The following is a 140,634-nucleotide window of genomic DNA, read 5'->3' on the forward strand; positions in this document are numbered from 1 at the left end:
ACCTTTAATTTCTAAGCTTTCTCCCTGCGTTTCCCAAGTTCTGGGATCACAGGCATAGAGTGCCGTGCCCCACTTGTCTGGTTCTGGAAATGGAACTCCAGGCTTTGTGCAGGCCACTCAAATACTCCACAACGGCACTGTCCCTCCCCAGCACCCTCCCTCCCACCTAGTTCTCATTTGAGACAAGGTCTTACTATGTAATCTAGGCTGGCCTCAAACTAATAGCAATCCTCTTGTCTCAACCTCCCTAAGGGCTAGAATTACTGGCAGGAGCCACCATGCCTGGCAGCCAGCTGACTGCTGACGAGAGGTTAATTCAGGACTGTTCCCTGCTCCTCTGAGAGTACCCAGGAGAGTGGGAGTGTAGCAGATGCAATAGAACGCACCTTCTACTCCAGCACCCTTGCCCACCCTTGGCTGCTTGCCTCCTTCCAGCTGGGGCTGGGACAGATCACCTCCTAGGTCCCTTGCCCTGAACTGGAGCCTAGGGTAGTGTGACACTCTTTTCTTGATCCCAGCACAGTTGCTATGAAGGGCAGTTGTGGGTGGTCAACTTTGTCCTTTTTTGTTTTGTTGTCTATTCAGGTGAGGAAGCTGGTACATTCCCCCAGCTACTCTACCAAGAAAGCCTGTGGCACTGCCTCCCAAGCACGGGCCAGGTGGAGCTCATCATGCCTTGGCTCCTCCTGTTCCAAGAATCTCTTATGTCTTAGGTCCTTCTCTTCATTTTCTTTTGAGACGTACTTTCACATAGCCCAGGCTGGTTCAAACTGTGAAACCAGTAATGGCCATAAATTTCTGAACTTTTTGTCTCCAATCCTGAATGATGAGCTTGAAAGTGTGGCCGCCACACCTACAACTAAGCTACCTCAGCAGTCGGGGTCTTGTCTTCTGAAATTTAGTCAAGAGACATAGATAATTGCTTTTTGTGTTTTGCTTTTGTTTATTGGTTTGTTGGGATTTTTGAGACAGGGCCTCTCTATTTATATATCGACGTTCTGGGCAGTGGCACACGCCTTTAACCCCAGCACTTGGGAGGCAGAGGCAGCCTGGTCTACAGAGTGAGTTCCAGGACAGCCAGGGCTACACAGAGAAACCCTGTCTCAAAAAACCAAAAACCAAAACCAAAAAAAAAAAAAAAGACATAGACAGTTGTACAGTTTATTTAGCAAAGCTTTAGCAAATACTCTTTTTTGTTTGTTTGTTTGTTTGGTTGGTTGGTTTTTTGAGACAGGGTTTCTCTGTGTAGCCCTGGCTGTCCTGGAACTCACTCTATAGATCAGACTGGCCTCGAACTCAGAAATCCGCCTGCCTCTGCCTCCCGAGAGCTGGGATTAAAGGCGTGCGCCACCATGCCCGGCACAAAGCAAATACTATTAAGAGTGGGTTACACCAAAGTGGGAGGCACCAGTGGCGCTCCACTGTGGAAAATGAATATATATTTTCAGAGGACTGAAAAGGGGATTAGATGTCCTAAGACTGCAGTTAGAGACAGTTGTGAGCCACTGTGCAGATTCTGGGAACCAAACTTGGATCTTTAGGTAGAGCAACCAGTGCCCTTAACAGCTGAGTCAACATTCTGATACCCCAGTTAGGGATCATTAAGGCGTGTTTTGCTTGTGTTTGTTTTTTGTTTGCTTGTTTGTTTGTTTTTTAAGAAAAGGGTCAAGCCGGGCGTGGTGGCGCACACCTTTAACCCCAGCACTCAGGAGGCAGAGGCAGGCGGATTTCTGAGTTTGAGGCCAGCCTGGTCTACAAAGTGAGTTCCAGGACAGCCAGGACTACACCCTGCCTCGAAAAACTAAAAAATAATAATAATAATAATAAAAGACAGGGATCCTGCTATATAGCCCTGGATGGGCTAGAACTTGTTCTGTAGACCAAGCTGGCCTTGAACTCCCTGCGATCTGCCTCCCTTTGCAGAGTGTAGGATTACTGTCACGTGCCACCATACCTGGGTCCTAAAGTGTTTTTTAAATGTAAAATGTATGTGAGTGTTTATGTACACGTGCTGTGTGTGCCTGTATACATGCTGTGTGTGTATATGTGCAGGCTAAAGGACAACTTGAAGGAGGCAATTTTCTACTTCTACCATATGGCTCAAACTTAAGGTCATCAGGTTGGCAGGAAGTTCCCTTACTCACTGAGCAATCACACTAGCCCTCTTTTTTTTTTTTTTTTTCTCTTGTTATTTTTTTTATTAGATATTTTCTTTATTTACATTTCAAATGTTATCCCCTTTCCTAGTTTCCCCTCCAAAAACCTCCTTTCCCCTCTCCACTTCCCCTGCTCACCAACCCACCCACTCCCGCTTCCTGGCCCTGGCATTCTCCTATACTGGGGCATAGAACCTTCACAAGACCAAGGGCCTCTCCTCCCATTGATGACCGACTAGGCCATCCTCTGCTACATATGCAGCTAGAGCCATGAGTCCCACCGTGTGTTTTCTTTGGTTGGTGGTTTAGTCCCAAGGAGCTCTGGGGGAACTGGTTACTTCATATAGTTGTTCCTCCTATGGGACTGCAAACTCCTTCAGCTCCTTGGGTCCTTTCTCTAGCTCCTTCATTGGGGACCAAGTGCTCAGTCCAATGGATGGCTGTGAGCATCTACTTCTGTATTTGTCCCTCTTTTTTTTTTTGTTTTTGGTTTTTCGAGACAGGGTTTCTCTGTGTAGCCCTGGCTGTCCTGGCACTCACTTTGTAGACCAGGCTGGCCTCGAACTCAGAAATCCGCCTGCCTCTGCCTCCCGAGTGCTGGGATTAAAGGTGTGCGCCACCACGCCCGGCCCCTCTTTTTTTTTTAATTTATTTAAAAAATTATTTACATGAGTACACTATAGCTGTCTTCAGACATACCAGAACAGGGTATCGGATCCTGTTATAAATGGTTGTGAACCACCATCACACTAGCCCTCATAAAGAAGCATTTTATATTTAGGAGGTAGGTGGCATATTTATTGGATAAGGTAACCCTTTTCCTTCTAAAATTATGTTGGACCAGATCTCCTTGTTAATTAATATTTAAATATATATTAATATATATTCTACATGATCGTGAAAAATATATTTACATATGTTTATATATACATATATACATTATATATACACTTTATGGTCATCTAGAAAAGTGTATGAAATGCATATGGGGTCAAAGCCATAATAGAAGTGATGTCGTGTTTTTATTTTTATTTATTTTTTATTTTTTTTTTGTTTTTTGAGACAGGGTTTCTCTGTGTAGTCCTGGCTGTCCTGGAACTCACTCTGTAGACCAGGCTGGCCTGGAACTCAGAAATCTGGCTGCCTCTGCCTCCCAAGTGCTGGGATTAAAGGTGTGTGCCACCACTGCCCGGCTCCATCTTGTTTTTTTTAATCTAACTCAGGACCACTCGTGAAGAGATAGCACTTGGGCTTTGGGTTAGACCCTCCTATATCAACCACTAATCAAGAAAATGTCCTGTTATCTTGTTTACAAGCAATCTTCTGATGAAGGAGGCATTTTCTCAATTGAGGTTTCTCTTCCTGGATAACTCTAACTTGGGTCAAAGTGACAAATTAACCAACACAGGGCTCTAGGCTCATTGGCCTTCTTGTTCTTCAAATAGCCCTGGTATGTCCCTGCCTCAGGGCCTATATACTGTGTTCCCTCTGCTTGGAATGTTCTTTCTTCAGATAATTACAGGGATCATGCCCTCAGCTATCTTAAAGTTTGTTTTGGGTTTGTTGTTGTTTGTCTGTTTGTTTTTGTTTTGAGACAGGATCTCAAGTAGCCTAGGCTGATCCCTAATCCTTGTAGATAAGGATGGCACTGAACTCATCCTCCTGCCTCTCAGCCTCCCAAGTACAGGGATTGTCAGAATGAGCCACCACCAAGCCGGGCAAGGTGGCGCACGCCTTTAATCCCAGCACTCGGGAGGCAGAGGCAGGCGAATTTCTGAGTTCGAGGCCAGCCAGAGCTATACAGAGAAACCCTGTCTCAAAAAACCAAAAAAAAAGAATGAGCCACCACACTCACCTTCTTGAAATCTTTCTTCAAATGTCACCATCTCTGCGAAGCTTTTAGTGACCTCAATGGTTCCAGTTGGGGCTAAGGGTGTGGGTCAGTGACAGTGACACTGGGGTTTAGCAGTTTCCAGCAGATTCCCTCCCAAACTGAAAACAAACAAATGTCTGTCATGCAACCTGCTTTCTCTTTTCACTCTGAAACACTGACACATCTTGGTTGGTTCTTTATGGTTGGTTGGTTTGTTGTTGTTGTTGTTGTTGGTGGTGGTGTGTGTGTGTGTGTTGAGGGGGAGGTTTGAGTTAGTCTCATGTAGCTCCAGGTTGGCCTCAAACTCCCCATGTAAGGGAGGATGGCCTTAATTTCGTGATCTTCCTATTTCTATTTCCCAAGTCCTAGGATTACAGAAGTCTACCACCATTCTGGGTTATGAAGTGCTGGGGACTGAACCCTGAGCCTGTGCCAATGGACCTGCATATCCAGCCTCTGCTTTGTTTTGGGGTGTGTGTGTGTTTGTGTGTGTGTGTGTGTGTGTAGTACATGCACCTGGATATGCAGGCATGTAAACCTCACACACACCAAGGCCAGAGGATATCAGTGTGTCAGTTCTATACCTTATCCCTTTGAGATCGGGTCTCTCACTGACCGTGGAGCTGGAGTAGCTGCCAGGTCTTATCGATCTTTCTGGCTCTGCTCTACTGCAGGCCTGAAGATGTAGGTGCCTGTGGCCAGTGGCTGCCTTTTTGCCGGGTGCTGGGGTTCAAATCAGGCTCTCATTCTTTTTTTTTTTTTTTTTTTTTTTTTTTTGGTTTTTCGAGACAGGGTTTCTCTGTATAGCCCTGGCTGTCCTGGAACTCACTTTGTAGACCAGGCTGGCCTCGAACTCAAAAATCCACCTGCCTCTGCCTCCCGAGTGCTGGGACTAAAGGCGTGCGCCACCACGCCCGGCCAGGCTCTCATTCTTGTGCAGCCAGTGCTCTTACACTCCAAGCCATCTCCTCAGCCATCTATTGGTTTTCTGCATTCTTTTTTCTATTTTTTTCTTTTGAATTTATACTTACTCTTTGACAATTTCTTACATGTACAATGTATCTTGATTGTACTAACCCCCCTCTCCCCTCCCACTCCTGTGACATCCCTGGATCTCCGGCAGCCTCCTGCTTTCTTTTCCTTTTCCCACCCCTCCCTTTCTTCTTTCTTTCTTTCTTTCTTTCTTTCTTTCTTTCTTTCTTTCTTTCTTTCTTTCTTTCTTTCTTTCTCTCTCTCTCTCTCTCTCTCTCTCTCTGTCTCTCTCTCTCTCTTTCCTTCCTTCCTTCCTTCTCTCTCTCTCTCTCTCTCTCTCTCTCTCTCTCTCTCTCTCTCTCTCTCTCTCTCTCTCTCTCTTTCTGAGACAGTTTTCTGTTATATCCCTGGCTGCTCCGGCTCTTGTTTTATAGACTAGACCAGGTTGGCTTAAAACTCACAGAGATCACCCTGCCTCTGCCTTCAGAGTGCTGGGATTTAAAGTGTGCACCAATGTGACAAGCTGTTTGTTTGTTTGTTTGTTTGTTTGTTTGTTTTTTGTAACCTCATAACTCCAATTAGTGCTGCCTACCATAATGTTGACTGAAATCATCTGTTTGATCATGTGCAGGTCTTGTGTGCATTCATGAGTGCTACAGCCCTGTCATGTCCAAAAGGCAGCATTCCCCAGCTCTCGCCCCCAATCTCTGGCTCTTCCGTTGTTTTCTGGGTCCTTTTGAGAGACTTTCTGAGTCTTTGGTGATGGTGGTTGTGAGCTTCTAGTTGTTTCCTACAACATTAATGCTGCTTGTTTCTGATGTTTATCTTCTCATTGGACAGTTTGCCCCAAGGTACACAGAACTTAAATTGTTCACTGACAAACTTGAGGAGCCCAGGACAGTGCCTGGCTCCTAGTAGTTGCACAGTGAAGATGTGTCAAGTGAGTTGGAAGATTTAGAGAGATGGGGCAACAATGACTATTAATAAGAACAAGGTAGCTCCAGGCAGCCACTCACCTGATGATATCTGAGCTGGATCTTGAAATACCTGTAGAAGCTGAGGGAGGTATGTGGAGAAAGATCAGCCCTAACAGAGGTATGGCACATAGCGCTTTCCTTTGGTCATGTAGGAGAGAAACAAACATCTCTACCAAGGATACTTATTTAGAGTGGTATTAGCCAGGCAGTTTGAGGCCATATTGAATCAAGTTTGCCATGTCAGACAAAGCTTTCTCCCATAATCAGCGCCACCTACATAATATGTGGGGCACTGTGAAGAATGAAAATGAAGGGATTGGGGAGATGATAACTCAGTCATATGTTGCCATGAAAACACGGGGACACTGGGCAGTGGTGGCGCATGCCTTTAATTCCAGCACTTGTGAGGCAGAGGCAAGCAGATTTCTTAGTTCTAGGCCAGCCTGGTCTACAGAGTGAGTTCCAGGACAGCCAGGACTACACAGAGAAACCCTGTCTTGAAAAACAAAAAACAAAACAAACAAACAAACAACACCCCCCAACAACAACAAAAAACCACGGGGACCTGAGCTCAGATCCCTGTTGCCCACATACAAAGCATAATTAATCGCTATGTGGGAGCATATCTGCAATCTTAGCACCAGGATGTGGTGACAGACAGGGCTCTAGAACTTGTTGGCCAGCTAGCAGAGCTAATCTGAACTCCAGTTCTGGTGAAAGACTTTGTCCTTCAAGCCAGGCGTGGAAGGTGCTCACCTTTAGTCCCAGCACTGGCAGGCAGGAGCAGGAGGACCTCTGTGGATTTGAGGCCAACCTGGTCTACAGAGTGAGTTCTAGGATAGCCAGGGCTACACAGAGAGACTTTCTCTAAAAAGAAAAACAGAAACACACAAAAACACAAACAAACCAACCAACAAGGAGCGGGACAGCGTGCTCAGTACTTAAGAGCACTGACTGCTTTTGCAGAGGTCTTGAATTCAGCTCCCAGCATCCAAATTGTGATGTATAAACCATCTATAATGTGACATCCCTCGCATCCGCTCCAGGAGCTCTAACACCCTCTTCTGATCTCAGAGGGCACCAGGAATGCCCCCAGGCCACTCTAGTGGAAGGGAGAGTCAACTCCCACAAAGTTGTCCTCTGACCTCCACATGTATTCTGTGGGATATGCACTACACACGGACACATAAATCAATAAGTGTAAACAACGACAAAGACCAAAATAGAAAGAGAGTAAGAAAAAACACTGAAGTTCCATTGTGTAGGCACTGGCATGTTTTTAAGTGTATCCACATGCACATGAGCACAGACATACACATTCATGCACACAACACACACACACACACACACACACACACACACTAAAATAGGAGTCTTCTTTGCTAAAACTTTTTTTTTTTCCATAAGAATGACAACTTTAGCTGGGCGGTGGTGGCACACGCCTCTGATCCCAGCATTTGGGAGGCAGAGGCAGGCGGATTTCTGAGTTCGAGGCCAGCCTGATCTACAAAGTGAGTTTCAGGACAGCCAGGGCTACACAGAGAAATCCTGTCTCGAAAAAACAAAAAACAAAACAAAAAAACCAAACCAACCAACCAAACAAACAAATGACAACTTTACATCAAATCAAGTCCAGAGGCTTTCCTAGACCAGGGCTACATGTGGCTACATAGGCAAACGGCCACAAAGTGAGCCTTGCCTTAAGCCTACTGGGGAGTTGAGGACAGTGTTCTAGCCCAGTACAAATGTCACGGGAATTAGACTTGATATTCTGCTGTGTCCAGAGGCTGGATCAGAAGGAGTCTGGGTGGGGCCGACTGGTTTAACAGCTTGTGAGAGGAGGAGAAGTGACCAAGAGGAAGATCAGGGCTTGAGTGGCCTCTTGATGAAGCAGAGTCATCTAGGGTCAGGAAAAGCTCCCTGGATGCCTCTGCCTTTACCATTCAGTTTCCTCTCTCCCTGCTCTTCAGACTTTGGTCCTAGAAGTGACTTCTAGCATGGGCTCAGCAATGTGACTCCCTTTGGCCACCAGAGGGCAGATCATTCTCATGTTTGAATTTGGGGTGGGGGCGTGGTATGGCCTCCATCCCTTTCCCCATCACTCTACAGCATTGCTTTCCCAGCTTCTTTCTCAGAGGTGGTGCTGGTGTGGAGCTGGTGGAGGGCATGGGGAGGCTTCCTGGAGTCCTGTGGATTCCTTTGCCTTACAGAATGCCTCCTTCCTCCTCCCTGCACCTGCACAGCTCTCACTGTGAGCAATTCTTGGGTGCCACTCAGTAATTCGGTCAGTCCTTTCTCTATGACCCTGGGAGCTCTCTCAGTTTCTTCACATTCATGGACCCAGACTCTGTCCCTCCTGTTGAGTTTAGGGTGAGGGTCAGGGGCATAGTTCCAGCTTCTATGGAACCATGGGCAGGGATAACTTAAAACAGAAGTCAGTCTGAGTTGAGCTATTACCTCTGCTTGGTGGGACTCCAACAGTGTGTTGTCATCTACAAAATCCATGCTTGAAAACTGTAATCAGGGCTGGAGATATGGCTCAGTGGTTAAAAGCACTCACTGCTCTTCCAGATGTCCTGAGTTCAAATCCAAGCAACCACATGGTGGCTCACAACAATCTGTAATGGGATCTGATGCCCTCTTCTAGTGTGTCTAAACAAGGACAGTATGTAGTTACATAAATAAATAAAACTTATATAAGAAAAAGAAAACTATAATCAAGATACAGTTAAAATGATACTTACAAAAGTCTTGTAATGTTTGAAGCAAGCCCATGGCTTTATGTTGGGCACAGAATGGACAGATTTGGTAAACTCCAGAGGAAAGGGAAGAGTGGACTCTGGTCCTACATGGACTTCCTGTTAAGAGCTGGGGGCTCTCCAAAGCTGAGAAAAACCCCAGAGTTGTTGAATTCAGCAAACCCACTTATCAACAGGGAGACTGAGGCCCAGAAAAGGAAAAAGACATCTTCAAGAGGTCTGGTCCTTTCACTGCACTATTCTGAGGTTTTGTTATCCTCCCTCCTACCCTCATACCAAGACAGGGACTTACTATGTTACCCAGGCCATCTCAAACCTCACTATGTAGAGCAGGCTGGCCTTGAACCAACAGAAATCCACCTCCATCTGCCTCCAAGTGCTAGGATTAAAAGCATGCCACCTTGCCCTGCTGGGGAATGTGTTTTAAATTTTAGTTTTAAGATCTTTATTTTTAGAGTTTTACCTGCTAGCCTGCATACCCACTATGCACATGTAGTGCCCATGTGCTAGCCTGCATACCCACTATGCACATGTAGTGCCCATGGAGACCAGAAGAGCTTTGTGAGCCACCATGGGACCAAACCCATGTCCTCTGAAAGAGCAGCAAGCTTGGAACTGCTGAGCCACCTCACCATCTACTTGTCTTGGTGGTTTGGTTTGGTTTTAGAGATGGGTGTTTACTGTGTAGCCCTGCTTGTCCTGGAACTCATTATGTAGGCCAGGCTGGCCTTGAACCATCTTTTCTTCTGCCTTTGCTTCTCTAGTGCTAAGATTACAGGGGCAGACCACCATACCCAGCTGGAGGAATCCTTTAGTTTTGGTTGTCTGTTTTATTTTATTTTATTTTTGGTTCTAGAGATTGACCCCAGGGCCTCCTTCATGGCATGGGAGTTAATTAAAGCTCTCCCACTATCCTACAACCCCAGGAATCCTTATCTTCAACACATGCCTATTCTTTTGCCATGAGTTTGTCTTAGAAGGGACATTTGAAATGAAAATGAAAATTAAATGGTCTCTCCAGACTTAAACATTGTAGAATATTTTAAAAGTCATTTAGGGCTGGGCACGGCAGTGCACACCTGCAATCTAAGTGGGAAATGAAGGCCAGGGGTCAGGAGTTCAAACCATCCTTGGTTACATATCATAGCCAGCCTGGGCTACTTAATACCCTGTTTCCAAAAACGCAAAAACAAAAGAACAACAAAAATTTGGATGGACAGGGTGGTTGGTGCACACCTTTAATCCCAGCTCTTGGGAAGCAGAGGCAGCTCCAGGAGTTCTTGGCCAGTCTGGTCTACAGAGGGAAATTGTGTCATAGAATCAAAACTAACAGCAGAAAGGAAATGTTATGTGTAATTTAAAGAAATATTTATTTGTATGTGTCTATGTTTGTGCTTTTATGGGTTTATGTGTATCACTTGCATGCGGTGCTGGTAGAGGCCAGAGGGCGTCAGTTCTTCCGGAAATGAAGTTACAAGGGGTAGGGAGCCATCTGATGTGGATGCTGGGACCTGACCAGGTTCTCTGGAAAATAGTACAGGCTCTGAATGAGCCAGCATTCTGACCCATGTTGTAGTATTTATCTATTTAACTTTTGTGTATATGAGTGTTTAGCCTGTATTCATGTCTGTGCAATCTAGTGGAAGCCAGAAGGTGTCAAACCACCTAGAACTAGTTAGACAGTTGTTAACCACCATATAGGTGCTGGGTACTAAAACTCAGTTCTCTGGGAGAGCAACCAGTCCTTCCTCTTGACTTCTGAACCATCTCTCCAACTCGTAATATATACATATACATACACACATATATAATTACATTTTTATTTAGTGTATAGGGTAGCATGCTCATGGAACAACGTTTTAGACTTGGTTCTCCCCTTTCACTATGTAGATCCCCATGGATCAAACTGAGTTATTTTGCTGGCCTTTGTTATGTCATTCCACGCCCCCAAGATCATGCAAGCATTTTTCTCAATACTGAAAAAAATACTGTACCCTAAAGGTGTGTGCCTATCCACTGTTAAGTTTCAAGGACGCTGACATGGTGCCTGTCCAACCTGGTGCTTGTCCCAGGCTTTACAGAGGAATGAGGGGACTGACTCAATATAAGGCTGACATGGACTTCTAGAAGCCAAGATAGTCTCAAGATGGGCGGGTGTGCAAAGCAGGAGACGGGCAATAGGATGACACTACATTTGGCAGTTGACTCACACATTGATAGCAAGGTTGAGCGATAAAGTGGGTTTTATGAGCTAAAAGACAAACATGCGGATGGGAAGTTGGCGTTAGACTCAAAGGACATCAGTTGTAGGAACAGCTAATAGCTGTATTTTCTAAGTCAAACAACAGGTACAGGTGACCCACGCCTGTTCAAGGTTTGAAAATAACCGAAAACTGACGGAAAGAAACGAAGAGATAGACTCTTCGCCTCGGCAGCTCTCGGGTGTTGCCGGAAATGGCTGACTACCGCTCTCGGCCGAGCGACGGAACGGGGGCGTGGCCGGCTTAGCACACGCGGAGCCTCTTCGGCTGTTTCCGGAAACTGCCGAAAGCTTGCTCCAAGTGGGCGGAGAAAGGCCGGTAGGCGTGGCTGCTGGTTGGCTCTGGAGGTGCGGGGAGTCTCTTCGTGGATTTCCGTAAACAGAGCCGAACCTCGGTCTTCGGAATCTAGGAGGTGCGCGCGTCCCCGGGGATTACCTTCTTCGGTAGTTTCCGGAATTCACCCATAGTCTGGGCCGAGAGGAAAAGGCTCTTCCCCCTCCCGTTCCTAGTTGTTTCGGATGTTTCCGGCTCTTGCCGGCGGAAAGAGCCGAGGGCTGGCGGTGGTGGCGGCCATGTTGGGAGCAGCAGGTCCGGCGGCGGCTGCCTGTGTGTCGGGCGCGGAGCAGTGCGGCTGAGGGCAGGGGAGGAGCGAGGCAGGCGGCCGGCTGCGGCGGTTGAGAGTAGGCGGAGCGGCGCGGCCGGGCCGAAAGGCGGCACAACCCAGCCGGGGGTCGGGGGGGGGGTGCGGTCCGGAGCCGCTCGGAGCCGGCGAGGCCTAGCCCGAGCGGTGCATCACCGGGCTGGCGTGAGCCATCGCCCGGCCTCCCCGCACCCCCGGCCGGGGCCCATGCAGCGGGTGCTCCTGCTGTGAGAAGCCCCGCCCGGCCGGGCTCCTAGCCTTCCCTTCCCTATCTTCCTCCAAGCTTCTCCATTCCCTCCCCTGAGATACCGGCGCCATGTCCAGCGCTCGGACCCCCCTACCCACGCTGAACGAAAGGGACACGGAGCAGGTAAGGAGCCCTCAGGGCTCCCCTAATTCTGTGACTGGGCCCCTGCACCTTACGGAGGCTCCCTCCCTCAGCTCTCCTCGTGCTCCTGCTTTCTTCTGCAAGCCTAGGCTGTCATCTGGCCCTGGGTTCCAGCCCTTCACATCCCTCTTCCGAATCCTGACCTGGGACCCACGTCGTCCTGACTGAGCTGCACACTTGTATCTCTGCCAAACGCCCCTCGCCTCTCACCGCCCTCCTGCGCTCTTCCGTGTTATCTCCCCAGCTTCCCCCTCTCTTCCCTTTTCTCTCAGGGGCCTTTCTGGTCTTCCTCCACCCACGCTTAAAGCAGCCACCTTCCTGCTCCTCGAATAACACCCCGCGATTTGCCGCGGATTGTTGCCCACCTCTTTCTGCATCTCTCTAGCTTTGTACCCTCTCTACCCGCACCGGCTCTCACAATCCTCGGTTTTCTCCCTCAAGAGTCCGTGTCTCGGGAGTGTGTTCTCGGTCCCTCTCCCCTTTCACTTCCCCAGCTTTTTCATCCTCCTTTCCCGTTCCAAATTGGGCTCTCCCTGTTGCTTGCAACCCACCAGCTCCACCCTCGTCACCTTTCCAAATCGTTCGCCTACTCCTTGCTCATCACTTTCCCTTCTTTTCGGCAGGAGCTCCCAGGCTCCTGGCACTGGCATGTGTCGCTTCCGTGTTTCCCATACAGCTGTCATGCGCATAGTTTTCCCACAGGTTGCCTTTGGGGTTCCAGTCACCGCTCCCTTCAGAGTCTTTGGATCACTCCTGTTCTCTTCCCCCTGGGGTTTGGCATTTAAGTCCTTGGGCCTCCTGTCTGAATGCTCTTCCAGATTATCCCTGGGCTCTCCCTCTACCGTGGGAAAGTCAGTGTTTTAGTCTGGCTGTATTAACATAACCTGTTGCTCAGTCTTTTGCGGGCTGCATCAGCTGCATCGGTCCCTACTTTACTGCCTACTTACACTGCAACACAAATTCGGATACTGTCTTTCTAAACTGGTGGCTGTCACTTCTCATAGTATCATAGTATCTTTCTTGTTTGTTACTTCCTATTGCTCAACCTTCCCCCATCTCTCTTACAATACCTCCTTAATCAGTGCTGCCTTTCCTGTCCTAATGGGTCTCCTCCTCCCCTCCCAGTCTGTTTACACCTTGTATGCTCGCTCTGTCCATTCCCTTTCTCTTAGCTAGCCTTTGCGGGTCCCAGGGTGTATGCTAACTGCTTATGCTGTGCACCAGCTCCTGGGCTGGCCTATGCTCTCCCTTTCTCATCCTGGCAATCACTGCTTTTTGTCACCCAAGCTTTTGCCTTTTCTGTGTCGTCCTCTCACCTATGAGCCAAGGCGTCCACTTCTCACTTCTCTCCTTTGTTTCATTGTCTCTAGTGTCCCTCTCTGCTTGCCTTTTGGACAGTCCCTTGCCTGTCACATGTTTCTGGGTGAATTTTACTAAACATAAACTTGTTGGAAAGGAGCAGGCTTTACTCAGCACACCCTGGTGTTTCCCTCCTGTTCCGTTTTCTCTGTAGCCAGGTAGGCTCGCGCCGCTGCTGTGTTTGCTTAGCATCAACTTCCTTCTTTGAGAACCCTCTTCATCTCTTTCCTTTCCCGTGCTTTGCTGCTGTTACTCTCCTGCTGTCTGTACCTGGAGCTGAAGAAGCATCCGGACAGTTTTCTGACAAGATGGACCCATAACACATAGGGACTGTGTGCTCCTGGGCCAGAGCAGGGGTTGAGAGGGAGGGACGGTTGACTGATTTCATGCCTGGGTCTGGCAGCTAGTCCTGCCTGGACAGAGATCTTCCGAAACTGAGGAGCTTGGTCTGTGTTGCACAGTCCCTTGCTTGCCAGCACTGTCTCTTGGGAAACACTTTGTCCAGGCTCTTCTGAGGCTGGTCCGTGCATCCTCCTTTCTCCTACTTCTCGCGGTAGCTAGACCTCAGTTAACTGGAGAACTTTCCCAGACTTGGTTATGAGCAGGGAGAAGGAGGCCAAGTGACTGACTGGCACTTTCAGGCATGTGGGGCGTGGTTGACCTGCCTGTTCCCCAGAGAGGCAGGCTGTGGAGGCACCGTGTTGGGCAGAGAGTGGCCTCAGTGTGGTTTCTTTGACTGTTTACTAAGTGTTAAATGCACTATTGGTCTGCTTGCTCTTTTGTTCTGTGTGCTCAGATGTGCTCCACACAGTATTGGATCATGAAGTTGAGGTTTGGTGCATGTACACTGATTTCAGGAGAGTGGTAATCAGTGGCCAGTTTGGCACATGAGCTGCTCCATGATAACTTAGTCCAGATCAGAGGCTGCCTTGTCATTCTGCTCCTCTTAGGCTCCATTTCTGTTCTTCGTGGACTGAGCTGTGTGCAGTCAGTTCCTGATTCTCCACTTGCACTGTCAGCTTCATGTTCTGCCACCGCCTTCGAAAAAACTTGGACTTGGAAAAGCTAGGTGCACACCCTTCCAGGTGCCTCACTGTTTCTCTTTGTTTCTTGTGCTGCTGATTTGCTCAGAGCCTTGTTCTTGATAGACACGTTATACTCCCCAGCCCAACCCTGTGTGCTTTAGAAACAAAAACAAAAAGCAAAAGTCAGCTCCTCAACATCCACCTTCTTCAGAGTAGACCCGGCTACCAGGTTGAAACTAAATACCTTCTCCTCAGTCCATTGCACATAGTAAAGCCACAGTGGGAGCTCAGTCATTGCAGTCACCTCAGTGTTAGGAAAGAAAAAGCAAAGAATTTGGCGGGGCAGGTCCCTCTCCACCGTCACCTTATTTAGATTTAAATTAGTTAAGCTGGTTTTTACCAGAGAATAAGTAAGCAAACTTGTGTGGATGTTTCCAATCTCTTCCTTTTCTCCTTCTTTAAAATTGTGGCTGATAAGCTGTTTCTAGGAGCTCTTTGATCACTTCTGAAACACACACAGAACATGTTGAAGCATAAAAATAAACCTTATGTTGCAGAAGATTGCCTGTTTGCTGTCAACTCTGCTTCTAACAGTGAAAGTAGATAAAAGAAAGTCAAGCTCTGTCTTGAAGATAATTTTGGGGACACCTGATTTCAGATGTGCACTATCACCAGAGATGGCTTCCTTTTGCAGGATTCTGACCTGGGGCTAGTGGTTTTGGGGTTTCTAAAGTCTGTGAGCTGAGCTTTCTGTGAGCTGCTTTTCCAAATGCCTCTGTTGGCCTGGAGGCTTCCCAGCCTTGAAAGTAATCAGCAAGATGACTGTTTGTCTTCCAGCCAGCAGCAGCCTTAACAGTCAAGTGTGGAGAAGGGTACAACTTCCAGAGTTCACCCACCCCAGGCTAGCGCTTTCCCTAACTTTTGGGGGAGGGGACACATAGCTTCAGACCCTGGAAACAGAGTATCTGATAGAAAACAGGAGCCTTTTGCTTCCCATCAGTCAAATGACAGTTCTGCCCCCAACTCTTCTAGAGAGTGGGTGGCAGAATATATTCTCAAAGAGGAGTCTGGAAGATTGAAGAAGAGGACAAATCTAAGTTATAGAATCCTACAAAAACATACTGCTCAGGGCTGACAAAATGGCTTAATGGGTAAGGGCACTTGCCACCAAGCCTGATGGCCTGAGTTCGATCCCTGAGATTCACATACTTGGTGGAAGAGCTGAACCTCACTCTGGCAAGATACTAATATACACACATGCTCGTTCTCTCTCTCCCTCTCCCTCTCTGTCTCTCTGTCTCTAAATACATGTGGTGGTAGTGGTGGTGGTGGTGGTGGTGGTTGATAAGGATAACAGCAGCATCAGAAAGCCTCATACCCAGCAGTATAGAGCGGAGGCAGGCTCAGGTCCAAGTTCTGTCTGAGCTACAGGATAAATTCAAGGCTAGCAACTTAGTGAGACTCTGTCTCTCAAGATCCAAAGTAAAAAGACTAGCTATAATTTAGTGGTGTAGCATTTGCCTAACATGCACATGGCTGAAGGTTTGCTTTCCATTAAGGTGAATGTGAGAACGGGCTTGGTGGAAGAATTAAGCCATTCCATAGACACATTGTGAGATTCCAGTTTCCTTTTGGTCAACACTGGTCTGAATACTTTATTTTTGATGATGTGGGATTCTGTGATTTGACTCTTGATGATGAGGTGGGGCTCTGCCTTCAGGGTGTGGATGTGAGTGAATGTCAGACCTCACAGTTTAATCTGCTGGACCTTAGAGAGTCTATGTGAGGCTTGTTAGAGTCATGTCTCTCTGAAACTTGACAGTGACGCTGTACTTTTTGACCTTAAAAGTGATTGTCGAGTGAATTATAATAATGCTGCTCCATCCTGAGTGTTTGGGTAGCTAGCTACACAGATAAACAAGTAAGAGGCTGGAAGTTGGCCGGCTTTGGAGTGAAATCATTTGCATAGGGCTAGGTGTGTCTTTTATGCTGTGACCATAGTTTGGGCTGAAAATCTTGGGCATACATGTCTTGGCCTAGCTGATACTTAGGAGGTAAAAAGAGGTGGAGAACCTTGTTTGCCTGAGAGGTTTGTACAGTGAGATCTCTCAGGAGTCAGCATTTCTCTGGCTGATGGTCTCCCTGTGGAAGAACAGCCAGATTCTCAAAGGGCATTTGACCAAGACTAGCTCCAGGCCTTCATGAACTGTTTTCTCATGGAGCACTTAGCTACCTACCTAACTGGCATTTGTCTTCCCTCAGGAGCTTCTACAATGGCCCTACATATGTATTATGTTGACTTGAATGAATATTTTATGCTTAGAATGCAGTCAGGCCTCAGACTTTGTGGCACATTATTGACAAGTGGGTTGGGGGCTGGGTACCACCTTTGGCCCCATGATAGTGTCTGTGCTAAATGGACTCCCCCTCAGCAGCACTTTGAAGCCCCTTAATGGGTTGGGATGTGGTAACTTCAGCAGATGGAAAGGGCCAGGAGGCAGCCTGGCCACCTAAGCCTTAGGCTGCCTGGTCAAGGTTTCTGCTGTACCCAGGCCCAGGCTCAGCTGCTTCCCTCTGCTTGGTTAAGTTGGGAGCCCAGCTGGCTGGCCTCTGTGCTGAGGGGATGATGTGTGGAGGGCTGGCTTTGCTCCCTTCTGCTTATGTTGCTGCTGCCAGGCTTGATGCTTTCCTACCAAAGCAAAAACTCAGAGATAGATGGAAAGGTTGGTGTTTCAGCTTGGCCTTTCCTTGGAATCTCAGCAAGATGACAAACAGGATAGGTGACTGAGTTTCCTTCTCTTGATGGGAGATTCCAGTATTTGTCGTTTTGCATTTGAAGCTTGGGTTCTCTAGGCTTTCTCCCAGCCTTCATCAAACATGAGTGTGAGTCACTGGAGTGTTAGCTGCGTGCTTTCCCCTTCTGTTTGAGCACAGGGAAGAATAAGCCTTTACAAACCTGGGGGAGGAACTCACCCTTTCCCCATGCTGGCACTGGAGGCTGCAGGCCAACCCTGCTTAGCCTAGCAGAGTGGTACTGCCCCCACCACAACCTTTTGGGATAGCCATTGAGTACCATCGTTATTTACTTGTTTGTTTGTTTGTTTGTTTTAGACATGGTTTCTCAGTATAGACTTGGTAGTCCTAGAACTCACTCTGTAGAACTGGCTGGCTCCAACCCCATAGAGATCCTCCTGCCTCAGCTCTTCATTTATTTTTTAATTTAAAAAATTACTTTTATATCCAGGCATGGTAGCACGTACCTTCAATCCCAGTGGAGGCAGGTATCTTTGAGTTTGAGGCCAGCCTGGTCTACATAGCAAGTTCTAGGACAGCCAGGACTACATAGAGAGACCCTGTCTCCAACAAACGAAAACAAAAATTATTAGTATTTTAATAAGGTCTTAGCCGGGCGTGGTGGCGCATGCCTTTGATCCCAGCACTTGGGAGGCAGAGGCAGGCGGATTTCTGAGTTCAAGGCCAGCCTGGTCTACAAAGTGAGTGCCAGGACAGCCAGGGCTACACAGAGAAACCCTGTCTCAAAAACCAAAAAAAAAAAAAAAAAAAGGTCTTTTTTCTGATGGGGACTTTAAATTTTTTCTTACTATTTTATGTGTATATGTGTCTGCCTGTGTATTTTTGGACCACCTGTATACCTGGTACCTAAGAAGGGCAGAAGAGGGCATTGGATCATAGGTTCTCTAAAAGAGCAGCTAGTGCTCTTAACCTCTGAGCCATCTTTTCCGCGCCCAAATCCCTGCTTTTCTTTTGCTTGCTTGTATGTAGCTCTGGCTTTGCCTTTGGATTAAAGGCATGCACTACTACCACATGGTTACATGCAGCTGTGATGAGAGTTAACCCAGGTTCTCTGGAAGAGCAGTGTATACTCTTAACCTCTGAGCCATCTCTCCAGCCCCCTGCTATTGCTCTTAGATTGGGATGGGACAACCAATTTTGAAACAGTACCAAGAGAATCTGGCCTCTTGGTTTCCAGTTATCTCTCCGAAAGAGAGGGCTTCCCTGTTTCTTGCTCTGCTCAGTGCCCCCCTCCTCCTTCTGGGGTGTGTATCCCTTGATCTGTATGTCTTTGTCTGGCATGCTATCTGTAGGTTCTTTCTACAGGTGTCTTGTCTTTGGGTTTGTACTCACTTCTACTTTGAGATATTCTCATTAGCACAGTGGTGTACAAAATCATTAAATTTAGGCTTGTGAAAGCAAGGATAAGGCATAGGTTTTGGTAGGACAGGTGGAGTTGGGTGCTCATACTGGCTTGGGGTCCTTGGGGGCAGGTAGGTGAGGTAGACATGGGGAAAGAAAGGGGAGAGCTGTATTCAGTGATTGCTCCTAGCCACCCTTCTGGCCTTTTTTTTCTCCATGTGAGGTAGGTAGAGCAGGCTCTGGGCTACACAGTAGAACCTGTCAAGCTGGTTTTGCACAGGGCCAGCCTGTCTTCCCTTGTCCTCTCTGGGAAATTGGCAACACAGAGGTCAGCCTCCTGTAGACTGAACGGAGCTGCTGAGTTTGTATGACCTCAGTAAACAACCTCCCACCCTCTGCAAGTACCCAAATGAGTATGGGAATTGGATCTCCTCTTCTGAAAGCTTTTTCAGCACCCCGTGCTGATCCTCAAATCAACTGATCTGTTTTATGTACTTTCCTTGGAAGCTGTAAGGTACAGTTTCTTTTCTTTGGCCCCCTTGGCACTCATTTGTCAAAGGGTCCCACATCCCTAAGGAAGGGTTTGGGGTCTGTGGTTGGTTCCTCTTTTGGAGTGTGGAAGAGAATTGGGAATCCTGAGTCCTGGCTCCTGTGATGTAGACAAACTCAATGACCTCAGACCCTTTGAGTGTGTGCTCTGTGATGCAACTGCCCGAGGCTTCCAGGAGGATTAAAGGGGAACAGCTTTTGGCCTTTGAAAACATACAGGCACTTAGCCATAGTTTGTCTTCTGAGAATTATCAGTTGTTTGGATGTTATAGGGGTCTTCCTCAGGGAGTAGACTGAGCCAGGTTCTAAGGCTCAGTAGCCAGTACTGGAAGGTGGAACAGGAATGTTTTCCCATTCTCTTCAAAAGCAGAAAATCCAATGCATGGAAGCTTTGTAATTTGATTTAAGCTATTTGTAGATAGCTCCAGCCTAGGTGCTGGCTCCTTCTGTTACTGTGGTAGTGACCTGCTTGTTGTGAGAATTGTTTGCCCAGAGTTGTATTACTGATACCCCAGATGCAGGGCGCACTCCTCCTTCCACCTTGTGTACCTTGCTTCCCCTGTGCCTTCTCTCCTACCTCACCTCCACTGTCACTGCATGTACTGTTTGCTTGTTGCTTTAGTAGTGTTGAGCTCTCTCACTCCCTCTTTCCTTTGCCTCCTCTCCCTTCTTTTCTTGTCCCTGCTAGGACTAAACCCAGGGCCTCCTGCCTATTAGGCAAGCACTCTGACCTATATTCCAGACCTCCACAGATGTTCAAAATGACGGGCTCTCTAGTCATAGGAAGTATATTCCTTTGGCCTGCCTGGTGTAGCATAGCACTGAGGTGAGCTTCTAGCAGAATTAAGAGATCCTAGTATGTTTTGAGATTCATTAAATGGTCCTTCTGTAATTATGAGCAGGTTTGGGGCTAAATTCCCTGGAATCATGGTCAGCCTCTACTGTGTCCTTAGCGTCTTTCACTCTTCTGCCCAGCCACTCATCTTTGTAAAGTGGAGTAATGACAAGTACCTATTTTAGCTCCTATGGTGCAGGTCTTGGAGAGCCGAGGCAATAAGATTGCAAGTTAAAAGCCATCTTGGGCTATATAGCAAGATCCGGTCTCAAAACAACAACACAGAACAGCTATCTTGTAGGGATGTTTGTAAGCCATAGTGCATGTAAAGTTGTTAGAAGGATGTATGGATCGGAACTACTATTCCAGTTGAACGACTAAGTGTGTTTCTCTGAGGAACTCACAGCTCTAAGTGAGCAGAAGGGATGATGCTAGAATTTCTCTGCCATTGCTTAAAGAACTCTTGTTCTTCCCTGCCTTCCCAGCAGCCACCATCCCATAGGTGTGTTTTCCTTTTCTTTTCTTTCTGAGTTCAGTTTCTAGCATCAAGTGGTTCACAACTACTTGTAACTCCAGTTGCAAGGGATTAGACATCATCTTCTGGCCTCTTTGAGTGTATACACACACACACACACACACACACACACACACACACACACACACGTTTAAAAAAACATACATGAAGCTGTCCAGCAGCACTTTATTTCTTTCAGATAGCTAATTAAAAAAAACAAAACAAAACAAGTTAGAATTGGTAGAAAACATGCCAGCAGTGGTGGTGCACACCTTTAATCCTAGGTGGTAGAGGCAAGTGGATCTCTTGAGTTGGAGGCCAGCCTACTCCACAGTGAATTCCAGGGCAGCCAGGGCTACACCCTATATGCTCTTTCTCCGCCCCCCCCCTTTTTTTAAGCTTCAATAATAGGGTTTTTTTATTATTACTATTAAAATTACTACTTAGCCGGGTGTGGTGGCGCATGCCTTTAATCCCAGCACTTGGGAGGCAGAGGCAGGCGGATTTCTGAGTTTGAGGCCAGCCTGATCTACAGAGTGAGTTCCAGGACAGCCAGGGCTACGCAGAGAAACCCTGTCTTGAAAACAAACCTTACTCCTGACTGCCTGTCTGTATTTCAGTGTCATCAGTCTCGTCAGTGAATGTGCAGGCTTATTAATGACGGGAAGCCCGAAGTTACACTAGAACTGAGAGCCCAGTGTTAGAGGGCATCCACCCTTCCTCACTCAAGGCTACCTCTCTCAGGGCAGTCTTTCACCACAGTCCTTTTCTCTGTGTGCTGAGTGTTGACCCTTTGGCTATTAGAGAAAGCTGTTTCTCTTACAGACCACATGGGCCTTAGCAGGCAATTGAGGGTTGCTTTTTCCTCAGCAGAGCAGCCTTCAAGGGCATATTCTTTTTTTTTTTTTAAGATTTATTATTATTATTATTATTATATCTAAGTACACTGTAGCTGTCTTCAGATGCACCAGAAGAGGGTGTCAGATCTCATCACAGATGGTTATGAGCCACCATGTGGTTGCTGGGATTTGAACTCAGGACCTTCGGAAGAGCAGTTGGTGCTCTTAACCACTGAGCCATCTCTCCAGCCCTCAAGGGCATATTCTTGTTACCTCTCCTTTCAAATGAATAAAGAGGTGCAGCTTGTGAGTGTGGACTTGGAGTCTTAGGCTGAGATTGTGGTCTACATTGGTTCCTTGTTTCAGTGTTTTAGTGTCTTTGGAGCCTGAATGCTCTGTCAGAGTAGAAAGTGAGTTGATGGGGTTTTTACACTGCAGCCTGGCCAGGAAGGAAGGTAACAGCAATGCTTCAGAGCTCAGCAGCAGCTTTTCCCTGTGTTTCTCTTCCTTTCCACCCTCTACCAGCTCGTCACATTCTTACTGATTTTCTTGTTTGGTGTGTTTGAACTCTGCTTTATCCTGTCCACTCATGTTCCTGACATTTCAGGCTTTCATCTGCTTGTCCCACTCTCTTTACCTGTTTACCTCTCTGAAGAAAGGCTTTTTTTTCCTTTCAGGCTAGTCTTGCTATGTACCCCAAACTGTCCTTGATCCTCTGGCCTCAGCCTTTTATGTTAGGATTACAGATGTGCTGTGCCACCTCTTCTCCTGTTGTGTGTGAGTATCTATCTGTGTGTAATTTTATTTTATGTTTGTGGGTGTTTGTATGAGCATGGGTGACTGCACCACTGTGTGCCTGGTGTTCTCAGAGGCTGGCCAGAAGAGGCTTTGAATCCTCTGGGACTAGAGTTACAGATGGTGATAAGCTATTGGGAATTGAACCAGAGTTCTTTGGAAGAGCACTCGGTGCTCTTAACCACTGAGCCATCCCCAACCGTAGAGTTAATGTGTGTGGGTACATGCATACATGTTACAGTGCTTGCGTAGATCAGAGAACAACTTTGAAGAGTCAGTTCTCTTCTTTCACCATGGCTCTGGATATGTAACTCAGGTTGTCAGTTGTGGTGGCAAACACCTCTCCCCATTGAACCATCTCACTAGCCCATGACAGAGATTTTCTTGAATCCCAGACCCACCCACTCCTGTCCTCTGTCTATTGCTTTGATTTCTGCATAGGTAAAGGTCTGTTTTATTGTTCTGGTACTGGGGATCCCACAGTAACAGTGAGCCACATGCCCAGCCCTGGGTTTGCTGCTCTAAGAAACAAGTCCCTGCTGGGCATCAGGACACACCTCTAATACTAGCAGTTCAGAATCTGAGGCTGGAGGATTGAGGGATACATAGCAAGAGCCTGTCTCAAAAAACAAACCAAAAAACCCAAAACAAAACAAAAACCAAAAAACCAAACACAAACAAAGGGAAGAAGGCCAGGTGTACATCTGTAATCCTAGCACTTGTAGGCTCCTGCATAGGGTTGGGAAATCAAGACCAGTTTGGGCTGGCTGTACAGAGATCCTGTTTCACAGGAGAAAAACAGTAATCAAAAAAAATAAGTAAAATGAAAAAGAAAAATGTAAGTTGGTCTTTTGCTACGTTGTAGGTTCTTTTCTTTTCTTTTCTTTTTTTTTGGTTTTTCGAGACAGGGTTTCTCTGTGTAGCTCTGGCTGTCCTGGAACTCACTCTGAACACCAGGCTAGCCTCGAACTCAGAAATCCGCCTGCCTCTGCCTCCCGAGTGCTGGGATTAAAGGCGTGCACCACCACGCCTGGCTGCTTCTTTTCTTCCATCCTTCTCAACCCTTTTTTTTTCTTCCACTCTTTCAACTCCCTAACACTAGGGAAGAAAGAAAAAAGGATAGAGAGGGAAGAGACCCGGAATGGGTTTGGAAAGGAGGCGATGCTACTTACTGATTGAGTTCCTTGGGGCAGATTTGATCCTCACCAGCAGGATATCTAATTTCTTCTTGTTTCTTCTTTTCACAAGACTACTTAACAAATGGCAACCAACAACAACCCATCAACCAACACCCTGTTAGAATTCCAAACATCACACACACAGTCACACAATGGCAGAAACTGTCTGCATCTGGCAACATCAAACCCCTGCTAGAGCAGGAGGCAAATCATGGCTGCTGTGGGCAGTCTGAAGCAGCCCATATCCCACACATGGGATTAAAGTGAAATCATATTCTTGTAATATTTTTGACTCTTTTTTTTTAAAGAAACCAGCCGGGCGGTGATGGCGCACGCCTTTAATCCCAGCACTCGGGAGGCAGAGGCAGGCGGATTTCTGAGTTCGAGGCCAGCCTGGTCTACAGAGTAAGTTCCAGGACAGCCAGGGCTACACAGAGAAACCCTATCTTGAAAAGACAAAAACAAAAAACAAAAAAACAAAAAAAGAGAAAGAAACCAAAACAGACAAACAAGTTTTTTTTTTTTTTTTTTCTATGCCTTTGTTTGTCAAGCCAGGCTTGTAGAGCTTACCACTTTAAAGAGTGAATCTTAGTTTCCTTGGTGGCAGAATCCTAAACCAGTTCCTGCTGACCTATCAGGAATGCTATAAGTTTAGATAGACCCTGTTCTGGGGTAGTGCTTGTTAATTTTGGGTAATACAATGTTAAGTTTGGTTTTCACTATAGTTTGGAAGTTCTAAGTGTTACCTAGAGCCCTTCTGGTCAGAATTACTTTTATTGAAATATAAATACTGTATTTAAGTTCTTTTTGATTGTTTTGTTTTTCCAGACAGGGTTTCTTTGTATACCCCTGGCTGTCCTTGAACTTTTTCTGTAGACCAGGCTGTCCTTGAACTTGGAGATCACCTGCCTTTGCCTCCCAAGTGCTGAGATTAAAGGCATGCGCCACCACTGCCTGATTTTTTTTTTTTCTTTTAATGTGTGGGGATTTTTGTGCGTGCGTGAGTGTGTCTTGATGTGTGACCATGAATATGGGTAAAGGCCAATGAACACTAGATGTTTGGCTCTGTCACTCACTGCCTTACTTCCTTGAAACAAGGTTTCTCACCTGAAGCCCTGATGCCTGATGTTTTGGTTAGGCTGGCTGGCCAGCAAACTCTTGGGATCTGTCTGTCTCTGTTACCTGGAATACTAGGGTTATAAGCATGTGTGGCCATGCCTGGTTTTTCCATGGTTGCCAAGGATCTGACCTCAGGTCTTCAGGCTCGAATGATGGCTGGTCTAACTCACCGAGCCATCTCTCCAGCCCCTGAATCCCTCATTCTCATCTCCTCACTGGTGTGGCAGTGGTGTCTTCCAAGGGCTGACTGATGTATGAGGACTCTTCACTGATGGCTCAAGAGGTAAATTTCTGTATTCTTGTGTTTTCAAGAATTTTCAGAGTAGTAGTTTCAGGTAAAAATATGGAGTTTTCAATAATGAACTCAGTCTATTCTTGGTTGGACCTTTAGTTGTGTCCTCATTAATCCAGTTTAGCTATACTTTCCATCATTTATCAACTTCGCTGTTCCCTAAGAAGTCATTGTTTTAGAAGCTACATTTGACACCTAAGGAAACAACAAGAAAAAATAGCTTGTGAAACTTACTTGTAATGACATTTGGAAAAACTTCTAATTTAGACCTTTTAATTTCTAATTTATTTTAGCATCTTATTCTACTTTATCCTAAAGTAAATAAAAACTTACGTTTCTTCCATACTCAAGGATGAATTGTTGGTTTTAAAAAAAATAAAATTAGGCCAATGAGATGCCTTAGTGGGCAAAAATAAAATGAAATTAGAAAACTTGCTGATTCAATCCATCTATGTAACTCTTGCTTAAAAATATTGGGAGAGAAAAGATATCTAGGATCAGGGGAAGTAACTGACCTGGTAGAGTACTTTAAGCACACACAAAGTTCAGTGTGTGGGTTATGCCTGTAATTTCAGCTTGTGGGAGATGGAGGCAGGAGTTCAGTCATCAGATCATAGAGTCAGTTTGAGTCTAGCCTGAGATACATGGGACTCACCCTCCCTCCCTTCCTTCCTTCCTTCCTTCCTTCCTTCCTTCCTTCCTTCCTTCCTTCCTTCCTTCCTTTCTTCGAGACAGGGTTTCTCTATAGCCCTGGCAGTCCTGGAACTCACTTTGTAGACCAGGCTAGCCTGGAACTCAGAAATCCGCCTGCCTCTGCCTCTTAAGTGCTGGGATTAAAGGCGTCTTGTTTATAGAATTTTAAAGATTTTATTTTGATTATTTTAGAATTATGTGTATGTGTGGGTATATGCACATGAGTGAAGGTATCCTTGAGGGTAGAGGCATTGGGTGTTCTGGAGCTGGAGTCCTAGATGGTTGTTAAGCCACCTTACCTGGGTGCCTTGCACAGAACTTGCATCCTCGATCTAGCTGAGCGCTCTGCGGCTCTGTATTTGCAGCACTCACAAGTTGTCACAGAGGAGTTTCTCCGTATGCTTACTCACTCAGCCGCACACACAGCATGCTACGTATTCAAAGGGTGAGGTACTTTTTTTTTTGTTTGTTTTCTTTTTTGAGACAGGGTCTTACTCTGTAGCCATGTCTGACATCTGGGGCTTGCAACATAGACCAGGCTGTCCTTGAACTCGAGATCCATCTGCCTCTACCACCCTGGTACTGGGAATAAAGGCATGTGCTACCACAGCCAATGGCTTTTGACTTTTTGAATCTCATAAATTACCCTGGAACAGCTTCATCTCCACTCATACTGATGGTGTAAAGGCAGTGGCAGGGAAAACCACTAAGAATTCAAGTGGTAGCACCAACCTGCCCGTGGCCAGGGTGGTCCTTTCAGCTACATGTTTTCCACAGGAAGAAAAATCATCTGCATATGAGAGTGGCCTGGATGAAGAGCTGACAACTAGTGGTTTTTCATTCTTAGAGCCTTTAATAAAGCCTTCAATACCTTTGCTGGGTACGGTGGCATGTTCCTTTAATCTCTGCACTCAGGAGGCAGAGGCAGGTAGATCTCTGAGTTTGAGGCCAGCCTGGATTCAGCTGTCGAGTGAGTTCCAGGGCCGTCAGCTCACTCCCAGCTGTAGTGCAGCTCCAGCTTCTGGGAATCCTACTCATCTGGCCTTGCCTGGCACCTGCATTCATAGACATAGACAGACATATAATTAAATGATCTTTTTAAAGCGCAGATATTCCAGTGGATAAATACAAAACATTGAATACAGATGTGTGCATTAGCTGACTATGGTAGTGCTTCCCTATGATCCTGGCATGTGGGTGGTTAGGCAACAGGATTGCCATGGAGGCCAGGCTAGCAAGATCATGCCTCCAAAATAATATTTTGAGGGTATATCTATAGGGTAGAGTGTCTTTTAGCACATCTATGTTATATAATCTGCTCAGGATATTTTTGAGTCAACTCAAACAAACAAGCAGCAATAATAATGTCTCTTATATCCTTGGTGATTAAATGCAAAGTATCCATAAAGCATTTCTGTCATATGTTGTCCTGTGATAGAAAGTCACATGTGGATGGAGCTAGACCACCAGCTACATGGGTCATTTGAACTTGAAATAATGACTGATGTACAAACTGGTTATCCATTCTTGAAAAGTTTTTTCTTTTGTTTTTGTTTTGTTTTTTGTGTTTTTAGAAATAAACAAAGTGAACTTGTCAAGTTTTCAAGCAGAAGTTAAATTTGGGGTGCTAGATTCCCTGACTTGCTTCCGTGCACACTGTGTCATCAGTGGATACAGTGGGTCTGCATTTGTGGAGACTGAGTGTCCCTTCCCACTTGCTGAAAAGGGCAATGCCTTATTTATTATTGTTTGATCTATCTACATTTATACTGTTGTTCCTGCAGCAGCAGCCTAGGCTAGCCCAGCCAAGACTGAGGCCAAGAAAGAATCAGAGGAGTCAGATGAGGACATGGGACTTTGGTGTCTTGTTTGTTTGTTTGTTTTGAGACAGGGTTTCTCTGTATAGCCCTGGCTGTCCTGGAATTCACTCTGTAGACCAGTCTGGCCTCAAACTCAGAAATCCATCTGCCTCTGCCTCCCAAGTGCTGGGATTAAAGGCATGCGCCACCACGACCGGCTGATTTTTTTTTTTTTTTTTTTTTTTTTTTAAGACTTTGGTGTCGGCCGGGCGTGGTGGCGCACGCCTTTAATCCCAGCACTCGGGAGGCGGAGGCAGGCGGATTTCTGAGTTCGAGGCCAGCCTGGTCTACAAAGTGAGCTCCAGGACAGCCAGGGCTATACAGAGAAACCCTGTCTCGAAAAAACAAAACAAAACAAAACAAAACAAAAAAAAAACCAAAAAAAAAAAAAAAAAAAAAAAGACTTTGGTGTCTTTAACAAATCCCTCCAAAGTGAGCTTAATTTGACAAACATGGAAATAAAAGCTTACTTCTTTGAAAAAAAAAAAAGTGGGGTGCTGCAGAGATGCTCAGCAGTTAGAGCACTTGCTGCTCCTCCCGAGGGCTTGAGTTGGGATCCTGGCACCCATACTGGACACCTCAGAGTTCCAGGGGCTCCTTGTCCTCTGAGGGTCCCTACATGCTCTGGCATGTTTTCACACAGATACACACTTACACATAAATGAAAATGTACTTTTGATTTTTTTTAAAAACAAGTTTCTTGAAACAGGGTTTCTCTGTGTAGTCCTGGCTGTTGTCTGTACACCAGGCTGACCTTGAACTCACAGATTCACCTACCTCTGCCTCCCTAGTGCTGGTATGAAAGGTGTGTGGGACACTACATCCTGGCTATAGGTAAATCTTGAAAAAAAAAAGATGGGTCTCAGGGTGGTGGCTAGATTAATCTACAAAGCATATTTCAGACTAGCCAAGGCTATATACTTAGAAGCTACCTCTTACAGAACAAAAAGGAATTTTGGAAAATTTGTATCTGTCAGATTATTTTGATGAGATTAACACTAAAGTTAATGTGAATTTTTTGTCGTTGTTAACCATTAGCATTTGGAAATTGTACACAATCTCATGTAAGACTGTTCTCTAAATTACCAGTGTGGACAAGAAGTGCAGGACATGACTTTTACCTTAGATGTGTACAGAAGTTTCATCAATAGCTTTGGATTCTACAATGTGACTGTATGAGTGTGTGTGCATGTGTATTGGGTGGAGTGCGGGGGATGCAGGATATAGAACAACCTGCAGGAGTTGGTTCTCTCCTTCTCCATTTACAGAGCTTCAGGCATTGAGCTTAGGATGTCAGACCCAGTGACAAGCATTGTAGCAGCTGGGCACCTTACTAGCCTTCAAAGCTCCTACTCTGTGAGTTTTAGTCAGTGTTTGCAAGGCTGCGGAATTCCTGTTCTCTCTCTATATGTCTGTATGAAATTGGATTTCCTTGCATATTTCATAAAATATTTTTAAACACTGAGTGCAGAGTAGATATATGAAGTCACCTGTCTGCCATTAAGGCAGATAAATTAAAGGCAACACTTTTAATCAAATTTCAGTTGTTTTGGAAAACAAGTTTCCCTTAAGAGAGTAGGTTATGTAAACATGTACTGGGTTTATTGTTATTTTGCACGAATGAATAATACTTGATAAGAAATTACCTGTTTTACCTGCAGAGGTGGCTTGGGCCTGTTGTCTCAACATAGGAAGAGGCTTAGGCAGCGGGGATGGAAGCAGAGGTGTTTTTTTTTTGTTTGTTTGTTTTTTTTTTTTGATGTTGTTGTTGTTGTTGTTGTTGTTATTGTGCTGGGGATGTGAGCTCAGATCCTCCTATGTAAAAATAACTGCTGTATGGATCACTGAGTTACAACTCCTTCATGGTCTCCTCTTGGGAAAGGATCTATGTGCTGGGGCTTTGTATAGGTTAGCCAAGTTCTCCACATCTCCAGTCCTTAAGTGTTTACATTTTTAGGGGTTAAAGAGATGATGATTTAACAGGTAAGAGCTTGTACTACTCTTGCAAAGGATCCAAATTCAGTTCTTAGCATCCATGTTGAGTAGATCACAACTACATGTAACTACAGGTCACAACTACATGTAACTACAGGGATCTCACACCTCTAGCCTCCTCTGGCACCTGCACTCATGTGCACTTGCCCCCATATAGACTACATGCATGCATACAAATACATATACATATTCATACATATATATGTACGTATATATGTGTGTGTATGTATACATACACACACACACACACACACACACACACACATATATTTGGAGGCAAGGTTTCTCTGTGTAGTCCCAGCTGTCCTGGAAGACCAGATTGGCCTCAAATCAGAGATCCACCTGCCTCTGCCTTGCAAGTGCTGAGACTAAAGGTGTGCACCACAAAAATAACTTTAAAAATTCTTTAAAAATGTATATTTTAATAGATAAGTATAAGACATTGAACAAAAATATGTGTGTATTAGCTAGGTGTGATAGTGCATGCCAGTAATCCTAGTATGGGGGAGTTTAAGGCAAGAGGATTGCGGTGGAGGCCAAACTAGGCTACATAGCAAGACCTTGCCTCCAAGATAATTTGCATATTTATAGGGTAGAATGTATTTTAGCACATATATTATGTAATGATCTGCTCAGGATATTTTTGGTTGTCCAACTCAAACATTTGTCATTTCTCTGTGATGGGAACATTCAACTCCTACTAGCCATTTGATTTATAGGATTCAGTATTAATCACCCTTCTGCGTAACAGGGTGTCAGGATTTAGTCTCTCTGTCTTTTGTATTTTATAATCAGTTCCCACCATTACTCTCCTCTATGCTGTTGCAAAGGCTTTGGTGCTGGTGACTAGACCCAGGACTTTGCACATGCCAGAGAAGTAATACTGTTGAGTAGCACCAGTCTTGCCTGTAGGTTTTGATTGCATGTCAGTTAAAGTACACTCATGAGGTACAAATTCAGTTGGAGTTCAGGAAATATATTTTTACTAAAAGTAAATTATTTCTGTTGACTTATAATGAGCCTATTTGATTTCAACTTCTTTTACTGTATGTGTACATGTATAGGGTTTGGGTGCATGTGTAGGGTGCATGTGTGTGTACATCATGTAGGTGCATGTTGTATTGGGGTGAGTGTGTGGAGGCCAGAGGTGAACTTCGTGTTGTTCCTCAGGAGTTGTTTACCTTCTGTGAGACACAGTGTCTTACTGGGGTCTGGGCACCTAGCTGTAGGGTTCCTCCTGTCTCTGCTTTCATCATGCCTACTTTGTGTCTAGCTAGCCAATGTGCTCTGAGGATTCTATCTCTGCCTCCCATGCACCGAGATTACAGGTGGGCTCCCACATTCATGGGGCACTTGTGTGGGTTCTGGGTATCAGCTATGCTCTTCACTCTGGAGCAGCAAGCCCTTTACACTGAGCCATGTTCCTCGCCCCAACCGTGACTCTTAGAAAGCATGCTGGTCATGTATTTTATAGAGTGTTTCTCAGTTATGCTGTCCTGAAATTTTCCTATGACCTTGTGCTTCAGTACCACTCTTAACTATGGTTAAAAATATAAGAAATTTATTTTGATAATCAAATTTTTAAAATTTTATGTGTAGAGGTTGTCTGCATAAATGTCAATTTATGGGGACCAAGCACACCCATGTGTGTGCTTGGTCCCCATAGAGTCCATAAGAGGGTGACTGACCCTCTGGGGCAGTAGTTTGAGACAGTTTTGAGTCACAGTATAGGTTTGAGACAGTTTTGAGTCACAGTTAGTTCTAGCACTAACCTGGGTCCTCTGGAAGAGCAGGCAGTGTTTTCAACTGTTGAGCCATCGCAGCAGCTCCTTTTTTGTTAATTTCTGGTTGGTTGGTTTATTTTGAGACAGAGTTTCTTTGTGTATCCCTGGCTGTCCTAGAACTCACTCAGTAGATCAGGCTGGCCTCAAACTCACAGATAATGGCTTGCCTGTGCCTCCTGACTGTTGCCCGGCTTGATAATTGTTTTTATTTAGTCCTGTGCCACTAAAGTAGATCACATTGTTATATAAGCCTTCCTATGCTTTCCAGCCCTTTTCATCATCTGAAGCACAGTCTGCACTAATTAACTAATAGTAACTCCCTACTCCAGCTCCTGCAGCGCTGGCAACCGTTTCTCTTTTATTCCCTGTTAATTCTAAATTCCTCATGTAAATCATACATTTGTCCTGTGTCTGGTGGATTTCAAAATGTACTTTTTTCAGGGTTTGTTCCTGTTGAAGCTTTTATTCTGTTTAGTTGGTGTTAGAGAGGTGGCTTAGAGCATTTGTTGCTCTTGCAGAGAACCTGATTCCCAGCACCCAGGTGGCACTCTCAAAGCCAACCATAACTCTGGGCCAGGCGGTCCCGAATATGCAAACATATAAAATAAATCTTACAAATAACAAAGGTCAGTTAATTCACCTGGGGAATGCAGTTACTGGCCAGGCATGGTGGCGCACACTTTTATTCCCAGCATTCTGGGAGGCAGAGATAGGCAAATCTGTGAGCTGGAGGTCTACAGAGTGAGTTACAGGCCTAGCCAGGGCTGAGTCGAGAGACCCTGTCTCAAACCAACCACCCAAACAACCCCTCCCCACTAAAACACACAGAAGGAAAATACAGTTACTTGTCATAAGAAATGCCATCTGTAGTTGTATTCAGGTTAATGGACTTTCTTTAAAGGAATCCATAGTTTAGTATTTTCTCTTTTACTTTCATTTTCTTGTGTTGGTAATAGAACCCAGGGCCTTATACATGGTAGGCAAGTAATGTTCTGTCATTGAGCTGTATCCAAGGCCTATTTTTTTGTTTTTGGTTCTTTTTTTTTTTTTTTTTTTTTGAGACAGGGTTTCTCTGTATAGCCCTGGCTGTCCTGGCACTCACTTTGTAGACCAGGCTGGCCTCGAACTCAGAAATCCGCCTGCCTCTGCCTCCCAAGAGCTGGGACTAAAGGCGTCTGCCACCACTGCCTGGCTCCACGGCCTATTTTAATTTTAATGCTATCAATAGGAAAAGTTGTAAGCCAAAGGAACAGAAGCTATTTGACGCCATGAGTTTTACAGTGTACAGGCAAGAGTTTGGGTGGAGAGCGTTCCAGACAGAAGTGTGAGAACATAACCCAAAGCAGCTTCATCAGCACTGTCCTTGATTGGTCAGTGATTTGCTATGACCTCATTGGTAAGCCTTTGTTTTGTGATTCCCAGAGTCCTGACCTGACCTCAGGAAGGCACTTGTCACTTAGTTTGTAGTCATTCTAGCTGAGGAAGTCAGTTCTCAGTGACCTGGGGGACTTTGATCAAAGTTGGCTTATTTCCTGCTCTGAATGCATAGCATTATTGGCCTTTTAAAAATTCCATTAAAAAGATCATTTGACTTACTTGAATTTCATTATAACAGGTTTTTTTAAGGTTTATGTGTTGGCTATTGGTCAGTTCCCAGTCTGGAAACTGCAAAGTTTGCATTGCACCCTTTCATCCTTGACGAGCCTTGTTGCCTAAGACATTTGGAGTCTGGCAGTGTCAGGTTAGGCCCCATACCAAGCTATTTCTCTGGGGCTGCAGAGCCTCCATACTTTTTGCCTTCTTCTTCCTTTACTCTCTTGGCCTCCCTCATTCCTTCCCTTCTTTTCTTGAAGTGCTGGAAATTGAACCCATGCTTAGCTACACCCCCAGCTAACCTGTGTGTTTCTTTTCTTCTTTCTGAGACAGGGTCACCCAGTGTAGCTCTTCCTAGCTTGAAACTTACTTACTATGTACCAGGCTCCCAAGTGCTCAGACTAATTTCAGCCTAACTAACAGACTCTGTTTTGTTTTGTTTGTTTGGGTTTTTTTGTTTGTTGTTTGTTTTTTGAGACAGGGTCTCTATCCATAGCCCTTGCTATTCTGGAACTCAGTATGTATGTAGATCTGTAGATCAGATTGGCCAAGGATTTGCAGAGATCTACCAGACTCTGCTTCCCAAGCACTGGGATTAAAGATATGCAACATGGCCACATCTGGCCAAGCAAACATTTTTAAACTAATATTATTTGCTTTGAATCATATCTTTTTTTTTTTTTTTTTTTTTTTTTTGTTTTCCGAGACAGGGTTTCTCTGTGTAGCCCTGGCTGTCCTGGAACTCACTCTGTAGACCAGGCTGGCCTCGAACTCAGAAATCCGCTTACCTCTGCCTCCTGAGTGCTGGAATTAAAGGCATGCGCCACCATGCGTGGCGCTTTGAATTATATCTTTTTGAAATAATTTTAAATTACATTTATTTATTGTTTGTACATGTGGAAATCAGAGGACAGCTTTCAGGAGGCAGTTATCTCCTTCTACCTTATAGAACCTGGGATTGAAGTAAGTCTGGAGGCTGACATCAGACACCCTTACCTGCTGAGCTACTTCACCAGCTCTGGAATAATTTTAAAAAACAAAACTTTAATCAAGTGCTTAGTATTGATTTTCATCTATAAAGAGAGTAGCAAGACTGTAGTTGGTTTTCCCATCATTCAGCAAGTCCTGTAATCCTCAGCTCTTTCTACAAAGTAGCCTCTCCCACTTCTGCTTCTCAGAATTACATATAGTTTGTACTCTGTGTGCTATGAATTGAACCAGGGCTTTGCACATTCTGAGTATTCTATTGCTGGGCTACATTCCCAGTGCGTGACTTTTACGTCAGTTCTAGAAGTGAGCTTAATATGCCATTTTTTCTTTGACTATTGGTCTGTGTAGATAATAGAGACTTTTCACTTTCAAGGGTTTGTTTATGAGCAAAGACAGTGGTGACTCAATAATGGTGTCTCCTGGATGGTCCTCCAAACGCAGACCTTGTTGGAGACTTGGTTTGAGAGAAGTGGATGAGTACTTGAAGAATAGAAGATGCCCACCCGTTTCCACGCATGGAGTTGTTTGCCTCTGAGGCAGGTTCCATGTCTTTATCTACACCTATAATAACCTCCACTTACTGAGAACTGACTTTGTCCTTATATAGCTATTTTATATCCATTAATCCACTCACTCAATGAAGTAGTCGGTCTTGTTATTTTCTCCACTCCTCAGATAAAGGACATAGGCCAAGAGATGTTAGATCACTGGTCTGATGCCATAAGCCAGGTGGTCCAGAATGACTGTCATTTTCTGAACTAGTCATTATAACCTGTGAAGAGCTGGCACTCCTGACTTCAGTTGTATCCATAGAAAAGAAAGTGCAGGCTTCAGCTAGGCGGTGGTGGCGCACGCCTTTAATCCTAGCACTCGGGAGGCAGAGGCAGGCAGATTTCTGAGTTCGAGGCCAGCCTGGTCTACAGAGTGAGTTCCAGGACAGCCAGGGTTATACAGAGAAACCCTGTCTCGAAAAAAACAAAAACAAAACAAAAAACCCAAGATTTGCTTCTTATTTATGTGCAAATGTGTGTCTGTGTGTGTATGCCATGTCTGATGTTTGTGGAGACCAGAAGGCAACAGACCACGCAGAGCTTGAGTTAGAGGGACTTGTGAGCTGCCTGGTGTGGATCTGGATCTGAACTTGGGTCCTTTGGAAGAACATGGAGGGCTCTTACCCTTTTAAGCACAAAGATGGACTCCACAGATGAGGAACCTGAGTTCATATGCAAAGTTCCAATAAAAACTCAGGCACATCAAAAGTTTTATATAAAATTATCTTTAAAACTTTTAATACTTGGGAGATAGAGACAGAAGATCAGAAGTTCAGGGTCATCTTAAACTGCTTTGTGATTCAAGGCCAAATTGGATTATTTGAAACCTTGTCTTGGCAGGGCGGTAGTGGATCTTTGCAGAGGCAATCAGATCTCTGAGTTCAAGGACAGCCAGGGCTACACGCAGAACCCTGACTCAAGGGGAAAAAAGAGAAGGAAAACCCTTTCTCAGAAACGAAACTAGTGTGGTTGTCAGATTGTACCTCTTTACTCCCACTACCTAGGAACTAGAGGCAGGCAGATCTCTAAGAATTTGAGGATACCTGGTCTACATAATAAGTTCTAGGCCAGCCATAGCAAAACCCTGTTTCAAGAAACCTCCTCCCAGAGAGAAAACAAAACAAAGTAAAATAAAATAAAATTTACCTTGGGCTTTATGTAACGATCAGTGTGTGAGCTGAGTGAGGTGGTACTTGCCTATGTCCCCACTCTGGTGGTTGAGACCGAATTAGAGGGCAGAGGGTGGGCTAGGAACCAAGACACTGTCTCAAAGAAAGAAAATTTAAAACAGGAGTGCTAGAGATATCTCAGAATGTTTGCTTAGCATACACAAATCCCTGCGTTCAATTCTGAGCACATTTTGCACTAAGCATAAACCAGTGTCATGTACACATCTGTAATTCCAGCACTCAGAAAGCAAAGGTCGAAGGCTCAAGATCCTGGACTTCAGAGTAACTTAGGTCTAGCCTGGCCTACATGAGATCAGGCTAAAATTGATATTATTGAAACATGAAGTGTCGTATTTAGGCTTCAATCCTATCCCAGAACTATCTCTTATATGTGCAAATATTCCAAAAATCTAAAAAAATAACCCAAGCAATATGTCCTCAATTGTTTCAGACAAGAGCTACTCAACCTGCCCTTCCCGTAGGATTAGCTTCGTTCATGGGCAGCTGTGTGGTGCAGGCTCACCGCTGTTTGTCTCTGTCTTTGGCCTGTCATGAATGTGGCAGGAGCAAACCAGCACAGCATGGGCAGCTCTTGGTCCAGTTGGAGACAGTGGGCGTTTCATAGTCCTCACCCCACAGCAAGGACACTTGTAATTTCTAGGTTTAAATGCCTTGGTCTATGGCATGGTGGCCTTTTTCTTTCCTATTCTCCCCCCCCCCTTTTTTAAAGCACAGTCTCCCTGTCCTAAAAAAGAAAAAGAAACTTTGTGTATACAGCTTAACTGTGTGTAATTTTGTCCATAGGATGCAAACTCAGCTCCTCTCTTTACAACTCTTGGCCTTCACTACCAAGAGCTTTGGACACCACAGATGGTAATATCAGGCCACCATGCATTTGGGGATTTCCTACGTCAGTGCTAGGGGTTGATCTCTGGACATCCTGCTAGCTCTTTAGCCTGGTGCCTTGTATGATACGCCAGCTCTTCCTGTGTGTATTCGATCCATCTCTGATTCATGTTTGTCTACTGAAGCTGGTCTCTGCTACAGTGCATGTGGCCCTTCTAGACAACTGTAACTGTGATGGAAAGTACTTGCTGTGTGTATACTGCTATACAGTGAACATGAGCGTACATGGTTTATCTAGTTGTAAATCTAACCTTGACAGAGGAGTATAGAGGCAAACTACTTAGTGTAACCAGCCACTACGGTCCCTTTAGCTGAGAAAGATGCCATCATTGGTATTAGAAGCTGATACCCCCCACCCCTAAAGAAAAATCTTTAGAGCCCACCTGTGTTTGTTAAAATAGAAAAGCCCAAACTCGCACAAGCTATTTTGAAGTTGGTTGACTTTCTGATCCCGCTGACTTTGTCCTAAGTAAATCTTCCCCTCCCATTTCCCACAGACTTCTCTGTCTCAGTGTTCTCTGTTGCTCGTGCACAGGTGTCTTTAGGTGTCCTCAGTGATGCAGCCACTCTTCCTTGGAGAGCCTGTGGCAGTGTTTTCCTTGCTAATGAAAAGGCTGTCATAATGGGTTAGGTCCATAGGGGCTCTACTCTTCTGTACTTGTATTCCCAGAGAAAATAAGCACAGGGCCTTAATTACTGATGGCATGCTGGCATAGAGGTATGGCCGCTAATTGATTAGGCGACAGTTCTTTGTGTGGCTATAGAGCTATATCCATGGCTTGTCTTTCCCCTCCCCCCCATAAATACATGTATTTCGGCCATGAGAGTTGATCTTGAGATTAACATGTGTGGGATTCCCACTAATCTTTCATTAGCACTTTGGTGTTCTCAAGTTTCTTGTTCCTCTTGTGTGGGTTTGGTTTGGTTTCGTTTGGTTTGATATAAGACAGAATCACTATTTAGCCCTGACAGGTCTGGAGCTTGCTATGTAACGAGGGTGGCCTTGAGTTTACAGAGATCTGCCTACCTCTGTGTCCTGAGTGCTGAGATTAAAAGTTATTCTTTGCCATGCGTGGTGGCGCACACCTTTAATCCCAGGAGGCAGAGGCAGGAGGATTTCTGAGTTCGAGGCCATCCTGGTCTACAAAGTGAGTTCCAGGACAGCCAGGGCTATACAGAGAAACCCTATCTCAAAAAACAAACAAACCAAAAAGTTATTCTTTTCTTTAATGTGCCTCCGACTAAAAGCCCTGTCCGTGGCAAGAACATACTCCATGCCCAGCCCCATTGCTTTCTCGCTTGGTAGTAAGCGGTCCTGAGTAGCTTTTGGCTTCCGTTTTGGTGCATGTGGTGAGTAATGTCTCGCTATACCATGATCTCCTCCAGTGTGCCTGCCCCTTTGTGTTTGGCAGCACCAGGTTCCTTTATTTGGTTTGGTTTTCATTCCCTCCTTCTGTCTTGGAATGGACGATGCTTATTCTGAAGTATATTTTTAAGACAGTGTTTCAGAAGCAAACACTCTGCCTTCTGAAACCACAGACAACCGCTAGTGAAGCAGCCGATAGGGCAGGCTGCCAACTCTACACAGTTGAAGCCAATCCCTTAGTGACAGACTGTCATCCACTGAAGAGTTGGCCCTTCATCGGATCATGGTATGAGGGTCTCACAATAGCACTTAACTGTTGACTTTCCCCTCTGCATTTGGAGTCTTCTTCCCTCATCACGCTTTCCCTGTGAGCCATTTCAGATGTAGCTCCTCTCTGAAAGACAGGCTTTAGGCAGGCCACTCCCACCCACTTACCCACCCTCATCTACCTACTCCCACCCACCCCTGCTTTTTATTACTGGAAGGATCTTCTTTTGATGATTTTTACATCAATCCTCTTACCAACTTTTCCGTTTTTTTTTGTTTTTGTTTTTGTTTTTGTTTTTGTTTGGTTTTGGCTAAGCTGGGATCAAGTGGTCCTGCTGCCTTGGCTTCCCATGGTAGTCTGGACTGTAGGTGTAGATGTATACCACTGCCTTTGCCACATCCTGGGTTTAGGATCAGAGAAGAGGGACTGGAAAGATGGCTTTGTCAGTGGGCCTGAATTTGAGCCCCTGAAGCCACAAAAACTACTAGATGGGGTGTAATGTGGGTGTAATCTTAGTACTGGGAAGATGGAGGCAGAAGGATCCTGGGCCTTGCTGACTAGCCAACCCAGCTTAATTTATGAGCCCGAGAACTGTGAGAAGCCCTGTCTCAATGTTGACAGTGACAAGGTTGGTGGTCTCAGAAACAGTGCCTGAGGACTCACACCTCAGGTTGGCCCCTCCTTATGCATGTGATACTCCTGCCTTAGCCTTCTGAATGCTGAGGTCACAGGCATTTGCCAACATTTCACCCTTCTCCCTCCTCCCTTCCCTCCCCCTTCCCCTCCCCCCTTCCATATCTTTCTCCTTCCCTTTTCCCCTCCCCTTCTTTATTGGATATGGGGCAGAGCCCAAGTACATACCTTGGTATTCCTTCATGAGCTACAGCTTCTAGCTCTGACTTTTTTTATTTTGTTTTTAAAGCCTTGTGTGGCCCAAGCTAACCTTGAACTTCCTATGTAATTGAGATTGGTTTTGAACTCCTGGTATTCACTGCTTCTGTTGATGTCCTAGTTGTTGTTTCAACTTGATACCAGCTAGAGTTCTGAAAAGCAGTGACTATGATTGAGAAAATGCCTCCCTAAGATTGACGTGTAGGCAAGCCTCTGGGGCACTTTGTTAATTAGTGATTGATTGGGGTGGGTCCAGGATGATGGTGCCAGCCCCAGTCAAGGTGGTCCTGTGGTTTATGAGAAAGCTGGCTGAATAAGCCATGGGGAGCAAGTGAGTAAGCTGCATCCCTTGATGCTTTCTACTTCAGTTCCTGCCTCCAGGTTCCTGCCCTGACTTTCCTCAGAGAGGGAATGTGACCTGGAAAGATGAAATGAAATAAACCCTTTCCTCCACAAGATGCTCTGATTATTGTCTTTATCACAGCATTACTAACCCTAAGACAACCTCCCAAGAACCAAGATTAAAGGCATGTTCCATTTGTGGCTTTGGGGTGGAGCTGGGATGGGGGTCCTTGTAAACAGGGTTTCACTGTATATTATATTTCATGAAATATATTATATTTATATTATATTATTATATATTATTATATTATAATATAAATATTTATATTATATTATTAATATATATATTAATGAAATATATTATATTATATTTCACCTGGCTATCTTGGAACTCTATGTAGACCTGGCTGGTCTTGAACATAGGGATCAGCCTACCTCTGTCTCCTGAGTACAGTAGTTAAAGATGTGTGCCACCATGTCCAGCAACTGTCTTTCTTTTCTTTCTTTTTTTTGGGTTTTTTTTTTTTTTTGGTTTTTTTTTTGGTTTTTCGAGACAGGGTTTCTCTGTATAGCCCTGGCTGTCCTGGAACTCACTTTGTAGACCAGGCTGGCCTCGAACTCAGAAATCCGCCTGCCTCTGCCTCCCGAGTGCTGGGATTAAAGGCGTGCGCCACCACGCCCAGCTCCTTTTCTTTCTTTTTAAAGATTTATTTATTTTATGTATATGAGTACACTGTAGCTGTACAGATAGATGACTGTGAGCCTTCATGTGGTTGTTGGGAATTGAATTTAGGACCTCTGTTCGCTCTGGTTGACCCCACTCACTCAGTCCCTGCTTGCTCCGGCCCAAAGATTTATTTATTATTATTATTATTATTTATTTTTTTTTTTTTTTAGTTTTTTCGAGACAGGGTTTCTCTGTATAGCCCTGGCTGTCCTGGCACTCACTTTGTAGACCAGGCTGGCCTCGAACTCAGAAATCCGCCTGCCTCTGCCTCCCAAGTGCTGGGATTAAAGGCGTGCGCCACCACGCCCGGCTTGCGCCACCACGCCCGGCTGGGATTTATTTATTATTGTACATAAGTACATTGCAGCTGTCTTAAGATGCATCAGAAGAGGGCATCGAGTCTCATTATAGGTGGTTGTGAGCCACCATGTGGTTGCTGGAATTTGAACTCAGGACCTTCGGAAGAGCAGTCAGTGCTCTTACCTGCTGAGCAATCTTGCCAGCCCCCTTTCTTTTCTTAATAACATAAATTGTAAGCCGGGCGTGGTGGCGCACGCCTTTAATCTCAGCACTCGGGAGGCAGAGGCAGGTGGATTTCTGAGTTCCAGGCCAGCCTGGTCTACAAAGTGAGTTCCAGGACAGCCAGGGCTACACAGAGAAACCCTGTCTTGAAAAACCAAAAAAAAAAAAAAATAACATAAATTGTATATGTGTCTCAGGAATTTCCTTCTGTTCATTTCTCCCTGCTTCCTTAATGAAGAGCTCTGCACTGAGGGAATTCTGTGCAGTGGTGAGAAGTGTCATGAAGCTGTTGGCCAGTTGAACGGGAGTTAAGGAAGGAAACCAGACTTGATAATTGTCCATTGGGAGACAATGCAGATCTATAAGCATGCTTAGTCACAGTCATGTGGCCTGAGAGGGGGACTCTAGTACAGAACTTGGAGTTCCCACTACTTACCAAGACAACTCACTCAGCTCCTGTTTTGTCTTTATTTTCATGACTGAATCCTGAGCAAGTTTTTGTTTACATGTATATATTGTTTATGTGTCGGGGTGCACACATGCCTGTGGGTATGGTTGCCTTTGTGTTGCAATGCACATGTAGAGGTCAGAGAGTAACCCATAGGAGTCAGTTCTCTTCCACTATGTGGGTTCCAAGAATTGAACTAAGTCTTTGAGGCTTAGCACCAAACACCATTACCCACTGAGCCATGTTGCCAGCCCTAGTGCAGATTTTTTGACTTTTCAAAAAGTTTTTTTTTTCCATAACCTTATTATTGGGCTTGACTTTGAGGTTCAGACTGGTAAAAGACAAGAAAGGCACATAAATACTGAGACACTATTGTCAGTATTCCTGGGTCACTTCTTTCTTGCTTATTATATAGTGATTCTTACAGAGCCCAATCAGTGCTTATGTGTCTGAATTCATCACGCCCCAGGGTTTAAGCAAATCTTGGCAGCACTGAGTTCTCACTGAGAGAACTGAGGTCTAAGGAAGTCTTTGACTGTTCCTCTGAATAATCATTAAAGGTCACAGACCACTAATAAGTTGGGTGAAGGGCTAACTGTAACTTCAGTCTCTGGATTTGGCTTGTAATTTGTATGCTTTTCATGTTAGACTGCTAACTCTTTTGAAGGCTAGCTATAATATACTGTGTGTGTGTCTATGCCTGCCTGCTTGCCTATCTGTAAAACCCTTTCTCCTGTGCCTATAGAGTGCTTTTCACACAGTCAGCTCTTTTTTTTTTTTTTTTTTTTTGGCTTTTCGAGACAGGGTTTTTCTGTATAGCCCTGGCTGTCCTGGAACTCACTTTGTAGACCAGGCTGGCCTCGAACTCAGAAATTCGCCTGCCTCTGCCTCCCGAGTGCTGGGATTAAAGGCGTGCGCCACCACGCCCGGCTTAGTCAGAAGTTTTAATCAGTATGTTAAATACAATAATTACTGAAAATGATTTTACAATGCATGTGTGTTTGTGTGTTGAGGGAACATTCGCACTAGGTAGGGGAGTACAAAGGCCAGAAGACAGATTTCAGGAGTCAGTTGGTTCTTTTATCATGTGGGTTCTAGGGATTGAACTCAGGTTGTAAGGTTTGGTAGCCTCACTGGCCAAAAAAGAACTACCTTTTTGAAAGTGGAAGGAAGGATGAGGGGGAGGTTTACCCTGTTGCTGGATAGGAACTGGGAAACCACAGGAGAGAGCGCTCTGCTGAGGAATCCCTGTCTGGCTTCCTCAAGTAGGGACAAGAGCCAGAAAGCCAAGCCCTCTGTTGTTGGCATTAGGCTCAATTCTCTCCCAGTGCTTGAGCGGCTGGTTAGCTGGCTTCACCCTCCCCTCTATGATAGCAGACGGGCTCGTGAAGTGTTGGGAGTCCTGTCCAGAGCAGACATGGCGCTCTGCACGAGTCAGAAGCTGCAGATATTTATGGGGCAGAAGGACTCAAGAGTGTGGCGTGGGAGCACTGATTTCACGGCCACTCGGTCCCGCTGCTGACTGCTGAGGCCCCAGATGTTTCTTTGAGCACATCAGTTGCTTTCCTTTCATCTAAGCACTAACCAGGCCTGACTCTGCTTAGTCCAGAGATCTGAGGACATGGGACCTTCACACTGTTGGCAGCAACTGTTCCAGGGTTGTACAGGACCATCATGGATAGACAGGATTGAAAACATGATTCTTCCTCATTTCCTTGTAAGACTCTTGACTTTCTCGCTTCTCCTGGTTTGAACCCAGGAAGAAAGCTCTGACTGGTGGTAGAACTAAGGACCTGTTAGACAGGTCTGCTTGGGCTGGCTCCCCTCCCCCAACTGGGCAGGGAGACTGAAACTGCTGCTTGCTGGGCTTTGCCAAATCAGTTTCTCCTGGAGGATTATGTGCTCACTGCAGGCAGGCAACTCCCCACCCAGGAGCCAGCCACTGTGGGAATCCTGCGGGTGGGGGCCGGCTCTGTTCAGCTTGCTGGGTGTGCTGCTTGCCTGCCAGGCCCTGAGCATGCACGAAGGCTTCCTGCTCACTGAAGGCTGAATTGCCTGGAGGCCTGAGGGAAATAGACTGTGTCTAGTGCCTTGCCCTGGGCCTCCGTGGCCACATTCCTGACTGGGAGGAGCAGGGAGTTTGAGGATGGGGCAGATGAAGTCTTTGGAAAGAGACAAATCACCCTTTTAACACCTTGAGTTTAGAATTGATGTTTCATTTCATTGTTTTCAATCCTAGCCTAAAATTTTTCAGCGTGTGGGCCTAGTGTCCACAGAATGCTGGGCAAGGCTCCTAGGAGAGTCAGGCTTCTTGACAGGCTCACTTGATATTAGCCAAGATCAGGAAGTGGGCTTCATGACAGGCAGCCCCCTCTCACTTCCTGCCTCCATCTCAGGGCCAGGCCTAGAAAGCTTGAGCACACACACTATTCACTCTGGACAGAACCTCAGAGCCTTTACAAGTGTGGAAGCAGGTCCTAGGAGGGATAGTGATTTGTTCAAAGTTATATAACTTGTTTGGGCAGATTTGGGTCTTGACTAGATCTCCCCTGGGGCCCTTGGTACTTGCCCCATAGTCCTCACTTTAATGGCAGTTCTCCTTAGAAGGCTTGTAGACTTCCATGGCAGGAAGTGATCTGGGAAAGGACAGGTGGAAGGGCAACAGGGCAGCAGGTCCCAGCTCAGCACACCAAAGACACTGGGTTCTTGCCAGGGACTGTGACCATTCAGGTGCCAGAAGGCCCTAGGGGATGAATTTAAAACAGTAGGTAGCAGCATTCCATACCTGGCTCAGGTCTAAAGGGTCACATGGATCAGAGCTGGGTTAAGGGCTCTGGAAAAGGAAATCAGGGCACCATGACCCCATAATATTCAGTTTGACTTAGGAAAGCATTTCTGGAGGCCTTGCTAGTGGCTGTTGCTGCTGGGCCAGGGCACCAAGAACACAGAAGTAACTGAGTCCTGAAAACTTCCCTGGGGACTGCTTTTATTTTTGTATACCACTAAGCAAGATAACCACTAAGGACACCAGCCAGTGAGCAGCAGCAGTCCCCTACAGCTAGGCTGAGAATGCCGAGGGAGACACAGTAGACTCAGTAAGTAAGTTAGGTGGAAGCTAGCTGGAAAGCTTCCTCATAAGAGTGAAGTCTGACCTGAGCTCACAAGAAGGAAGGATGGGAGCCCTGTGGATGGAATATAACCCAGGGAAGGAGGAGAGCTACAGCAAAACCCTGGCAGTCTATAAACAATGCAAACCTTGCAGGTAGGTGTCTGGGGCCCAGTTGTTGCCAAGTAAAGGAAGTCAGCCAGCCCTTCATACAGTGGTAGAAACGGTTGGGAAACCTGAGTCCAGTTGGAAATCAGCTTCTCTCTCTCTCTCTCTCTCTCTCTCTCTCTCTTTCACACACACACACGTATACCCACATAGATGTATTAGATAGTTGATTGTATGTAGGAAGGGGTAAGACAGATTTTTATTTTCTATACGTTTGCCTTTTTGTTTTGCGTATGTGAATGCAATGTAGGTCAGGAGAACTTGGAGGAATTGATTCTGTCTTTCCACCATTGAATTTCTAGGGACCCATCACAGGTCATCAGTCTTGGCATTGTATCTGTTTGTGCTAAGCCATCCTACCAGCTTGAGACAGAATTGTATGAAAGGTGTGTTTGGGGTTTGACTTTCTATTCCTAGTATACGGGGCACCTTGTTGACGGAATGCTCACTTGGTGCTTCCTCTACCACCACAAGCCATGTTGTACAGGAGGGAGGAGAGATTTGTGTATGTGGGCAGTAGGCTGTCTGAGGGTTTAGTCCCTGTAGGAGACTTTGCTTTGCAGCAGGGTTAGCTGGAGACACTGGTACAGCCAGAGATCAGGTTTGCTTTCCCTTTTCCATAGGGAATGACTCTTTGTCTTGGCTGCCACTAAAGGTTCTCGGGGGTCAATGTGATGTAGTAGTTGGAAAAAGAGGAATCTAATGACTGCCTTGCCCCCACCCCTACCTCAGACATTCCTGTTTGTCACCAAACAGCACCTCTCAGTAGTAGTCTGGGACCTGTTCTGGGAGGGGAAGCATTCTCCTTTCTCTGCAGAAGCCTCTTGTGTAGCTTCTCTCTACACTTGACTACAGACAGGATTCCACAGCACAGATAACAAGAGTCTCTCTTCTTATCCTTCAGTCAGTGTCACAAGTGCTCAGACCTTACTTGAGATAACCGAGATGACCATGCTTCATACTACAGGGCAAAGGATGAGAGCCTGACCTCAGGCTAGAAGGAGCTGTGTCTGTCTTGGAGGCTTCATGAGGCAGCTTTTACTGCTTGCCTGTCTCCCTCCAGGGATGTGCTGTATATCATGCAAGTCTGCCTTTTCCCAGAGAGCATACACCTGCAGTGTTCTAGTTTGAATAGGAGATTTATTCCTCGGTTCTTGGCAGGAGCCCAGCCCACTGCTGCCCTGGTTGGTTCTCCTCCCCTTTCCAGCTTGTTTGATGTGCTTGTTGCCCAGAGTTCTTAGGCAGCCGATCAGCTCTGTAGTGGCTAGAGATTGGAGATCTTGCAGCGGGAACACAGCTGCCCCCTTTCCAGGCCTCTAGGGTGGGGCTTGAAAATAGAGAATCATAATCTCTCTGCCTCCTCTTCTTCCTCCTCCTCCCCACTCCCATGCTGCCAGGCAAACTGGAGTGACCAGCTCTGAGCGGGACTCAGCTTGCCCGCTTCAGTGCTCTATACAGCAGCAGTGATCTGGAAGAGATTAATGGACAGTGAGCACATGAGCTCTGTGCCTTCTTGGACTAGCAGACTGATTCTTTTGTAAGTGGAGACCAGGGCTCCTTAGAGGCAGTGGTGACCTCACTATCAGGCAGGTATCAGGCAGGTTTGCCCGAGGCTACTGTGTTCTTTAACTTCCTGGGAAGTGAAGAATACTTTCACACACTCCTGCTGCCCTGGAAAGCTAGGTCCTGGGTTCTGTCCTTGGAAACCCTTGCAGTACAGTGCCCCTTAACCAGGCTTATAACTCTTCTCGCTGGGTGGTTTTTTTGAGACAGGGTCTTACCATGTAGACTAAACTGGCCTTCCAGGTGGTAAGAGTATAGGTGTGCACCACCACACCCAGCTAAACGATGCTATGCCCAGTCACTGAATGTGACTGGATGTTACAGTCAAGTTTTCAGTTTTTTAAAACTTTATACAATTTATTATTAAATTGTATGTTTTATATTCATGATGGGCTGAATGGGTATACCATGAAGTGTGCATGAAACTCAGAGGACAGCTCGCTGGAGTAGGCTCTCTCCCTCCACTGTGGAGGTCTCGGGGTCACACTTAGATCATTAGGCCAGTCAGCAAGTACCTTTGTCCTGTCAGCCATCTTGCCAACACATCTTTAGTAGCAGCTGGTAGAGGAGGCACCTTCCCTGCCTCACAGGATTGTGCGGTTGGGAAAGTGCTGTTCCTTCCTGGAAAGGGGATGTGGTAGGGGCACAGACTGCACAGACTGCCTACCAGTGGCTTCATCTCGTTTCTATTTGGCTGACTAGAGGCAGCGCCACCTTAGTCTTTTGCTGACCTCTGTGGTCAGCTAGGAAGCATCACTGGCAACAACTTCCTGCTGGCATGAGTATCTAAAGCAGAGACCAGCGTGCTGAGGGGGAGGATTGGTTACTTAGGGTCAATGGAAACTGGAGCTGGGGAGGAGTGTGGTGGCAGTGCCAGAGGCCAGCTTCTGCAGCCTGACTGCCTGGAACAAAGGCCAAGAGCCCAGTGCCTTCCCTGCCTGTGTCTGGCTGGTGGCCATCATTGTCAGCTTGACCTCCAGGCACAGTAGATGATCCTGACTCTGCTATCTCAGTCCTGTGGATCCTGGAGCTAGACCTCAAGGCAGTTTTCTTTGTCCTAGCAGTTCTGACATTGGTTAGGGTGAGATGTGATCACTGGAAGGCCTGTTTTGGTGTTTTGCTTTTAGCTGAGAGTTTGATTTTCTGAAAATGGAACTCCCTTTAAGTATACACCTGCCATATGTCCTCTTTGGGCTACATGTGAGCCCAGTGGTAAAGCCCTTGGCTGAATTTGAGCCCCAGCACCTGAGTTAAGGAAAGGAATAGAAGCCCCCCCTTGTCCCCCTGCATGTACACATGCTTCTTAGAGAGTCAGAAAGGCTTTGCCTGTGTATTTATTCAAATTGGAACTTTTTCCCCCTGAGACAGGGTCTCACTACATAGACCTGGCTACCTAGAACTAGACCAGGCTGGCCTTGAACTCGGGGATCCACTTGCCTTTACTTCTTAAGTTCTGGGATTTAAGATTACAGGTATGCACTACCACCAGACCTGAACAACTTGGGACTTTCTAGAAGCTTTCTGTCACTCATATGCTTAGCCTTCCATCTCACCCCAAATAAACCAAACTACATTTCATGTGCAGAGCTGGGGGCAGAGTTAAACCGCGCCTCACAGTCACAGAAGGGCGGGGTAGTGTTTGCTGTAGGTAGCTGCTTGGCATTTGGTTAGAGATTTCTTTTTTATATTTGAGCAAATGGTTTCTTGGCAGGAGCCTTCTGTACTGTGCTCTCAGTGCTTGCCCCATGTCCAAGGTTTGCCCCTCTGTTCCTCTCCCCTCCTCTTCCCCGGCAGGTTGTTTTAATCCTTTTGCTTATAAACAAGTGCAGTAGAACGTGTCGGCCCAGCTCACATGACCTTGGCTATCTCTTTGTGGGGAAACCAGCATCAGCATTAGATGCCACAGTCATGTGACCTCGTGAAGCTGACCAGGTAAAAGAGGGGAGATTCCAGGAGGGAACGTGGGTCTGCCAAGGAATGTCCGTAGGATTCCTTGGTAAGGTCAGGTGGGAAGTGTCAGTGTCTACATTGCAGGGCTTTACCTGGGAGGAGTTTCTGCTCTGCTCTTCTTACCTCAGCATTCCTTCTTTTAGCATTTCTTACATTCTGTTCTCACATCTTGTCTATAGGGATCCAGGCATGACATGCAGCTGTTTTAGGAAACTCTCTGAGACAGATGCTGGTTAGCTCACAGGAGGGCAACACTAATACCTCTGACTCTTATCTTCCTAAATAGATACCCTGTTAGTGCTGGGCAGGTGGTGACAGGAGCCTGGCCCTTTTGGAAGGGGCAGTCAGGAACTTGAAAGTGTAGCTGAGCTGAGCATTCACTATCACACATGCACATACACACAAGGCTGAAGGGCAGCCTGAGCTTTTAGTAAGTATTGGAGTATACCCATGCAGCAGTGTGTATGCACTTGTATCTGGAACACTAGTCCTGTTTTCTGCTATGACTATTCATGTGCAGAGCTTCCCGACCCTTATATCTAGAAAGTCCTGGCAGGCTGGCAGCACTGTGCCTGAGGAGCTGTGGTGCACTCTGGGTTTTTGTAGGGTGGGATGTTTTTGTTTAAAGTGCTTTTTGTCAGGGGAGCATGGAATGGCCTTTTATGGAAAGGATAAAACAGTTGAGCTACTGGGAGCCGTCTCTGGCTCTTTAAGAAACCCAAATCCCTGTCTGAGTTGTATGAGAGACCAGAACTTGGCCTCTGACTACAGAGCTTTATCTGTGGTAGTTATTGGGTAAAGAAGTTCAGGCTGTGACTTCTGGCAACACAGAAGATAAGTTAGGAAGTGTGGAATCACGGTAGTGTCAGCTAGTGTACTTGAGCATTTAGCACAGGCCAGGATTATTCAGAGAGCTTGGAGTGGACTTGGATATTTGGTAACTTCTGATTTTACTGTCTGTCTGTCTGTCTTTCTGTCTTTCTGTCTTTCTGTCTTTCTTTCTTTCTTTCTTTCTTTCTCTCTTTCTCTCTTTCTCTCTTTTTCTTTCTCTCTCTTTCTCTCTCTCTCTCTCCCCCCCTCCTTCTTTCTTTCTTTCTTTCTTTCTTTCTTTCTTTCTTTCTTTCTTTCTTTTTTTCTCCTTTTTTTTTGGTTTTTCGAGACAGGGTTTCTCTGTGTAGCCCTGGCTGTCCTGGAACTCACTTTGTAGACCAGGCTGGCCTTGAACTCAGAAATCCGCCTGCCTCTGCCTCCTGAGTGCTGGGGTGCTGGGATTAAAGGTGTGCGCCACCATGCCCGGCTCCTTCCTTCCTTCCTTCCTTCCTTCCTTCCTTCCTTCCTTCCTTCCTTCTTTCTTCTTTTTTTCTTTTCTTCTTTTCTTCTTTGGTTTTTTGAGATAAGGGTTTCTGTGTAGCCCTGGCTGTCCTGGAACTCACTCTGTAGACCAGGCTGGCCTCAAACTCAGAAATCCACCTGCCTCTGCCTCCCAAGTACTAGGATTAAAGGCGTGCACCACCACTGCTGATTTTACCGTTTTTTTAAGACTTGTGTTTAGCAGCTTCTTTATTCCTGCCAGACTCTTTGTCTTTGATGAGTAGCATGGACTAGGTAGAGGAATAGGACGGGGACAGTAGTACTCTTGTGCCCAGCTTGATTGTAATTCCAGGTAAGTTTTCCATGCTCATTGCCGGTTAGAACTTCCTTTTAGAATATGGCATTCACATTCCTCTCTTGGGGTTCTTTTCTTCCCTGTCTTCAATAAATTCAGAGGTGGGTAGCTCCAGGCTTGGCTGCCTGCCTCCTTGAGAATAGACCAGCATCCTCTCAGTCTGTGTAACAGTCCATCTAACAAGACCCAAAAGGGACCCATTTCTCCCCAGCACACATACAAGGGTCGCCCTGCAGGCCCAGGAAGCCCAGAGCTAGATTGCTGCCACCTGGCTGGATTGGCTCTTCCCTGCATCATTCACTTCTCTTGGAAGCTGAAATAGTCATATTGTCTTCCTGGGACTCTGAAAAGACACACGTAGTAAAAGATGACTGTGATCTGCGTTGTACACCATAACCCCTGGCTGAAAGGACTTGGGGCTAGGGCCTCTCTGGAAGCAAAATGGCCATTACTGTCAGTAACTGAATAGTTGCCCACCCCTCTGATTCTAGGTCTAGAGTGGGAAGTTGAGGGCCTGAGTCTTACTGGGAGGCTTCAACTTTCCAGTCTTCACCTAACTGCTGACAGCCAGCCTGCCTAAGATACCTGTTTTAACCGTGGCTACTTAGGGTACAGCAGTGTCTACCTTCAGTCCAGGATGGCAGATAGACACATCCCCCTTGCTTTGGTTATGCTATAGGGAAGCCAGCTCTAAAGAATATTGGCCCCAAATGTGTCAAGACACTGTCAGAGGCTCACTTCCCTCCCTCTAGTTGGACATTTTCTTCCCTGTTCCTCTTGCAATAGATCTTCTCTTCTGTGAGGCAGCAGACATTAAAAATGCTGGTTTCTATCTGGATTCCTGTCTCCTCAGTCAGTCTCTCCTATTTCACTGCAAGCCCCAGCCATGCCAAGAGGTTTTGAAGGATCCTTATTCAAGTCCTCTGTGTCACACTGTCACCAAGATTTAGAAGATTAAGGTACTGTGTATATGGTGCCCATAGAGCAGTGGCCCATCAGTGGGGTCCTAAGAGAATAGCTACCATTGGTAAGGGTTTCTCAGAGGGAACTTTAGCACTGCTGGACAGGGGCCCATCATTAGGCTCATGGTAGAGCCAGTACACCACTGAGCTCATCTCAAACCCCACCCCAGCTCCTAGAAGGGAACTTAGGACGAGTGGGGAATTTATGGAGGAACACACTGTAGCCCATTATGCCTGCCTGACTGTTTTCTTTAGTTAGTCCCAGAAGCTAGCATACATATAAAGTCCCAGATGCCAAACAATAAAAATGAAAGGATACCCCCTCTTCTTCACAGGGTGCTTGCTGAAAGCTGTACTGGACTGTGATGGTCCTGAGTCGCAGGTGTGCCCAGGATAGCCAGTGCAGTGGATTTACTCTGTGGTGTGACAGACCCCCTTCCATGGCTCAGGTTTTCTCCCATTCTAGTTGGCTGTCTACAGAAGATGGGCATGTAGCACCTCTGCCTATTAGGGCAAGCAAGCCTGGCTTCTGGAAAGAGCAACTGGTTAACTGGTTAACAGTCACTTTAAGGGAGTAGTCACACTGTGGAAAGTCTGGTCTGATGGAGGCAATTGTGAGGCCAGATTAGTGACAGCCCTGGGCGGTTTCTGAAACCTTCTCCTCTGGCTGACCTCTGGCCACAGTAACTTGTGGGGCAGTGAATGGGCCTGGTGGTTTTCCTCTGTCTTGCTTCTTCAGCTCCCTCTGTGAACTTGCAGGGGTAGGAGGCAGTAGTTTTTATTCTTGTAGGAAAAGGTGAAGTGGGAAAGAGACATGATTTTTGTTCAGCACTTTCCAGCAGCTTCTGGAATTGGGTAAGACCTGGAAGCCTGCTTCCTGGCCTAGGGCTGGCTGTCCTCCTAGGCAACCTCCATAAGGATGCCACATTAGGCAAGTCAGAGCAAAGGGTTAAGTCCATATCAGGTAGAAAGACTGTTGCGTAAATGCTGAGGTAGTTTTTTGGTTTTTATTTTATTTTATTTTATTTTAAATCTCATGCTTCTTTGTTGCTTTGCTTTGGCAAAGCCCCAGGAGGAGCCGGGAGATCCTGGGAGGAGATGGTGTGCTGGGTGAGTCACTGAGCTCCCTGCCGCCGTAGCCGCTGTGTTTAGTTCATGCGTGCCTCACTGTAGAAGGAGGTATTCTGGGGAGGGGCAGGGTGGGAACGCAGCTCTGTGTAGTGGGACAGAGCAATTTGGAAGCATCCTAAGGTTGACAGGGCCTGTAACCAACCAGAGCCCCAGTTCAAGCAGTAAATGTAGCAGATACGAATGTCTCCTGCAGTCTTTATGCAGTAATTGTCACTTCCCTGGTCAGGAGCTTTTTGAAATAGTTCACATTGAATTTCATTCTTTGCAACACATGCTGTTTTCCTAGCAAACCAGGAGGGACTGAATGTAGGAAGGCAGAGAGAAGAGCTGTCTAAAGTGGGAGGCCTGATTGCCAGGAGAGACAGGAGATTCCCCCTTTGAGGAAACAGGGAGCCAAGAAGCAAGCAGATGGGATGTGCCACCTTGCTGATCCCTAGCTGTCTATGATCTCCAGTTTCTATTAGTGACTGGTGGGCAAGAGCCCACTTGGCTGTAAGCTGGGAACGTGATCTGAAGACATCCCAACTCTTGCCCTTTTTTGAGTCAGATATTGTAGGTTGACCTTGAACTTGCTCTGTCTACAGGAAATTACCTTGAACTCGGAGTCCTACTTCCACTTTCTGAGGATTATAGTTGTCTGCAATCCAGTTTTTACAGTGCTGGTATTGAACCCATGGCCTTTTTGTATGCTAGACAAGCACTTTATTGTTTCTCCTATGGCAGACAGCAGGCTAGCTAGCCCATAAGCCTCCCTGGCTGTTTTCCTGTCTCTGTCACACATCTCTCTATAGGGATGTTGGGAATATAGATGCACACCATCATGCCTGGCTTCCACATGGGTTCTGGAAGATGGTGTTTAGATAGTCAGAGCTGGGATACCAAACACTCTGACCCTCTGAGCCACTACACCACCTCACTGGGTTTTTGCTGTTTTGTTGTTCTTAGGACAAGCTCTTGATAGGTAAAATTTGGCTACCTAGAATTCACAGTAACCAAGGTAGCCTGGAACTCATGGCAGTCCTCCTGCCTCTGGATGATGTGATTACAAGTGAATATTACTACACACAACTCCCCAACATCTTTTCTTTCTTTGTCTCTGAGATAAGGTCTCATCTAGTCCAGGCTGGTCTTGAACTTTCTATGTAGTGGAGGAAAACCTTGAGATTTTGATGCTCCCACTTACGCCTCCCTAGTGCTAAGGAATATGACACTGTGTCCAGTTTTATGCTGTGCTTCGAGTGTCATCCAGGGCTTTGGATACTCTGAGCAAGCTTTCTAACAAGAGTTACATTCCTGTTCACTCCCAACATGTCTCCTCTCTTTCTTTGCCCCCAACCCCCACCCTCTCTTCCTCCTCCTTTTTGAGAGAGGGTCTTATATAGTCCTGCTTGGTGACCCTGAATGCCAAATGTAGCTTAGGGTATTAAAGACATGCCACCACACTTGTCTGCCTTAAAAAAAAAAAATTATTATTTAGTTCTAGCTGTGTGTCTCTACATATCTATATGTGCACCATATATGTATGCAGGTGCCCTAAAAGGTCAGAAGAGGACATGAGATTCCCCCAAACTGGAGTGGCAGGCAGTGGGCAACCTGATGTGGGTGCTGAGAACCAAACCTGTGTCCTCTGCAAGAGCAGCAAGTGTTTCTCTTTCCACCAGTCACTGAGACAAGGTTTCTCCATGTAGCTCTGGCTGTCTTGGAATTCAGACCAGAGATTGCCTGTCTTGCTTCCTGAGTGATTAAAGGTGTTAGCTGTCACCACCGGACTAGTACTCTTAACTGCCAGGTCATTTCTCCAGCCCCCAACACATTCACATTTTCTTCTTCACCCTGCACATTTATTTAGTATTTTACTGAAAACTGTGCTAAGCATTCTGGGCTACAAATAAGATAAACCAAAATCCCTCCTTGTGATAGACACTAAATTAACCAAATGTTTTGAAAAGGAGGAAATGGCTTTTGTGGTAAGAAGTTTTGACCTTCCCACCTCTTCCCTTGTCATCAGGGGAGGGCATATTCTTTTTTTTTTTTTGGTTTTTCCAGACAGGGTTTCTCTGTGTAGCCCTGTCTGTCCTGGAACTCACTTTGTAGACCAGGCTGGCCTCGAACTCAGAAATCTGCCTGCCTCTGCCTCCTGAGTGCTGGGATTAAAGGCGTGCGCCACCACTCCCAGCAAAACTGCATATTCTTTTCTCAAGTACTTTGACATGAACTAGTTAGGTGTGGGCACTATTGCTCACATGAAGGTGAGCAAGACACCATCTGAGTTTGCAGAGTTTGAAGGGAATTAAGATATTGGGGACACAAAAAGAGATGATATAAGTCACGTGCTCTTGGAGTCCAGAGAAGGGAATGGCTCCTAGCTATAAAGGTATCCAACTTTGAGATTAACAGGGAGCAGAACTTCCTTCCTGGATTGCCTGAAGGAGAGTACGGGATACTAAATGGAGCCCTTCCTTCCCTGTAGTATGTGTACATCTGTGTTACCTATGAGACAGCCAAAGTAAATCCCACTGCAAGTCAGACTTCAGTGGCAGTCTCCCACTACTCAGCAGTAGAACTGGTCATGGAAGCCTAGTGTCCAGAGAATATATCAGAAACAAACCTCTATTCAAAGAAAAGGGGGTGAGCCTAAAAGGAAGCCCCTGCACTCCAGCTGCACTGGTAATACCCATCTACTTCCAGGGTTCCCTGTCAAGTGAGTCAAGCCTTTCTGTAGCTGGCTGCCTCCTGCTTCACTCCCACCCCCATCCTCCAAAGCCTGGCTCTCCTGTGATATGGAGGAACTCACTGGTCTCCATGGTTACAGTAACCCACTGGTATAGGAGGAGCCAAATGGAGTGCAAGGCTGGCAATGTGAGCTTTCCCCAGCCCTTGGCACCATGTGGTACTGGTATGTTGGCTGCTTGACTGTCTCTGGAAGGAAGGGGTTAAGGCACTCACACGAAGGGAAGTGCCCTGGTGGGATCACCTTAATTTTCCTTTGCACTATACAGTGGGCAGCAGCGTGGCTGCCCTCTCTCTTAAATGCCTCTTGGAAAGTGGCTTCTTTTAGTCTTCTGCCTAATAGTGTTGCTATAGCAGGGATTTGACTTTTCCTTGTTCTAGAAGGAATTCAAGGGTAGTGAGAATCAGCTCAGCTACAGTGATATTTGCAGTCAAGTTCTTGAAGATGATAGTTCTCTACACAGCAGTAGAACTAGTCATGGAAGCCCAGAGTCCAGAGAATATATCAGAAACAAAGAAAAGGGGGTGACCTAAGAGGAAGCCCCTGTAGTCCAGCAGCACTGGTAATACCCATCTACTTCCTATGAGTGGGAAGCAGAAGTAAAAAGAGATAACCAAAAACATTACCAAGAGCTGAGCAGTGGTGGCGCACGCCTTTAATCCCAGTACTTGGAAGGCAGAGGCAGGTGGATTTCTGAGTTCGAGGCCAGCCTGGTCTACAGAGTGAGTTCCAGGACAGACAGGACTACACAGAGAAACCCTGTCTTGAAAAACCAAAAAGAAAAGAAAAAAGAAAAGAAAAGAAAAGAAAACATTACCAAGGCATTACTGAAAACCCGGTACTGTGACAAGCGTGGATATTCTCTCGAGCCTGTGAAAAGGGCATCCTTCTTTAGGTTCCAATTTAGAAGACTCACCGTAACCCAGCTTTGGCATGGTCAGCCTAGTCAGTAGCAGAGATTTGGCTTGCTCCTGAGCCCTGCCTGTTCTCGTGCCACTTGTTAATATACAGTTGGGCACAGTCTAGGTACCTTCTCACTTTGATTCAAGAAGACAGGTGCCCAAGCTCAGTGGACTTTTGCAGATGGGTTGATGTTTTATAATGGCTTTCTGAGTACCAGTAGCCCACGAGACAAATGAACAGATTCAGGGATGAGATGGGACTAGAAACTTGTGTGTGCTCTGGGTGCACAGTAGAATTCCTAGTGCACTGAGAGGAGTCTATTATCTCTAGTGACCCTGAAGACTAGAGGCTGAGGATTATTGGTCGTTATGGCTATCAGGCATGAAAGGGGTGAAGAGGCTCTCAGCTCACTTCATGCTGCCTACTCTTCCCAGGCAGGCTCTGACCGCTGCTATGAGGCTTTGTGACCTGCAGGCATCTCTCACTGCTAGGTCTCCTGCTGTTCTCTCTGCTGTGGGATGAGGGTTGTAGCACAGAAACTGTGGATGAGTAAACCACATTGATAGCTTCAGTTGCGTGGTCTGCTGGTACTCACAGTCAAGTAGGCATCTACCGTAGCTGAAGAAAGCAAGCAGCTCTTTGAAGACTTGTTACAACAGAATGATAGGGGAATGGAGGTGTTCTCCAAGTTAACATATCTCAAGGAATTTGAGGGGAGAGCTTCCTACAAGGAAGTACAGAGCACAGTTTTTATGTTCTCTACTACCCAGAATGCTCCTGGTATATGGACTATTGGCAGTTGAGAACGACAGTTAAGCCTGTGAACTTGTTCTAGCCCCATAACTTCATCTGAGTCCTATCCCATTTCTTCAGAGCTTCTCTCTTAGAAGGTCAGTGCTTGGTACTTCAGGTGACAAAACTCCAGTTTCCCACACCAATTCTGCCACATTGCAAAGCAAATTGGGAAAATGAAGCTGTTTGCTATCGCCCTGACTTAGGAGTCTGCCAGTGGCTGGAAAGGATAGGGCAAGCTTGAGTCCAGGATCTATCCTACTTTCTTTCCTGAGACCAGGACCTACTGGGGAGGGTGAGAGAAGGGGTGCTCCAGGACAGCACCCTCCGGCAGTCCTTACCTCTGGTCAGTCCCTGAGCCTCCCAGATGGGGTTGGTTTCGCCTGTGGGGGCTGGGGGGGGGGTGAGACCAAATCTCCATCAAGAAAGGTTTGGGCAAGATGGGGAAAGGGGCCTGACTTGAACAGTGGGTGCTGCTGTAGTAAGAAAGGCAAATGCCCTTGGACTCTACCCCCAACTCTGCACTGAGAGGTTGGGGAACCCTGGGCATGTTTTGTAATCTGTAGCAGTTTCTTGATGGAAAAGGAGGCTTATAGAGACAACTTTAGAATTTTGATTTCTTTTTAAAAACATACAAATATGGCCGGGTGTGGTGACACACACCTTTAATCCCAGCACTTGGGAGGCAGAGGCAGGCGGATTTCTGAGTTCAAGGCCAGCCTGGTCTACAAAGTGAGTTCCAGGACAGCCAGGGCTATACAGAGAAACCCTGTCTTGAAAAAACAAAACAAAACAACAACAAAAAAAGAAATATAAGAATATGTTTTTCAAGCTGGGCAGTGGTGGCACACATCTTTAATCCCAGCACTGGGGAGGCAGAGGCAGGTGGATTTCTGAGTTCCAGGCCAGCCTGGTCTACAGAGTGAGTTCCAGGACAGCCAGGGCTACACAGAGAAACCCTGTCTCAAAAAAACCAAAAAAATAAAAGATAAAAATAAATAAAATAATGTGGGGGGTGGTTGGGGGGGTGTATGTTTTCGTTTTAATTCTAGTGGGGAGGTAATGGGCCTGCTTCAGTCTGTCCACAGCAGCTGAGTATGATTTGCCTCGTGCTCTAGCAGGGGTGTGATTTTTGCCAGCTGCAGATAGTTTCTGTGATTTTTTGATATTTGGAATTCTGGGACTTTATTTAGAGGGATATAAATGCTAGGGCTCCAAGAGGTAGGTGACATGGGTGGGGTGAGCGGGTTGTTGGTTGATTGGTTAGTTGTTGTTGGTGGTTCTGGTTTTTGCAGTTTGCTAAGTAGTTGGGTACAAAGAAGAAACAAGAAGTTAGATTGCTGGCAAACTGATGCCCCTAAGGCATCCCTAGCAGGAAGTACTCTAAAAGTAACATTGCCCACCTTCTGCCCCTTGACTTGACTTTATTCAGGGATCTCTTTCCTTTCTCTGTCCTTTTTTCTCCTATCTAGTGTTAGGGGATTGAAAGAGTGGAAGAAAAGGCATGGAGAAGGGAGGAAGAAAGAAGAACCTACAAAGTAGCCAAACTCTGGCTACAGACACTGGCTGTATGGTAGACATTTCTACTCTCCTGAGTGGCATGGTCTCTCGGAGGTATGCTTAGGTGCCAGGAGGACAAAGAGGAAACCTTGGATGTTCCCAGAAGAGTCAATGGATAACCAAGATGAGGTTTACAGAACTGTTAACAAGAAAGACCCTAGCCTGGAGTGCTGCAGAGAGCAGCAAAGAGGCTGCAGGTGTGACACGGGTGAGCTGGCAATGGCAGGAATGAGAAATTCGCTCCAATGTCACCCAAGTGCAGATCGATCATAGCAATTTTGTTGTTTGGTGCTTAAGGTGAACAGGGGACCTTAAGGACAGATCTGCAGAAGCAGGACTAGAAAGAAGGGGGGACATTTAGATTGTTTCAGCCTTTGTGCAGAAGTTAGGGAGAAGACTTTCATTCTCTGTCATATGTAAGCCTTTTTTTGAGCCTATCCACCCTCAAGGGATTTCACATGTTCCCAGCCCTCCTGAAGTTGAACTGAAATGTTTGTCTTAGTGCAGCGTGCATTTTCTCAGGTTGAGTCCTGAGTTGGAGGAAATAGGAGGTCAAGTTGCCACTGAGATTACTGGGGTCTGCTTGCACCCAAACTGCATTGATACTGGGCAAGGTTTGTTGGTTGTCCTTCCGAGTTAGCGCATCTGAGTCACACGGTCTGCACCTTGTTAGAGGCCTTGTTGATCTGCCCCTACCCAGGTCTCTCTCGCTTGTTGTAGCAGGTGAGATAAGGGCTTTTAGGACAGCCCAGTCTGAAGTCTGCTCTTCACTCTCTCCAGCTGCTGTTACCCGCAGAGCACCTTGGGGAGGGTGGGGCAACCCACTTCCGGGGACGGAGGGAGGGGGAAGGGAGAAGGAAGTTGTTTTAAACCCGCCCTAGGTCTCCCTTCCTGCTCGCCCATCTCTTCCTGCTCCTTTCCTCCCAACTAACTTCTGATGTACCATCCTGGACTGTGCACTCTTTCTGACCACTCAGCCTTACCAAGCCATAGGCTTTGTCCCTGTAGCTCTCTCTGCCAAACCCAGTCTCTCTCTTTCTGTTAGTGGTGGTTTCGGTTGCGACACGGTCTAGGTTCTCAGGCGGGAACTGCTCTGCCTGGCTGCTACGCTTTTTACTGAGGAGGTGGTGGAAGGTGTCGCCTGGCCTGTGCCGGCTGAGTAAGGGTGGCTGGCTGAGCCGGCAGCCCCCGCCCTGGGCCTGGCTCATCCCCGTCTCTGTACTTTGCCCTCGCTGCCTGACAGGTTCTGCTGAATGGAAGTCGCTGGTAGTCCTTGTCCCCTTCTCCGGCTGGGTATGTTTTCCCCATTTTGCCCCTGGGGCTATCCTTTGAACAAAATCTTGGAAGAATTGCTAAGTGGAGTTGGGTACTGGCACCAGGCAGTCAGGTTCTCTGGAAGGGCATCTGGATGTCGAAGAGACATTAGCTATGAAGGAGAAAAGGGAAACAGGCAGATACCAAAAGATCTTTGGCCTCACCAGCCAGAGGCAAGGAAACAGGCTATAAAAAAAGGGGTATCATAGTGGGAGTCCAGTTGGGACCTAGGACAAGAGCCCAAAGGGCCCTTTCTTTACTCCTCCACCTCCCTTAAGCTTACTTACTCTCTGTTTGGCCAGGAAGTGCTTGCTCCCCCACCCCCATCCCCAGCACTAGTCTAGCCCTTCCCAGTCTGAGGAAGCCATGGTACACTGGAGGGCTGGCCCTGGGTGAGCCCCCAGAGCATGGCTTTTCAAGAGGAGAATAGTTGATGGCAGCCGCCAGTATTAGGGCAGGGGACCCTGCCTTACCGAGTCAGTGCTGACCTCTGGGGTGGAGGCTATCTTCTGGCACCATAAGCTTCCAGTCTGAAAGTCTCTGTGGGTCCAGTAGGTGGAAGATTCTGACGTCTGTCCATCACTAACCCCAGAGCGCTTTTGACTGTTGTTCTAGATTAGGTCTACTTAGAAACTATGAAGATGGCTTGAGAGCCACAGGGGTTTCTTTTACTGAGGAGGCTAGGGTATAATATGGGTCATATCTCTGGCGGTGTACATCCTGCTGTAGACAGGGAGACTGAGTATGGGGAGGGGAGCAGCACTTAGCCAGATCTTGCTTTGTGGTCCAGAAGAACAGCTAGTCTCTCCATAATGGCCACCCCACTCTTATCTTACCCCAGAGCAGCAGCAGGAGAGGGTGGGAGTTACCTTACTTGGGTCCTTGGTTCAAGAAGCAGTGCCTGCACAGTTTTACTTTCTACCATCTTTCCATGCTCTTCCCAATGGGTTCTCTCTCACCCTGTCCCCATTTCTCTGCTAGAAAGTATCTTGTGTAATGAAGAAATAGTGGTGTCAGAGAAATACTGGGTTAAGTCCTGAGAGCTCAGATCTGAAGAGGGGTTTGTTGACTGGAACAGAGAACCATGGAGCAGACACCAGAGCTGGCTTACTTCCTTGGGTCCTAATGAAGAGCCCTTTCTCCTCTGTGCTGGGGACCAGCCTTTCTCACAGGTGTCCTACCTGGGTGCCTGGCACCTCTCCTTTCTTCTTAAGAAAGCCTGTGATAGTCAACAAACAGCTCTGATTGCATTTCACCAGGCCTGGAGATTAGCAGGGGCCTTAGTTTGAACCCTTGTCACCCCTAAACATTTCTGTGAGACTATATTTGGCTTAGCAGACTCAGCTTAAGTCCAAAAGGTTACCGACAGGAGGACTTAAGAGTAGCATTTGGAGACATAATAGTTGCTTAAAAAACAAAAACCATTTTACAGCCTAGGTCAGCCTTTCTCTGACTTAGGCTGCCTGATGGTTGCTCTTTATTTAACATAGGATAAAACAGTTGACAAATGTTCTCTCATTTGCCAGTGAAAGGTAGGAAATGTTTTATTGCCACTTTACAGATAAGGAAACTAAAGTGAGGAGCTAGGGCTGGAACCTTCCTCTGTATGCTAGACAGCCCCCAGCATGAACGCCAGCACAGGTCATCTTGGGGTAGAATGCTCTCTCCTTTTTCAGGAAGAAGTCGATAGCAAGAACGTTAACCTGAGCTGAGTAGCAGTTAGGATCTGAACTCTGGGAGTTTGTGTCTACACTGCTCATCCTAACCCATAAGGAAGCAAGCACTCGGCAGGCTGATATGCTACTGCCTGAGGTGTAACAGTGAGCCCAGGGGAAACCTGGCTGGAGCTTTCTAGCTTGTGCTTCCCGGAGCGGCACAGGATCCAAGCTTGTTATGTTTATTTAGTGTGAGAATTTTAGGTTCTTGGGCTTCAGCCCTACCAAGTTCCTGCTGTCCTTGGTTTCTGCCCTTGGGCAAGGGATGTCACAGGAACTTACAGTAAAGGTTACCAAGGGGTAGAGCAGCGGCTCAGTGGCTAAGAGCCGCCTTGCTATTGGAGTGGACCTCAGATGACATGCTGCTTTATAACTGCCACAACTGTAGCTCCAGAGGAGCCACCTACCTCTTCTGACCTCAGGGGGATTATCCACACAGACAGGACATAAACTTAGGCACTCACACATACACATAATTTTTTTTTAAGTTGTTAAGGAAAGGGTCTGGTGTTAGATTGGTAGAGCACTTGCCTAATATATGAGAGATCTCAGGTTTAATCTCCAGCACCACAAAAAAGAAAATTGCCAAGGAATGCGCCCACTTAGCAGCTGAGACAGAGGGGAGGTTTCCAGTTGTTGGTGCCCTGAGGGCAGGGGGAGCACTGAATAGCAGTTTGGGGTGGGGGGTATGGGGCTAAGAAGAGGAGACATTAAAAGCTAGGCTTCTGAGACCTGTGGATGGTCTCAAAGTATCATTTAGAAATAGCTGCAGATAGAACTGCCTTTTTTTTTCCAAGTATGAGTCACAGGGCTCCTTGGAGACGGTTTCTGAAGCAGATTCTTGATCTCCTTGTCCAGCCTCTGCTGTGGATAGCTACAGATTGACAACAGTGGGACTTGAGGAATTGTAGCAGAGATGGCATTCCCTCTAGATAACTGTGACTCTGCACCTGCCTCTCTAGGTCTGTACATAGTGGCCAAGGGGGACCTTCACGGCTGGCCATGAGCAAGGGCTTCTGGGGTCTGAGTTAGCAAATCAGGAAAACTAGCACACAGCTGCTGCACAGAGGCCCTGGATTGACACTTTAGAGAAAAGGGCATTTTGTAAAGCCCACACACTTCTTGCCAAGGAACTTCAGGCAGTTCCCTGTGTTGAAGTCATGCCTTTTCTCTGTGGCTGCTGAAGGCTTCCCTTTGAGTCTGAAGGGATCTGAGGGAAGAAAGTGTGCCCGTAATCTCCAGTCACTCTGCTGCCCTCCTCACTGTCTCCCTGAAGACTCCAAGGTGGCTCTGCCTGGTTGTGGCTCAGGCTGTGGAACCAACTTGGCAGTGTGCTCAGGCGTTCTGAGAGGTGAATCAGGATTCAAAGCGGGGTGAGGGGTGGGGGGGTGGTAATTCCCCTTGACACTGGAGTATAATTCACCCATTCCAAGTACAGATGAGTGGCTTTTATTACATTTTGTGTTGTTTGCTTTCAAAACATTTTCGTTATCCCCAAAGAAATGCCATGCTCTTTACCTGTCACCTCAAATGTCCCTCTAGATAACTGTGACTCTGCACCTGCCTCTCTAGCTTTGTATATTCTATACAGTCAAAGAAGATGGTCCTTTGTGGCCAGCTGCTTTGTCCCTTTAGGATTCTTTGGAGCAATCAGTTCTCATTCCACTGTGTTGTCACATCCATCGGTTGATTGTTGATTTGTTTCCCCTTTTAGCATGGAGAATTATGACCATTCTCAATTCAGTGACCATTGGTGCACAGGAACGTCTTCATACGTATTTTCATTGAAACTATGCACTTTGTATGTAACTATTGCGGCTTCTCAGCTCATTTGCACCATTGAATACAGAAAGGAGAGCAGAGCAGGGCAGGCTACTTGCTGCACTACACAGACCAGTTGTTGTATTTATTCGTTGGACAGTGATTCTCTGAGTACTGTCAGGTGTGCGATGTGATGTGTCAGTGAATAAAGAATATTATAGACTGTCTCCGTGGGTTTCCAATCTCACTGGACACATCAATAAACAAATGTAAAGAATAAATAGTAGATGTTGATGCTAAGACCTGGGGGATGAGAACTTTGTAGTGGTTAGACCATGTGTTCCTGCAACTGAGAGCCAGCATTCTTGTAGTGTGAGCAGGGCAGTCAGAGACAAGGTCTCCCAGCTATGATGAGGGCAGAGACTCCACTAGGTTACTACTGGGGGCTAATAGTGGTTGGTGGTGCTGATGAGAGATAGCTCTGGTCCTGAGCACTGGTGTGTACAGGATCTTAGCCCTGAACCTTATGCTATGTGCCTTTGCAGTGAAAACTGGCTGTGATGCCTTCCCTTCTCTGTCTTCTTCCCCTGCCTTATGATTCCTTGTATTTCCTGCCAGTCTGCTTTGGAGTCTGCCCCTGCACCCAGACTCTTGCCGTTTCTTCAGAGTGGAGGGTTAGTGATAGACAGAACTAGAGGGGCAGCCTGTAAAGGCGTGTCTGTTTCCACCCTGCAGCCCACCTTGGGACACCTTGATTCCAAGCCCAGCAGTAAGTCCAACATGCTGCGGGGCCGCAACTCAGCCACCTCTGCTGACGAGCAGCCCCATATTGGCAACTACCGGCTCCTTAAGACCATTGGCAAGGGTAACTTTGCCAAGGTGAAGTTGGCCCGGCACATCCTGACGGGGAAAGAGGTGAGCACTGGGGTTGGGGCCATGGTAGCAGCTCCTAGCTGTTGACACTCCCAGCAGGCAGTGTTGAGACTGTTCCTACAGTTAGCCTCTTGTTTATCTGCAGAAGTGAGATCTGATAGCTATACTAGGGCCAAGCATGTAAAGGAGTAGAAAATGTGATGGAGAAAGTAGCACTAAGGCCTGGTTCAGTCTGCTCAAGAAAGTGATCTTGGGCTTTTTGTTTCCTGTTCAGGTAGCTGTGAAGATCATCGACAAGACCCAGCTGAACTCCTCCAGCCTACAGAAAGTGAGTCCCCACCCTGTGTCTCCCGTCCCTTCCTAAGGACAACCCCACAAAATCGCTTCCTTAAGACTCAACAGTCCCTTCAAGCCAGGTGGTGGTGGTATAAGAGACGGGAGTATCTCAGAGTTTGAGGCCAGCCTGGTCTACAGAGTGAGTTCCAGGACAGCCAGGGCTACACAGAGAAACCCTGACTTGAAAAACAAACACCCAAAAAACTTCTGCCCTTTCCCTGTGGTTCTGGTTGGGTTCCCTGTGGTAATTCTATCCAGTAGGCCTCCTGGCCACAAGCAAGGGCTCTTGTGAAGTCTTCCAGCTACTTGGTCTGGTCTGACCTACTTCCTGATCATGTTATCTCCTGGCCTGTGTCCAGGTCTCTGCAGAAACACATCTATAGCATTGCTAGAGGTATCTGCAGACCCAGACACTGAGTGATCAGTGGAGTGGCCCTAGAAGTTCAGGATAAGGAAGCAGAGCCTACCCCTGGACCTTTGCAGGCTCCATTTAAGAGAGGACCTTGGAAGACTTGAGTTCTAAGCCTGTGTATGTCAAGGTGCACAGATTAAATAGAGGCACTCTGCTTTATCCCCGATTTCTAGGCTTTCTTGCGGAATACTCATTTTGTGAGTAAGCAGCTTTAGCTAGGTAAAGTTGAACTTTTCTTCCCTTGTTGACTGAGGTCTTCCTTGGGTTGTAGGAGAACCCCCAATAGAAACATAACCCCTGTGCCAAAGAAACGTGTGCATGAGGAAAGAAGGGGTAACTTGCAGTACTGGAAGCACTGTGCCCTCATCATCCTGGGTTGACGGCGTTTAGGAGACGGGGCAGGGGGGTGGGTATGGAGTGCTACCCAGGCTAATGAGATTTCCTTTTGTCTTTCTACTGTATCTAACCCCTGCTCACTTTTTCTAAGATCTGGTTCTTAGGGCCAAGCAAGTTTTTTCATGAGCATATTACAGTGGCTAAATTAGAGGGACATAACCAGGTAAATAGCCACAATGATAGGAAAAAGGGTAGGAGCCAGAGACTGTTAGAGAGGGTACTGCTCCCGGAATCAGAATTGATAAAGTGGCTTCATTGGCATGCTAACAGCTAGATTTAAGGTGTTTACAAATTGTATTGTCCCTGAAGGGTTTTTGTTAGAACAGAAGCACTGCGATCATCACCAGATTGTTATCAGAGCTTGTGGAGAAAAGGAGGACGCATGTCCCTGCTACACTGGCTCCAGCCCTCCAGGCCTCGGAGCATTGCGGCTTACTGTTCGTTGTTGCTTACTCTGTTCATTTCCATTGACAACCAAGCCATCTCATTCCCTACCTCTTTTTTTCTCCCCACTTCTTTCTGATTGATTGTGCCAGACAAATAGAGGGGTTCTGTTTTTTTGTTTTTGTTTTCTTTTTTGAAACAGGATATTATATACCCAGACTACTCTTTGAGCTCACCACGTAGCTAAAGATATCCTTTAACGCCTGTTCCTCCTGCTTCCATCCCCAAGATGCAGAAATAAAGCCATTTAAAAAACCCTAACATACTTTGTTAGTAAAACCAGTTCAGACCAGTTAACTCTGCTTACATTTCTTCTTAGCAGTGTTCCTTACTTAACACTGGAGTTTTTAAAGACATTGGCCGCTCTAGGCTTAGGCTTTCCCATACCAAATGGATATGTTAGATATGGGAAAGTGACTACTGGCTCTGAGTACCATCTCAGGTCTGTCTCCCCATTGGTCACTCTGAGATGGTGGCCAAGACCTTTGCTTTTTTTTTTTTTTTTTTTTTTTTTTTTTCCAGCATACTGTTAGGTGAAAGAGGAGCAAGAAAAGCCTGGGTGGGCTCTGATGAAGTGGGGAGGTTGGATCAAGTTTCTTGTTGCAGTCAACCAAAGCTCTGGGACAATATTAAAGGGGGGGAAGCCAAAATTTTTTTTTTAATGGTTTATTTATTTAATTATTTATTACATGTGAGTACACTGTAGCTGTCTTCAGACACTCCAGAAGAGGGCGTCAGATCTCATTACGGGTGGTTGTGAGCCACCAAGTGGTTGCTGGGATTTGAATTCAGGACCTTTGGAAGAGCAGTCAGTGCTCTTAACCGCTGAGCCATCTTTCCAGCCCAGGGGAAGCCATTTTTAAACTATTCTATAAACTACATCCTGAATTAGGGCCCCAGACAAACCACGTCCCCACAAACCAACCAACCAGTTCTGTTCCTTGTATGAGTGCTGAAGCCTGGGAAGTTTGAGAACCCTCCTTCAGTTGTCTGTTGCCTGCAGGGAAGAGGTTCATCTCTGTCATCTCTCAGTATGGAAATGGATGGTTTGGAGCCCCTGATTTTGTTTTACAAAGGGAACATGAGTGTGTGGGAGTGGGTTTGATTAAAATTGGCATCAGCTATATATAGGTGTGGGTGGTTTCTTCTGTTACTACCTCAGAGACTCAGGAAAGAAAGGCCTATCCCCAGTGTAGGCCCTCTGACATCTTGATGTCAAAAGAGGACACAGTATCCCTGTGGAGCACCTCTCTGGTCACCAGGCCTGTTCCACGGTTTGGACTCTGAGCTGGCAGAGGAGCTCAGTGCTGAAAATCAAAGCCTCAGGCCCCTTCTCCTCTGCAGAGGCACCGGACTGCTGTTCTGAGGCTAGGTTTGCATGGGTGTAGAAGAGGGCAAGGTCTGAGCAATAAGCTAGTGAGTGAGCTAGCTCTGCTCCTTCCTTCACCCCTCTCTGCTCTCCTTCCCTCTCTCCATGGGTTTCAGCTTGGTTTCTTTAAGAGGAAGATCTGTTTGAGAGAGAGAGAGAGAGAGAGAGAGAGAGAGAGAGAGAGAGAGAAAGGGACCGACCCCCACTTGGACTCTAAAGGGACCTAAAGTCTATAGGCAGGCACAAAATGAACCCATGTGTCTTCTCTTCCAGCTGTTCCGAGAAGTAAGAATAATGAAGGTTTTGAATCATCCCAACATAGGTGAGAAGCATTGCCGTCCCTTTCTTCCTCCCCCTCATGGAGGCTCCACAGGCCTGCATCCACACAGCCATCCTTCTCCATAGCACATTGCCTTGTGGATTCTGTCCTGGAGGGTGTCAGACTGCTTCTGAAGGCTCAGCTCACAGTTGAGCTACATCTTGGCATTGTGAGCTGCCGTAAGGAATTTGGATGATTCGAGAGGTCCTTAGCAAGTCTGGACACAGAGTGTGTGCCTCCCGAGTCCCAACACAGCCCTTCTCTTGCAGTTAAGTTATTTGAAGTGATCGAGACTGAGAAGACTCTGTACCTGGTCATGGAGTATGCTAGTGGCGGTAGGTCTGACACCCTCACTGCCTTGCTCGGCTCCCATGTTCATCTCCCCTCCCTGCTCCTGCCCCCACCCACCCCACTCACTGCACTCCACCGGCTCCTCTCTCACAGGAGAGGTGTTTGATTACCTAGTGGCCCATGGCAGGATGAAAGAAAAAGAAGCTCGAGCCAAATTTCGCCAGGTGAGTGTGTCTCTACTCTGAGCTGAAGGCCCAGCTTTCCCTTTGGGGATCTGGCACAGGCGAGGAACCGCCTGAGCAGTTGGCCTTAGAAGAGGGTACTTCATCCTCTGCTTGTTTACATGATAACTTCAAAATAGGTCATCAGCAACAGTTCTGCCAGCCCCTGTGTTTCACTTTCAGACGCCAGGCTAACCCTTCTTCCTTCCTTTTAGATAGTGTCTGCTGTGCAGTACTGTCACCAGAAGTTTATTGTTCATCGAGATCTAAAGGTGAGGTGTGTTCATAATCCCTATGTCTTCCTGTGAGTCTGCGGGGTCCAGAAATTCCAGACATTGATATTTGTTTACTTACTTACTTACTTACTTACTTACTTACTTACTTGAGATGACCTGGAAGTATTTAGGAATGGCTCCCACCATAGCACTAGCAAGCACACATGCTTTATCCTTGTCAGCTCTCAGGTGTGACAAGAATACTCCAGGCTTTCCTGGTCCTTTTGGCAGCCTGGTAGCTGACCTGGGAAAGAGTGTGACTGTGACTCTAATATTACACTGTTCTCCAGACACATATGCATGTTATCTCTGTTAGCAAGGCACTCATATTTGCACTACCTATAAGTCAGCTCATTGCTGAAAGAACTTGCAAGCATGACCACGAGACATAGGCCTACTCTGAAGCTTTACATAGCTCCCAGGATCCCCAGACCTACACATTCCAGCTTTGAGCCTTCCTCCTGTCCAGCCTATCTGTGCTGACTGACGCTGCCCTGGAAGTGGAGACAGCTTGAAACTAGAGATGACTTTCTGGTGGCTCTCCCATTCCTCTCCATCCTGCCTGCGCCAGGGTCTTAGGGTTCTCTACCTGGTGCTCTGATGCTTACCATCTTCCCTCCCAGGCAGAAAACCTGCTCCTGGATGCTGATATGAACATCAAGATTGCAGACTTTGGCTTTAGCAACGAATTCACCTTTGGGAACAAGCTGGATACTTTCTGTGGCAGTCCTCCTTATGCTGCCCCAGAACTTTTCCAGGGCAAAAAGTATGATGGTCCTGAGGTCGACGTCTGGAGCCTGGGAGTCATCCTCTATACACTGGTCAGCGGATCCCTGCCTTTTGATGGACAGAACCTCAAGGTGCAGTGAAATGCAGGCTTCGATCATTTTATTTGTCATTTCCTTTCAGCCTCTGGTCTTATCTCTGCCCTCTCAGCTTCACTTGTCCACTTTTTTCTCAAGCAAGAACTTGAGAGAAAGACCCGCCAAGAAAAATGCAGTTAAATAATCTTGCATGCTAGAAATGGTGGCCAATCCCAGCAGGCCAGGGCAGGAAGACTCGGAGATATCTCAAAAACCAACAAAAGGAGGCTGACAAGGTAGCTTAGTGGATACAACTTGATGCCCAGGACCCACACAGCAGAGGGAGACAACCCAACCTCCTGCAGGGTGTCCTTTGACCCCCACTCACTCTGTGGCACATACACATCCCATCCACAAAATGAATAAGTGCAATTTTTCTTTAGAAAAAAGGGTGTTAGACGGGCGTGGTGGCACACGCCTTTAATCCCAGCACTTGGGAAGCAGGTGAATCTCTTGAGTTTGAGGCCAGCCTGGTCTACAAAGTGAGTTCCAGAACAGCCAGGGCTACACAGAGAAACCCTGTCTCGAAAAAACCAAGAAAAAAGAAAAGAGGGTGTTTCACACATAGGCATTAAGAGTCTCAATCCTGTCTTGGAAGATAATCTGTGTCCACAAGGCCCATGACTGGCACGTAAGGCTTTGCTGCCTCATTTGTGATCTGAATTCTGTTTTCCAGTGTCTGCTTATCTGGATCTTGAGTAAGACTTACTCCCTTTCTAACCACAGGAGCTACGGGAACGGGTTCTGAGGGGGAAATACCGTATTCCGTTCTACATGTCCACGGACTGTGAAAATCTGCTTAAGAAATTTCTCATACTTAATCCTAGTAAGAGAGGCACTTTAGAGGTAAGCAGCCTAGAATCCAGTTGGCAAAAAAAATCCTGAGGTTCCCATGGAGACCCCCATGCTGAGTTTCCTCCCCCTTTGCACCTTGCCCTTCCCTCTGTTTCCTAGCAAATTATGAAAGATCGGTGGATGAACGTGGGGCATGAGGATGATGAGCTAAAGCCTTATGTGGAACCTCTCCCAGACTACAAGGACCCCCGGCGGACAGGTGAGGCCATGCTGGCTGGGAGCTAGAGCCTGCCCACACATGGAGACCAGCCTTAACTCTCCTCCCCTCCCCCAACCACCAGAGTTGATGGTGTCAATGGGTTACACACGGGAAGAGATCCAGGACTCGCTGGTAGGCCAGAGGTACAACGAAGTGATGGCTACCTATCTGCTCCTTGGCTACAAGAGCTCTGAGGTGCGTGTTTCCTGTTCTTATGCCCTGACCTGCCACCTGTACTGTGGGTGGCACTTAGTCTTTAGCCCCCCGGTGAGGGCAGAAGCCCAGTGTCATAAATACATATACCCTCTGCTTAATTAACGTGAGGCCTCAGCCATGGTGGATAAGGCCCTCAGTGGATGAGCAGGAGTCAGGAGAAAGGTTGGGCTTGGGCTCTAAAGGGTGAGTTGAGCTCATTGTATTGATCAGAAAGGGCTAAGGTGGTCTGGCTGGAAGTTCTGTGTTGGACCCAATCCCCTTTGTCTCTCTGTCTGTCTGAAACTGTCCATCTCTGGGTTTCTGTGTGTATCTGATTTACAGGAAGCTTCCCTAGTGTATTGCCTCTTATTTGGACTTGTATCTAAATATAAACGTTTCTTTGTGCCACAGGTCTGTCTTGGCTATGGATCTGGTAGCGTTATGATTATTCTTTTGCCAGTGTGGGTTCTAAGTGCCTATTTACATTCACAGCCTCCTAACCTGGTGGTGGCAGCGTCTCTCTTAGTTACCACTTCAACCTGTTTTAGAGATATCTCCGTGGTACCTGGTTTAAGCCCTGGTTTCTCTGTGGGAAGGGATGAGTCTCTTAGTCTGAGTGTGTATTCTTTTTGGCCTATATGCATCTTTGGGTAGGAAGGCATGAATTCATCCTCTCTGGGGAAATAACCAGCTTTCTGGCGTGGTCTGTCTGTCTGTCTGTCTTTGTCAGAGCATGTGTGAGCAGGAGCATCTGTCTCTACTAGTCTTGTAAGATGAAGCTTAATGTGAGCTTCTCTGGAAGGGCAGGGGAGGCGTGCAAGTGTGCCCATCTGGAGGTCTCCTCAGGACTCACACTCGCCTTTGAAGCCATGTTTCCCGTTCTTGCAGTTGGAAGGTGATACCATCACTTTGAAGCCCCGGCCTTCAGCTGATCTAACCAACAGCAGTGCCCCATCTCCATCCCACAAGGTTCAGCGCAGCGTCTCTGCCAACCCCAAGCAACGACGCTCCAGTGACCAGGGTATGTGCTCTTGGGAATCTCAAGTCAGGGACACCTTTATCTTGAACCCTTACAGGTTCTTTGGCTACGCTTCATTTCTGGTTTAGCTCCTTCGTAATAGCATGGCCATGGACAGGTTAATAATTTCCCTCCATTTACATATGAAATGGAGCTATGATGCAAGAAAATGCCAAACACACAGTGGGTCTGCAGGAGACCTTTAGTCTTACCCATTTTACATCGCCCCATAGCCGTCCCTGCCATTCCCACCTCGAATTCCTACTCTAAGAAGACTCAGAGTAACAACGCAGAAAATAAGCGGCCTGAGGAAGAGACAGGGCGGAAAGCCAGCAGCACCGCCAAAGTGCCTGCCAGCCCTCTGCCTGGCCTGGACAGGAAGAAGACCACTCCTACCCCCTCCACAGTAAGCCATGAGCTACTACCCTCTAGCCCTGGCCTCCCTCCTGTCCACTGATCTTCCTTGCTGAAGCCTGGCCTTTGGCTGTACCTGAGCTTACTGTAGAAAGTGGGCTACAGAGCAACTTGGGACAAGGGCATCCAGTGGTCCTGGGGAAGAGTCTGACTGGACAACACTGGTTCCTGTGACACAGTACTTGCCCTCCATTTCCCACAGAACAGCGTCCTTTCCACCAGCACAAACCGAAGCAGGAACTCCCCACTTTTGGACAGGGCCAGCCTTGGCCAGGCCTCTATCCAGAATGGTAAAGACAGGTGAGTATCTGGACTGCTTACCATGCTCTTGGGGGCCACATCACACAGTGGGCAGTGATCCCTGTCAGTAGCATCATGTGCCTCTCCAGAGCAGTGTCCCTGGAGTCCTGTCCTGGCTCTGTTCAGTCTAGCCATCCACCTTCCCTCCCTTCTCCATGCCATCCCTCCTGTCCTCTTATCCTTGACGTTGCCAAGCATAGGGTACCAGTGAGCAGCGCGTTAAACTTTCTGGTTCTTGATCATGGCTAAGTCTAGAGTTGCTCATCTGTCTAGGTACATGGCTTTGTGTTTGGGACCCCAGCTCAGGACAGAGCCCAGAGTACTCATCTGAGGGTCTCCCTGCTGAGGGCTTCATTGTGGCCTCAGAAGCAAAGTTCCCCACCTTGCTTGCCACCTTGCTTGGTATGTTACAATCTGGCTCCACCTCTTTTGAGCTTAATGAAAGTTTCTTCTTAGTAACATCCTGTCCTTTGTACAGAGGGAAGAATCCTTGTTCTCACATTTTCTAGGAGACCAGTGTGGCCAGGACACAGTGACCTCCTGTCAGCTTTTCCTCATTTTGGGTTTTCTTTTCCCAGGCTCTGGCCTAGCTGGTTGCTCACTCACAGAGCCCTCTACTTACAATGGCTTTTCCTTAGCTCTCCCTGCCCGGAGCTGCTCTCAGGGCCTGACCTGCATCTGCGAGGCTCCAGCTCTGACTCTCTCTGGCCCTGCCCTGCTTCCTAACCCAGGCGCTCTGTCTCCCCATAACCCGGGCCTCTCGCTGCTTTTGTCTCCTAGCCTAACCATGCCAGGGTCCCGGGCCTCCACGGCTTCTGCTTCTGCCGCAGTCTCTGCGGCCCGGCCCCGCCAGCACCAGAAATCCATGTCTGCCTCCGTACACCCCAACAAGGCCTCTGGGTTGCCCCCCACGGACAGTAACTGTGAGGTGCCTCGGCCCAGGCAAGTGTGCTGGGGTAGCTGATGCACATGTCCCCTGGCCTGTCCCACCCCTGCCCTGCAGTCTCTTCTCACCTGGAGGTACTGCCTCGTTTTTGTCAGCTTAGCTACAAGAAAATAGCTCTGTTTATACCCCCATGATCCTAGGACACAGATAATGTGATAGTAAGGCCTTTTCCTCAGTCCTCAGCAGGGGTGCAGGAAGCTGTCCTGGAGCTCCAGGTGGAAGGCAAAAAGCCAGAGAGCTCGGTACCTCCTTAGCTTTCCTTAGGGATAGACAGTTATTCTCATTGTCTCCTTGTAGGTCCAGGGCCAGCTCTATCCAGCCTGTACTGCTTGCATACATGGGTCCTCCTGTCTCCCCTCCCTCCCTCCCTGCACCATCTCACTACTGTCCTCAGTGGTCAGTCCCTTCCGTCTGTGTCCTCTGTGATGGCTGCTTCCTGCCCTAGCGCTCCCCGTCCCCGTCCCCGGGACTGGTGTGCTTAGTGCTGGTGCCTCCCTGTTCCTTACATACGCTTTGCCCCTATCTCTCTCCATAGCACAGCCCCCCAGCGCGTCCCTGTCGCCTCCCCCTCCGCCCACAACATCAGCAGCAGTAGTGGAGCCCCAGACCGAACTAATTTCCCACGAGGTGTGTCCAGTCGAAGCACCTTCCATGCTGGGCAGCTCCGACAGGTGCGGGACCAGCAGAATCTACCCTACGGTGTGACCCCAGCGTCTCCCTCTGGCCATAGCCAGGGCCGGCGGGGGGCCTCTGGCAGCATCTTCAGCAAGTTCACCTCCAAGTTTGTCCGCAGGTGAGAGGGGCTGGGAGCAGACCTTCCCACTTGCATGGTGGTTGGGATGGAGATAACAGAGCTGGGATTGGGGCCTCAGCAGGACTGAAAAATAGAGTTGTTTTCAACATCTCAGGCACCTAGACTCATCCTCTTAGGCCTTTCCCCAGCTCTTCTCAGGCACCCCTCATTCGATGGCCCCAAGCAGATGGGCGATGCCGCCTCCTCTCTAGGGGAGTGTGAACTCAGATGCTAAAATAAAAGCCCCCTCTTCTCTCCTGGGTTCCCATGGAAACTTATATTTGGTGACGCAGCTGCAAAGTCATGAGGCATGAGCCAGGCTGGGTTGACAAGATTTTCCTAGTCTATTCTTGCCCCCTTTGACCTCCTTCCCCTGTTTGCCCTCCCACAGGTAGATAATGTCTGGCTCTAACTATATTCTTCTGCCCCAGGGTTTCCCAGGGCAAAGCCCACAAATAAACTGGCTGCTGAGGGCTGCAGTGGCCTCTCGTGCAGCTCCAGGGTTCCCGTGCCTTCCTGGCCTAGACCCAGGTGGGGAATCTCTTCATGAGCCTCTCATGCCTGAGCCCTCATCGTAAAGAGGAGTGGTTTAAGGTGGCTTGGGATCTCCTGGGGTACTTTGTTCCCCTTTGTACCCTGCAGTCTACACTGCTGAGAGCCAGGTGGGGTCTTTGAGAGCAGACCTACTCACCTGCTGCTCATCCCTTTACGGATCCAAGCCACAAGTCATGGGGGAGGCTGCAGGGCGAACAGAGCTCAAGCAGGACTCTAGGCTCGCTGAGCGGCTCTTCTACAACTGGGGAGACCCTAGAACCTGGAAAGCCCACCCCCACCTGCTGTCCACACACCGTCTTGTTGGTTTTTTGTTTTCTGTTTGTTTGTTTGATTGGGGTTGGGTTTTCTGTTTGTTTTTTGGATTTTTTGGTTTCGTTTTTTGTTTTATTTCCTTTTTTATTTTGTCTTTTTTGTTTGTTTTTTTTAGAAATCTGTCTTTCAGGTTTGCCAGAAGGTAGGCGTTGAGCCCTCTCTGTGTGTCTGTCTGTCGGTCTGTCTGTCGGTCCTGCCTCCATCACTAACTCCCCCATTGGCTGATGCTTCCTGTCTTTCCGCTGACCTTGTCTATGTGGACCTCTGTCTGCTATCTTAAAGGGATGATGACTTCTCTGGTGGGGCCACAGCCCTAAGCTGATCCTTCTGCCCCTGCCCTTCACACTGGCAGGACTTGGAATACATGGTCCCCTGAGAGGACATTTTAGGTCCCTCGGAGCAAATGGCTTTGAAAGTGAGAGGCCTCCCTTGGTCTGCAGGTGCTTGTCCTCAGAAGAGAAGAGACCTCAGGGACTCTGTCTCCCTTTAAGATTGTCTCCTCCTTTAAGATTGTCTCCTCGTACCTGCCCAGGTTTGGGTCATATTGGGCTCCTTCCCCTTGTTGTGTGCATGCGCTACAAGTAAGCTCCACGGGGTTGAGGCGCATCTGGAATGGCGTCTCATTTCGGGGTGTCCTGGGCTCGCTGAACCTCAGGGCTGTGACCTGTCTCCCATGGACTGTGGAGGTACTACAGGGACATTAGGGTCCCTTGGCTAGTCTGACTCCTCCAGGCCCCCCAAACCTTTGCCTCATAGATGTAGTATAGCACCCCCTTCTGGTGGATGCTGCAGAACTGACCCAGCCCACCCTGGCATAGCATCTGGGCGCTCACGCTGCTCTCCTCTGGGCTGTTTCCTCCAGATGTCGCCTGAGCCTGCCAAAGAGCCAAGAGCTGGATATTCTCAGGCAGGGGTCATTCTGCCGCCAGGCCCTGGTGGAACAGCAGGAGGCCCACACCCTGCTCCTGCATCTCCCTTCCTGGGACAGAGCCTGGCTTGTTCAGCCTGGCCATGTCCTCTGCAGGCCTAGGTACGCCAGGTTCTAAGCTGCAGACCGAGGGCCAGATTGGGAACTCTGGATTTGCCTGGCAGGTGTATTGGCTCCCCAGCTGAGGGAGAAATGGGCCAGATGTGATCTTGAGATATCCCTGCCTACCCACCTCACCCCAGCTCACTGCATGGCTGGCAGGGGCTGCCCCACAGGGGCCTGGAGAGAGCAGCTGGAGCCCTTCCTTTGTACACTCGGGCCCTGCTCACAGTGTGCTCATTGGCATCTGTGTCTTGTGTCTTCCTGCTCCTTTTACATGTGCTGCTGCTGCTCTCTCCTCCTTCTCGTCCCTCCTCTTCCCTGTAGCCCCCAGTATTCCAGCTCTGGGCACTCATCTTCCTGGCAGGAGCTGGAGAAGCCGCTCAGCAGGGCCAGACCTCTTTCTCACCTCCCTAGAGCCCTGCCCAGCCCTTGCTTTGTGTGAGCAGCCAGCCTGGCAGCCAGCAGTAGGGGAGTCAGCACAGTGTCCTTGCCCACTGGGCCACAGGCACCAGACCCAGGTGTCTGCCTGACAACAGTTTTGACACAGTAAGCCTCTTAGGAGGCTTTCCGCCTTCTAAGACGGACATTATGGCCTTTACCTCCATCTTCAAAAAATGACACCCCAGTTATTGGCACGGAAATTTGCTCCCAGCCCTCATTCCAGTAGCAGGCTTGAGCCTGGGTGGATGATGGAAGGGAAGCTGCTGGTGTTGGGTCATGTGCCTGCACAGCCACACCCTCTTCCCCCAGAGCTGGGGCTCCTTCCACCAGCACTGATCTCTGGGAATGTGGGGAGGGACAGCCCCCTTGGGGTTCCTTGTCAGGGGCAGTCAGGCTGCCAGTATGAGGCACTGCAGCGTTGGCCTGCAGGTGACTGGCAAGTAGCATTTGGGCGTGGGTCCTGCCCATCCACTGGTGGCATGTCCCCAGACCCAACCTCACCTGGGTCTGCAGGGTGGAAGGAGCGAGAGATCCCAGACTAAACTCTTCCTCGCTCTGTTTTTTGAGGAACCTGAATGAACCTGAAAGCAAAGACCGAGTGGAGACGCTCAGGTGAGAGGGCTGGAGCCAGCCCAGGCCACCGGGCCTGCCACAGCCTCCTGCTCCTCTCTTCCTCTTGCCGTTGGCTTTCTCTGGCAATTCTGCCCTGCCTCCTTCTTGAGGGCTCCCTTTCCTCAGAAAATTTCCCTTTCTCACATGTACCTGCAGTAGTTCTGGACCCTGCTTGGGTCCTGGTGCATTATGGATCCAGAGCCCTGGCAGGGAGGGGTTCCTACTCCAGGTTCCTACCCCTGCTGGCCTTGCTGCTCAGCCTCTGCCTCAGCCTCATGGAGGACAGTCTGCTTGGTGCTGCTCAGTGCACTTGTTTCCTGCCTGATCCCCTAAAGAACCAGTCACAGCATGGACTGTCACCCACCCCAGCTGGCCTCTTCTCACCCCTCCATCCTGAGAGACAAGAGCCAGAGGCCTCCCATGTCCCAAGTGCCACACAGGACAAGGGACGAGCTGCTCCCTCTTCGGCTGCTGCTGCACTCTTTCCTGCTTTCCTCTGGTCTCAGGGTCTGTCTGCCAGGGTGGTTCTCTATGGGTGGGATGCTCAGCTCCCATCTTATGCCTCCCTCTGCCCTCTCCACAGACCTCACGTGGTAGGCAGTGGAGGCACTGACAAGGACAAGGAGGAATTTCGGGAGGCCAAGCCTCGCTCCCTGCGCTTCACCTGGAGCATGAAGACCACGAGCTCTATGGAGCCCAATGAGATGATGCGGGAGATCCGCAAGGTGCTGGACGCCAACAGCTGCCAAAGTGAGCTGCACGAGCGGTACATGCTGCTGTGCGTGCATGGCACACCAGGCCACGAGAACTTTGTGCAGTGGGAGATGGAGGTGTGCAAACTGCCCCGGCTGTCTCTCAACGGTGTTCGGTTTAAGCGGATATCGGGCACTTCCATGGCCTTCAAAAACATTGCCTCCAAAATAGCCAATGAGCTGAAGCTTTAACAGGCTGTCAGGAGGGGCAGCAGAGGCCCACCAGTGGACTTGGCTGCTTGGGCCAACCCTGCATCCCCCTGGGAGAAACTGCAGGATGAATTGGTGTGTCTCCCCTGCTGGCACTTGTCCCCTTCCAGGCCCTTCTCAGTTTTTTCTTCCATGTTTGTGGGGGATGGGAAGTGGTTCTTCTCCCTCCCACATTCACCCCTGCCCAGAAGTCCCTCCCTTCCCCTTTCCCCCTACAGGAGGCAAAGGAAGGGGAGGGGGCTGGGGGGGGCAGGGCTCCCCCTCGGTACTGCGGTTGCACAGAGTATTTCGCCTAAACCAAGAAAATTTTTATTACCAAAAAAGAAAAAAAAGAAAAAAAAATCCCAGCGGCCACCTTTCCTCCCTGCCCCATTGGGACAGTCAAGACTGGATCTGTGGGGCTCCTGGGAGGGTGGCTCAGGGCTGGAACACTCTCAGGCAAGAGTGGTGGAGTTCCCTGGCAGGCCCTCCGCCAGGCCCTCTTTGGGCTTCTCCCCTCTCCCCACTTCTTTCCCCCTTCAAGCGACCCACCAGAGGTGGCCTTCCCTGCCCCCAAGCCCTTGGGCTTACAGGCCTTTACAGTGAGGCCCAGTGGGGTACTGCACAGCCCTGGAGAGGGTGGGCGGTGGGACCCTGGCTCCCTCCACACCATATCCTCTGTCCTTCCCCAGAGCTGGGCACTTCCTTCCATGAGCTGCTGTGGGGATATGGTTCCCCTCCTCAGAAGTCTGTGCCATCTTCAGGCGGGCTGACCCCAGTACTGGTAGAGGGGAGGGGAATGGGCCATGGGCTCTCAGCCCCCAGGGGGCAGCTTGGGAACAGGGACACAGCTTCTCCGTTCTGGGAGTCTTTGTCTGAAAGCACAGCCCCTCACCATCCCCCTACTGCTTCCCCTTCCTTGGCATTAATCTGGGCACCGTTCTCATCTCACAGCCTTGCCTTTTCTTCCTGGCATTGCCGCCCCTCCTCTCAGGAGACTGTCCAGGGCCTCCATGGCTGCCTGGCGGAAGGCTGGATTGGGCGGCAGGGCCAGGAGTCTCTTGTCCTCCACAGGGTGGGGCAAAGTAACTCCTGCTTGCTAACCTCTGAGGCCAGTGTGTGAATGGGTGGCTGTAGGCGCTTGGCTGGTGGTGGCCACTGCATCCCTTAATTTATTTCTCTGCTGTTTCAGTTCTTGAGAAATTGGGGAAGTCCTACAGAGGCTGCCCCTGCCCTCACCTGAGTTGTACATTTTTTTTTTTTTGTGATGGGTTATTTTTTATTTTTATTATTATTATTGTTTTTTTTGTTTTGTTTTTTGTTTTTGATTTATGACAATTCCACTCTTGGCCCCAGTTGTTGTCCTGTCACTCCCTCCCCTGTCCATCACCCTGGCTCCCAGACCAGGCTCAGCAACACTTGGAGTCTTGGGTTCCAGGAATAAACCTTGCCAACCTCAACCCTCCAGCCCCGTGCTCCACTGGCTATGGCTCAGACCAAGGGCTCCTCCTCCCCCTCTTGCCCTATGGAACAGCCCGGGTGCTCCAAGGGGGCCAGGAGGGCATGGCTTGGCTCCCAAGATAAGGGGTCGGGGCCAGGACACCCAGGCAAGGTGGCCCCTCCCTGCCTAGCCCCCTCTCCCCCACCCTGCACTTAGTTTCTCCTCTGGATCAAATATGTAATAAAGAGAATGTTTGGAATCTGAGCTGCTGCCTACTGTTCCTTCTCCCTGTTGGGCGAGGACCCAGTCCCCACCCCTGGGCAAGATGTGGCCCTGCCTGCCTGCCTGCCTGCCTGGCAGAAGAGAATTGGTTACTGTCTAGGTCCCGGTGGAGGCCAATGCTGGGTGGCCAGTTGCCTCCACCCACAGCACACATGAAAGACTCATACATTCAAGGTTGCATTTATTTTTTAAAAATGTTGAAAAATAAACCCATGTCTGTGTAAGTCCCCAACCCTTCTTTCTCCAAGCTTTTGGGGGTGGACAAAGTGGGTCTCCTCACAGCTACCCAACATTCTTCCCACCAGGTTTCTGCCATCCCCACCCCAATTCCCTTCCACTGCACCTGACTTATTGCTAAAAAGAAGGAAAGGTGAATGAGGCCAGCTAACATCCTGTCCTCTTCCCCCATCCCCCAGGCTAAAGTCACTACCCCCACACAAAGGGTAGGCCCAGAGGCCAAGCCCTCTGCAGGCAGGCAGGCAAGGAGGCAGCCATTCCAGTCACAGCCAGGAAGCAAGAGTCCCTGCAGGCCCTGAGATCTAGCCCCTGGCTGGGGGTTTACAAGCTCAGCTGCCAGGAACACATGCAGAACCCACAGGTCCAAGCTGTGCCAACTGGCAGCTTTGGGTATTTGAAAGACCTGGCAAGAGCCCTAGTCCCTTCTGTCCTTAGTGCTGCCAGAGAGATCCAGCCAAGGGGTTCAGGAGCCTCTGGGCAATGGAGGAATCAGGCTCAAAGTGAGGGTGCAGGGGGCTCCAAAGGAGCTCCAACCAGAGTAGGTGGAGGCTGAGGACCAGGGCGGGCACTGTGGCGAGAGGCAGCCAGGGCAGGGCGGATGAGCGGTGGTGGAGGCTGGTTGGGGGCCAGCCGAGGCTGCAGGAAGCGGCCCTGCTGCAGGGGAGGCGGCTGGCGGAGCAATGTGGGAGCTGTGGGCAGAGGTGGCCTCAGCAGCGGGGGTGGCTGGGAAAGCGAGGTGGGCGGTGGAGGTGGGGGCGGTGCAGGGGGTACTGATCGGGGTACTGATGTTGAGACAGATGTAATCTGGACCTGAGGGGAGAGAAAAGGGTGAGGAGACTGCTCCTGCACACTCATCCTTAGAGACTCACCTCTCCTCCCTGGAGACTCACCCCTGCTTCTCACCTCATCATCTTCTTCTAGGGCTGTGGCTGGTACAGGAGCCCCACGCCTGGCCTCTTCCGTGGGGACAGGAGCTGCAGGGGTCCCATCCTGCTCAGCCTCCCATTCCTGCAGCACCTCTTCCAGGTTGAAGCGGCGACGATAGCTCACAAAGAAGGTCTTCACTTGGGTCAGAGTCTTGTTCCCAATCACCTCTGCAATAGCCCCAAAGTCTTTGCCATATCTACGAATAGCTGCAAGGGTCAAAAAAGGCATCAAGACTGTAAATGTACCTCAGAACCGTTTGCTTCCCCTCATTCTCAGCTCCTGGAAAGGTTAAAGGTCTCTAGGGTTCTTGGGACTCGCCATGGCCTGACCCACCTTGAACAGCCAGAAGTTGCTCATCAGTGGTCCAGCGGGAGTTGAACTTGGTATTAGCCTGGAAAGCAAGGAATATAAATAACCATTAAACTAAACTAAAAATATGCAAAGGGAGGGAGGGAGGGGATGGAGAGATGGTCCAGCAGAGGTAAGAGCACTGACAGCTCCAGCAGACTAACCGCCACCTAAAACCTAGGGTATCTGGTGCCCTCTTCTGGCCTCCATGGGCAGTGAGTATATATGTGGGGCACTTACAAAGATATAGAGAAACACTAATACAGGAGACAAAAAAATAGTCTCAGCTGATAAAGGTTTCTGCCACTAAGCCTGTTTGTTTGCGGATCCCCAAGGTCCACAACACAGGCTGCGCAGTAGTGGTGCATGCCTTTAATCCCAGCACTTGGCAGAGGCAGGAGGATCTCTGAGTCCAAGGCCAGCCTGGTCTACAGAGTTGAGTTCCAGGACAGCAAGGACCACCCAGAGAAACCCTGTCACAAAAAACAGAACTCCTCCAAGTTATTCTCTGACCCCCACATAAGCACTAAGGCTGTCTGTCACCACCTCACCCCATCCGACCCCACTGCACCATAGTTAATAAATGTGAAAAGGTGTTTGCTTCCTACGCCGACTCCCCTCCCCATTCCGGTCTTGCCTCTGAGGAAACCCCCCTTTTGTACCCAAGTAAACAGAAGAGCCTTACCTCAGGGGGGCGGAGAGGGTCAATGCCGCCCTCCAGTGCTTGGCGGAGGCTGCTATTGGTCTGCTTCATGCTCTGGACCTACAAAGGCCAAAAAGGCAAGCAGAGCATGCACCTCTGCATCCCATGAAGGCCAGCACCACCCAACCCACCACCACCCTGCCCACCCAACCTTGGGACACTGCCAATTCAGCCCTGGTGATGACAGGGTTTGGTTTGGTTTTGGTATTTTGGTTTTTTTGAAGGACCCACAGCCTCAAACTTGTTATAGAGCAGAGACTGGCCTTGAACTCCTCTAATTCTCCTGCCTCTGCCTCCCAAGTACTGGAATTACAGTGACTGTACAGCACCCAGCTTTATATTTGAGATCAGGTCTTGCTTGGGGCTTGCAGAAGACAGAGGGACAAGACAGGCAGGTAAAAGTGCTTGCCACAAAGTCCAGAGACTTGAGTTTGATCCTCAGAACAACTTACATAAAGGCAGAAAGGAAGAACTGGATGAGGACCGTGGCATACATGCTGATAGACACATTATACATGCATGCATACACACATCATGCATGCATGTACCTGGCATACCTTTTCTTGCCACCAATTCTGAACTGAGTTTGATCCCCAGTACCTACCTACTAGAAAGAACCAACTCCCACAGATCATCTGACTTCTACACCATGGCATGGGTGAGCCCCTCCCCCCCCCACCCAAACACACACAAAATAACAAAAAAATGAGATAGTGTATTCCTAGATAGCAGTGTATCCTCAGATAGCCTCAAATTCACTATGTAGCCAAGGATAGTCTCCTGGGTTTTTTTTGGTTTTGGGGGGTTTTTTTGTTGTTTTGTTTTGTTTTTTTTTTTTTTTTTGGTTTTTCGAGACAGGGTTTCTCTGTGTAGCCCTGGCTGTCCTGGCACTCACTTTGTAGACCAGGCTGGCCTCAGAAATCCGCCTGCCTCTGCCTCCCGAGTGCTGGATTAAAGGCGTGCGCCACCACGCCCAGCTTGTTTTGGTTTTTGGGACAGGGTTTCTCCATGTGGCCCTGGCTGGCTGTCCTGGAACTCACTCTGTAGACCAGGTTAGCCTGGAACTCTGAAATCCACCTGCCTCTGCCTCCCAAGTGCTGGGATTAAAGGCGTGCGCCACAACCGGCCGGCCAAGGATAGTCTATGTTTAATGCCTAGAAGAGCTAGAGAATAGCTCAGTGGGTAGTGTTTGTCTGGTATGCACAGTACCCAGCACTGCATCAACAGGACAGGATGCTAATGCCTGTAATACCAGCCCTTGGAGGGTAGAAGAAAGTCAGGAACTCAAGCTTACCCTCTATTACAGCACAAATCTGAGTCTGGCCTGGGATATATCAATCCCTGTTCCCATTCCAGAAAAAATGCCAGGGAGCTGGCCAGACAGGCAGGTAAAAGTGCTTGCCAAAAAGCCTGAAGACTTGTATTTGATTCCCAGAACTCATGTAAAGGTAGAGAGAACCACAGGAGCTATGGCACATGCGCAAACACACACACACACACACACACACACACACACACACAGAGCAGAAAATAATGTCAAGTTAAGTCCCTGACAATGGAACAGAGCCAGGCTTGACACTGCACCATTCCCCTTATACCTATGCTGTCCCACACAGGAACCGATGACCCCCTCTGCATGGTTCCCTTTCCTTGGGTCCCCACCTGGCGCTTAAGAGAGATGAGCTGTGAGTCAAGACCTCGGAGTGTGAGGTTAGCAAGGTCTGGGCTTCCCGATACTGCAGTGAGGCCTTCAGGACTCAGGTACATGCCCTTGGGCGGACGTCTCCGAGTTCGAAGTGGGTGGTGGCGATACTGAGATATCTGAACCTCCTTCTTCCCAGGACCAGGCCGTGCGTTCAGAGGTCTGGATGGCAGAGGCTGAAGGGAGATAATATCATGTGCAGTCCAAGGACAAGCTGAGGGGCGGGCAGGGCAGGGCAGAGCAGCTAGGGACCTCACCTCTCGCTTGGGGTCCCCAGTATCCGGTTCCCCCTCACTCATAGCTCCTCGTCCCTCTTCTAGCTCATCACTGCTGACACAGAGCCAAACAGAAAATGAGGGAAGGCCCAACCCAGAATACTGTCAGCCCCCTCCCCCCTTCCCGGTGCCAGCAACCCCCACCCCCACCCCCACCTGTCTTCTTTGTCCTTGCGGCCACCCAGCCGCCTGGCCTGCCTGTCCATCACACTAGTTCGACTTCGGGTCTTCTTCCAAGAGTAGTAATACTTCACCAGGCTGGGAATCACCTTGTCAGGTAGCTGGGGAGGCAAGGCCAGAGACAGGAGGCCACCTGAGACTCTGGCCCCAGGTAAGCTGTTTGGGACTCAAGGGCTGAGGAGCATTCAAGGGGCCATGAACATAGGCGTACCATCTGCTGGATCCGCTGGAAGCACTTGCCATGGAACCCAAAGGCCTGTTCAAACAGCACCTTGTCCTCCACCGTCCACTCATCAGGGAAGGGAGTGAAGTTGGCTAGGTCAGCCAGTGATTTCTCCACGTCGTGTTTATGCCACAGAAGCATGCCGAGTGCCTGGTCCAGGACAGAAGCCACTCAGGTTCTGCCACGGCAGCACTGCACTGCCTGGTGGGCCCCACTCCCATCCCTCAGGGCCCCCACACACCTGCTCAATGTTATAGCCATGCTTCTCCTTGGCCATTGCAATGTACTTGTCAACTGCAGGGGGAAAGAGGAGGGTCACATGGAAGCCCCACAGTAAAGACCACTCGTCGGCCCACAACCCCCTATCAGACTTCCATGTTAGTGGGACTAACAGCTCATTTCTTTTTTGTTTTTTGGGGTTTTTTGTTTTGTTTTTTCAAGACAGGGCTTCTCTGTATAGTCCTGGATGTCCTGGAACTCACTTTGTAGACCAGGCTGGCCTCGATCGAACTCAGAAATCTGCCTGCCTCTGCCTCCCAAGTGCTGGGATTAAAGGCGACCGCCCGGCAACAGCTCACTTCTAAGGAAGAGCTGGCCTTAGGAGGACAGGAGCTAAAACCCTGTTCCTGAGACTGAACGTGACCTGGGCCCAGCGCACTCACGTTTGGCATCTGATACACAGTGGTTGGGGGACCACACCAGCATTCCCTTCAGCTCCTTGTTGCTATAGCGTGCAGGGCTCTCTGAAAAGATGAGCAGAATTAAACTGGTGGCACTCACAGAAACAGGAGACCACTGAGCAACACAGTCAAGCGGGGAGGTGAGGCCCAGAAGGGAAGGAGGAGCTGAGACCCAGACAGGAAGGCAGAGCAGGAAAAGTAACAGTGCCACGGGGCCACCCACCCCGCCCACCGCCTGTCCCTCAAGCAGGAGTCAGCCAAGAGTTCCCAGGTGGGGCTGCAGGCCAAGCCATCAGCCTCCACCCCTCCCTGCCGCCCTCCCTCCCTCCATGTCTGTCCTGCCACTCACCAGGCTTGCACTCCGGAATTACTGCTTGGTAATTGGTTCCAACTCGGATCATGCTGTCTGTGGAGCCAGGGGAGGCAGTCAAGACTCCAGGGAAGTAGGGGGAGGATATAGTGAGGGGAGGTAGCTGATCTGGAGTTCTCCTTCCTGACCACTCAGGGACCCCCCACCATACAGGAGACTCACTTTTCCTTGATAGTGCCCCCAGCTACCCTCTGATAGAAGGGACTAGGAGAGTCATATACCCTGCCTAGTCATGGCCATGGGGGGAAGGGGAGGTTAAGAGGACACTTTTAAAGCCCAGGCCAGAGCAAAGTGCTTTGTTCTGGCTGGGGGTGGGAGCTTGGAGGGCTGCCCCTAGATCTGGACCACAGCCTTGCAGAGAGCTCGGGGCTCCTCCCCACATGAGCTTCACAGCTCCGCATGGAGGTGTCTTCCCAGTACCTGGTCCAATCAGACCTCAGTCCCCTGCAAGGCTGCAAGGTATGAGGACCCAATCCATCCAAGTGAGGCATCCTAAGCTCCCTCAGCGACTGAGGGCAAAGGGGAGGTGGGTGGTCAAGGGCCCAGCCTGTAGATTTCCTGTGCCGGCAACACCAGGCACGAGAAGGCTGAGGTTGCAATCCAGGAGAGGCAGAAACCATCTGTGGTTCGCAACTCTCCCCCCCCCCCCCAACCTTCCATGATCCCTCCCCGGATCAGCGCGCCTTTAACCCTAGGCCACCAGGCTCACCATGAGAGTGCTCCTCCTCGCTGCTGTCATCCTCCGAGTGCGGCTGTCCGCCGTTGGGTGCCGTCTTGGCCCGACTTCGGGACAAGATCCCGGAGCCCGCACTGGGCTTCTCCATTACTGAGGGCATTACCCTACCCGGCAGCCCCGAGGGGCACGGGATCCTTTGGAGAGCGCAGGAGCTTGCCGCGCTTGCCTCGAGTGCTGCGCCCGGCCCGGCCTGGAGGGGTCGCCACTGAGGCTACGAGAGGCAGGAGGTCAGCGTGGCTAGGGTCCGGGAGGTCGGGGCCCCGGAGGGCAGCCCTAACGCTCACTGCGACCCCCACGGGCGAGGACGGCAGAAAAGTTTGTGAAGTGGGGGTACGGGGGAGACGGCGCGGCCGGGGGCACGCTCGCTCCGTGCGCCCCTCGGGGCTGGCTCTCCCCCGGGGAGAGTCGGGGCGCGTTGCCCTCGGGGAGCCCCGGAGCCCCGCCGCGCGCCTGCCCACGCTGTTTGGCCAGCAAGGGCTACCGCGCAGTGGCCGCCGCAGCTGACTCCGCGCCCCTCGGCTGCGCTGAGGATGCCCCGATCCCCAACGGAGGTAACCCTGCCCGACCCGACCCCACGGCAAGCACGCCAGCCGGCTGGAGCCCCGGCGGCAGGACGGCGCGCACGGCGTGCGGGGCTGGAGCAGAGTTGCCGGGAGGCGGGCGGAGCGCAGCCGCGGGCGCCGCCTCGCACCCTCCCCGGCGCGCTCGCTCGCCCCGCCGCGCTCGCGCTACCGCCGCTCGCTCGCCCGCTCTCCGCCGCCGCTCGCTCCTCGCGCACACAATGAAGCTGCTGGCAGGGAAGTAGTGCCGGCTGCGGCCTCAGCACCCCTCCCCCAGCCGATGCCTCCGCCAGCTGAACATCTGGCCCTGGGGTGGGAGGGAGGGCCCGGGGGGCGGGGCCTGGGGCCGGGGCTAGACCTCCAGGGGGTGGGGTCAGGACCGGAATGGGGCGCACGTACCCCCCCCCAGGGAGCACCCTTGGTGTCTCTGAGTTCTCAGACTTGGCCCTTTTGGGTAGACCCCAGTGCCCCCCAGGAGAAGCCCGGGGTCAGCCCCACCCACAAGCACACCGGTTCCACACACTACTGGGCTCTGGTTACTGTGGCCTGCCCCGGGGGCCCAGAGGCCGCCTGTCCGACCGCCCGGGTGGAGCCCAGCTTTTCCTTCCATTTCCCTTCCTGCCAAGGAACTCCCTGCCCCCCCTTCCGCAGGGAGAACCCCCCTTCATGCGCCCTTGGGGGCCAAAGCGGATGGGAGGCCGGACAGGCGCAAGATGAATTTCTTCAAGAGCCACTGGGCTATAACCTGACTTCTGCTAGGTCTGTGGGTCCCCAGGGGTCACCCTAGTGTCTTTCAACTGCTGCAGTCTGCACCCAAAACTGTAGTATCAAAGATTGAGGAATGAGTATGAAAGGTATAGGGCAAGTTCTGGGCTGAAAGGGGCGAGCTCCTCACTGGGTTCACTGTCACCCCAGCTGGAAGCAGCATCCCCCCTCCCCCCGGACAGGCACAGGCAGAGTGACAGACAGGGAAGCGGGTTGGGAGGCACAGACGGAGTTGGGGGAGGGGGTGGGCAGAGACTTTCAAAGCCAGACCCAGCCACCCTGCCAGGCACACAAAGAGCCAGCGCACTCACCGGCAGCAGCTCGAAGCCTGTGAGCTGCGCCTGTGCCCGTCCCCGCCGCCTGGGGCACGTGCTGCAGCTCACACAGGCCGAAGCCCCCGCCCGCTGTCCCTCCCACGGGGAGCCCGTACTCCTGGACACGCCTCTACCCGGGCACACCCGCTATGCCCAGATCGAGCCGAGCCTGCACGCGCACCCTCCTCTCCCTTCCTTTCCTTGGCCACTCTGTAATCAGATTCCTAAATTTAGAAGCAGCCCTGGCCCCAACCGGGGATCCCTGCCCCCACCCACTGGCTGCGGCCGACCGGCCTGGGTCCTGTGGTCAGGCCACGACCTGGCTGGGGCATCCTGTTCCTGGGGGCTCTTTGCCTGCGGCCGGCAGAGTCAGACACGACCCCGCCTAACTTCAGCACTGTCCGGCCACATAGGGCCACCCAGTCAGCGGCCACGTTGCCCGCCACACCTTAGGCCAGGGTTATGGGGCCTTTTTTCCTCCCTTTAAATCATGAGCTGGGCACCAAGCCCCAGGGTGGGAAGATCTGGGACAAAGAAAGAAAAAAAAAAAAATGAACCAGAGGCAATCTGAGCTGAAGGGGTCTGTTCCAAGAGGCAAAGCGACTTTCAGTGGCCCCTAGAAATGAGTGGCAGAGAGCCAGACCTGTCCCCAATACCTGTACCTTATAGTGAGGTGCTCCTATGTCTGTCCCTTTGCCTAGCTAGCAACCATATTGTGCACACCACACTCTCCTATGATGGCGTCTTTCTTGCTTCTGGCACCCATTAGGCAAGGCTTCTATTGGGTCCCCCCTCCTCCACTTGCCTCCTTCCATAGGAGAACATAGGATCCCGGGTCAAGACCCCAGGCCTCAAGCATCAAGCTTAGTTCTTGTTTCTGTCCTCCAGGGCTGCCCCAGGTGCGCCAGCACAAGGCCTAGAGAGGATCCCAAGCCACGGGCTTCCCTTCCGTCTGGAGGCCACTTCTCCCACACACTGGGACCCAATATTGCTCTCACTTAGCCCTGGAGCCAGCCCCCCACCCCCACCCCCACACACCAAAGGAAGAGCCTGCTGTAGGGTGGGGGCAGGGTGGGGAGATTTTATTATTTATTTATTTATTTATTTATTTATTTATTTATTTATTTATTTTTGAGGTAAGAGGGCTGTCTGAGAGCCCTGATATAGTGAGCCTTCTGCCAAGGAGACACACAACACGGGAGGGGCACCAGAGTTTAAGGACAACTGTGGGGGCCACAGGGTGCAGAAGTGGCTGGTTTCGAGTGATGTATTTCACCCTCAAGCTGCAAGGGCGCAGGAGTGAGGCAAGGTCCCACCCCTCCCACCTGCTGCAGCCGCCCCCTCCCCAGCTGGCCCCCTCTTTTGTGAGAAGGCACACAAAGGACAAGGGGCCCCGGCCGGTCTGGCCATCTGCTCCTAGCAGCCTGGAGGCTCTTAAAGAGACAGCTCCCCCTCCCTTGCGGCCCTGGGACTGTGGGGTGTGGCTATGCCACAGAACCCAGTCCAGGCGGTACCCCAGGTCCCACCCACTCTAGTTCCCCAAGTCCTAAGGTCAGGAATCTTCTTCCCTCAGGCAAGGGGTGCAGAGGTGCCACGTGGCCAGGGATATGGGGTATGATAAGGGAGAGAGCCAGCCAGAGACCAGCCCCTCCTCTCATGCAGCCTGAGGAAGCTCAGAAGCAAGCAGCAAGAAGCTCACCTCCCTGAGGCCACCTGCAAGCCTGGCTAGAGCTCAGGTCTCCCGGGAGTGCTCTCCCGCCATTTTGACGGATGAGCTTCTACTCTTGGCCCACGGGGAGGGAAGGCGAACACGACAGCGCCCTGCCTTCTTAGGGATGCGAGCCAGGGCCCAGACTGCCTCACAGCAAGCCCAAGCCCACAGCCAGGCACATTTATCCCCTGTGCTCTTCCTGATGAGGGATATGGGGCCTTGCTTGGCCCCATACAGGTCTCTGCCTTTAGCTTGCCTCCCTTGCCTAGGCTCCTGGGCCCTCAGATCCCCAGGAAAGTCTGCTCTCGTCCAGGCAGGTCAGGGCATCTCATCGATTTACCACTTGGTTCACAGACACAAAACAAACGTGCTTGATAGCTCGTCATTGTCTTCACGGCTATGTTCTAAGAGTCTAGCATACAGCAGGCACTCAGCATTTGCTGAAGGAAACAGCGGACTTTGGGAGCTCACTGTCTTTCCCCTTAGCTGAGCTCCTGTGTGCTAGACCTGCTGAGCATCCTGCCTCCTCCCTCTTCAAGGTGAGGCAGAGGGACAAGGGTTGAGCAGGGATGCTGGGAAAGAAAAGGAAGGGTGACCTTGGGTGAGCCACCGGGCCTCCCCTCCTCTCAAAGGCGGGGGCAGCTCCAGCCAATCCCTAATCTGCCAGCCCTGCCAGACAGACTGGGACTGTCCGGAGCAGAGGCTGGAGGCTGGCTGCTGTGGTGTGGTGCCTGGGACCCTCGCCAGGCCCTCAGTGGACACAGCCAAGGGGCTAAACTTGGGGAGGGCGGCAGGCTGGTAGGCCTAGGGTGGAGGAAGGAGAGTGGGGGACCCAGGCAAAAAAACTGGTAGAGCACTGGGGGAGGGGCAGATGCTCCTCAGAGGAGGTGGAGGGGGGGGCCCAGAGTGGAAGGAGCCTTGGGAGTTCTTCCTGGCCCCTTCAGTGTTCCTCAGACAGGAATGCTTCCTTCAGAGCCTTGTGTGCCCCCTGGGGGCTTCCTGACGGGCTGGAAACCCAGGGTGTTTCCTCCCCGTCTCTGGGCCCTGTTGGTGCTACACTCCCTCCAGCAACACCCACTCCACCCCCACTTGTGCAAAAATATAATAATGAGAGGTGACAATCCAGTGTTTGGCACAACTTCAACTCAGAGGCCAAGGGGGCTCTGGGGCAAACCGAAGTAGTTAATGAACTCGGAGATTTGGACCCCAGGTTTCCTGATCCCCAGGGCAGGACCGGGAGATCGGATACCTGGAGCCAAGCGTCTAGTCTGGAGCACTAAGGGGGATGGGTCTGAAGGTCTTGGTTGACAGACAGAAAAGCTACAGAGGTCTCCCAGACTACGTAAGAGGCAGCTTCCAGCTCCAGGAAAGCTGCTTGAGTTCCAGAAGGTTTTTAGAAGTAAACGGCCCCTCACCCTCACCTGGATAACAGCTGCGCCCTCTAGCGGTGGCAGTCCAGCCCGGACTTCCCCAGAGCATGTGTCCTCCCAAGGAGGCTGAGAGTATTGCACCCTGAGGATCCAAGTTCCTGGACCGGGGACCTGGCCATTGGTGCCCAGCCACCTATCCTGGGCCATATGAGTCACTGAACCTTAGATTCATTCCCAGTAAGCCCTTCCCCAGAGCTACCTGTGAGAGGGGAACATGCTAGGCCAAAGCAGGGCCAGCAGCTCCGATCTAGGGCGACTCCCAGCTGTGCTCCTTGCTTGCCCGCTCTGACCCTCTGCTCCTCCACTCCTAAAAGGGAGTACGTTTTCACCCCATCATTTATTAAAGAGGATCCACTAGCATCTCAGGTGGAATACAGCAAGCAAATCCTTCAATAGTGCTTGTCTTGTAGAGCCAAGATCCCGCACAGCACCCCAGCAGGCAGGCGAGAGGCTCACTGCAGCATGAAGTAGTCCACACACTGTGAACCAACTGAAGGCCATTGCCTCTGGTCTAATAGACCCACAGAGGGACTCCTTGTTCCTCCTTGGTGACATCAGACCATCTGCAGCTTCCTTGTAGACTTACCAACTCCAGACTCCTACCTCAGTGATCCTGCTAGCCCATCATGAACACACAGCCCTATACAATGTCTTTAATGCTTCCTCCACTGTGGCCCGCTTCCATTCAGTAACCTTCCATGGCTCCCTATTGCCTCCCTGCAAAGCTTGCCCAGCCTAGTACTAGAAGGCTTTCTAGCCTGTGCCTAAGGGGTCTGTCCAGCCAAAGGTGTCTGTTAACCACCCCCAGAGCATCACCCGGAGCCCTACATACCTCCTCCACCCTGCAAACACCAGCCCTAGAGGCAGTCCCTCCGAGGAACAGAAGTGCCTTATGGATAATGCTCAGTTTACTTCTTCGGGATTCATTCCCTGCAACCCTGACATCTGCCTCATCCTTGCCTCTGGACCCCGGGCAAACCCTTGTCCCCTTCCTCTCTCCAGCCTCTTTTGCCATGGCCTCCCTTTCCAGCTAAAGCTACTGCTGCCCCCCTCCTGCAAGCTAGGCTTCCTGAAAGGGTTGTTCACACCCTTCTATCCTTGCCCTCACCTCCCACTCACTCCCCAACCCAAACAGTGCCACCACAGAAACTGCCTGCCAAGGTCACCAGCAGTGTGGTTATCTCTAATGCCAAAGGTGTTAGGCAGGGGTCATTTTGCCCTGGGTACCCTGGACACGTCTCCAAAGCCTCAGTAGTTACTCCTTGGGGCTCCAAGTTTCCCAACTCTCCAGGCTCCAATGCTACCATTCAGGCTTCAGGCAGCCCCAGCACTGTCCTCAGCCCAGCCCTAGCCCCAGGCTCCCTCTAGACTGTTAAGCTGACTACCAGGAAGTCTTCACCACCAACTGCCTTCTGTGCCTCCCTATTTTTTTGCTCTCAGGTTCTAACTCTGCAAAGCTGCTGCTGACTCCTACCCCACTGTCTAGCCTCATCCCCACCTCCCTGCCTCCTCTCTAGCTCTCTTCTAATCTGCCCCACATCTCATTTCTTTCTTATGTTTATGAGCATTTTGCCTGCATGTTTGTCTGTTACTACATGCATGCAGTGTCCTCAGATGCCAGAAGAAGGCATCAGTTCCCCTGGAACTGGAGTTACAGTCAGTTGTGAACCTCCATGTGGGTGCTGGGAATTGAACCCAGGTCCTCTGGAAGAGCAGCCAGTCCACTAAACCACTGAGCCATTTTTTAGACTCTGTAAACCTATTATTGACAGCCCCCGAGTGATCCTCCTAAAACATGACCAGATTAAGTCAGTCCCCTGCTTCTCGTTATCCTGTCCCCAAAACAAAAGAACAAGCTGGCTCAGTGGGTAAAGGTACTTGCCACCAAGTCTGACAACCTGAGTTCAGTCCCCAAGGGAGACCCACAAGGTAGAAAACAAAAAGAAACCTGGATTCTGGCAAGTTGTCCTCCAATTTCCACATTCTCACATGGTGCACATGCAGAGAGTGTTGTGTCGGGGTTTTGTTCCTTTGTTTTACAATTTGACCCAAGCTGTTGTCCTCTAGGAAGAGAGAATGGTGGCCTGGAGAGATGGCTCAGAGGTCAAGAGAACTGTCTGCTCTTCCAGAGGTCCTAAGTTCAATTCCCAGCAACCACATGGTGGCTCACAACCATCTATAATGAGATCTGGTGCCCTCTCTGGCCTGCAGGTGTACATGCAGGAAGAATGCTGTAGACATAGTAAATAAATCTTAAAAAAAAAAAAAAGAGGGAACCAAAATGGAGAAAATGCCGCCAGTATATTGATCTGTACACATATCTGTGGGGGCATTGTCTTTTACTTTTATTTTTATTTTTTTATGTTTTTTTCAAGACAGGGTTTCTCCCTGGCTGTCCTGGAACTCACTCTGTAGACCAGGCTGGCCTCAAATTCAGAAATCTGCCTGCCTCTGCCTCCTGAGTGCTGGGATTAAAGGCATGGGCCACCACCATCCAGCTAGGGGCATTGTCTTGATTAAAGGTTGACATGGAAGAGCTCAACCACTGTGGGTGGCCTAAGAAAGCATGCTGAGCAAGCCAGAGAGGAGCAATACAATCATCAACATTCCTGCATGGTTTCTGCATCAGTTCCGGCCTTGACTTCAGGCTTGACTTTCTTCATTAATGGGCTGAATCCTGACAGTTGAAATGAACCCTTTTCTCACCAAATTACCCTCAGCATGGTGTCTTTATTGCAACAAAGAAAAGTAAATTTGGACTTTGCATACCCCAGGCTGATCTTCTTGTCCTGCCTCTCTTCACCCCAAAGTGCTTTGGATTACAATCAGGTACCACAATGCCTGTTTCTTTTATGCTGGTTAGAGCTTTGCGCATGCACTCTAAGTAAGAACACAGGAAGAGCTGACCAGAAGGGACAGGATGGCTCAGTGGATGTATTCACTTGTTCCTAAGCCTGACAACCTGAGTCTGATCCCCAGAGCATACATGACGGAGAAGAGAATCTTTTTTTTTTTTTAATATTTATCTTTATTATATGTAAGTACACTGCAGCTGTCTTCAGACACTCCAGAAGAGGGTGCCAGATCTCATTACGGATGGTTGTGAGCCACCATGTGGTTGCTGGGATTTGAACTTCGGACCTTTGGAAGAGCAGTCGGGTGTTCTTACCTTAACACTGAGCCATCTCACCAGCCCCGAGAATCAACTCTTAAAAACTGTCATTTGAAGCCGGGCGTGGTGGCGCACACCTTTAATCCCAGCACTCGGGAGGCAGAGGCAGGCGGATTTCTGAGTTCAAGGCCAGCCTGGTCTACAAAGTGAGTGCCAGGACAGCCAGGGCTACACAGAGAAACCCTGTCTCGAAAAACAAACAAACAAACAAAAAAAAACTGTCATTTGGGGCTGGAGATGGCTCAGCAGTTAAGAGCACTGACTGCTCTTCCGAAGATCCTGAGTTCAATTCCCAACACCCACATGGTGGCTCACAACCATCTGTACAGCTACGGTATACTCATATATACATAAAATAAATAAATCTTTAAAAAAAAAAAAAGAAATTGTCATTTGACTGCCACATGCATCTTGTGACATTCATACCTCCAACACACACACACACAAACAAAATAGATGTAAAGAACATTTTTAAAAATGGAAAGCCGGGCGTGTGGCGCACGCCTTTAATCCCAGCACTCCGGAGGCAGAGGCAGGCGGATTTCTGAGTTCGAGGCCAGCCTGGTCTACAAAGTGAGTTCCAGGACAGCCAGGGCTATACAGAGAAACCCTGTCTCGAAAAAACAAAAAAAAATGGAAAGAAAGCCAACTGGAAAAACGCAGGCTGTCCTCTCAGCTCCTCAGGAGGCTGAGGCAAAAAGCACAAAGCTCAAGGCCAGGCTGGGCTACAGGGCAAGTTCAAGGGGCCAGGCTGAGATGGTAGTGAGAGCCTGTTTCCACAACAACAAAGGGAGGATGGGGAATCTGTAGAGTGCCTAGTCTGCACAAGAGGGCTCCATCCCCAACACACCAAACAAACAGCTAACAGAGCATGACTGCACACAACTCTAACCTTAGCATTCTGGACACTGAGGCAGGGGGATCCAGGATTTAAGTTCAGCTTGGGCTACGGAGCAGAAAAAGTGTCTTTAAAGGCGGGGAGGGAATGATGGGTCTGGAGAGACGGCTCATTTGGTAAAGTGCTCCCTATATAAGCATTCAGTCTCTAGCACCTAAGCACCCTCATCAAAATTAATAAAAATTAAATTTAAAAAAGTAAACAGTTTTAAAAGCTGGATGGTGATGGCACTCACCTTTAATATCAGCACTTGGAAGGTAGAGGCAGCCAGGCAGTGGTGGCGCATGTCTTTAATCCCAGCACTTGGGAGACAGAGGCAGACAGATTTCTGAGTTCGAGGCCAGCCTGGTCTACAGAGTGAGTTCCAGGACAACCAGGGGAAAAGAAGAAGAAAGAAGAAGAAGGAAGAAGAAAGAAGAAGAAAAAAAAGAAGATGGCAGATCTAGGCATTTGAGGCCAACCTGGTCTACAGAGAAAGTTCCAGCATGGCCAGGGCTGCATGTACAAGGTGGATAAGCATAAGTACAGACAGGCAAGGGACTGGAGAGATGGCTCAGTGGTTAAGAGCACTGACTGCGCAGGTCATGAGTTCAATTCCCAGCAACCACACGGTGACTCACAACCATCTGTAATGGAATCTGATGCCCTCTTCTGGTGTGTCTGAAGACAGCTACAATGTACTCATATAAATAAAATAAATCTTAACAAAACAAAAACAAAAACAAGTACAGGCAAAACACTCATATGCATAAAATAAAAATAAATAGCCGGGCGTGGTGGCGCACGCCTTTAATCCCAGCACTCGGGAGGCAGAGGCAGGCGGATTTCTGAGTTTGAAGCCAGCCTGGTCTACAGAGTGAGTTCCAGGGGGAAAAAAAAGTTGAAAGTCAGTTGATGATGGTACATGCCTTTAATCCCAGTACTCAGGAGGCAGAAACAGGTGGGTCTTTGAGTGTGAGGCCAGCCTGGTTTTAGGACAGCCAAGGACACACAAAGAAACTCTGTCTTGAAAATAATTAATAATAATAAATAATTAGGGCTGGTGAGATGGCTCAGTGGGTAAGAGCACCCGACTGCTCTTCCGAAGGTCCAGAGTTCAAATCTCAGCAACCACATGGTGGCTCACAACCATCTGTAATGAGATCTGACGCCCCCTCTTCTGGAATGTCTGAAGACAGCTACAGTGTACTTACATATAATAAATAAATAAATCTTTAAAAAAAAAGAATATGAACATTTTAAAATAAATAAGTAAATAATAAATAATAAAATAATACAATAAAAATAAGTTGGAGAGTAGCTGAGGAAGAGACACACATTGGTAATCTTTAACCTTTACACACACACACACACACACACATATACTTGTGCAAACATGACACATGCATATGCACAAATAAGGAAAAGAGGGAGGGAGACGGAGAGGAGAATAAAGGCAACATATTCAAGGGTACCCTGAAGAGACAGAAAAACATTTACTCCTTGATGATACTGAGCCCTTGGGCCAACTCCAGTGAATCTACTGCACCTATGAGCCTTTCTCTCATTGGCCAATACATTTGGTAATTTCCATTCTCTGCTATTCTTTGCTATCTAAAACTACAGAAACAGATGTAACTGTCCACATTGGTTCACTGGCGTTGGCCACAGCAACCCTGTTACTCCCAGCATGGAGCCCTTTGTGCTCCCTCCAGGCTGTGTGTGTGTGTGTGTGTGTGTGATGTTGGTCCCTGTAATGCAGCCCACTAACAGGTCCTTCAAATGTAGCTCAGGTGTCACCTTGTCTAGTATATCTGCCCCCTCTCCATTTCAATACCACTGACCTGTTCACCATGAGCTCAGACAGAGAGAGGCTGCTATCTCTCCCACCTGAGCACCCCCAGTTCCTCATAGGTTTCCAGGGCAAGTGGCAGAAGGTAGATTCTCCCATCCAAGTACTAACCAGGCCCAACCCTGCTTAGCTTCCTAGATGAGACAAGAGTGGTACAGATATAGACAAAGTAGGTTCTCAACACAGGCCTGCTGAGGTCTCTGCTTCCCCAGGAAATCCCTCCCTCCTCAGCTTCTAACTGCCTGGGACCCTTTTCATCCCTCAGACCACACTGCTAGGTTCCTGGTCACCTCAGGCCCAAGGTTGTCTTTATTCCACCAACATATCAGGAGCTGCTTGAAGCCAAAGACTTGCAATAATCATAGAAATAAGAATGAACTTGAAGAGCCTATTAGTTTTTCACACTCCATTCCCAGGCCCTAATTAGCAGAAGTACACAGCGGGCACTCAATAACTATTATTGAATAAATTAGTGGATGAATAAGCAAGTGAATTGAATGCTTATAAATACCAACCACTGGGTGCAGTGGGCATACCTGGGTTATCTTGTCTGCTACTCTCCCAGAAAACCCTATTGGAACAGGTGAGAAGCTGGCTGAGGTCTCAGGTCACCTACAGACCACAGACATTGGCCGAGGAGAGGAGTTGGGAGCTGATACCAAGGCCAGCCAGAGCCCTAGGTCATTTATTCTCTCTGTCTCTGTCTATCTCTGTCTCTCTGCCTCTCTCTCTCTCTCTCTGTCTTTGTGTGTGTTTCTTTGTCTTTCTCTGATTCTTTGTCTCCTCCGTCTTTCTCTCTCAGTGTCTTTCTCTTTTCTTGTTTTGTTTTGTTTTGAAACAAAGTTTCAAGTAGCTCAAACCAGCTTGAATTCACTGTATAGCACAGACTGGGACTATCTTTAAACTCTTCCTTCCCTCCCTCCCCTCCCTCTCTCTCTCCCTCCCCCCCCTTCCCTCCCCCCCCTCCCCCCTTCTTGAAACAGGATTTCTCTTTGTAGCCCTGACTGTCCTGGAACTAGCTCTGTAGATCAGTCTGGCCTCAGACTCAGAGCATGTTAATCCCAGAGCTGGGATTAAAGGTGTGTGACACCCACGAAGGAGGCTGAGACTCTTTTAGAAACAAAAACACAACTGGACTGTAACAAGAAATCTGCTTGCCTTTGCCTCCCAGGTGCTGGGATTAAAGGCATGCGCCACCATCCCCCAGCTCGGGCAGTGCTTTTAAAGCACCCAGACAAGCTATGCCTGATGGTTATAAGCCTTTACTTCCAGCACTTGGGAGGCAGAGACAGGGTGATATCTTTGCATTTGAGACCATCTTTGTCAACATGGTTAAGTTCTAGGACATCCTGAGCTACATAGAAAAACCCTGTCTCAAAGAAAACCAAGCCTTGCTGGGGAGTCGTGATTTATGCCTTTAATCCTAGCACTCAGGAGGCAGAGTTGGGTGGATCTCTGCAAGTTTGAGACCAGCCTGGTCTACAGAGCAAGCTCCAAGATAGTCCAGGGATACAGAGAAACCCTGTCTGGAAAAACCAAAAGTAACCAACCAAACAAACAAAAACCACAGACAAAATAAAACAGCCTGTCTCTAAAGAGGCCACCTTCTGGGGTGCTGGGAATTAGGACTTCAGTGCAGGGATTTTTTTTTTTTTTTAAGAATTATTTATTTATTTTATGTGTATGAGTAGATTTCTTCAGACACAACAGAAGAGGGCATCAGATCCCATTACAGATAGCTTTGAACCACCATGTGGTTGCTAGGAATTGAACTCAAGAGTAGTCAGTGCTCTTAACCTCTGAGCCATCTCTCCAGCCTCTCAGTGCAGGGATCTTGAAGAAGACAGAGCTCAGCTCCTGAAGCCCCTGGTGTCCCCTTTAAAGTAACTGTCTTTCTGTGCCTCATTTGTACTGTGTCTGGCCTCTTCCCTTCCATCTGCCTCCCTGCCATCCCATTTCATGCCCGTGGCAGACATTCCTAATCCCTCCTGGCAGCCTTTCTTGCTGAAGCAAGCTGCAGAGCACAATCCCCATCAGCAGTCTCCGGGCCACGTGCCAGGCAATGTCCTCTGGCTAAGACTGTGCAGTGCAGGAGAGGAGGTGAGGCTGGGGAGAAGATGGACGGAAAGCATTTGTTAATTGAATGACTAGGCCACACCTATAAACATCCCTCATCCCTTAGTTTGCCTATCTGTGCTGGGTTACCTGCCCTGGCAGGCTCACTGTAGATCAAGAAAATCTTTCACCTCTAGGCCATGGCTGTGGGTCTTAAGGAACCTTTTCCTGATCATACTACAACCAACAGACAGGCAGTACTGCACAGAAGATGTTGTGTGTCCGGGTGTGGGCATGGGCATTGTTGTGGACCCCCAATTACAACACTTCCTCCTGTCTGTGGTTTAAATGGGTTCCTTTCAAAATCCTGGTGTTGAGGCTAGTAATTTTAGCTCAGTTGAAGGAGAGAGATTCGTAAAGTCCCAAGCTTGATGTCCAGCACTGCACAAGACTAGACATGGTCAGTGGCTAGAGCAATGGCTCCATGGTTAAGAGCACTGACTGCTCTTCCAGAGGTCCTGAATTTAATTCCCAGCGACCATATGGTGGCTCACAACCATCTGTAATGGGGTCCGATGCCCTCTTCTGGTATGTCTGAAGATAGTGACAGTGTACTCATATGCACAAAATAAATAAATCTTAAAAAAAAAAAAAAAAGAGTTTGAACCAGTCATGGTAACTCATGCTTTTATTAGTCCCAGGACTCGGGAGGCAAAGGCAGGTGGGTCTCTATGAGTTTGAAGCCAGCCTGGTCTACATAGTAAGTTCCACGACAGCCAGAGATATGTAGAGAATAAATAAATAAATAAATAAATAAATAAGTCAATCAATCAATCAGATATGGTCTTATGTAGACTAGGCTGGTCCCAAATCTATCAATTCAATATGTAGCCAAGGATGACCTTTAACCCCTTATTGTCCCCCTCCCTGCCTCCCAATAGGATTACAGGCATGAGATGCTAGCCCCTGCCCGTCTGAGTAGGGTGTGTGTTCATTTGTTTATTTGTTTTTTACTGGAGGTAGGGCCTACCATACCAAGCCTTTTGGCACTCTACCATTGAGCATCTCCATGTTAGAGATAGGGTCTTCTTGTTATTTAAAAAGTATTGCTTCAGCCGGGCGTAGTGGCGCACGCCTTTAATCACAGCACTCGGAGACAGAGGCAGGCGGATTTCTGAGTTGAGGCCAGCCTGATCTACAGAGTGAGTTCCAGGACAGCCAGAGCAACACAGAGAAACCCTGCCTTGAAAAATCAATCAATCAATCAAACAAACAAACAAACAAACAAAAAGTATTGCTTCAGCCAGGGTGATGGATTATGTCTTTTATTCCAGCAGTTAGGAGGCAGAGGCAGGCAGATCTCTGAGTCTAAGCCCAGCCTGATCTATACAAAATAAGATCCAGGACAGCCAGGGTACACGGAGAGACCCCATCTTGGGTAGATGGGGACTATTGTTCTATGTCAGTGAGGGCAGTTAGCCTTGAATTCTCAATCCTCCGGCCTTAACCTCACAAGGGTTGGGATTTTAGGCCACTGTCCTTGTTAGGTTTCTCTTGTGATAAAAACATGACCAAGAGCAAATTGGAGAGGAAAGGGCTCATTTCTCCTCACAGCTCCCAGGTTGGCTCCATCACTGAGGAGAGTCAGAGCAGGAACTCAACGTAGGATCCAAGACGAAGAAACTGCAGCGGAGGCCATAAAGGAACATTTTTTATTGGTTTGTTGTTCATGACTTGCTCAATCTGCTTTCTTATACAACCCAGGACCACCACAGTGAGTGGTGCTACCCACAGTGGCCTGGGCTCCCCCAGGCCAATCAAGAAAATTGCCCCATAGACATGTCTATGGGTCAGACTGATGGAAGTAATTCCCCAATTGATAGTCCTTCTTCCTAGATGATGTTAGCTTATGTCAGTTGGCAAAAAACAAACCAACAAACCTAACCAGCAGAACTATCATACCTAGCTTGTAGATCTGGTCTGTTTAGAAGCAAAACTAACTAAACGGGGGTCCTTGGTAAAGATAGAGAGCCAGTGTGATGACTCAGTAGGCAAACGCACTCGCCACAAAGCCTGACAGCCCAAGTTCAATCCTAGGGCCCAAGTTGGGAAAAGAGAGAACCAGCCTCTACAAGTTATCCTCTGGTCTTTACCCTATACTATGGCACATGCCCTCCTAATCTGAACAGATAGATAGATAGATAGATAGATAGATAGATAGATAGATAGATAGATAGATTTCAGAGAGAGGTGGTGGCAGGACTCAGCCAGGCTACACAGGGGTGTACTGTGTACCATGATCATGTTCCTCTAGAAACCAAGAAGAGGAGCAGTGCGGGTCCATGTCCACTCCGCCGCTGGGCACAGGTCTTGGGGAGGCAGAATGTGGGAAGTTTGACTGTGCTTATCCCATGCCAGCGTGGGTGCCAGGCTGTTTGGAAACATGGAACCACTGGCTTCAGGGTGGGAAAGCACAGTCTGAGATGCAGGCAAGCTGGAGCTGGTTTCAGGGGTCCCCAGGCCTATGACGAGAGGGGGTCTCAGACTCTTGCACATCTAGGTGCTGCTGGGAGTTGCAGAAGAGCCAAGAATAGAGTCAGGGGCCCTCCGGCTGGGGACAGTGTCTAGCCCAGGGCAGGGGGAAAGAGGAGCTCTGGCTTGTCCCAGTTATGAGTGTCTTAACTTGGCAGAGGCAGATTTGATGGCAGTTGTGGCTGGGAACACAGAGAGGCCTTCTATGAGAGAATTAAGCAGCGACTCTGTAGTCCAATGCCTTCTCCATGGCTCCCCACGGTGAATATTGATGAAAGAGACAGTCCTGGGTTCTAAACAGTTTATTGGTTGTTCATGGCAGAAAATGGATGCATGGGCTGCTCTTCCAAAGGTCCTGAGTTCAAATCCCAGCAACCACATGGTGGCCCACAACCATCCGTAATGACATCTGACACCCTCCCCTGGTGTGTCTGAAGACAGCTACAATGTATTTACATATAAAAATGAATAATAAAAAATCTTTTTTAAAAAAGAAGGAAAAGAAAATGAATGCATAACATACCATACCCACTTTTCAGGGTGGACCTGAGATTAAATACCTTTTGCAGGGAGGAATGTCTGGGAAGGGAAGCTTATTGGCTAAGCCCTTGGGGCCTCTAGGTACCTCATTAGCATGTAGAACTCTGCTTTGGGCCTATGTGACCGTAGGTCTCATTTCTTTTATGTGAGGAACATGGCACATGTTCCAGGCCAGGAGTCTGCCACGGGGTGGAGAGTCACCTAAGCCTCAGGTGTGTGCCCACCAAGTCACCGGGTCTCAACCTGCTCTACCTTACCAAAGAGCAGCACAGCGCCTCTTTTCACACTCCTGACGTCACAGGCCCAGAACTGGAAGACAATGAGTTTCTGTGGTTTAAGTCCGCTGCTGTGTGCTGTTTGGCTCTTGCCAGCTGACCTAACAACCCAATGCAAAGGGTGGTGGTCTCTCCAGAGTTAGCTGGACAGAGAACTAAACGGGCCATTCTAGGACTTAGAAGGTCAAGTTCGTCCTCTGTTACATAGACAGTTTGAGTCCAGCCTAGGATACAGGAGGCCCTGTCTCCTAAACAGGTGCTTCTGCGATTGCTCATTCCATAAAGATTCTTTGTATATACACCTTACAATCTGAACTGAACTCTTGGGATCCCAAAGTTATCCGCTAACCCCCACATGTGTACAGTGGCATTGGTGCCTGCACACACACAGATGATAACAACAATAATAGTAAACAAAAGCAAAAGGTACAGGAGCATGGTTTTGGTGGTGAACAGCTTTAATTCCAGCACTTGGCAGAGGCATGTGGATTCCTATGAGTTCCAGACCAGTCTGGGCTACACAGTGAGATCTTGTCTCACTATACATCAAATAAATAAATAAATGATTACTTAATTTTAAAAAGTTAAAAGGGTCTCAGACTGGGACTTCTCCCTCTTGGCCCACATTGGGAAGTGGCTGCCCCTGCCTCTAGCCTTGGTTTCCATCCATGAAAAGGGAGTATAAAGCTGGGTGGTACACACCTTTAATCCGAGCATGTGGGCAACAGAGGCAGAGGGATTTCAGAGTTCAAAGCCTGCCTGGTCTACAGAGTGAGTTCCAGGACAGCCAGGGCTAAGAAGAGAAACCTTGTCTCAAAACACCAAAAGCAAGCAAGCAAACCAACAAAGGAAGGAAGGAAGGAAGGAAGGAAGGAAGGAAGGAAGGAAGGAAGGAAGAGATTAAACACTGCATGGTTGTTACAGTTACCATATAAAGTATCCCTCCAAAAGAATCATGTGTTGAAGGCTTTGTCCTCAGTGCTAGCACTGAGAGGTTTCTGGGTCATGGATGGGTGGCTCCACTGATGAGCTCCAGGCTACGTTGGGTATTACAGGAGGGGCTAGGGTGGAGGAAGGAATCACTTCTGTGGCCTTTGAAGGGTATATTTTGTCCCTGGCTTTCATTCGTTCTCCACCTTCACTTCTCCTCTCCCCTCTTTTCTTCTTCCTAGCCACCATGAGATGAACATGTTCCTTCCCCCACCACCCCTGCTGCCACCACGATGTTCTGCCTCATAAAAGCCTAAAAGCCATGAAGCCAGCCAACCGTGAGGAGACCCGTGACACCATAAGCCAAAACAAATTCTTCCTAGCTTAACTGTTTCCTTCAGTATTTTGTCACAGTGACAAAGGCAGCGACTAACAGGACTTCTGATAATGTAACACCTTCCAGACGCTGGAGACTGCTGTCCTGTAATCCAGTTACTACTTACTGCCTCCTGAGCACCCTAGTGCCAGGAGCGGAGCCTGAGGAACTCGCAGTTAAGAACCAGCGGGGGCGTGGGGGGGGGGAGGGGAGTGGGCAGGGGCTGGTGAGATGGCTCAGTGGGTAAGAGCACCCGACTGCTCTTCCGAAGGTCCAGAGTTCAAATCCCAGCAACCACATGGTGGCTCACAACCATCCGTAACAAGATCTGGCGCCCTCTTCTGGAGTGTCTGAAGACAGCTACAGTGTACTTACATATAATAAATAAATAAATCTTTAAAAAAAAAAAAAAAAAAAAAAAAAAAAGAACCAGCCAGGGAGTTCATCCCTGGAGACAGAAGCCAGGGCAGGGTGGGGACAGAAGCCAGGGCAGGGCTATGGTAAGTTACTCATCTATTTCATTCCCAGCTCTCTTTCACTTGTTTGTTTGTTAGCTTTGTGTGGTTGAGTGTTTTGTCTGCATATGTGTCTGTGTGTGTACTTAGCATGTGCAGTGACCACAAAGGCCAGAAGAGGACATGGGATTCTCTGGGGCTAGAGTTACAGATGGTCATGAGGTGCTGGGAATCCAGCCCCAGTCCTTTGGGAGAGCAGTCAACATTCTTAGTCACTTTTTCTCCTTTTCTTTTTCTAAGATTTATTTACTTATTTTATGTATATGAGTGCTCTATCTGTACGTACACCTGCGTGCCAGAAGAGGACATAAGATCCCATAATAGATGGTTGTGAGCCACCATGTGGGTGCTGAGAATTGAACTCAGGGGCTATTGAAGAGCAGCCAGTGCTCTTAATCACGGAGCCATCTCTCCAGTCCCTTAATCACTTCTTATATTGACACAGTCTCACTGTGGTCTTAAACTTATTTTCTTTTTTGTTTTCTTTTATTTTCTCCCCACCTTTTTTCTTTCTTTTTTCTTTTCTTTTTTACTTTTATTTATTTTATGTATGTGAGTACACTGTCACTTTCTCCGACACACAAGAAGAGGACATTGAATTCCATTACAGATGGTTTGTGAGCCACCATGTGGTTTCTGAGAATTGAACTCAGGACATCTGGAAGAATAGTCAGTGCTCTTAGGCACTGAGCCATCTCTCCAGCCTCCTTTTTTCTTTTCTTTTCTTTTTTTTTTTTTTTTTTTTTTTTTTTTTTTTTTTTTTGTGGTTTTTCGAGACAGGGTTTCTCTGTGTAGCTCTGGCTGTCCTGGAACTCACTTTGTAGACCAGGCTGGCCTCGAACTCAGAAATCCGCCTGCCTCTGCCTCCCGAGTGCTGGGATTAAAGGCGTGCGCCACCACGCCCGGCTTCTTTTCTTTTCTTTTCCTTCTCTTTTAAAGATTTATTTTTATTTTATGTGCATTGGTGTTTTGCCCCCATGTATGTTTGAAGGTGCCAGATTCCCTAGAATTGGAGAGACAGACAGTTGTGAGCTGCAATGTGGGTGCTGAGATTTGAACTCAGGACCTCTGGAAGAGCAGCCAGAGCTCTTAACCACTGAGCCATCTCTCCAGCTCCCCTCTTTTTCTTTTTTTTAAAATTTATTTATTTAATAATTTTTGTTGTTGTTTTTGAGATAAGATTTCTCTATGTAGGCTTGGAACTCACTCTGTAGACAAGGCTGGCCTCAACCTCAGAAATCTGCCTGCCTCTGCCTCCCAGGCAAGAGGATTAAAGGCGTGCAACACCATGCCTGGCTTTGTTTTATTTTTAAACAGGTTTGATTCATTGTATTTTTCTCTTATAAAGCTATTTATGTAGCCACTGCCTAAACCTGGCTCCTTTGCACGGAGACTCTGGTTCACAGTACTACAAGATGAACACCGAATTCTCGATAAGGAGCCTTGGGGAACACAGCCACTTTCCTGAGGTCAGCAGGCAGATAGCTGTAGTTTTGGAATTGACATCAAAGGTGGCCTTGGTAAAGTTGTCCATGGTGGCAGTGTAGCTAGCACCTGGCTGATCTGTAGCCATCATCAATGTCAGCCAGGACCAGCAGCTTCTTAGGCACCATAGCTGAGACAATGCCTGTGCCTACGAGGGCAGAGATGAGACACAGCACCAGAGCCACAGCAGCCTGTCTATCACTTTGCATGAGGAAGTTGGATCCTTGCATGGGAACTTAACCTCTCTACACAGAGACCAAGGAAAGTTTGGGTAAGATGGTCTCCAGGTGACACTGGCTGCCTTCTTACAGTTAAAAATCTGACCAACTAGCCGGCCAGTGGTGGCGCACACCTTTGATCCTAGCACTTGGGAGGCAGGGGCAGGTGGATTTCTGAGTTCGAGGCCAGCCTGGTCTACAGAGTGAGTTCCAAGACACAGAAAAAGCTTGTCTCAAAAAACAAACCAAAACAAAAAATCTGACCAACAAGCCTTGTAGAGTCTGCAATGCAGACAAAAAGCTTTAACCTCGGGCTGGTGAGATGGCTCAGTGGGTAAGAGCACCCGACTGCTCTTCCAAAGTTCCGGAGATCAAATCCCAGCAACCACATGGTGGCTCACAACCATCCGTAATGAAATCTGACTCCCTCTTCTGGTGTGTCTGGTGTGTCTGAAGACAGCTACAGTGTACTTACATATAATCAATAAATAAATCTTTAAAAAAAAAAAAAAGCTTTAACCTGGAGCTGCAGAGATAGTTCAGTAGTTAAGATCTCACATTGCTCCTCCGGAGGACCCAAGTTCAAGTCCCAGCACAACCACCTGTAACTGCACTCCAGGGGATCTGACATCTATAGCCTCCAAGAACTCCAGTGCTCACGTGCACAGAGAGACAGCACACAGACAGACAGACAGACAGACAGACAGACACACACACACACATGCGCGCATGATTAAAAATAAAATCTAAAAATCAAGCCTGAGCCGGGCGTGGTGGCGCATGCCTTTAATCCCAGCACTCGGGAGGCAGAGGCAGGCGGATTTCTGAGTTCGAGGCCAGCCTGGTCTACAAAGTGAGTTCCAGGACAGCCAGGGCTACACAGAGAAACCCTGTCTCGAAAAACTAAAAAAAAAAAAAAAAAAAAAAAAAAATCAAGCCTGACTTTGGCCCGCTGGTCCACCTGATCAAACCTGATCCTTGAGCTGGAGCGAAGGCTCAGCAGTTAGAACCATGTGCTGCCGGGGCTGGGTTCCCAGCACCCGCATCAGGCAGCTCACAGCCACCCGCACTTCCCATTCTAGGGGATCCAACACTCTCTGTCCACCACAGGGCTCCTGCAAACAAACATAATAAATTAATAAATCTTTTATTTTTTGTAAAGATTTAATTTTTAAACTATGCGTATGTGTGTTTGTAGATGCACATGAGTGTGGGTACCCAAAGAAGACAGACTCATCTGATCATCTGGAACTGGAGTTGCCGGGCTGGAGAGATGGCTTAGCAGTTAAGAGCACTGACTGTTTTTCCAGAGGTCTTGAGTTCAATTCCCAGCAACCACATGCTCACAACCATTGGTGATGAGATCTGATGCCCTCTTCTAGTGTGTCTGAAGGACGCCTCCAGTGTACTTATATAAGTAAATCTTAAAAAAACAAAACAAAAAAAAAAAAAAAAAAACAGCAGCAACACCAAATATGGGTGTTGGGAACTAAACTCAGGTCCTCTGGAAGAGCATCACCAGCTCTTAGTCACAGAGTCATATCTCCAGCTGTAAACAAAACTCAACCTTAAGGGACACTCCCAGGACTCTCTTCCTTAGTGAGGAAGGGAAAGGTGGCTTTCCTCCACACCTTGTCTTTACTTGCTCTGCTCTAGCCAGGCTTGGTCCTGGGTTGCTGTATGTGATTTATTTGTGTGTCTGTGTGTGTGTGTGTGTGTGTGTGTCTGTGTCTGTGTGTGTGTGTGTGTGTGTGTGTGAGAGAGAGAGAGAGAGAGAGAGAGAGAGAGAGAGAGAGAGAGAGAGATGCATATGAGCTAAAAGTGTGCATGTGGAGGTCAGGGGCAACTTTCAGAAACTGGTTCTCCTCCTACCATGGGTTCTTGGGTTGACCTTGAGCCACAAGCACTCTTGCCCTCCTACCCACCTCTCTGGTCCTTGGTTTTGACTTTTGAGACAGGGTCTCATGTGGCCAGACTGACCTTAGGCTCTCTCCACAGAAGAGAATGACTTTGAACTCCTAGTCCTCCTGCCTCCACCTCCCCAGTGCTAAGATAACAAGTGTGCGCTGCTGTATTAGTGGCTTTTCTGTCGATGTGTGAGAACATCATGGCTCACAAAGATGACTCAGTGGGAAGGACTGGGTACTTGCTCTCCCAGAAGTTAGGGATCATTTCCCTGTGCCCACATTCTGATTTACAACCTCACTGTAATCCAAGTCACAAGGGACCTGTCTTAGTCAGGGTTTCTATTCCTGCACAAACATCATGACCAAGAAGCAAGTTGGGGAGGAAAGGGTTTATTCAGCTTGCACTTCCATACTGCTGTTCATCACCAAAGGAAGTCAGGACTGAAACTCAAGCAGGTCAGGAAGCAGGAGCTGATGCAGAGGCCATGGAGGGATGTTCTTTACTGGCTTGCCTCCCCTGGCTTGCTCAGCCTGCTCGCTTATAGAACCCAAGACTGCCAGCCCAGAGATGGTCCCACCCACAAGGGGCCTTTCCCCCTTGATCACTAATTGAGAAAATGCCTTACAGTTGGATCTCATGGAGGCATTTCCTCAACTGAAGCTCCTTTCTCTGTGATAACTCCAGCTGTGTCAAGTTGACACAAAACTAGCCAGTACAGGACCCAAGGTTTCCTCTGGTCTCTTTGGCACCAGGCATGCAGGTAGTGCACAAAGACACAGGTAAAACAACCCAGCCCACTCCGCACACAAACAAAACACATCATGGCAAAGACAACATACAGAAAGAAGCTGGCATTTGGGCTCATGGATCCAGAGTCCGTCATGGTGGGGAGGCATGGCAGCAGGTAGCATAAATGTAGGGAGCCCACATCGTGAACAGCAAGCATGAAGTCAAGAGAGCAAATTGTAAGTAGGATGAGGGCTAGAGAGATGGCTCAGAGGGTAAGAGCACTGAATGCTCTTCCAAAGGTCCTGAGTTCAAATCCCAGCAACCACATGGTGGCTCACAACCATCCGTAATGAGATCTGACGCCCTCTGCTGGTGTGTCTGAAGACAGCTACAATGTACTTACATATAATAAATAAATAAATCTTAAAAAAAATGTACTTACATATAATAATAAATAAATCTTTGGGCTGGAGTGAGTAGGACCAGAGCGATCAGAGGTCCTGAGTTCAATTCCCAGCAACCACATTCCAGCAGCTCACAACCAGCTACAGTGTACTCATATACATAAAATAAATAAATAGATTCTTAAAAAAAGAAAAGTAAGTAGGGTGAGGCCTTTAGTTCTGAAAACCTGTCTCCAGTGACACACTTCCTCCAGCAAGGCCTCACCACTGAAATCGCTCTCTCCCAAAGGCACCATCTGGGACCAGGCGTTCAAACACAGAGACCTCAGCGAGGGGACAGGACACAACACAGAGACCTCAGTGAGGGGACAGGACACTTCTCATTCAGAACACCACAGTTGGTTCCTCTCTTGCTCTTTCTCTGCTTCTCTTCCCTCCCCCTCCTCCACCACACATGCTGTGGCCAGCCTCCTCTTCTCTCTTCTCTCCCTCTCCCTCCCTCCTTCCCTCTCTCCCTCTCCCTCTCTCTCTGCCTTTCTCTGCCTCTACTGCCCTCTTCACTCCCCTCCCTATGCCCCGAATAAACTCTATTGTACACCAGAAAAACAAACAAACAAACAAACAATCCACAAAACAAAACAAAACAAAAACAAAAAAAAAAACCACAGTTACCCTGTCTGGCTTCCAGGAACAGTTTCAACTGACTAGTCATGACTTGGGATCTCCCAGGAAATAAGAATGTTGGCCAGGGCTTCCGTCATTAGAAAGGGTGGGGAGGGGCTGGTGAGATGGCTCAGTGGGTAAGAGCACCAGACTGCTCTTCTGAAGGTCCGAAGTTCAAATCCCAGCAACCACATGGTGGCTCACAACCATCCGTAATGAGATCTGACTCCCTCTTCTGGAGTGTCTGAAGACAGCTACAGTGTACTTACATATAATAAATAAATAAATAAATCTTAAAACCAAACAAAACAAACGGAGGAGTGAGCAGGGTCTCCAGTGTGTTTCCTCAGCTGGCAAACTGGGCTTCCTTGAGATGTAAGCTTCTCACCCTTCTTGAACACTCAGTGCCCAGACCAACATGACCAGCGCTGCTTTCTAGTCCTAGAGTGAGGAACCTGGCTCCCCTAGGGAACCTGATCTTGGAGACCTCGTACCATTGCTTCTGCAAGATTTTACCATCCAATGCAGTAGGGGACTTGCAAAAGCATGACTGTTAAGCTCTGTGTAGCCCTGGGGCCATCTTGGTGGCTGGTGGCCACAGACTGGATGTAAGATCTGGGACTAGAGGGGTTTCTGGAGGCCAGGGACCAGGAAGAGGAATCTTTATTGAGCTTAGGAAATAGCTCTGGAATATAGCAGAGATAATAGCAATTAATTTTCTCCCAATACTTGTAGGCCAGAAGACCAAAGCCAAGGTGTTGGCAATGTCTGTTCCTCTGGGATGTGCTGAGGAAGGGCCTGCTTTATAGTTTCTTCTTGGTATCTCCTGGCTGGAAGCTTAATGGTTTCAGTCCTGCCTTTGTATCCCCCCCCTGCCCCCCGCCCCCTGAGACACGCCACCATGCCAGGCGAACAAATACTTTTTATTTTTTTATTTTATTTTATTTTATTTTTTTGGTTTTTCGAGGCAGGGTTTCTCTGTGTAGCTCTGGCTATCCTGGAACTCACTTTGTAGACCAGGCTGGCCTCGAACTCAGAAATCCGCCTGCCTCTGCCTCCCAAGTGCTGGGATTAAAGGCGTGCGCCACCACGCCCGGCTAACAAATACTTTTTAAACAGATCTCTCTCTCTCTCTCTCTCTCTCTCTCTCTCTCTCTCTCTATTTGTAGTGTCTTTCTATGTAGCTCTGGCTGTTTTGTAACGCACTATATAGACCAGGTTGGCCTCAAACTTACAAAGATCCATTTGCTTCTGTATCCTGAGGCCTATGAATAACGGCATGTGTCACCACCACTGGTGTGGGAGTTTGTATAGGTTTGGCCTTAGGCAAGAAGTAGAACTCTTGGTTGGTCCAGAACCATGTGTGTCTGGATGTTGCCATGCCCTCCACCATGAAAATAATGATCTAAATTTCTGAAACTGAGAGCCAGTCCCAATCAAATGTTTTCTGTATAAGAGTTGCTTCAGAGCTCGGCAGTGGTGTCGCATGCCTTTAATCCCAGCACTTGGGAAGCAGAGGCAGGAGGATTTCTGAGTTCGAGGCCAGCCTGGTCTACAAAGTGAGCTCCAGGACAGCCAGGGCTACGCAGAGAAACCCTGTCTCGAAAAACAAAACAAAACAAGAGTTGCTTTGGTCATGGTGTCTCTTCACAGCAATAAAACCATAACTAAGACACCTGGCTAATTCAAGATTATAATATATATCTATATAGTTGTCCATTTACTGTTGAATTAACAAAATACCTCAGGCAGGTTGTTACTTTTTCTTGTTATTATTGTTGGCTGGTTGTTTTGTAAACTTTTTTTAGTTCATACTTAAAGGCTATAATACATGTTTGTTTGGTTGGTGGCACTGGGAGTGGAAACTGTACAGGTTAATTGTGACTGTCACTCTAATTGGAATAAGAACTATCAAGGAATCAGGCATAGACCAGGCTGGCCTCGAACTCAGAAAACCGCCTGCCTCTGCCTCCCGAGTGCTGGGATTAAAGGCGTGTGCCACCACGCCCAGCTGAGAATAAACTTTAAGAAGAAAATTTGAGGGGGCTGGTGAGATGGCTCAGTGGGTAAGAGCACCCGACTGCTCTTCCGAAGGTCCAGAGTTCAAATCCCAGCAACCACATGGTGGCTCACAACCATCCGCAACGAGATCTGGCGCCCTCTTCTGGAGTGTCTGAAGACAGCTACAGTGTACTTACATATAATAAATAAATCTTTAAAAAAAAAAAGAAAATTTGATTCAGGTGTCACCTCATCTACAAAGTTTTCTCCTTCTGTGACTCATAATAGCACCCATACTTGCCACCAATCCTCCTACTGAACTTTACTGAGTACCTACTGTCTGCTAGGTACCAGCTGGGTCCCAGAGATATAAAGGGTTAGGATTGCTGACCTTAGAACCTGAAACACTGCTCTAACATTGCACTGAACCGGGTACCAAGTTCAGTAGTGGTGTCAGGCAAGTGGTAAGTGGGAGGAGTTGTGTATGGAATCTGCTGCTTAGCAGCAATGGCAGAGAAAAAGCACAGTTCCCAGCTGCAGGAGCCAACAGACTGATGGAGGAGGCTGGGAATGTGGCTGAGTAGGGAGAGCAATTGCCTAACAAGCAGGAACCCCTGTGTCTGAGTGCCAGCACCACACAGTGATGGCACATTCCTATAGTCCCAGCACTTGGGATGCAGAATCAGAGGGACCAAGAGTTCAAGGTTGAGGCTGAAGAGATAGCTTTGGGTTTAAGACCATCAGCTGCTCTTCCAGAGGACCTGAGTCTGATTCCCACCCAGCACTGACATGTCAGCCCACAATCATGTAACCCCGATCCTCTCTTCTTAGGTACCAGACACACATATATACAGGTGAAGCACCCATATACATAGGATGATAAAATAAAATAAACAAATGAAAGAGTCAAAGGGGGGCTGGTGAGATGGCTCAGTGGGTAAGAGCACCCGACTGCTCTTCCGAAGGTCCAGAGTTCAAATCCCAGCAACCACATGGTGGCTCACAACCATCTGTAACGAGATCTGGCGTCCTCTCCTGGAGTGTCTGAAGACAGCTACAGTGTACTTACTTATAATAAATAAATAAATCTTTAAAAAAAAAAAAAAAAGAAAGAGTCAAAGGTCATCCATAGTTTCATAATGGATTTGGGACCAACCTGGTTATACGAAACCCTATCTCCAAGTCATGGGTGTACATGTGGGCAATGGGAAATGGCAAAGATTGTGGAAGCCCTCAGTGGGGTGCCCAGGCCAGCCATGTGGAATGAGAGAAGGCAGCTTCTATCTCAGCTGGGATCTGAATTAAGGGGAGGCAAGAGGGTTTCAGTACTGTACTGGCTAGTTTTGACTAGCCAACTTGACACAGGCTGGAGTTATCACAGAGAAAAGGAGCTTCAGTTGGGGAAGTGCCTCCACGAGATCCAGCTGTAAGGCATTTTCTCAATTAGTGATCAAGGGGGAAAGGCCCCTTGTGGGTGGGACCATCTCTGGGCTGGTAGTCTTGGTTCTATAAGAGAGCAGGCTGAGCAAGCCAGGGGAAGCAAGCCAGTAAAGAACATCCCTCCATGGCTTCTGCATCAGTTCCTGCTTTCTGACCTGCTTGAGTTCCAGTCCTGACTTCCTTGGTGATGAACAGCAGTATGGAAGTGTAACCTGAATAAACCCTTTCCTCCCCAACTTGCTTCTTGGTCATGATGTTTTGTCCAGGAATAGAAACCCTGACTAAGACAAGTACAAAATCCAGAATTTAGGAAGAGTTCAGGGTTGCAGGAGTGAGGAAGTCAGGGAACGCTCACCTGATATGATGACTCTCCTTCCCCACTGTACTCCCAGGTAGGTTAGAAGGGGGACCTGTCACTACACACACACACACACACACACACACACACACCTTTCCCTCCCTTATTCCTGGGACAAGGCAACAATGAGTGGGAGAATGAATGGGTGCCTGAGCCTATAGTTGTTTGAAGGAGTGGCCGCATTAGAGGAAAGGGAGGAAGAAAAGTCAGGTGTGCTTGGGTGACTTGTAGTAGGCCTGGGAATATAGCTTTTTGAAGTCCCAGCACTTGAGATGTAGAGGCAGGAAGATCAGAGGTTCAAGACCAGTCTGAGCTCTGAAGCAAACTTGGGGTCATCTTGGACTACATGAGACCTATTGTCAAAAAAAGGAGGAGATGCAGCAGGCAGGTAGAAGGGACAGCCAGAGACACTCCAGACATGGGGAAGACCAGGGATTAATGTCCCTGTCCATGAAGTCAGAGAGAATGAGAATGGAGGAGGGGGTTCTTCAACCATAGGGGAATGGTTAATGAGAAAGCATCCTCAGAATGGAAGGATGTTGGTCAGAGAAGAGGGAAAGGGGGACTTTCCTTGTGAGGCCTTGTATCCCTCTCATTTAACCCTTACGACCTCCCTTGGAAGAAGAGGGTTGCTTGTAGTGTGTCTTGGGGACAATAATCAGATATTGGGTCGCGTGGATGACTTGTGGTAGGCCTGGGGATATAGCTTACAGGCAAGTCAATGTGCCCTGCCTTCAGTCCTTAACACTGCAAAAAAAAACCAAAAGTAAGATGAGTCCCAAAGCGTGAGAGAGGGTGGGTCAAGGGTAGCAGAAAGGATATGGAGATTGGATCAGTAAAGAAAGAGCTGACCACGACAGTGACTTCAGGAGAGGCCAGAGGAAAAGCCAGCCGGCAGGGAGGTCTTTCTGTTGGACTCCTGCCTCATTCTCCAAAAGTTCACTCAGATGTCTTCTCACCCACCCACCTCAGCTCCCTCTCCCAGCGGCCTGGTCTCCAGAGTGTTAGGAAGTGACCATCAGCAATACATTTTCTGACCTCCAGATAAGGAGCCAACGGCAGATTCGTCAATTTTCTTACCTTCTGGCTGGTGGATTTATACAACATTAAAAGGGAAGACTTCCTAGCCAGGTGATGGTGGCACACGCCTTTGATTCCAGCTCAGGAGGCAAGTGCCAGGGCTACACAGAAAAACCGTGTTGAAAAACAAACAAGCGGCTGGAGAGATGGCTCAGCAGTTAAGAGCGCTGGCTGCTCTTCCAAAGGTCCTGAGTTCAATTCCCAGTACCCACCTGCCTGTGGCATCTCCCTCCTTGCCCGACTCCTCTTCCTGTAACCATACCTCTGCTGTATATAATCAGCAGCCCAGTGGGCCTCAGAACACCTCCTCCACTCACTTTCCAGCAGTCTTTGCAAGCCTATGAGCTGCAAAAGAAACGCTTCTTACCTGCCTGAGTCCACCTCACATCCTGCTCCTGCAGGCTCCATTTGCCCTGGCCACACTGTACTTAATGCTAGGAGTGCCAACTAACAGCATTCCCACTTGCAGGGAAAGTCGGGGACTGTTTGACCCCCGCCCCCTGGAATGCCCTGCCCTGCTCCCAGGTAGCCTCATGACTTGCTCTCTGACTCCCTAAAGATCTTGGCTCAACTACCACCACCTCGTGTTGTCTTCCCCAAGCATCCTAGATACAATTATAAATCCTTTCCTGACAGGCTTTCTTTTCCTTCATGGTACCCAGGGCACATACTATTCTTGTATATATTATTTATTTAACTGGCTTATTATCTCCTTTCTAGAAAATACCAGCAGATCTTTTTCCTGTTTGATACTATTTCTTTCCTTCTCTCTCTCTCTTCCTTTTTAAATTTTTTGAGATTTTATTTATTTATTTAGGTTTTTCAAGCTAGGATTTCTCTGTGTAGCCCTGGCTGTCCTGGAACTTGGTCTATAGACCAAGCTGGCCTCAAACTAATGAGATCCACTTGCCTCTGCCTCCCAAGTGCTGGGATCGTCTGACTGTGTCTGTGTGACTATGTCAGATCCCTTGGACCTGGAGTTATATACAGTTCTAAGCTGCCATGAGTACTGGGAACCTGGCTCTTTTAGATGGGTAGCCATTGCTCTTAACCTCTGAGCCGTCTCTCAAGCCCCATGGTCCTCCAACCTCTGCCTCCTACAGGTAGGTGCCACCACACTCAGCTTGGTATTGTTTTCTTTGCTGCCTGAAACAGTGCCTACCGCTGCAGTAGGCACTCACTGCACGTTGCCAGGGCTACAACTTCTCTGAGCAATAAACGTAGGATAATGATTAAAATCTGAAAAATTTAAATTTAAGACTGGAGCCAGGGCGTTCTAATTTTTTTTTTTTCTTTCTTGTGCAGTAACAAAGACTCTGGAGTAGGGGTTGTAGCTCAATGACAGAACTCTATCATGTGTGAAACCATGAATTTGACCCTCAGTACAGGGCTGCCGGGGTCAAGCCAAACCAAGCAAACCAAAAAAAAAAAAAAAAAAACCCAAAACAAAACCAAAAAACCCAAGAAAGCTTTTAATTCGCGCCTCCACCCCAGATTTCAGGGTTAGTCCCAAGGGTTTGCAAACTGCTCTATCTCCCCAGGTGATTCCCATGTTGGTCATGTGGAGGTCACATTACCCAGATGTCTGCTCAAACTGAAAAAAATAGGACCCAGAACACCTGAGGTCTTTAGTTACACAGGAGTTACAAGCCCGTTTAGGACACAGCGACTTCTGTATCCTCTGGGTTCAGCACAATGTATGTGCACGTTAATGCCGTGTGAACGAATGTTGAGGAGGATGAATGGGTATAACAGGACTTGTTAGAAAAGGCATGCCAAGGGTCAGCTTCTAGAAGGCCAGAACGCTTCCAGACTTTTGGCTGTGCCCGCGCGCCTCGGCGAAGGCAGCCCGCACCACCGCCCACCAAGTGGCTCCGAGGCGAGCTTGCTCCAGGCCCGCGCGCGCCCTTCCGCGCCGCGTGGTCGTTGCCATAGTTACAGACGCGGACCGTCGAGGGGGCGGGGCCGGCGCGTGCGCGTCATTCCTAGCGCGACGCTCTGCCGCGCCTCCCGCCTTTCTGTTCTCAGGCCTTCCGCGCGCACGGCAACCGTTCCACCTGCGCGCCTTCGCGCTCGCCGCCCACTCTGGTCCGGTTCTGCGCCGGCGCGGGGCCCTCTAGGACGCGCGGGGGATTTGTGAGACGCATGCGTAGTGCGCGGCCCGCCGCTTCGCTGTCTCTCGCGTTCCGCCGTTGCCACCTCCCCACGGGCAAGTGCGAGAGGGGAGCCGAGGGCCGCCGCCGCCGCCACCATGGGGGTAAGTGAGGCTGGAGAAGTAATGGGAGGTCCACCGCTGCCGTTCACCCTCTGCGTCCTCATTGTTTCTTGAATCCCCTCACGTGACCCTGACCCCTTAGAGTCTCACGTGACCCCCGGCCCCCACTTGACAAGAGTTCCCCACGCCGCGTTGTAAAGGTCCCCGCGTTGAGCCTAGCCCAGAAATTCTCTGGGAGCCCTCTTCTTCCTCCCCCCCCCCAGACCCCGTTCTCTTCGTGCCCCTTCCTGCCTCTCTGACCCTCTAGAAGGCCTCCCCACTCCCGAGCCCCTGCTGCGTCCCTGATATTAGCCCCTTGCTCCTTGAAGACACCCATCATCTGGCTGTCACGGTCCTAGCGGTTTCCTGCTACCTGAACTTGTAGGGAACTGAGGCAGGAAGGCAAGAAGGCGTGTGGCCAAGGTCACACTGATATGGCTTGGGCGCTGGACCCCATCCGGTGACTCCGGAGTCTCGATGGAATCTGCTTCCCACTGCTCAAGTCTCTGCCCAGCCAGTTCCCCTACACTTTTGAACCGTCTGCTACCAGCTTCTTCCTGCTCCAGATAAAACGTAGCCTTCCTTACCACACAGGCATGCCCGTTCAGCTTCTGGCTGCAGTAAAATGGATCTTAGAAGTTGGATTGTTCTTAGTCTTGTTACTGCAGGTGGCTTGCAATGGAAGAGGGGGTGGAGGTGTACAGATGAGTAGGGGGGATGAACTGGTTATAGTCCCAGCCTGGATGTATAGTAACCACCTGTTATGGTCTGACAGCAAGAAAATGCATTTTCATGGCCTTGCCTGGGATGTGCAGATCTAGGGTTGGGCAAAAGCACCCTCCTAAAAATGTAACTCTCTGATCGTAGGGTTCGTGTGGAATTTGCAACACCTTTAGCGAGTCCTGACTTTGGAACTAGATGTGCCTCAGTGGCAACCCCATCTTTAACGGCTAGCGGCATGACCCTGCAGGTGATGAGGCCTGGCTTGGTTTTATTCCGATTTGTGCGATGCACGTGACCTCCTCTTAGGATAGTGGTGAAGATTAAATGAGAAAATGGATGTAAATAGCCCACTAGGTGCTTTTAAGCGGTAGCTGCTATTTTGCTTATATTCTCAGCCTCACTTCAGTGATCTAAAATAGATTGGTGCTATTTTTATTCCTTTGGGTTTGTCCCTACTGTCACTAACCTAGATTTTTTTTTCCCTCTCTCACAAACAAATCAGTTTATTAGACAAAAGTAGTCTAGCTTGTGTCAAAACACTTATTTTGGAATCAATGTCAAAACAAAACTTGAGGGGTCTGGGGTTACATAGCTCCCTAGTAGAGTGTATGCTTAACATATGTGAGGCCCTGAGTTCGGTCTTCACAAAAAAACTCAAAACCTTCCAAAGCATTTGTCATAGTTCAGACAGTAATTTTTACTCAATATGAAGAAAATCAAGGCTGAGAGACTTTGGCATATTTAACTTCAATTTTAGTGAGCAGTTCCAGGCCCCTGCTGTTGTTGAAGCTAAATGAAATCAAGTTTCTAGTATTACTCATTAACTCTTTGCCCAGAATCAGCCACTGCAGACAAAGCCCTAAGAGGGTGACGTGCCTCAGGTTCTGTACTTATTCATTGGTGGCACTGAAGTCATGGGGCCCAGATACACTGGGTTTCCTTTGAGTCCCCATCTATTGCTCATACTGTGGAGATGTTTCTCACAACTCCCATCAGAGTGTCTCCTGGCCTAAAACTCAAAGCAGCAGAGACTTGAATTACCTTCATTGGGTCAGATCTGGAATACTCGCATTACTCTCATCAGTCCCCACCCCAGCCTCCATGCCCCACCTGCATAACTTGAAGCAGTTGTTCCTAGTAGTCGCCACCCATTCCCCTAGGAAGTGCCCTGCTTCGAAACCCCAGGCTGAGTGATAGTGGGAGCAGGTGGAACAACACCTCTCCCGGGTTCTACTACTGTTGGGTTTGAGTTAGAGGATAGATCTCTCCCCTTGCCAGAACCAGCTGGGTGGAAGCATTGATACTGAGGCCTAAGTGATGTCAAATCTCTTCTGGAAGCAGCCACTGATGGAGTTTGTTTGTGTGTTGTCTTTTTATTTCTCTTTGTGACTCCTAGACTAGTAAGGGGAGATTAGATCTGCAGCTACCCGGGGAAAGCAGTATTTATGTAGCATCAACATGAGCCACGTATGATGTCATGGAGGGATGTATGCTTTAGGGTTCAAGCCTGAATCTGAGCCTCCTGTTTGTACACACACTGGTATGTAAAGTAAATGTACTCCTGCCTGGTGGAGCTGAGTCCAACTGAGCTTGGTAAGACCTGTCAGAACGCTATGGCTCTATGACTTGAATTAGTAGCTTGTTCTCACAGCCGAGCTGTCTATAACACATCCTTTTTAGAAAAGCAGAAGCAGAGGCAGAGGGCTAGGGATATAGCTGTTCTATAGAGTGCCTGCCTGGCTTGCCTGAGGTCCTGGGTTTGATTCCTAGCACCTCGTAGACTGGGTAAAGTAATTCAAGCCTGTAATCCTAGCACTCAGGAAGAAGAGGCAGGAGGAGCAGAAGTTCAAGGTCATCCTTAGCCATATAACAAGTTAGGAGCCAACCTGAGCTATAGGAGATCCTGTGCCCCCCACCCCCAAAAAAGAATGCACGGGCAGAGTGTCTGACACTAGTGGGTTCCTGTAAACAGAGACCATCTCTAAAGCTGGAGATGAAGCTCAGTGTAACTTAGTAGCTGTGAATATGCTTTGGTCCTAGCACATGTACAGCTAAAAAGAGTTTAAATCCAATGCATAATATCATTTTATCTGTATAACAGCCCTTTGATTATTGCTGTAAGAATTATTAGGTCCATTCTATGGTTGAGGAAACTGAGGTTCTGACAAACTGAATAACTTGCCAAAAGGGCTTTAAGTAACATGCCTAAAGCCATAGCTATTAAGTGAAAGAGCTGAGAATCAAATCCAGGTCTCTTGACTCAAAAGCCCACAGTCTTTTTATTATATAAAGCTCCCTTGGGAACGACACTTAACCACAATGAGCTTTACTGTTCACTGTGCTTATTTCCCATTTTAATTAGACAAGTTTCCCTGCGTCCCTGCAGGACAGCCTTACCTCCACAAGGTTTCAGCGAAGCTAATTGGAACAGTGGGAGAGCACTCTAACTGGTGTTTGCTGGAGTTGCAGGAGAGCCCTGCCTGTGTGGCCCAGCCTGCCTCTCCCCTCACTCTGTGCTGGCTGTCGAGTGCTTAAGGGGTGTTGTCCATTATCTCAGTCTCCTTGGTAGTGGCCTTGACGGTTGCCTGGTGTGCCAGTCAGTCTGCAGAAGTCTCAGAAACCATGTTCCTGTGTTCAGAAATTAGATGTTGTGGAAGAACCCAGGTTTTGTGCTTTTGGGGTCCTGGGAGTCACACTTGGTTTCCAGCACCCTTAATCTTGTCCCACGGTGTGTTATGTGGCAGTCCAACAGCCCTCCACTCTCTGGCTTGGTAGGGTGGAGAAGGGAGCTTACATCTCCTTTGAATGTGAAGATATGTTAGCATCCCAGTTTGCCTGGAGATGTTCAAATGGTCATTTGGGGGTGGCAGGTGGGCATGGCCTTATCTGGTTGATGGAATGCTCATGTTCCTGATGCTCCATGGTACAGCTCTGGAGACTTCAGCTACTGTTTCTCTTTTCCCTGCCTCTACCTTAGCATGGAGGTGGTGTAAGAGGTGGCACTGTTGGGAATTGGTTCCCAGGTAAATGGGCATCAAGAAATTAGTTGCTCAGGGTGGTGGTGGCACACACTTCTAATCCCAGCACTTGGGAGGCAGAGGCAGGTGGATTTCTGAGTTGGAGGCCAGCCTGGTCTACACAGTGAGTTCCAGGACAGCCAGGGCTACACAGAGAAACCCTGTCTCAAAAAACAAAAAGAAAAAAGAAAGAAAGAAAAAAAGAAGTTAGTTGCTAAGTGGTTGCCTGAGAGTGCTTGAAGCCCTAGCTTTATCTCTGCAGGATATGAGAAGGTCTTTAGTGACTGAGCTGAAGTCTAGACAAAGGCTGCATCTGTGGCCTGGCCCCTCATGTCTCCATTTGGCCACTCCCTCCCTGGGGAACTGTGCATGAGTCATGCTCCCTTGGGCTTCAGTTTCTTAATGTATAAAGGTAAGTGATGGCTTCTACCCTGAGCCTTGACCCATGTATTCCTGTGAAAGTGCTTTGTTAATGGATTTCAGCGTGGTATTGAAGCCTATATTCCAGAGGGAAAATAAATCGGAAAACTGGTTGGAGGGGCTACTTCTGTTCCCATTTGCACCTCCGTGAAAACAGCCTCAGGCTGGGGGTATAGTTGAATGTTATACCACTGGCCTGGCATGCACAAGACCCTGAGTTCCATCCCCAGTACCACAAAGACCAACAAAAACCTGTATGTGAGCCGGGCGTGGTGGCGCACGTCTTTAATCACAGCACTCGGGAGGCAGAGGCAGGCAGATTTCTGAGGTCGAGGCCAGCCTGGTCTACAGAGTGAGTTCCAGGGCAGCCAAGGGCTATACAGAGAAACCTTGTCTCAAAACACCCCCCCCAAAAAAACCCAAACCAAACCAACCAAACAAAAAAAAACCCTGTATGTGCCTTTCTCAGGAGAGGTGAGAAATGAGAGCTAGCCTGGCTTCTAGCACAGTGATGGGAAGTATCTGGTGCTGGCAGTTTGCCTGTCAGAGAGTCTAATTCTTTTACCTTCTGATGCTGAAATACAAGTTTGGCAGTGCTGTTCCTTTGAACATCCAGGCTGAAGTTACGCTTTGGAGCTAGCCCGTCTGTTTAAAAGCTGGTTTTCAATTCATGTGAATGTGGATTGTTCAGTGCCCTGTCCTGGGGCCAGGCAGTGCCACAGTCACATTGGCATCGGTGGTATTTGACCTCTCTCCAGTGAGCTGTGAAAGATGTGTGGCTGGAGTCAGGAGATCTGGGCTACTGGTCCTCCCTGGTAGGGTGAACAAGAAGGTATCATTGAGTACCTTTCTGTAGCCTTAGTGATAACAGCACCAGGCAGGACTGGAGGCTTTAGTCTTAGACCAGGGCATGATGTGTTTTTGTTCTAGGACCTGGCAGGGAAAAAATAGAAAGCACTTTTGATGAAAAGTGGGGGTTGTAGCTCACACACTGGGGAGGCTGAGCCAGGGTGATTACTGTTGAGTTGGGGGCCTGCCTGAGCTTCAGTATGAAACCACTCTCTTCCCATGCCCCCACCAAAAAAAAAAAATTAGGGAGAAGGGATTTTGAAAGAGCCTCATATTAGCCTTCAAGTAGGGTCTAGTTAAGATGCAAGTAGGGACAATTTCTCTTTGTTGTGCCCCATCCCTGCTGTCATGCCCCTGCAACTTGGTCTTGCTGACCATGTGGAGCCTCTGCCCTGAAGTGAACCCATGAGGCCCTCAATCCACCCTTGACATCAGCAGGTGCATGGTGTGACTGCCACTTGGCCTGGGCTGGGCAGAGGTGCTGGGTGTGGCTCTGAATTGCTTCCACAGGGCTATCTCATAGTTAGAAGGCTGAGCCGGGCGTGGTGGCGCACGCCTTTAATCACAGCACTCGGGAGGCAGAGGCAGGCAGATTTCTGAGTTGGAGGCCAGCCTGGCCTACAAAATGAGTCCCAGGACAGCCAGAGCTATACAGAGAAACCCTGTCTCGAAAAATAAAAAAATAAAAAAATAATAAAAAAAAAAGAAAGAAAGAAAAGAAAAGAAATGCTGGTCTGGGGCCATCTTAGATCCTAGAACATTCCCCTAAATGTCCCTGAAATTGAGCATTCCTCCTTAGGAAGGAGCAGCCAAGTGAATATGTGTGACTGCTGGGCTACACATCCAGGTTTCTGTTGCAGGGTCAGGTTAACGGGTTCAAGGCCCCTTGGGTTCCTCTGAGTGAGTTGGCTATAGCCCTTCCAGTGGTGGTGTTTTCCTTGTTGCAGAGAAAGTCGAGCAAGGCCAAAGAGAAGAAGCAGAAACGATTGGAGGAGAGAGCGGCCATGGATGCTGTGTGTGCCAAAGTGGACGCTGCCAACAGGGTGACTCTCAGTTCCTCTCTCAACTTCAGCTTCTTTTTGTTTTTTTACTTTTTGGCGCCACCGAGTGGCAGATCTCTGGCACTGTCCACACAGGCCTGTGCCCACACACATTGGGAGGAGGGGCTGTGGTTGGCTCACGTGTTGAGGGTTGTGTGGAAAGGCTACAGGTCTTCCTGATGTGGAACATGGGGAGATTTTTGGGTGAGGAAACCTCTCGTGAGACATAACACATGGTTCTTAACTCTTCCTTCTTTCAGAGGTTACTGGCTGCCCATGCGTGCTGTAAGCTCTGCTTTACCCAAGGCTTCACTAGCCTGGTCCCTGGGACTGCTCAGAGGAGCAGCAGCTGTGAATCAGCTCTGTGGGATGGGGGGTGGGGCGTGTCAGAGCGGCTCTGGGAGCTTTCACCCTGAGACTGAGAGTTTGGCCTTGGTACCCTTCCTACATCGTGCTGTATTTCACATTTTGCCCTAATGGGGGTGGAGAGTGCACATGAATGTAAGTGTGTAAGCCCCTGGAGCTAGTGTTACTGGAAGTTGTAAGCTGTCCTGTATGGGTGCTAGGAAATGAACCCAGACCTTCTGAAAATGCAGTAAGCACTCTAACTCCCGAGCCATCCTTCTAGCCCAATACATTAATTTTTGTTAATTCCCATATTGGTAAATGGCTGTGCCTCTGAAATGATATTCTGCAAGGATGTGCTTTTCTATCTCGGTGACTGTCAGGTTGCAGTTAGTTGGCACTCTTGTCCCTGAAATATTCAAGCAGATTGGTCATTTCTTTCCTGGGTTAGCTGTACAGGGGCAGGCATTATGCCACAGGCTTGCTGATTGTTCTCTTTCACCACATTCATGGTGTCACACCTCCTTACTGTGTTGTCTTCCGTCATCTGTGTCTGCTCTCTGCCCCAGCTTGGAGACCCTCTGGAGGCGTTCCCAGTCTTCAAGAAGTACGACCGCAATGGGTGAGTTGCACTTAGCATTCCTAATGTCATCTGGTGCTCCTTGGAAATTCACTCCTCCAGCAAGCTCCATTATTCGAAAGCAGCAACTGGCTGTTGCCTCTTGTTGATGCAGTCAGTCTACCAGTTAAGGTGATGTAGGAACTGATGGGCGGAAGCATTGTGTGTAATTGAGGTTGTATGAGTACACACTTTGTAGACTAGGCTGGCCTCGAACTCAGAAATCTGCCTGCCTCTGCCTCCTGAGTGCTGGGATTAAAGGCGTGCCCAGCTCAGTGCTTCTTCCTTGAGTATACAGTATGTCGGCTGTTTAACACTAGTTAAAGTTCTTAGCCTGGCTTACCTAGTTTTGTAATCAGAAATGGGTCTAAAAGACCCATAAGCGGGGCTGGAGAGATGGCTCAGTAGTTAAGAACACTGACTGCTCTTCCAAAGGTCCTGAGTTCAAATCCCAGCAACCACATGGTGGCTCACAACCATCTGTAATGAGATGTGCACGCCTTTAATCCTAGCACTCAGGAGGCAGAGGCAGGCAGATCTCTGAGTTCAAGGCCAGCATGATCTACAAAGTGAGTTCCAGGATGGCCAGAGCTACATACATAAAGGCAGTCTCAAAAAACAAAGCCAAACAACAAAACAATAATTCAGTTCTTTGAAGAAAGTGACAGTGTACTGACATACATAAAAATAAATACATAAGTCTTTAAAAAAACAAAAAACAAAGGAGAGGAAAAAGGGTCATGAGTTTGAGAGCACTCTAGACTATACAGTAAGACACTGGCATTGTCATAAAAAATCAAAGAGCAAAAGGGAAGAAAGAAAAAGAAAAAAGATTAGGGTCTAATGGCCCTTTCCTTAGGAGTTAGGAGGGTTAAACCCAAAGCTCTGCTCCATGGAGCCTGCTGACAGTGAATATGGCTGTTGTGACTGCTGTCTCAGGTGGCATTCAGGTCTGGTTGCAGGCCCTTTTCCTTTGCCCTCCTGAGTGGTAGGTAGTCTGCTGTGCTGCCTTGGCTCAGGGAGGTCAGAGGTTACAGTTCCTCTATGTGATGGTAGAGAGTGGTTGGACCTTTCATTAGCATCCCTGGAATAAGTCACTCGGGCCCCTCAAGCCTTGGTTTCTTAGCTGTCAGGTAGGATGTGCGAGAAAGTAGTGAGGTAAGCTGAGGAGATAGGAACAGGTACCCAGGTAGAGAGTGAACACGGTGTGGAGGGGCAGCTGTGTAAATTCTTCTTTTTTTTTTTTTTTTAAGATTTTTTATTTATTATATGTAAGTACATTGTAGCTGTCCTCAGACACTCCAGAAGAGGGAGTCAGATCTCATTACGGATGGTTGTGAGCCACCATGTGGTTGCTGGGATTTGAACTCCGGACCTTCGGAAGAGCAGTCGGGTGCTCTTACCCACTGAGCCATCTCACCAGCCCCTACTGTGTAAATTCTTAAGCCCTGTGGCATGACTTTTTATAGTTACATGGCAATGATGGAGTCAGTTCAGTCCACTGACTCTTCTGTCTGCCCATCTGGGATCTGAAATGTGATGAGCAGTTCCTAGCTCTGCTACTCAGGTTTGGAAAGTCGCGGTGTGGTTAGAGATCTCTTCCTGGGATTTTACTTACTAGTTTTTATGTGCTGTGTTTCTATTGACTTGCAAAAATCTGGACCTACTCTGAAGCAAGCCACACCAGGAGTCTGAGCTGCTCTAGAGCCTTGCATTTCATATGGTTCCTGTAGCTGTGATCCTTCTTCAGCATGCCTCTGACAGCATTTGAGAAGCTCAGGCAGAGGGGTTTTTATGAGTTTGAGGGCTGCATACTGATTCAACCCTGCCCCCCCCTCCCCCCAGATATGTGGAGAGACCAAAAATAAAAGTGCAGATGAATGTAGGCTGGCCTTTGGGTATTTTCTAGCTAATAGGTGCAGGGCTGGGAGTGGATGGTTCTTACGTGATACTTGTGAAGGAAGGCTCTTCCAAAGGCAGGAGGTTAAGATCGTGCCAGTCAGCAGAGATGACAGTTGATTCCAGTGGGAACTTCCACTGTGACGATTGTGTCAAAGACTCATGAAAGATGCTCCGTGGGAATTCTTTTTTTTTTTTTTTTTTTTTTTAAGATTTATTTATTATATGTAAGTACACTGTAGCTGTCTTCAGACACTCCAGAAGAGGGCGCCAGATCTCGTTGCGGATGGTTGTGAGCCACCATGTGGTTGCTGGGATTTGAACTCTGGACCTTTGGAAGAGCAGTCGGGTGCTCTTACCCACTGAGCCATCTCACCAGCCCGTGGGAATTCTTTAAAGGCTTAATTTTAGACAGATGTGCCTATCATTTTAGTATTTAGGAGGCCGAAGCAGAAGGGTCATGAGTTCATGGTGCACAGCTTTAATCAATCCTCTCAGTGTTCAGGAGGCAGAGGCAGCCTAATCTCTTGCGTTTGAAACCAGTCTGCTCTACATAGTGAGGCCAGCTAGGCCACATTTAGAAACCCTGTTTCGGGCTGGAGAGATGGCTCAGTGGGTAAGAGCACCCGACTGCTCTTCCGAAGGTCCAGAGTTCAAATCCCAGCATGGTGGCTCACAACCACCCATAATGAGAGCTGACACCCTCTCCTGGTGCATCTGAAGACAGCTACAGTGTACTTAGATATAATAATAAATAAATCTTTAAAAAAAAAAAAAAAAAAGAAACCCTGTTTCCAGACAGACAACAACACTGATGAGTGGACCCAAACCTGATGGCTTGCATTTGATCCCCTGATATCCCGTGGTAGCAGAAAACCAGTTTCCTGAAATTGTCCCCTGACCTCTGAGTGGGTCTTTACTCACTACCCCCACCCCCACCATACACACATGTTGCTTTTTGTCTTTTTAGATAGGGTCTTACCATGTAGACTATATAGCCTTGGCTGTCCTGGAACTAGCTTTTTGTGCTCTATAGACCTGATCTACAGACCAGGCTGATTTCAAACTGTCAGAGATCAGTCTGTTTCTGTCTCCTGAGTGCTAGGATTAAAGGTGTGTCCCATCACACTCAATAACTTAAAAATAAATATTTGTTTCATTTTCAATGTGTGTGTGTATGTGGGTATGTGTACATGGACGCAAGTGTCCTGAGGCCAGGGGCATCTGGAGCTCCAGTTACAGGCCATCATGAGTGGCCTGAGGTGGGTGTTGGGTGCCAAACTCAGGGCCCTAGAAGAGCAGCAACTGATCTTAACTGCCGAGCCAGTACTCTAGCTCCTTTCCCCATTTTTTTGGTTTTTTTGTTTTTTTTGTTTTTTCGAGACAGGGTTTCTCTGTATAGTCCTGGCTCTCCTGGAACTCACTTTGTAGACCAGGCTGGCCTCGAACTCAGAAATCCACCTGCCTCTGCCTCCCGAGTGCTGTGATTAAAGGCGTGCGCCACCATGCCCGGCTCCCCATTTTTTTAAAGCTTGGGTTTTTCGGACTAGTTTCTCTGTCTCTTTAGAAAGAGGGACCAGCCGGGCGTGGTGGCGCACGCCTTTAATCCCAGCACTCGGGAGGCAGAGGCAGGTGGATTTCTGAGTTCGAGGCCAGCCTGGTCTACAAAGTGAGTTCCAGGACAGCCAGGGCTATACAGAAAAACCCTGTCTCGAAAAACCAAAAAAAAAAAAAAATAGAAAGAGGGACCTTAATGTCTAGAGCGGTGGTTTAGACCCTGTTCTACCTGTGTAATGAGATGTCAGTCACCATTGGGTGTTATGAGGAAGAAGAGGCAAGCACATGGGACTAGGCTACAGAAGGGTATTTGGTTTCAGTCTTCTTGAAAGGCCCAGGTCACCCAGATTCTTGTAAAGGCATGACAGATGGATAAGAGACCTGGTCCTATGACAGCTGAGTGAGAGAAGGGCAGAGACTATAGTTAGCCGGACATGTGCCTACAAACAGCTAGGGAACAGTGTTCCTGGTAACATATTATTAGGTATATTACTAGAATCTCAGGGGACTGAGCAGGTATGGGAAAATAGAAAAGTAGCCAAGAAAGAGCAGATGACAGATGAGTCTGATCAGAACAGTCCAGGAAATGGGCCTTGTGGCAGGATGGTGGCCATATGATGACAGTTGTTAATCCTAGGTCTGGAAAACTTGGTTTTTCCTTTTAGGGTACCTGAGACTGGCATGCCTCCCTGACAATCATTCAAAAAGGAATAGCAGTGTCCTGGTGGGAGCCCCAGGCCTGATGCCCCCCTGTCTGCTTCTCAGGTTGAATGTCTCCATTGAATGTAAGCGAGTGTCTGGATTGGAGCCAGCCACTGTGGACTGGGCCTTCGACCTGACCAAAACCAATATGCAGACGATGTAAGCATGGCCCTACCAAGGCAACCCGCTACCCAATGGCTTTCCTCCAAGGCCCCTGTCCTGATTGCCCCAACTCCCCAGGTATGAGCAAAGTGAGTGGGGCTGGAAGGACCGAGAAAAACGGGAGGAAATGACCGATGACCGAGCCTGGTACCTCATTGCTTGGGAAAACAGTTCCATCCCAGTTGCCTTTTCTCACTTCCGGTTTGATGTGGAGTGCGGGGATGAAGTCCTGTACTGGTAGGAACTGAGGCTGACAGTGGGGTAGAGGGGAGGAAACCAGGTGGCAGAGCCCACTGGCCCTCTTTAGGTTTAAGGCCTGCCTGGGGCTGCAGGCTCCTCCAGTGGGTCTAGGCGCTCATTCCTCTGCTTTCTCTGTTAGCTATGAAGTGCAGCTGGAAAGCAAGGTACGGCGGAAAGGCCTAGGGAAGTTCCTCATTCAGATCCTGCAGCTCATGGCCAACAGGTAAGGAGCTGCTGTACTGTTCCGGGGAAAGAACTGACCAAGGAGGTGGCTTCCTTGGACTTCCTCAAAGAGAAAGGCATCTACCCTGTCAGGAAGATGACTCTGCTTTGCCGAGGCTCCAAGTTATGAGGGCAAGTGGGGCAGATCCCTGACACTGAGGCAATCTGACCAACCTGCTGTGGTGGGAGGGGTTTAGTGTCAAGGTGCCCAAGACCTCTGCAGGCTAGAGGAGGGGTAGACGTAGGAGAGAGGGGAGGCCTGACCTTACCTTCTGTGTGTGTGTGTCCGTCCGTCCCCCATGTCCGAGTCCATCCGTCTGTCATTCTCACTGCCCCGGCCCCCGCCCCCCAATATTTGAGACAGAGTTTCTGTGTGGCCCTGGCTGTCCTGGAATACTCTATAGGTCAGGCTGGCCTTAAATTCACAGATCTCTGCCTCTGCCCCTCAGCCCCTCTTTCCTGTGTGCGTGTGTATGCACTGTGTTGGTGTTGTTACTTTTAGAGGCCAGCAGAGGGTGTCAGACTCCTTGGAACTAGAGTTATAGAAGGCTTTCCACCATAATGTCAGTTCAGTGCTAAAGATTTAACCCGGGGCTGGTGAGATGGCTCAGTGGGTAAGAGCACCCGACTGTTCTTCCGAAGGTCAGGAGTTCAAATCCCAGCAACCACATGGTGGCTCACAACCATCCGTAACAAGATCTGACTCCCTCTTCTGGAGTGTCTAAAGACAGCTACAGTGTACTTACATATAATAAATAAATCTTTAAAAAAAAAAAAGATTTAACCCCAGGTCCTCTGCAAGAGCAGTCAGTGCGCTTGACCCCTGAACTAAGTCCTGAGACATTTCTCCAAACCCCCCCCCTTTTTTTTTAATTAATTAATTTATTTTTTATGTATGTGAGTACACTGTAGCTGTCTTCAGACACATCAGAAGAGGGCATTGAATCCCTTTTAAAGATGGTTGTGAGCCAGCACGTGGTTGCTAGGGATTGAACTCAGGACTCAGGAAGGGCAGCCAGCGCTCTTAACCCCTGAGCTCCTCAGACATTTCTCCAACCCTTTCTTAAAAATATACATTTTTCATAAGCCAGGTGCGGCATGGTGGCGCACGCCTTTAATCCCAGCACTCGGGAGGCAGAGGCAGGTGGATTTCTGAGTTCGAGGCCAGCTTGGTCTACAGAGTGAGTTCCAGGACAGCCAGGGCTACACAGAGAAACCCTGTCTCGAAAATCCTAAATAAATACATAAATACATACATACATACATACATACACATTTTTATTTTTGTGTATGTGTGTGCCTGCCATGTGAGTACAGTGCTTGCAGAGGCCAGAAGAATGTTGGGATATCCTAGATCTTGAGGTACAGGCAAGAAGATAGGAATTACCCTATGGCTAGGACAGGAACCCCAGTCCTCTGGAAGACCAGAAGTGTTGTACAGTGCTGGACCATCTGTCTAGCCTTTGGATTCTGTTTCTAAAAGGTGCTCACTCTGCTTTCTTCCAGCACACAGATGAAGAAGGTGATGCTAACTGTTTTTAAACATAATCATGGCGCCTATCAGTTCTTCAGAGAGGCACTGCAGTAAGGAGCAAAGCTCGGGTGTGGTCCCTCAGGGTGGTCAGGGTGGACCCTTTGCTGGTTCCCAGGTGCCTGCCTGCCCTCATCCTGGTCCTAGTCAGTGTTCATGGGCATTGGGGTTTGTGCCATCTTATCCCACTGCCTTCTGACTTAGTCCTTGCACCCCCCGTTCCAGAGGTCTCAGAAGGTTGGAGAACTTCTTGACTCAGGGAGCAAAACATTTTCCTTGCCAACACCCAAGTCTTTTTCTTGTCTGTCTTTGCAGGTTTGAAATTGATGACTCTTCACCCAGCATGTCTGGTTGCTGTGGGGAGGACTGTTCCTATGAGATTCTGAGCCGGAGGACCAAGTTTGGGGACAGTCAGCACTCCCACACAGGTGGCCACTGTGGTGGCTGTTGTCACTGAACTCCTAGAACCACTTTGAAGGGAAGTCACTCTCCTTAGGCCTGTCCCCTCCCTGGTCTTATGCCACTTGCCAGGTACCCTCAGAGCTGTGGGTGCCTTAGTTCTGCATGAGCCAGGCATATCCTGAACACAGAACCTTGGGGAGCAGTGACCCCAGCTGCCTTTCCACCTCCCTCCTGGAAAAGCAGAATGCCAGGAGGGAGCACCGAGGAGAAGGTGCCGTGAGATTGACAGGTTGGCTGTCAAGCCCATCCTTGTGCAGTAGCTGCCTACTTACTTAGTTCTTGGGCCCCTAAAATGGAAGGCTTCCCTCTTGTCTGCAGCTGAGTTCCTGACCGGGTTGCACACCGTGCCCCATATGGACAAATGGAATGTTAATACCCACGTTTGTAAAAGGCCTGGAGTCTGCTGGTCCCCAGAAAGAACTGGATACAAATCTGGGCATACAACAGACCTTGGACATCTTTTCTCTGGGGACAAAGTGTTCTTTCAGACACTGTGTAGCCCTTGATGTCAAGGTGCAAAGGTTTGCACTGTAATCTTAGAGATCCACAGGTGGTGTCTTGGGACCAGCCGACTTGAGGAGGGAGTCTGCCTCCATCACTGTCAGTAAGACAGAGAAGATCTGGAAGAGCCGTCTCTTATGTGTTTGTCAGAGGGATGTGGCATCTCTGGGCCTTTGGACTTAGCTGCATTTTCATGATCTTGACTTGACCTTTTTATTCAAGAAGGAAGTCAAAGTCCTGCCTGTTCTCACACCTCTCTTCTCAGCCCAGATACCTCTGTTCTTAGTCTCAAGGGGAATAACATCAGGGAGCCTCTTGTCTTCCCCCAGAAGAAGCCTTCCTTCCTGGTATAGCTGAATCCATTTCTTCCTATTCTTGGTGCTGATAGCTCTCTGAAGGTGGGGTACTTCCCTGCCACCCTCCCTGTCTGAGGGGCCCCAGCCAGCAGCAGGCCCCTTTGCCTGTTCTCCCCAGCCCTGCCCCTCACCGCCTCAATGAGGCACTCATGCCACTGTCTTGGCACCCCTGGGATGCCTTTCAGTGGCGCACCACTGCTTTCCTGTCACGGGTGCCACCCTACAGTGACAGGCTAGAGCCAGAAGGCCTTCCTCCTCAGGGGAGACAGGCTTAGAACTTGAACTCGCCCTGACCTCTGGATCCTGTTCTTCAAGGAAGCAAAACCAAATCCTTACCTAGGAAAACAGACTTGCCACTTCCCCATTGCTACCCCTGAGTTCCACCCTGGGAGGCATGGCAAAGAGCTTGCCTTTGTTTCAGTTGCTTTCGGAGACTCTGCTACTGAGGTCTGTTCACCTTACCCCAGCCTGACTCAGGCTATCTGTTCTGGCAAGTCTCCCCAAAGCAGTCACCTCTTGCCCAGATCCTTGGCTTGTGCAGTAGCCTGGACGCGGAGAGTCCTTCCTTGCTTGGTCTGTCTTCTGTTGAGCACTCAGTGCTGTTGTTAGCCCTTGGCCTTGCCTGGGAGAAGGCCTTGCAGCTTTACACTGGAATAGGTCTGCCTTTGTCTGGCTTGCTAGCTTCTGGGCTATACCTCTGGATAGAGTTGGAGCTGCCCAGAAGGGATTGGCATGCTCCTCCGAGATCATGAGACAGGAATATGCTTGCAGGAGTTATTCCCTAATCTCTGTCTGTCTTAGATCATGAATCTCTGATACCTCCTACTTAGGGGTCCAGAAGGAACCCCCAGTGTAAGCCCCATGTGAGTGTCTCCAGTTACTGGACACCTAGCACCAGGACTCATGGTGCTCAGTGCCTGCCCTGCTCCCCACCCTCTGCAGGCCCCATCCCAAAGGGCCCTTCAGGATCTCTCACTGGACCAGCGGGATGGTGGCCAAGCCCAGCAGGTTATTCCTGTGGGTGTTAGGCCCAGTGGTTCGTCAGGCCAGGCATCTTCTACCGCCCTCTTGATTTTGAGAAACAGCAGGTCTAGTCTACTGTACCAGGCTCTTTTGTATTTTTGTTCCAGGAGTGTTAAGATGGTTTTAAAAGGTTTCGTTTTGTTTTAGTGAACCTATTCCATTTCAGGTTATTTTTGTTGCTGTTAAATGTTTATGGTTCTTTTTAACCTTTTCTGGAGGGTTGGGGGGTTATTTTTGTTTTTAAGAGGAAAGTTGGAAGGTAATTTTGTTTTATATTTTTTTTCCTAGCAGTTCATTATCACTGGAATCAAAGGGGAAAAAAAATCATCTCTCTTTGTATCCATTTTATTTGTATGTCATTAATAAAGAGATACTTTGTGCAGATGCTGGGATGGCATCCAGATACTGGGTGCCATGGGCAGTGGGTGTCAGGCTTGGGCTTTGGAGGTGCAAGGCTGTTCTGGCCCCACACCCTTCCTGCAAAGGAAGCCTCATGGAGCCCAAGTGCATGTGTTTGTGCCATTTCCCAGCAGTTGTTGGGTGAGGTAAGGGATGTCAGAATACCGTCTGCTTGGCATCCGGGAGCAGACCCAGAGCCAGGCACTGTGACTTGGGGCATCAGTGCCCAGACATGAATTCCGTGCTTTGTGTGAGTGGAAGAATGAACTTTGTCCCTGTGTTTGCTGTGTTACTTAGAATATTCCTCATCAAAGTTTTCAACGAGTACTCTGAAGTCTCCTCACGGAGGAAGCCTGTCAGGCCTGACTGACTTCTGTAGCAAGAGCTTTATACAGCTTGTTTCCCGGGCTGGGCTTTTGCAGGCGTCAGTTCAGGTCCTGGGAACTGGAGTTGCAAACTTGCTGTGGACAGCGAATGTCACCACTGATTGGTCAGTGTGGTGGTAGGTAGAGGACAAGTCAGTGGGGGCCCTGGCGAATCTGGGGTAAGAAATAGAATATTCAGTGAGAGCAATAGCAAGTTGTGGCCTTCCCTCCCCGCCCCCACACACAATGGGAGCTTGCCTGGGGTATGGATGATGTACTGCCTTGTCTGAATCTTGGAGGAAGGTGTCCTGCTCTGGGAGGGAGACAAGTGGTTTGCTTAGCTGCATACCATAGACTGTGACAGAGTGTGTGTGTATGTGTGTGTGTGTGTTGGTAATGGAACTTGGCTGTTCGCATGCTCAGTATAGGTGCCCTACCAGTGAACTACAAGCCCAGTTCTTGGGTTTTGATTTGTTTTGCAAGGAAAGACTGACATGTACATAAGTCAGGCTTGGCGCTCACTGTGTAGCCCAGGGTAGCCTCCAACTCATGCTGGTCTTGTTTCCAGCAACCAAGTGCTGTGGTGCCCTTGTGCTTCACACCTGGCTTATACTGAGGTGATTTTCTCTGAATGGACATCGCCTTGCCTGGGGATAAATGGCAAGTGGAGCTGAAGCAATGGGACCCATCAACACAAGGCTGCGGTCTGGGAGAGCTGCATTGGCACCCCATTTTGCCACCTTCCCCATGTGTGGTATAGTTCCTGGGGATGCTTTTTGGTCCCTCCAGCTGCAGTGCCAGCGTCACTTGGCTGGAAGTCAGTGAGGTGTGAGCCCACTGGGTAGACCATCCATTACCCAATAGTCACTACTGCCAAGTTTGAAGATCCAGATGAGACTAAGGCAGGTTTCTCTACAGTACTCTATCCCTGAGCACAGGCGGTTTCTACTGCCTAAGATCAAGGATTTAATGTGCAGGCAAGTGTGGCAGTCTCACTCAGTTGGTAGAGCTACTGCTCTTTGGCATTCTCTCTCTCTCTCTCTCTCTCTCTCTCTCTCTCTCTCTCTCTGTCTTTCTCTCTCTCCACCCCCCCCCCCGCCATGTGTAGTGGGGAACCTGCTTGATGAGCCCAGAAATATTCAGGGTAGACCTGGCCCAAGAATGCTCTGCACAAACCGGGCTGTGGTGGCGTACGCCTCTAATCCCAGCACTCAGGAGGCAGAGGCAGGTGGGTTTCTGAGTTCGAGGCTAGCCTGGTCTGCAGAGTGAGTTCCAGGACAGCCAAGGCTACACAGAGAAACCCTATCTTGGAGAAAAAAAACAAAACAAAAGAATGCTCTGCACATGTCACCATGTTTAACCCTTTAGTGGCCCGGTCCCATAGCTGGTGGAATTGCTCACAGTATAAAGATGAAGTTACTTGCCACAACCCTCCCTATAGAAAGTGGCAGAGCCTGGATTTGGGCTAGCAGAGCAGGAAGTCCTCTTTTCAATCTGCAGCTCATGAGGGTAGCATAGAGCTCCTTTCCCCCACTGTTCCCATTACCTTAGTTTTCATTCTAGGGTGCCAGGCCAGACAGCTAAGCCTGCCAGAGGGAAGCAGACTGTCAGCCCTTGCACTGGCACCTCACTGCTCTACCCAGTGGCTGTGTCCAGCCATTTCAGGATATCTGGAGCATGGTGACAGCTGTGCCCAGGAAAAGCAAACACCTCCAGGGCCCTGAGTCACTGTCCCCTCTCCTCACTCTGCTCTCTGTTGCCTGCTTAGGTTCCTAAACCAGCTCTGATTTCTGCCTCCTGCTGGATTTTGCCAGGATGTTGTTTGGCCCTATGTTGGGTATATCCTGAAACTATCCTAGTGTCTCCTGCTGTCACCTAGAAAGTCAGTTTCCTCTGGATGGAGGGAGGGCCAGACACCCTCACCCTTAGTGAGAACCTCAGAGTAGGTTCCCAAAGGCCAGCCTCCTCCCTGCAAGCAGCCCTCTTGCCAGCCCTCGCTGGGTTCAGTGTCTGTACAACTCACTATGCCAAGGAGAGCTGAGACTAGGAGCAGATTGGAGAGCTACAGTTGAGGTACTTAGCAGCTCCAGATTAGGGGGTCAGGGGAGCACAGTCTGAGGTCTCCTCGGATGCTGGAGCTGACTCAGGGGTCCCTGGGCCTGCAGGGAGGCAGGGGTGTCTGGTTCTCAGGTTCTTGAGCACCCAGGTGAGAACGGAGTGGGGGGGGCACTACTGGATCTAGCCTGAGGCCGAAAGGTAGAAGGGGAGCTCCCGCTGGGTCCCACAGGGAGTAGAGTCCTTGGCTAGTCTGGCAGGCGTCTTAGCTTGGTGGAGGCCTGGAGGCAGTGGCTGGATGTTGGGAACTAAAAAGGGGGGGGCGCCCTGGGGAAGAGGGAAAGTGGAAAAGGCCCACACCTCACCAGTGTTCCACCTATTCTCTGTCAGGCGTGCCATAGACCTTCCACTCATTCCTGGGTGGGCATTCCTCTATCCCACTCTTCAGGGGGTAGCCAAGGGGCAGCCCTACCTGGGATTCCCGGAGCTACCTTGCTAAAGCCCCAGGGTTATAGGAGAGAGGGATGAGTGTTGGTTCCCAACACTGACTAGAGTGCAACGGATTTTGATGAGCAGAGACTCTGTGGTTTTAGAGCTTTATTACAGAAATGCAGGGGAAAGAGAGAAAGGGGGCGGGGGGGGGGGAAGGCTAGAGAGAAAGAGTATGAGGGAGAGAGGAAAGGAGAGGAGAGAGAAGAGAAGACAAAAAGGGGAGAGAGGGTGAGAGTGAGGGATAAGTAAGGGGAGAGCAGTGAGAAGAGAGTGAGGTGGGGCTGAACAGCCCTTTTTATGGTCTTCACTGTTGCTAGGTAACTGGGGAGGAGTTTAGCCTGAAGGTCAGAAGCTTGGGCCATTGCCTACAGTGACTACTGACCATGCTTCTCTTGGGGGGGGGGGGCGGTAACTTAGGCAGGGGCCAGAGTTCCAGGAGCATGAGGGAACACCTACGGTCTCATTTAGGTGAATTATCACCACAGGGGTTCAGACCTCAGCTCAACTGGAGACCAGCCTGCAATTCCCCACAGCTGGGAACACTGAGGGGCCTTCTGGGAGAGATTAGGTGGCAGGCTCTTTAGGCAAAGGCCTGTTCCATTGCTCCCCATGGCAGATCCCCATGAAAAGAGACAGTCCAACCGGGCGTGGTGGCACACACCTTTAATCCCAGCACTTGCAAGGCAGAGGCAGGCAGATCGAGGCCAGCCTGGTCTACAGAGTGAGTTCCAGGACAGCCAGGGCAATACAGAGAAACCCTGTTTTGAAACAAAACAAAACAACCCCCCCAAAAAAAAACAAGAGACAGTCCATGGTTTTAAGGCATTTATTGTCACTTATGGCAGAGAGTGGTGATAAGTAGAACTGTACCCCACTTTCTCAGGGCGGGCCCAAAGTTAAATCCCTTTTGCAGGGAGGAGTGTCTGGGAAGGGAAGTTTATTGGCTAAGCCCTTCATACTTTTAGGTACTTCATTAAAATGGAGATCTGTCTTGAGGCTATGTGACCACAGGTCACGTCCTCTACCTATGGAGGGTCTTGGGGTGTTGCCCTTACGTGACTGATGGCCACAAACCTATGGAGAGCCGTGGCCTTGTGCCAGGAGCCTGGTGTCCAGGTGAGTGGCAAAACGCCTACTATCTCTGCAGTGTCACTGGGTTTTAAGCCTGTGCTTGACCAGAAACCAGGCTGCCTTTCGTGGTCCTGCAAGAATGGTCCCCAGAGGCTCAAGTTTGAATGCTTGGTCCCCAGTTGATGGTGCCCTTTGGATATGTTTAGGAGGTGTGACCTTGTTGGAAGAATTGTGTCATGGGAGACAGGCTTTGAACTTTGAAAGCTAGGCACCATCCTTCCCACTTCTGCCTTTTTTCTTTGTGTTTGAGATCAAGATAAGCTCTCAACTTCTTGCTCCAGCCACCATACCTGCTACCTACTGCCTCCACTCCAGCTTCATGGCCTTTAACCCTTGGGAACAGTAAGCCCAAACAAACTGCATCTTAACTTGCCTTGGTCATGGTGTTTCATCACAAGAAAAGTAATCACTACAGAGGGATTTCTATAGCTGGACGTGGTTCATGCCTGTAATCCCAGCACTCAAGGAGGCTGAAGCAGACTATTCAGGGCTATAAGAGAGAGACCCTGGCCAGGCGTGGTGGCCCACGCCTTTAATCCCAGCACTTGGGAGGCAGACGCAGGTGGATTTCTGAGTTTGAGGCCAGCCTGGTCTACAAAGTGAGTTCCAGGACAGCCAGGGCTACACAGAGATACCCTGTCTCAAAAACCCCCCCAAAAAACAAAACAAAACAAAAAAAAAGGGTGAGACCCTGGTTTTTTGGTTTGTTTTGGTTTGTTTTTTTGAGATAGGGTTTCTCTGTGTAGCCCTGGCTGTCCTGGAACCCTGGAACTCACTCTGTAGACCAGGCTGGCCTTGAACTCAGAAATCTGCCTGCCTCTGCCTCCCAAGTGCTGGGATTAAAGGCGTGTGCCACCACTGTTCAGTGTGAGACCCTGTAATAAACAAAAACAACAACAACCAATAATGACAAAGCCTGATGTGTGCATCACTGTTACCCTGGCACTTGGTAGCGGAAGCAGAATAATTGTTATAAATATGAACATCAGCTGAGTCCACATAGCAAATATTGGACCAGCCAGGTCCATATAGTAAGATTTTTGTCTCAAAAATTTCAAAAAAGTGTGAGGGATACCCATACAAAATCCCCATTTCAGCCGGGTGTGGTGGCGCACGCCTTTAATCACAGCACTCGGGAGGCAGAGGCAGGCGGATTTCTGAGTTCGAGGCCAGCCTGGTCTACAAAGTGAGTTCCAGGACAGCCAGGGCTATACAGAGAAACCCTGTCTTGAAAAACAAAAAACAAAAACAAAAAAAAGCAAAAAAAAAATCCCCATTTCATTAGAAACTTGATACATAGTTAAGGATGACATATAGTCTCTGGACTCCACCTCTTTAACGCTAGAATTACAGGTGTGGGCTACCAAGTCAGGTTTATATAGTGCTGGAGAATAGGACCCTTTTTGTGCATGCGAGGCAATCACTTTATTCCCAGCTACTTGTGTTCAATCAATGGTAAAATGATAAGTATACTATCAGTATTATTTGAGGCAACATCTTACTATGTAGCCCTGGCTGGTTTAGAACTTGCTATTTGAGCAAAAACTCAGATCACTGCCTGCCTCTTATAAGAGCTGGAATTAAGGATGTGCACCACCACACTTGGCAAGGTTTTTAATTCGTTTTGAGGTAGATTCTCATGGGATTATGCATGCACTGCCTGCCTTTTTCCATGAATGCTGGGAGTCTGAACAGTCTTTCTTCACACAAATACTTCAACTACTGAGCCATCTGCCTAGACCCATTAGTATTGCTTTTGTTTTATCCTACAGCAGGGTCGCACTATGTAGTCTTGGTTGGTTTGTAAATCAGACTGGCTTCTTCCTGCTGAGTGCTGGGATTAAAGGTATGTGCTGTCGTCATGCTTGGCCTTTCTTTAAGAAAGAAAATGGAGGAAGGAAGAAAGTAAGGAAAGAAAGAGAAGAAAGAAACAGGAAGAAACGAAGGAAGAAATTAAGGAAAAGAAAAAGACAGTCAACAACAAAAAACTTTGTGTGTAGGATTTTGCATACATATCCATGCAATATTCCTACAGTGCTCACATAAGCCAATGAGAACATCAGACCCCTTGGGACTGGGGTCACAGTTGTGAGCTGCCATTTTTGGGAGCTGGGAATTGAACCTGAGTCCTTTGGAAGAGCAGCCAGTGCTCTCAACTATTGAGCCATCTCTCCAGTACATTACTTTTATCACTAGGGACTGAACCTTGAGTATTGTGTATTCTAGGTGTGAGTGCACTGTAGCTGTCTTCAGACACACCAGAAGAGGGCATCAGATCCCACTACAGATGGTTGTGAGCCACCATGTGGTTGCTGGGAATTGAACTCAGGACCTCTGGAAGAGTGATCAGTGCTCTCAACCACCGCCCCATGTCTCCAGCCCAACTCCAGCCCTTCTTTTAGGGTGTAGTTATGCACAGATGTGTGTGGGTACACATACTTGTACACACATATGGAGGTCAGAGGAAGGGAGACAGGATCCCTCGCTGAACCTTAAGCTTTCCCATTTATACTCGGCTGGCTGCCTGCCTGTCTGTAGCCTCCCAACACGAGGCTTAGAGGCACACCTGGCTATGCCTGGTTTTTTCATTTCCCATTTTATTTATTTGCAGGTGTGTGTCTTAGGGTTTCCATTACTATGAAGAGACTGTATGACTGTATATCCTTAAATTAGGGCTAACTTACAGTTGACAGAGGTTCAGTCTATTATCACCATGGTGGGAAGCATGGTAGTGTGCAGGCAGACAGAAGTGGTGCTGGAGAAGCTGAGAGTTGTGTATCTTGATCTGAAGGGCACCAGGAGACTGTCTTCTGCACTGGGTGGAGCCCGAGCACTGGAGGATCCCTCAAAAGCTGCCTACACAGTGACACACTTTCTCTAACAAGACCATACCTCCTAATGGTGCCACTTCCCATGGGCCAAGCATATTCAAAGAACAACTTTTAGAAGTCTACTTTTTCCTTTTGCAGTGGTTTCTGGAGATGGTATAGGATAGGTGTCAAGTGTTTTACCTCCTGAGAAGTCTCACTAGCCTTAGACTCTTTCACCTTGAACTGAAGACTTCTTTCCACTGAGCCATCTCCCCAGCCCCTGTATTTGTATTTTCATTTGAAGATAGTTTAAGTTGCTCAGGCAGGCCATGAACTTGCAGTCTTCCTTCGTCAGCACCTCGGGTAGTTGGGGTTGCAGGCCAATGCCACCAAGGCCTGGCTTATACAATGTGTTCCAAATGTGTACCCTCCTCCTGGGTTCTCTGATCTTTGTCTCTGTCTCTCCTGTGTGTGTGCACATGCCATAGTACACATGCAGATATTAGAAGACAGCTTATGTTAGTGGGTCCTGGGGATCAAACTCAAGTCACTGGACTTGACAGCACATACCTTTACACACTGAGCCATCTTGCTGGCCCATTACACCTCTCCTATGGAAAAATTATCTATCCCTGGTACTTTTTGAAAGGGTTGGCTGCAAATGGGATAAAGAAGGCAGAGCTGTTGGTATTAATTTAGCAGAAAACAAGCTCTGGTTCAGCTTTTTTTTTTTTTTTTTTTTTTTAAAGATTTATTTATTTGTCATATGTAAGTACACTGTAGCTGTCTTCAGACACTCCAGAAGAGGGCGCCAGATCTCGTTACGGATGGTTGTGAGCCACCATGTGGTTGCTGGGATTTGAACTCTGGACCTTCGGAAGAGCAATCGGGTGCTCTTACCCACTGAGCCATCTCACCAGCCCCCCTGGTTCAGCTTTCTTACCTCACTGATGGGGTTCTAAGACAAGCCTTGTCGCAGGGGTCCGAAGAAACCCTGGGACAGAGCCCAAAGCATTCTATCTTATCTCAAAGTCCCAATCTCCAGGGAAACCTTCCTAAAATGTTTCCAGGCTCCTCTCCTGGCTGCACTTACACCTTGAAAGTATTCCCTTGTTTCCTGGACTCAATAAGCCCGAGAAGCTAGCAGGAACGAACATCCTTGCCCAGTCCTCTTCCCAGTGATTAACAGCTCCAAACGTGAGCCTAGGGATGGGAGTGAGGAATGTAGAAGCATCCGTCCAAGGCTGTTTGTCAGGGTTTAGGGAAGAGGCAAAGGCAGGGGACCTAGTAACTGAGGATGGACCTAGAGCAGGTTTATTTAGGATGAGGGGACACATCCAGAGGAGGCACAAGACAGCTACCCTCTAAAACACCCTGGGTCTTTTGTCACCTTTCACTTCTCCTATTTGTTGGGGCTGACCTGCGGCTCTTATGTCTGGATTCGAGCCTGGGAGGTATCTTGGAACTGAAAGAAAAGAGGGAATCTAGGCGGGTAGAGAGAGAAATGGAGCCAAGACAGTATTCTGATCAAGACTTAAATTTTTAATGGCAGACACGCTTTATAAAGGAGAGGGAAAGCCCATTCCTGCCAAATCATCCTTGGAGCCCAGCTGCAGGTGACCACAATTAGTCTCCGGAATAGCTAGGCCAGGCCGACTCCCAGCAGGTAGTGGCGGCGGCAGTGGCTGAACAATAGAGTGATCCAGGGAGGCAGGCTCCACCCTAGGTGGTAAGCAAAGTCAAGGTCTGGCTCAGCCTGCTTCAGGCTTGTGGGAGGCTACACCCTACCACCTCATCCAAGGACCTGGGGTTCCCTTCAGAGCTCTCCCTGTCTCTCCTCCATGCTTCCATCCCTTGCCACAGCCTTTGATGCTTTTGATTTTGAATGTAAAATGAACTTCTGAAGTTGGAGCTGATGGATTCTTGTTATCCCAGCATCCAGAAGATTGGGCAGTGTGAAGGCAGCCTGGGTCACGAGGCCCAGTGTTTCCTCATATCTGACAACAAAGAAACAAAGAAAGTTCTGAACTCAGCTGGGGCATGGTGGCACACGCCTTTAATCCCAGTACTCAGGAGGCAGAGGCAGGTGGATTTCTGAGTTTGAGGCCAGCCTGGTCTACAGAGTGAGTTCCAGGCCAGCCAGGGCTACACCGAGAAACCCTGTCTCGAAAAACCAAAAAAACAAAAATAAAACAAAACAAAACAAAAAAGAAAGTTCTGAACTCAAGGGCTAAGGTTGTATAGTTCATTTTGTCACATTTTTGCATGGATCCCTGGGTTTGATCCTCCACCCTGTATAAACTGGGCCTGTAATCCCAACAGTCAGGAGATGGGGGCAGGAAGGTCAGAAGTTCAAGTCAGCCTGTACTACCTAGAGGTTCAAGCCAGGGATACCGAAGGCCTTGCTTGCTTAAACAGACAAACCCTCCTGAACTCTAGAGGCTTCTCTCTGTGCTCCAGCTGGTGTGCTGTTCAAAATGTGGCCTCAGGGTACAGACCTCCTCTGGAAGCCTGCTTGGCGGCCTATTGGCTGCTTGGATGAGCAGTCTGTTTCCTTAATTTTGAAACATCACACGGAAGCACTAGCAGCTAGCTTCACGGTGCTGTGAGGAAGACAGGTGTTTAGCTGGATCCCGGCCCTAAG

The 140,634-nt window shown here is 48.6% G+C and overlaps 3 protein-coding genes across 16 annotated transcripts; 2 read left to right on the forward strand and 1 right to left on the reverse strand.

Moving 5' to 3' along the window:
* Positions 1 to 11,199: 11,199 nt before the first annotated feature.
* Positions 11,200 to 78,227, forward strand: Mark2 (microtubule affinity regulating kinase 2). 13 transcript variants are annotated; one of them, XM_085834084.1, is made up of 20 exons: positions 11,200 to 11,410; positions 62,848 to 63,027; positions 63,260 to 63,313; positions 66,216 to 66,264; positions 66,531 to 66,596; positions 66,706 to 66,776; positions 66,989 to 67,045; positions 67,672 to 67,908; positions 68,638 to 68,757; positions 68,866 to 68,965; positions 69,048 to 69,160; positions 70,049 to 70,181; positions 70,412 to 70,584; positions 70,795 to 70,892; positions 71,673 to 71,834; positions 72,374 to 72,631; positions 73,614 to 73,640; positions 74,361 to 74,528; positions 75,537 to 75,581; positions 76,165 to 78,227. In XM_085834084.1, the coding sequence occupies exons 2-20, from the start codon at positions 62,893 to 62,895 to the stop codon at positions 76,523 to 76,525; spliced, it is 2,427 nt and encodes an 808-aa protein (XP_085690210.1). In that variant the 5' UTR covers positions 11,200 to 11,410; positions 62,848 to 62,892; the 3' UTR covers positions 76,526 to 78,227. The 13 variants fall into 13 exon arrangements, with proteins under 13 accessions (XP_085690210.1, XP_029328232.1, XP_021007697.1 ...); XM_029472372.2 differs by lacking the exon at positions 11,200 to 11,410 and adding an exon at positions 11,433 to 12,008; XM_021152038.3 differs by lacking the exon at positions 11,200 to 11,410 and adding an exon at positions 55,810 to 55,860.
* Positions 78,228 to 78,415: 188 nt separating this feature from the next.
* On the reverse strand, positions 78,416 to 86,340 carry Rcor2 (REST corepressor 2). 2 transcript variants are annotated; one of them, XM_085834086.1, is made up of 13 exons: positions 86,263 to 86,340; positions 84,600 to 84,837; positions 83,870 to 83,953; positions 83,503 to 83,583; positions 83,082 to 83,134; positions 82,829 to 82,990; positions 82,594 to 82,718; positions 82,420 to 82,489; positions 82,123 to 82,338; positions 80,443 to 80,520; positions 79,743 to 79,800; positions 79,386 to 79,615; positions 78,416 to 79,292 (listed from the first exon to the last, which is right to left on the reverse strand). In XM_085834086.1, the coding sequence occupies exons 2-13, from the start codon at positions 84,724 to 84,726 to the stop codon at positions 78,978 to 78,980; spliced, it is 1,599 nt and encodes a 532-aa protein (XP_085690212.1). In that variant the 5' UTR covers positions 84,727 to 84,837; positions 86,263 to 86,340; the 3' UTR covers positions 78,416 to 78,977. The 2 variants fall into 2 exon arrangements, with proteins under 2 accessions (XP_085690212.1, XP_021007709.1); XM_021152050.3 differs by lacking the exon at positions 86,263 to 86,340 and having other exon boundaries at positions 83,870 to 83,926; positions 84,600 to 85,408.
* A 28,486-nt stretch (positions 86,341 to 114,826) lies between these two features.
* Positions 114,827 to 131,120, forward strand: Naa40 (N-alpha-acetyltransferase 40, NatD catalytic subunit). The gene is made up of 8 exons (XM_021152157.2): positions 114,827 to 115,073; positions 121,027 to 121,122; positions 122,034 to 122,086; positions 126,305 to 126,400; positions 126,482 to 126,640; positions 126,783 to 126,866; positions 128,372 to 128,449; positions 128,712 to 131,120. The coding sequence occupies exons 1-8, from the start codon at positions 115,068 to 115,070 to the stop codon at positions 128,851 to 128,853; spliced, it is 714 nt and encodes a 237-aa protein (XP_021007816.1). The 5' UTR covers positions 114,827 to 115,067; the 3' UTR covers positions 128,854 to 131,120.
* The last annotated feature ends 9,514 nt before the right edge of the window (positions 131,121 to 140,634 follow it).

Source organism: Mus caroli, unplaced genomic scaffold, assembly GCF_978045245.1.
Source record: "Mus caroli unplaced genomic scaffold, Mus_caroli_1 scaffold_20, whole genome shotgun sequence".
In the NCBI taxonomy this organism is placed as follows: domain Eukaryota; kingdom Metazoa; phylum Chordata; class Mammalia; order Rodentia; family Muridae; genus Mus; species Mus caroli.

Coding starts and splice junctions, on each gene's coding strand:
- Mark2 (XM_021152035.3), top strand. CDS start 57,447: ATGAGGTTTACAGAACTGTTAACAAGAAAGACCCTAGCCTGGAGTGCT. Junction 63,028..63,259: donor ACATCCTGACGGGGAAAGAG/GTGAGCACTGGG, acceptor TTTCCTGTTCAG/GTAGCTGTGAAGATCATCGA. Junction 66,777..66,988: donor CTCGAGCCAAATTTCGCCAG/GTGAGTGTGTCT, acceptor CCTTCCTTTTAG/ATAGTGTCTGCTGTGCAGTA.
- Rcor2 (XM_085834086.1), bottom strand. CDS start 84,726: ATGCCCTCAGTAATGGAGAAGCCCAGTGCGGGCTCCGGGATCTTGTCC. Junction 82,991..83,081: donor ATGGCTATAACATTGAGCAG/GTGTGTGGGGGC, acceptor GTCCTGGACCAG/GCACTCGGCATGCTTCTGTG. Junction 82,339..82,419: donor CTGGGGACCCCAAGCGAGAG/GTGAGGTCCCTA, acceptor ATCTCCCTTCAG/CCTCTGCCATCCAGACCTCT.
- Naa40 (XM_021152157.2), top strand. Junction 121,123..122,033: donor AAGTGGACGCTGCCAACAGG/GTGACTCTCAGT, acceptor TCTCTGCCCCAG/CTTGGAGACCCTCTGGAGGC. Junction 126,867..128,371: donor CTGCAGCTCATGGCCAACAG/GTAAGGAGCTGC, acceptor GCTTTCTTCCAG/CACACAGATGAAGAAGGTGA.